The 144179-nt window shown below is 43.6% G+C and overlaps 1 protein-coding gene and 1 long non-coding RNA gene across 2 annotated transcripts; one reads left to right on the top strand and one right to left on the bottom strand.

Moving 5' to 3' along the window:
• Nucleotides 1-59090: 59090 nt before the first annotated feature.
• On the bottom strand, nucleotides 59091-61851 carry LOC117436643 (uncharacterized). Its single transcript, XR_004549954.1, has 2 exons — nucleotides 61221-61851; nucleotides 59091-60675 (listed from the first exon to the last, which is right to left on the bottom strand). It is a non-coding gene; the product is annotated as an uncharacterized lncRNA (long non-coding RNA).
• On the top strand, nucleotides 60683-142990 carry ADAMTS9 (ADAM metallopeptidase with thrombospondin type 1 motif 9). Its single transcript, XM_034065862.1, is given in 44 exon segments — nucleotides 60683-60762; nucleotides 60764-60857; nucleotides 60859-60906; nucleotides 60909-61007; nucleotides 61009-61282; nucleotides 61388-61776; nucleotides 62940-63102; nucleotides 75886-76172; nucleotides 77106-77189; nucleotides 77284-77405; nucleotides 77812-77852; nucleotides 77966-78071; nucleotides 79839-79985; nucleotides 80842-80983; nucleotides 81410-81517; nucleotides 85409-85554; nucleotides 91272-91453; nucleotides 91555-91691; nucleotides 92632-92749; nucleotides 93009-93104; nucleotides 95525-95691; nucleotides 95797-95926; nucleotides 96497-96623; nucleotides 98407-98617; nucleotides 99550-99714; nucleotides 100744-100908; nucleotides 101761-101880; nucleotides 103829-103933; nucleotides 104080-104247; nucleotides 104452-104736; nucleotides 105371-105532; nucleotides 106099-106275; nucleotides 119799-119966; nucleotides 124509-124682; nucleotides 130217-130387; nucleotides 131827-132021; nucleotides 133873-134005; nucleotides 134237-134331; nucleotides 134491-134585; nucleotides 134680-134813; nucleotides 136267-136358; nucleotides 137971-138075; nucleotides 140114-140208; nucleotides 140328-142990. Coding segments are annotated over 43 exon segments (6297 nt in total). The 3' UTR covers nucleotides 140204-140208; nucleotides 140328-142990.
• The last annotated feature ends 1189 nt before the right edge of the window (nucleotides 142991-144179 follow it).

Genomic DNA, 144179 nt, shown 5'->3' with positions numbered 1-144179 from the left:
TTTCAGCAAATCATGTGCTTACATCCCATTAAATTCAGAGGTTTAGGCTCATAATTTTTACTTTTGCCATCGTTCATTAGACATTGCAGCTGTTTCTAGTGGTTGTTTTAAATCACATCTTTTCTGATGCCACAAAAATATCCAGAAAATACCATCAAAGTCAGGGGGTTGAAGGCCGTTTTAGAAGCCAATGTCCACCCAGCTGTACCATATACGAGCTTGTATTTACATGCACAAACTTTACACTTGTGAGTGAAAGTCACAGTGTGAGCTGTTCATTGCCATCTTAGAGGAGGCAGCAAAGAGGCAATAGCAGGGATACACCTTGACCGCTGTTGACTCAAGTGTCACCTTTCTGCAAGGCTGAAAAAATTAAAGCAGGTCACTGAACACCTGCATCACTCATTATGTTATTCAATGGAGCTTTTTGTGTTGGCTGCTTTGTTTCTCTGTCTCCATTGATGCTATGGTAGATTAATTGGCACTACTGCAAATGTTCACAGCTGTCTACAAGATGTTGGTGAGTGCATCGTGTCAGTCAAGCATGCTATCACCAAGGAGATGAATTTATTTCATTCCTCAGGAAGACAGTTCTGTAATGTGACCTAATGAAATAAAATCTTTCAGTGAGCATTGGGATCATATCCATCAGTCTTCAGGTTAAACTAAAAAAGCTAAGCTTGGGCTGATATTTTATCATCTTAACAGCTGTGTACTGAAATTTTAATAAAGTGGTCACGAGACAAATCTTGTGGCATAATATAAGCAAGATGCTTATTAAACTTCAGATGTATAGAGCTTACTCACATGTCTCCAATCTAGCCAAAAGAGGGTGAGTTTGTATATTATATGTATGCATACATATAGAGGTATGTTTTGTAAGAATTATAAAATAGCATTGTACCTGTCAGGTAAGGTAATTGTCATTCTCTGAGTCACCTAAATGTTTCAGCCAAAGTGACTCCAATGTGTACTTCAGTTCACTGCTGTGCTTTTGTACCTTGTGAAACATGGACAGGCTGAATCAGTTGCTTACCGTCACTCTGGATTCAGGTCTTTTATGTATCTATTTATTTATATATATGTATAGGCTGACTCAATAAACTTAAGCTCAAACTGGCAGCCCCTGCTCATACAAAGTGCTGTCCTTTTAGGCCTTGCCTGCAGGTGTGCTGAGGCAAGCAGTGATGAGGAGGGTGCGGCATGGCTGTAAATAATGCTGCCCACTTATAGCCCCTTTACAAACCAATTCTAACAGAGCAAATGGATCTTTTCAGATTCAAAGGAAGATGAAGGTGCTTACATGCCGTGATTAATGTGAGTCTAGCTGTTTCCTCTGAGAGGAGGGGTTATAGAAACTATCTGAAGGTTGTGGTGGCTCCTTTGGGTTATAAAGTGACCTGTAGTACATGAGGCTGGGGTGAAAGAGGTACTGCTGTTCTTTGGAGAAAGGTAGACTACCTTATACTCTTTCTTGCACAAGGACAGTTGATCTGCATATGTGTGTTTATCACAGGCAATGAATTTCTGTATGTATTTTAACTTAAACTGTTGATGGAATTGGAAAACTCTGCTCTATTTTGTTCTTCTAAGGAGTCTTTGCAGAAAGTCTCGAGTTATACTTCCTAATGGTTTTTTTTTTTTTTGCTATTGGTCTTTTATAACAAAAGCAGTAGAATATATCCTGTTGAATGTTATATTGACTTACCCTAACAGACTGCCTGTTAAGTGTAGCTCGAATGGAGTCATTACACCCTCTATCAAGTTTCAGAAAGTAGTAACCTTCAATTATGTCTACAGAGACTTGTTTTTCAGATGACAGAATAATTTATCTAAGAACACTAACCAGATTCATTTTGATTTAGCTCTAACAATCAAAAAGAGCTAAGCTACCCAGAGCAAAAACATTTGACCAGCTATGAAACTTCTATTTTTTACAGTGCAGCCTAAATGCATTTATAGAGCTTGTTCTATGAGAACTCTGCTTAAAAGCATATTACAGGCTTATTGTTGTAGTTTTTTTCTCGAGTGACAAGTATTACTTGAAATGACAGTGCATCAATGTCAAATGCTTTCAGCATTTCTAATTTTTTTGGAAATAAAATAATAAAAAATCTAGGTAATGTGTGCATATCAGGGAAGTATGAAAGAGGGAAAAGGAAATTGGCTCACTGAAACTATTTTACTTTATTTTTTAATGGAAGTCTGAAGAATGACTCCTTCCAAATAGTGGTTTCCTGAATGCCATAAATCTTTCTGTTTTGGCAGCCTGTCTTAATTGTTACTAGCTTTGAACTATTCATTCAAAATATATGCTCTTAGTAGCTGTGATTCTCAGCCTTCACAAGGCAGAGGTGTGTGGTTGTGTTGGTAGCCTTGGCTCAGTAGAGATGTATATGTGTATAACTTTCACAGTAGCCATGATTCACAACCCAGGGCTGTTTCATAGCCCTCCTCAGCAAGCTGCGGTGATGTACTCTGCTACTGGAAGCGAGTGTGCGTTGGAGGTGGAGAAGGAGATTTGTGGGGCAATTTAAAGAGGCAGACTTCAGAATAAATGAGGTGATCTGGAAATATGCCCTTCTAATTAACACTGTGGCTGCTGAAAAAGCAGCTGAATCCCCATACCTTGTGTGGATTTCTTTCTGCCTTGCACGGGAAAAGCACCTCAGGGGGAGTTTTGATGTTCCAACTAAAGGAGCAGAACTTTCACTGCAAAAAAAACAGGGCACAAAAGGCTTTTAGATACGGGACTCATCTTTGAGGAGAACAGGGCTCTTCTCGTACTGCAGCAGTTGGTGTGGGTGAAGCTAGTTCAAGGCTTTTCAATAGCTTAGGCATTGTACAATTCCTTGGCCTAAGGAGGAAGTTATTAGCTTGAGTTCTTCTCTTCTGCAGTTGCTGGGGTGGCAAAGGTGTGTGAAGGTAACCTTAACCCTTTCCTCTTCTTTTGAGGTTATTTCTCCTTCCTATAGATGAGTAAGCAAATGAAAGCCTGGCTCACCATGGCTGTGGCATCAGCAAGGTGGGTAGATGCGTTCCATCCCTTGGATGATGCTCTTCCCCATGCTGCTGTTCTGCTCCCTCATCTGCTTGTTCTGCCTTGAAGGTGCTACCTTGTTCATGTAGATTGGATCTTGTTCATGCACATCCATCCTTTAAAGCTCTCTTGAGAGTGCACAAACGAGCTATCTACTGCCTATTTTTCAGTGTGTGCTGAAATGAAATATATATTCCATCATGCACAGTTCAGGTCAGGAGCTTCCTTTGTTGTAACAGTTGAGGCAAAGAGCTCAGTGAGAGTCAAAGAAAAGTGAAAAATGAACAAACCCAAATAAAGATATTTGAATATTCTAACTTTAGGCTGTAAACCAATGATCAATCATATGAGGTCAGAGAAAAATGTTTCCCAGCACAGCTCATGAATAGTTATTGATTAGGAGTGTTTCAATCTACATAGTAATGCCATGGATGGTATTTGACTCAAGTGGACATTAATCTGCTGGTAGATCAATGCTCTTGTTGTCTTCCACAATAGCAAAAAAATTGATCAAACGGCTTAATACACACTTGAACATCAGTATTCTGAGTTCAGTCATTTGTAATGTTATCACATGTAATTATTGCTTATGGTATTGATTTCTTTAAAGGTCTATCAGTCAGACTTAACATTCCTTTTGTGCTGACCTACTTAAAACTTTGGTTTAGACTCTCAGCAGCCATGAAGCAGCTGGTGCTCCATCTGAAAATCTAGCTTCCTTTCTCGCAGACCTTACAGATTAATGTCAGAAAGGTCCCTAATTCTCAATTATGTTAGCACTCCTTCTTGCAGTTGAAAGAGAAAGGGGTGAGGAAGGCAGGGTACTTGGTGTTCTCAGCCTGGCTGCTTTTATCGTTGAAAGCAGGGAAGTTTGAGTCCCCACCCCCATGGGACTTCATTAATACTTCTTGCAGGTGAACTTAGCCCCTCACAAAAGGGTTCTTTGTATTTTGTCTTTAACCAGCTCTTTGTTTGGGCAGATATCCAGGCCAGTGAGAAAAAAATGTCAATATTCTCTGTTGAATCAGTGGCATTTTCCTGCTCTGAGTTTCAAAAGGGAGTTTCATAGACAACATGGTTATAATTGGGTGTAGAAATAAATGCATGGGATATATACACACGAGGAAGGAGTACGGAATTTACACTGAAAATGCAGATTTCTCTTAACAAGGAAAAACTAGATGTTAGGGGGATTGTTTAATTAAAAATAAGCCACAATTGCTTTGGCCAAATGGATAAGGGCCTTACACAGCTGAGCAACTGCAATTCTTATTTACAGTATGCGGTAATATGAAAATAGCCAGAAGTTGCCCTTAAACCTCTGACCTGATGCTGACATTTTTGCTATGTGTACATGGCTACGGAAGAGAGAAGAAATGCAGAACTCTCTTAATCAGACATGCTTTCTGGAGAGTAGAAGTTAATGATGCATTTGGGAGCATCTGTACCTGTGAATCACTGCTGGCAGGATTCGCATAGCTTGCTCTGCGGGATGGACTGGGACCACCACCAGCAGCAGCTCTGCCTTTGTTCTGTGTGCAGCAGAAGTTTTCCTGATCCTCTAAACCACTGCATGTAGGTTGTGTGTTAAAGCCTTAAGTGGCTCAATTCTGCTCATTCTTCTTCTGGCCCCTCTACCAATAGTTGATAACCCAAAGAGCCTTGTACTGGTAATAGCATCTGGAGAGAGGTTGAAAATGGGCAGGTTTAATATAAGCTTCTGATTAGGCTTGCAAGAACAGAGGACAAATACTGTGCAGTATAAAGCTCTCTGGTGCCATCATGTCTCCTGTCACCACGATACCTGAGTAGATAGATATAGTGCATTTAGATATAGGCTTTGATGTAGTTATTCTTCTAATGCAGATGGTAGAGGAATTCTAGCAGTGAGGCATTAAAGCAGCAGAAGTCACATCCAGATCCATCAAAATATTTCAGTACCTAATTAAGGACAGGACAATGAAAACAGCAGTTTAAATGTGAGATTAGATGTCTCACTAAATGTGCCAGGCCAGATTACTTTCTCTAAAACAGTTTATAAATGACTGTCTCATCCTGTAAGTGCTGCAGTGAGTTTCCTCTTCCTTAATGCAGGTATTCATGTAAAAAAAAGTTGTTTTCCCCTGGTAAGCTTGTTCTCTGTAGTTATGAAAATAGAAGGAGGAATAAGAAAAGTGCTATGCTAGGGTAGTTTTGATTTCTGAGTTTGAATAGACTGTCTCTTCCTGGAAAGACACCCTGCACCTAAGCATGCGATGATATTTTCCTTCTTCCCATAAGGAGAATATGCAACAACCTTGGTAGACAACCATTGCCCTTCATTTTGCTAATCTGATGCTGAACCATCAGTAGCTTGTCTTTTTCTAAAGAGCAAAAAAGAGGAGGAAAAATAAATCTAAAAAAGACCCAAACAACTTGCATTTACTTCATCTCTCCAGAATGTAAACTAAAGTGAATCTTTGATGTTACATGCACAGATGTTGTAGTTGACATATCTCATGGCAGGCACCAAGCAAGAAGTGACGGAATGGCAGGAAGCTGAGTAGACCACAAACATTCAACGCTACAGGGATGCCCTGGAGCGGCAACCTACACAAACACAAGGATCTAACTCCACTCCTAATGCACTGCTTTCCAATATATGCTAGAAAACTGGGGCTGTACTTGGAGTCTGAGTTTTAGCTGGGGTTATTGATGCTAAAGTAAGTCTTGGGGACAGCAGTTAATGTGCCGGCACCCATCCAGAGAGAGGTGCATCTATTGCAGTCTGCCTGCATGAAATAAGATGTGATATCTGGGCTCTTTTTAAGGAGTTACAGATTTTAGGATAACCAAAATGCTAACATATGTTTGTTGTTTGCCCATGAATTTAACCATTATTTTATTAGCTAGTCAGATACTATTTTGCGATTTATTATGCTTTCTGCTCTTGGAGTATCTGTGAGCAGGGAGGATGTCTTCCTCTTGTCGTACAAATAAACTTTGCAAAAAACTATTTCAAAGGATATTTGGATTTAATGACAGACTCCTGACTCCACATATTTTATGCTCAGTCTTAACATGGAATTTAAATTAACCAGCTCTCATCATTTACATCCATATTTCAGGTCTGGGATTTGAATGTGCAGTGTTATAGCTGTCCTGTAAGGGAGTCAAAGTAAGGAACTATAGACAGAGATTTTGAGGGCAGTGTTGCATGAGAAAGAAAAGAAATTGTGAATGTCTATATTCAGCAAAATGCTGCAAAAAATCCCAAACAAAACCATTTCTTAATGGTCCAGCAGAGCTTGGCTTTTCTCTTCCTGCAAAATGACTGCACATGTTTGCACAGTCCTCCCATTAAAATGTGTGTTGAACCTTTGTGTTGTTCATTTAATTCCCCTTTTGAATCCTGAGTGGCTTTAGGGAGCACTGTCTCTTACTGTGTTAGCAGCAGTGCTCCGTCCTCTGAATGATTTCTGGGGCAATGGTAGAGTTTACAAGCTTAAAATTCTTACTGCAAGCACTGATGCAGCAAACTCCAGTGGAAAAGTCTGGCTAGAACAAACTCATTTCAAATGCAATCATAATGTTCACAGGTGATGTTTATTTTTCTCATGCTCTTCTCTCCATTGCCTGTGTGCTTCCCTATGTACTGCCGTGATGAGATGCTAGCATGCTGCTTAATGAAAATCCAGTATTAGACCTGTGCATTAATAAGTTGCTATATATGGTGGATGTAGTTGGACTCTGAGTGCATCTATAATGTTACTGTGCTTTGTCTTCAGTACACTCCTTTATTTTTTGATGGGTTTGATGTTGACAGTGGATTGCTCTAATTTCTTGAGACTCGATAGTTTGAATATAAAGTTCAAGATATTGCAAAAATGTGTATAAAAATATGTGAAAACTATCAAGAAATGTAACACAATAGCAGTTAAATGTTACTAAGTAATCACCAATATTAGTATTGGGAGGGAGAGGGAATATGTCTCATATCTGTACTGCTGGGAGTGTTCCCAGCAGTGAGTCAGCAGGGACATGCCTGGGACAATGCACTGTTTCTAATCAGTTATACAAATGCTGGTGAATGGCAGTGGATTTATCATCTGAAATTATTCCCTCCAAGTAGACCTTTTTTATTATTGTAATACCAGGAAACTAGTCTCCTTTTTTTTAAGTGCTTTATTGAAATCATCTGGATATACTCTACCTAATAAAATGGTAGTCTATGACTGCTGCACTTCCTGTGAGAAAGAAGAATTAATCAGATATGCACAGACACTATAAAGGGGAATGGAAGTTGTATCAGTTGCTGTAACATAATGGAAAATATGTTGGATCCAGGTGTCAGTGGGTGTAAGATGGTTTAGCACTGGGCTGGTCACTGGAGCCATATCCACTTTCACCAGCTGAAGATGGCGTATTTGTGTTGCAGTTGCTCACATGCTCGAGACAAACCAAGCAGGAGCACTGGTACAAATGTTTTGGGAATTATTTCCCTTGCAGTCAGCAAAAGCAATATTTGGAAGCTGTTCTGGATAGAAGCCATTCCAAGTGAGACGCTTGAACACGAGCAGCTTATTGTCTGCCTCTTGTAAAGAAAGACGTGGTGCATCACAGGGTGCTTTGGAGATGTGCTTGTCTGAGCCATCTCGGATGACTTACTGTCTGATCTGCGCACAGAGCAACTTTGGCTTTGCTGTACAAGAGAAGCAACTGTGGATTTGGTTCCCAAGTCTGAAAGTGAACAAACAAAGCTGCTATTCAGGGTGTCTGATTTTGCACTGTGCAAGCTAATAATGGCTTGCCCACATGTCACCGGCCATCTAAAACTCCAGAATGCTCCACAGAGGTGCAGAGAGCTCTGTAGAGCCGCTTGTATAATTTAAGCCTGTATTAGGAAAAAGCTTCCTTCTCGGTTGTTCTGTGTATGCTATTGCAGTTGTCTGGTTGTGGTGATACCTCACAGCTCACTAATCATGCACTAAGTGACATGGCTAATACAGACTCTGTGTGTTTCTCATCCAGGGGCAAATATCTGCTTACTGTTTTGATATTAATGACGGTTTCCCCCCACACCCTGAAACTTGTTTGCTTCTCTGCCTCTTGCAAGAGACATCTGATTAAAAATGCCTTACTTCTCCCTCAGAGAACAGTGGATGAGGAGGAAGTCAGCAAAGTTAAATTGGTCAATGCTTTTATGCAGATCATTTCTTTCTTTACCTCCTTGAGATAGCTGGGAAAAAAATTACTTTGCTTTTCCAATGGCCAAAAATTAATGTTAAAAAACGAGGACATGGTCTGCCCGAGTATTCTCCTCACCCTGGTACCTGGTGGATAATGTGAAAATACTCACAAGAAGAAAACAAATTCATAGAAGACCGAAATGATGAGAACTCTGAGAGCATGAGGAGACCAGGCTGCAAGGCAGACTGATACGGAAAAATGTGGTGTCTGGCAGTGAGATAACAGGACTTGTGTCTGTGGCCAGGTTGGTTTTGATGAATGACCAGCTTGGTGACTCACTTCTTAGCTATCTAAAGAGATCCCAGTTAAATAGCGCTTACACTCAACAGTCTTCCCTCTCCCACTGTGAATTCATGGCTGGAAAGCATTTGAATTAGCTCTGTCCAGGGTAAAATTTTGGTTTGGAAGACTTGCTTTATATCAAAACCATATTTTTCCTGTTTGAAAGAAAAGAATTTCCAAAACGACTTTTGTAACATCCATCTTAAATAAGCAATAGATAGTGTGGTGCACTCTGTCTCCAGCTAGTACTTGTCTTCAAAGGCAGGAGCACTTAAAATGTAGCAACGAATGGGCCATTTACTCGTTTGCACCTTTCTGGAGACGCATACATTAGCAGTCAGTCTGGAAATGTCATGTGGTTGTGGATTCTTGCTTTGAGCTTATTCTTCCTTATTTATTCCTTGCCCAGGCCAAGCTGGCAGCTGCTCCTGGGACCTGACTACTTAATGCAGTGGTTCCCAGACAGGGAGAGCAGCGTGCGTGGTGGAGGGTCATTGAGGAGGGACAAGTTCAGGGATTGTCTGTGACTTCCCAGCAAGGCAGAGAATAGTGAATAAATGGCTTGCCCCCTTTTGGATGCTGGCAATGAGATACGTTTCTTCTTTGTCTGTGATTATGTCAAAGTGTAAAAGAAAAAAACCCTTCCCCATGCTACAAAGCCCTGTGAGAGTAATGGTTACTGTGAAAATCCTCCTGTCTGGTGGATCTGTCCAGAAGCCTAATAGTTTGTCTGCATGAGGGCATTCAGGTGACATAATACAGGGTAATTAAAGTGAATTTAAAAGGGTATTATGCTACACTGCCTTGTAGTTATAGTAAGACAGCTTCAGTTCTGGATAAAGAGATCAGCCCAGAGGTCTGCTGCTGTCTTAACTCATCCACTGTGATTTTGCTGAGTGTCCCTGCATAGCTGAGGAGAGGCAAGATGGATCAGCAGACAAAGAAAAGTGCTGCAGATTCTTCTCTCATCAACTGTATTAACTTTAGCTGCTTTCTCAAGCCAATCCCCACGTACCTTTCAGCCTCAGTCCTGGTGGCCTCCTACATTTCCCTGCCCCAGAAGGTCCCCTGTAGACATCGCAGTTGTGGAATTGCATGAACATTTTTTTACAGTTAAGTTGAAGTCCTTTATGCACCCATGTGAACTTGGCACTTAATTTTTCATGTTCTTGAACTATGTCCGCAAGCCTCTGGGTGCCAGTATAAATCTCTGAGATTTTTCCTCTTTTTTTGATTTTTAATTGCAGAGAGGGTTTGTTTCTGATTTGCAAGCATTAGGAGAAACAAGCTGCAGTCCAGCTGTAAGCTCTGTGCATTTTTCTATGACTTTATTCAATAGCACCCCTGAGTAATAATACAGTGCCTTGCACTGAACCTCTAGAGCTTGACTCCTGCACAAACACAGGCAAGACAAAATATCTGTGGAGAGCAGTTAACTTTTGAGTCCAGCTTCAGGCTAGTTCCTCTGGCTACTAGGGACAGAAAGGCAGGCAGGATATCAGAGCTAGAGCAGTCACTTTGCTTTTCTTGGTCATTTTTGTCCTGTTGAAGACAAACTATTAGGGTTTTTTGGCATATGGGTGATATCTGACCTTTATGGACTGGAGATGGCACAGCTAACATAGGGGTCTCCTGCTCCGAGTACAGTGAGTAACCAGAGAGGAGGACTGTGATTCAGAGTGTAGGATGAATGTGCCTGCTGCAGCCTACAATGGTCCATCAAAGAAAGGTTTCGGGGTTGGGTGTTTTTTTGAGACTACTCCCAAGCAGCTATCTATAAATCTGCTCATAAGCAGGACACATTTGATGGTGTCTAGAGAATGATTTAACCTCGGGCAAGTTACGAATAGAAATTTCTATTAATGTACATCCCAGCTCTTCCCTAGCTGAACTCACTGGCAGCTTGAGTGACCAGAGTAAAGTAGTTCTTATTTAAAAAACAACAACAAACAACTTATTGTGTGGTCTTCAGGGAAAAAAAAGCTACTAATTCAGTTGTATTTGTTAACAGCTTTGCTGTTTTGAGCTTTTCCCAACATCTTCCTGTACTCTGCCTGAACTTTTGTTTTAATTGAAATCAAGGGATGCTGTATTTCCCTCTGACTCATGGCTAGCAAAAATGCTCAAGAGGCTGCACTGTTCAAGTGAAGCGTACTAAAAATGTAGCCTCTGCCTGTGGCATCGACTCAGCCTTCCCGCTGCCTATCAAGAGCAACCATGCTGTAGCAGCTGAAACAGTTGGGATGGGGAAACTTCTGCTGCAGAGAATGGGGGGAGAGGCTCTGTCCTTGGAGAAAATTGGAATATTCAATTAGGGCTTTCACTGTGGGCTCAGAATTGAAGATCTTGTTCTGGCATCTGTGAGAGGGGTTTCTTCTTTTCAGTTTATTGTGGAGATGCCTCTTCTTTTTCCATGTTTTAACCTGCATTTTGGCTCTCTGTCCTTCTAGAGGTGGTGCTGAGGCAAATTTTGAGTGATGAAGGTTGCATCCTTCTCTGCTGTAAAAATTCTTAGTCTCTGTTCAAGGAAAAATCCCTCTTTTTATCAAACATGCCCAGCCAGAAGTTTGGGTCACTACTATGGATTTGGTACATGAGGGCCCACAAAACATGCCACTCCATCCTCACTATCTGACATGGGCAGTAGCTCTGCTTTTGGTACTCTGCATATCACAGTCTTTATCTGTGCCTCAGTGTTAGCTCTGTCACTTGGTTTTCAAATGGAAACACATCTAACTCCCTGGCAAAGAAATGGGAGATATCGGTCCCACCAAATTGTTCCACTTAAATGATTCTGAAATTCTTGCAGAACAGAGAAGTATCTCCTGCTTTGTATCCCTTTAGACTAGAATTAGCTTTTGCCTACCCTATTTCTTATCAATGGCTCACTCAATCCATTCATTGCCATCTCTTTTCTTCTCATCTCTGTTTCATGGAAAGAGGAATTTCTCGACATACATTGCTTGGAATATGATTGCTACATTACACCTCAATCCTACACAAGAATCCTGTGAGTCCCTTTTTCTTGGACTGAGACTACATAAATTCTGGGGATGTTCATTTAGATCTTCTGGTGCAATTGACTCTTGTAGCATGTCAGAGGATATCAGATTTTGGCTCTTAAGTGGCTGATCTGGGAGGTGCTATGGCAGAAGAAAGAAGCTTGTCCCTCAGGCAGGGTAGATATCCTTTCTTATCTCTATTTAATGAAGGTGGGTCTGACTTTAAACATGAAGAAGTCTAGTGAGGATGTGAAGTGACTTGTAGCTGAGCCTCTTCTTTCCTCCCTTTTGCTCATTTAGTTTGAGCTCCCACATTGTTTCATTGCCTGAAAAAGAAGGTCTTGTAATACTGGAGCATGCAGTGTGGGTGGCTTGAGGAAGCAATGCCTGTTCGCTCCCAAGTCAGACAGGGATGTGGGGAAGTAATAGTATTAAATGTTTGTTTTAAAGCAGAGATCTTAGGTACTATTTCCTTCCTTGCTATTATCTTAACCAAATGACAATGTATCACACAAACAAGGAATGTCCTGCAACGTGCTCTCAACTGGAGTGCTGGGGAGTGCTGGAGCACAATAGCCAGGAGATGCTGGGCTGACCTCCATGTGCATGGCTCTGCTCCAGCCCTCTCCTCTCCTTCAAGGAAAAGGGGAATTTTAGGGGTGTGCCATGTGTGTGGCAGGATCAGCTCATAATGTACAGATCCTCTCCAACTGTTGCCCTGGGGAGTTGTGTTATGCAAAGCTGGTGTACAGTCATCTTTGCCTCCTTTGCCTGTATTTCACACAGTGTAGCTCATCCTTCACCTCTGCTCCATCTTCACTTCACTAGCTTGTTTTGCTCTCCTTGGTGATTTCCTGAGTATGTTTTAATTGATCCTGCCTCCTCCCTTTCTTCAGTCTCCTGGCTACTGTTCATCTATTCTTCATGTACAAACATAAATAAACAGTTGAAAAGTGGTACAACTCCAGGTCAGAGCTCAGCTAATGCTTTCATCTTCAAAGGGTTCAGCTATCTGGACCATGAGCTGCAAGTCATGGCCACCTTAAGATGCCTTTGGCACCAGGGCAGATATACTTGTCTACTGGATACGATCCTAGGTTTTTCCCCTCAGGTTCAAAGGCAGGGCTGTTACCTCTAGAGCCACTCACCACTTGGAAATCATTTAATGTGAATCATTTTCCCTCTGTGCAAGGTCTTTGTTACTAGAATGGAATAATCAACTTGGTTTGTTTTTTTCTGTCTTCTGAGAAGAGGGTAGGAGTGATGTCTGGGTGTTGTATGCATGTTTGGTGAGAGGCCATTCTCTGTGCTGTTTCAAAGAGGTAATTACAATTGTAGCTTATAAATCACTGGGGAGGTATTGGACTGTCCCTTACTAATGCAGCTTTTTGCAAATGAGTGCTGATTATGGGCTTCCTGATGGTGTAATTGTATCTGGTCTGAACTTAACATACGGATTGCATACCGCTCTGATTATGTATTTGCCTCTCTGAGGCTGCCAGATACGTACAGGGAAGCATGTGCGAGCTGACCTCTAGCAGAGGTTCCTATAAGTTGTGGTTTCTTCCCTCTCAATCCCCTTTCCAAGCAGTGGTATTGCTCAGACAAAGTTTACCACCTAAACTAACTCAGCAGGACAGAGGACACTTGTACTAGAGTACAATTTATTCTGGGGGAGGATATTTTATCCTGTTTGTTTAGGTAGTGTGAGTGGCATCAATGCTATGAGGGGATCCACTAGGTTGTAGCCAAAATGCAATGGCTTATGTTGTATTAATAGACCCATTAATGACTCTTGAAGTATTAGACACAAATAGACTGAAGTTTGAACTTAATAAAAATCTGGGAGCAAGTTGGCACAGTCAATTCTAGTTGTGAAATACCTGCAGTTGTTTGAGCATCATAAAAGTATCATGACTCCACAATGCTAAGTGATGGTTGCTTACACAAATTAATGTCAAGGAAAAAGCTGAGCTGTTTCGCTCACAGTGTTTCCTCCCCTTACAAACAGAGGAAGCAGTGGCTTTGGGATTAGCACGACTTAATGCAGCACAAGAACAATGCTATCTATATTTTGGGCTGCTCCAAATACTATAGGGAAAATAACCTATTGCTGGATTTCTTTGAAATTGGCGACCTGGAGCCAGGTTCCATTAAATCCACTGGCTCCAGGACTGGGGAGGTCCTTCCTCTGGTTGATAAGTCTGCATTGAGCAGTTCCCTTCTCTGCCCACACTCGTCTTCCTGTTGTATGTTCCCAAACCATTTGGCTAAAATTGGTCTGCTTTTTCACTGAATAATTCAAACCAGGATGAAAGGGAATCTCTCGTGTGTTGGTTAGGATGCGCTCCTTAAAGTGGAGTTACTGGAAATGAGGTGTTTGGCAATATTTTTACATGATATTTTTTAAATACAGGGTAAATATTTAGGTTAGGCTGCCATATCCTAGTAGTAGTAGTAGTACCCAAGTACTACAGTACGTTTAGCTGTCTAAATAGATGTTTATCCATCTAAATCTAGTATGGTTCTAGTGACACTTTTCTAAAGTATCCAGAACACCAGAACCAGCAACACCAGGGGTATGTTGACATTTATAGATCACAAAAGCTTTTTACGGTTTACGTTCTGAAGTTGTTTGTTAAAGCAGACTTTAGACTCCCGGGCACCTTACTTGTAAGTCACTTTAATATTACTCATCCTGGAACAGGGCAGTAATTCAAAGCAAAAGTTCCTAAATTACAAGCTTATGCTCTAATGGGAAGACTGCAGATATGTTTTACATGCCCAGTTGAGAAAAGGGTTGGGGAAGAAAGAAAAATCTTTTACGAAGGAGGAGGGAAGGGCAAGAAAGGAAACCCTTTGTCCAGTTTGCTAATAGTTTGCTGTTTGGGGGGGTTGTTTTGCTATTTAAATCTTTCAAATATAGACAATCCATAGAAGTCACTCGTAAAATTCACATAAAGATAATAATTTAGCCCATCTAAAGAAACGTTATATCACATCACTTGTAAATTGAGAAACTGTGGTATTGTTACAAAATTCTCATGAATATCCAGTAAATGGTCAAAGAGTGCTTTTTCTTCATGTCTGAAATAAGCTTGTTAACTTTGTTTTGAACTTTAACTATAAACTTTAAAATAGGTTGCCTGTATGTTTATGTGACTTAAGTGTCTTTCTGCTATGAATTTTCCTATCTTGACTTTCTCTGACAGCCAATATGTTTGGAGAAGGCATTATATTTAAATCCACGAGTTGAAGTCAGGAGAGATCTGGCATCAAATTTAGCCCCATTATTATCACAGCTGGTCTGTTCCCAAAATGCCATAGTCACATAAGCACAGCTTCCGGGATTTCAGCTCTAGCTTCCCATTGCACCTATGACCATGACAGATTTCTCTCATCATTACTATTTGATAGTGGATAGGGATAATATGACATTTTCTCTCACAGAATCACTGAATAGTTAGGGTTGAAAAGGACCTTAAGATCATCAAGTTCCAAACCCCCTACCATGGGCATGCTTGGTGACCCCAAGTATTTGCCTGTGTGCTCCATCCAGTGTGGTCACTTGTTGTCACTGGCTGATGCTGGGTATCCAAGTAGCCATTCCAGCATCCTGATTGCTCAAGACTCAATGTACTGTGCTCATATTTGAAGAGTAGAGTTACCTCAGTTCATCTCTGATGCTTCAAGTGGTTTCTTGTGTTGGTAGCTTCATGCAGGCAAAGAGCTGATAGAGACACAGACACAGCAAGGAGGATGTGAGCCTCTGCTATGCATGATTTTGCCAACATTGTGAAATCAAGCCTTTTAAACTGAGTGCTGCAATTGTGCCTCATTGTGAAACCAAGTATAATATGCCCACATTTGTGCTTTGTGTTGTGATGGAAAAAGCAATATATATGAAATTGCCTGTCTTTGTGTGCAGTTCCCAAAATCTTTTCTTACCCTTCACACACCTGTATTTTTCCTGCATCCAAACTATATGGTTTTATGTAATCCAGGAAGGAAACTTTTCCAAGGGGAAAGATAATACATTCAGTCTTACCTATAATTAAAAAATAAAACCAAAAATGCTACAGAGCAGAAAAGAAATCACTTGGTTTTAGATCTTAGGAAGAGGGTAAGGGACTATACACCTGAAAAAGCATTTGCATTTAAGTGTACGTTTCAGTATGGATGGGATTTTCAAACAATTCAGATAGATGATTTCATTGTGCATTCAATTATCCCACCTCATAAGAATTAAAGTGAGCTAGTAATTACCTTCCAAGTATCCATCAGTTCTCCGAGTAGCACTGAAGTAGGCTTTAATGGCTCATATGTACTGTGTGCCTCTCAGTATAACAGCATGAGTTTGGCTTTGCTGTTGGTATGGTCTCTCACAGTGTGTCAGTAAGCATTGGAAAATGGAGACAGATAAATCTTTCCTTAAAATATGTAGGCAGCATGAGAGAAACAGAGCCAGTCAAGCACTTTGTAAGCTGTTATCATAACTTCTTATGTTCACTGGCAGGGTAAATATATTGGGGTACATTAAGATCATGATTACACTGTAGTTCACCAGTTCTAATGTATTAAGTAATATTCTTCACAAAACCTCACTTTTCTACTCCCATGAGTCTTTAGTTTTGGCACTTTATCAAGGTTGGGGATCCTAGCTCTGATGTACCCTTCCCATGTTGGGAAAATGGTCCATGTTTTCTACCACTGCCTTCTGGTTTGGGGTAAAGGCTTATTGTAAATTCGCCTCCCACACAGACATCTACACCTCCTTTCCCACTCCCCTGATTTGCGATTATATTCTTTTGGCCAGATTTTAAAATCCACTGAAAAACCTGGTGTGCCTACTGATGCTTAAAGGGGAACTTTCAGGACACTGCATCATTCAGATTTGGTTTATTTGCATATGTCCCTAGGAAGGAACTAAGTTCCTTTTGAAAAGGCAGAGCCAGAAAAAACACATTTAGCCTCCTAGGAAAGATTTAAGTTTTTGCCTTTAAACAGCAAAAAATACAAAGCTTTAATATAAATACATCCTGGACTTCACCAAAACTTGTTTACCGTTAAAGCTTAGAGCTGAGCTTGCCATTACAAAAGCTGATGTTGTAAGCATAGTAGAACCCTATAGCCCATACTTGAAAGCAATTTACAGTACTGAGAATCTAATAAAGGTAGCTGACAAGATAATTGCCAGATTATATGAATGCATTACCACCACTCTCAGGCAAATGCTCTTTAATTATTTTTTGGCATCCAAGGAAAGGAAGAGAAATGCTGAGTTAATAGGCAACATGTAATCCATCTGTGTTTGTTTTGGTGCATCCTGGATTTGTGGAAGATACTGACAAGAGATGTTGCCTGGGGTACAATGACCTTTGTGCACAGGGAAAAAAATTGCCACTCGCTAGACTAATAGTGTAAAACAAGAGAGTTGCTTGTCTTTGGATTATGACCCGGTCACCTAAAGCATGTGGGAAAAATGTGTTCAGATAAAGGGTACAAAATTGTTAACACTTTTAATTATGTTTAGATTACAGAGCATTATACAACTAGCAGTGTCCATGTTATTGAAAACCTTATCAGCTGCCATTCAGTGAATGGCCCCACTAATAAAGTGCTTCATGGAATTTTTGCATGTATTTGTGCCTGGTGTTTGTCCAGCCACATCTTGGGGGATTCTTTCTAAGGCATCCCTCTGATCCTAATCCCAGCCAACAATAGCCATTTTATTCTATTATACTCTATCACACAGTAATTAAAGAAATTATTTCCTTACTGTCATTATCATTGCCTTTGTAAGCACTACACGAATGAAAATAAGAAAAATATTTCTTGTTTGGACACTCATCTGAGCTATTATTCAGCTGCTTGTCTGTTATGCTTTATTGATCCATTTAGAAAATTACTTCAGGTTATAATGCTATGGAACTCTTTAATAGTATTGTCTAATGCCAATTTTTTTTAAATGAAGTTAGTCTGTTTTGTGAGGGGTGAAGGTAAAATGTTCTTCATTTATAATAATACCCTGTTTAAAGATTGCTGCTTCAGATGGTAAAAGCAAAGGGCTTAATGAAAACTGACTTAAACTAGGATAGGAAATACTGGTCATGCATTTCTTACAGATAGGACAGACAGGTGAGTAATTCTTCTTGCAAAAGATGGTTTGCTGGCAGTGCAGAACACCAGGTCTATGTGACCATGTACCTCTCCTTGCTTTAAGCATTCAGCATCCCCGAAGTACTCTGTGAAACCAAATAAATTTGTCATCTTACAAACCAGGTTTGGAGGTTTGGTATTGGGGAAACCATCAAATGGGGCGGTGGAAATCAGTGTCAGCATTCATAATTGACACTTTAATGTGCAAGGGGAGGGAACACAGCAATAGAGGAGGAGAGCAAGGAGGTATGGAGAGGAGCTTGGAGGAGAGGGGATTAATCTTGTGACTGCACCATGGCCTCATGCAGATCACGCTCCTTTTCTGTAAAGAAATGGTGACATCATGCGCACATGGGGTTGGAGACACCTGGCACAAACTTTTCTGATATCTTCTGATACCTGGCACAACCAGGTTCTTCTGGAGAATAAAAGCAGTAATCCTCTCCGGTTGCTCTATGGAGCAGAGAAGTGATGACAGATAGTAGATATCTGCTCACTGAGAGTTGGTTGGAAATCCTTTCCTCCCAGAATCCAATAGCTTAGGCTGTTTCTTGGCCCATATCTATTAGTCTAGGTTTCTGAGTGAAAGCTTCCAAAAAAACCAAAGTCTTACTCTTAGGTGTTATTTGAAAGCCCTGATTTTGACCTGTGGGGACGGGAATATACTTGGAAAAAGTTTTGAGTAGTGATTGTTGTTCAAAAGCAGACAGGAGGGCTCTACCTTCCCCCCCTCACTTCTCTTTCTTCCCCTACTTCTTTCCTCCCCTGCCCCTTTCAAACTACTTTGTTGTTTTTCCAGCAGAATAAGGCAATCACATATTCAGTCACCAGTGTCATGCTCTTTGGAGAGATGTAGAACGTGGGATGGAGAAAAAGAATGGTAGAATTTCAGATAGTTGTTATATCTGGAAAAAACAGACAACCCATTCAAGAGGATTTGTGTTCATAACACCAGCAGCTACCAAGGTGCTTTTCCTGGATAGGAATTTTGAGACCAGCTTCCTACTCAGTTTTGCCATTTCTTACTCAAATCCAATTTATTTCCCCTGGCATCACTGGCATAAAAGGGGAATCTGGCTGCTTCTGTGTGTTTGCCAGCATGAGAGGAAAGCCTAGAGCTCTCAAACCAGCATACACCTTTTTGGGTACAGTAAAGGGGTGTGTTTGAAAGCATCATATTAGCACTGTCTCCAGCACAGAGTGTTTCATCCTTATATTAAGTTTTTATGCTCACAAATGCATGGCTGAGGAGTATAAGCTGATTTTTCAACACTATTGATCCTTTAGCATACTTAAACATATGCACTCCACAGGCACCATTGTATAATGAATAGTGTAATGCAGAACCTTTACTAGAACACATGCACTGAAGTGATCTTGATCTGCAAGCATTGGCTTCTGTGATCATTTTGGTGTGCAGGCTCTTCAAGCTGAGCTGTACTGCAGTTGATGGTAAACAGTAAGAACAGGTTATCACCCTTAAACAAAACTCATTCCTATTAATTTCCTTTATTCCCTTGTATTTCTATCCAATCAACAAATGAGGGTGAGACAAACATGTCCTTGGTGTGCAAAGATCTACAGAGGGGGAAATAATTACTCAACAGAAAATCTTCAGAGTTACTTTAAAGGTTTGTTAATTCTTCCCACACACAATTTCTACTTTCATAAATCCTATGTTTTCAACAATACTTTGAACAATCCGAACATTTGTCACCAGATTTTGGTTGATTTTTTCCTTCTCTTATGAGAAACACAATAAGATCAGCAGGCCATGTTTTTACTCAGCAATTTTGTCTATCACTAGTTTTCAACAACTTTCTGATGATGAATGAATCATTTCTCATGATATTTTTCTTATCTCATAGGTCTCTGAATCACATTTCACCCCTGTGCAGCTAAGAATTTTAGCATGTTTTACTAAGGCCTAAATAGGTGCTTAAAACTAAGGGTGTAAGCATGTTTTTTGTCAGATGTAAATGTATGCTGCTATTATTTTCTGAAGGGTCACACGTAAGTCACTTTATTCAAGTGCTGTAGAGGTCCTGAGGTCTTTGAAATCTCTAGCGCATATAAAGTTAACCTTGGATAAGTGGTTGTGGCATCTGGTCTTTGGCTTTGGGAATAGATTTTGCAAACATAAACACTGCCTTTCTTTAGTATGTTCCAGTACTTGCTTAAAATGCTGTTTGTGTGAAATTCCTAGCAGAGAGATTTGTTAACGAATTACACTTGCAGAGCAGCAAAACCAAAGCAAATTCATTTGCAGGGTAGAATAAATGCACACAGGGTACTACAAACAGCATCCATCCACTTTTCACTGACAGCATCTTCATTTTAACATAATAGTGGGTAAATTAAAATATCTCAAGGCACAATCTCTCCTTGTCTCTAGGGAGAGAGCAAGTATGAAGACTCCCATCACAGATTTTCTATTTAACATTCATGGTGCTTCGAGTAGTTATACTGCTAGCAGGTAGAGTATCAACAGATTAAAGCTCTTTCTGAACTATTTCTCTTTTGCTGTAACTAATAGGCATAAATATTTACTCTGTAGTTATCAGCAAAATGTGTTTTTCTGCAAGTACCAATAGCAAAACTATCCCCTAATTAAGATGTAAAACAGCCGATAGCATTAATAAAAACATTTCCCTTTGACAGATAAAGAGAACAGAACAGTGCTGGTTTCACTTGGACCCCTTCAGAGAAACAGGAAAATAGGAAGGGAGTTAAAAAACTTTATTCTACATGCACTTTGACGCCCACACTGTTTTCTGCTCAAGAGTATAAGCAATGTTTAGTTGAGAGGCTTTATATTTGTGATTTTAAATGCTGTAGGGAATGACTATTGACTTAACATTCAATATTAATCTTGTGGTGGTACATCAGAGGCACCTCCAGCTTATGCCCCCCCAGCTAAACCCCATTGCAGCCACTGAAGGTATGTAACCTTCCTGCTGCTCAAAGATCATTCAGTAAAAATTTCATCAAATACTCAGCTCTTTATGATGTCTGCCTGTGTGGTGCCTCTCAAGAGTTGGAAAGATAGATTGGTATCAAATAACTACTATTTGGATCCAAAATGCTTTTAATAGCTGTGTTACAATCCCTAGGAACTGCTCAGGGATTCTTTAACGATAGTTAATGAATGTGTCTTAGTGACTAGAATAAAATAAAGTCAAGGCAGGCTGAACTCCTGCAAATGGTTTGTAAATCCTAAACACCAGATCGATTCTATTCTTAACTTCATTCAGCAGTGTTTAAATTGATATGTGAATGAGAGTGATAGCAAGATGGCTTCAGTCAGCTGTTGTCTCATGCTCTAGAGAACAAGCAGACTCAAATTCAAGGCATCTGTTGCAAAACTAAATTAATTCTGATTGAAATTTATTTCTAGAAAAGCTGTCCATTGGGACATTCCTGTAGTAAGTCGAATATTTATTTCTACTGCGAGACATAATTGCATTTGCTGTGTGGTTTTGATTTCAGAACGTCTGAGGGCCAAATCTCAGTTGTTCTACATGGGTATAATGTTCTTCTTTCTTTTGTTACTGAAAACTTTGCTTAAGATATCAAGCCATGAGAGAGATTTCTTATGAGGATTAAGACTTTGGATAAGTTCATCTTTTTGATGGGTTTTGGAGTTTCTTTCCTTGTAGAGATAAGGTCAAACTGCAAGTAGAATACAGACAGAAATAATGTTCTGCTGTGGCTGTTAAAAATGCTAATTTAAATATTTTCCTTAGTTTTTTGGAAAAAAAAGATATTTTCCTTTGCTCAAGTTTCTATTTCCTTTGGGTACTTTAACATTTCATTTACAGCCTAAACATTTTCATTCAGCGTAGTGCCACTGCTCCTTGTTGGGAGCATGAGAGCTTGATGCTCTGGTCCTTCGCTGTGCACTAGGCTCCCGACTGAACTGACATCCATTGTGGAGAGGAACACAAGCTGTTCCTCTGCCTGATTTCCACTGACAGAGATTTGGGTTGGGGGGAGGGAGAGGGAGGAGTTGGGTTGTTTTGGAGTTTTGTGGGGATTTTTTTCAGGAAGAAAGTATTTTATTTTGATGTACATTTTATCAATGTCCACAGTAAGGCCTTTAGTTCAACGTTAATTTAGCCCTTAGGGGAAGGGTTATATATGGTGTTACTTCCATAGTCTTCCAAAGTATCTCCACAAAGCTTCTCCAGTGTAAATTATTGCATGTCAGAGAAGGTTTTTCAGGGAACATCAGGATGCAGACAGCATAGGCACACTTCCCTTTGCAAACTTCATTGCAGATGCCTCACGCTCTGTGGATCAAAATGTGACAGTGGTGAGATACCTTCATAATGTTATAATTTTAATGCAGAGGGTTTGGGCTTTTCAGGATTTTCAGCCTAACTTTGTTTCTTAGTTCTTTGTCTAGCTACTTGGTGCATGAAATAATCAGATACTTGAAGTAATCAAACCACACTTGGTTTGGGCATCTAGTCAGGAGAAGGCTTCAACTTTAAAACTGCTTAGTTTGTGTATGAGAAATTTTTTCCCACTAGTTTACTTTGGCCAATAGCCCAATAAGCCTTAGTTGTATCCTAGCCAAGATTTTTCATGAAGCATCAATAATTTACTGAGTACGTATATTCATTTTTTCCCATGGGACTACCTTTTGCCTGCAATCCAGCCTGGAAAAGTGACTTACCACTAACATGACCTTGACACTTTGCACATTTCCTATACTTACACTCTTGGGTTTTTCAGGAAACCAGCACCGCTGGGTCAGCATACAAAATCGTGAGTAAAATGCAGCTTTACAGTTGTACAACTCTTATACGAAAATCATTATTTAAATACATAAATAAATATGGATGTTGGATGTGTGCTAGAAGACAGAACTGGTTAGCAGAAACTAACTGCTTCATTTAGCCTTGATAATGTGTGCTAATTGAAGCTTCTGAGACTTAGAAACCAATTTGTAATCACAGGGAGTCAGAAGTGAGAAACTCAACGGAGGGAGCTCTATCAGCTGCCTAACTCACCCCAGACCCTCATTAGGGAGTAAATGTGACCAGGCTGAGGAATTGGATGTCTAATATCTGCCAGAATGTATCTGTCACCAGATTTTATTATGGGTTATAGTTGTCATTCTTCAGAATAGATAGGCCACACTTCAGTCTATGTTGCCTGCTGGAAAGCTTATGCCTTTCAGTATCAGAGTTCAGCAAACATTGGAAAGGGTGGGAGAGGCTGAGAAGGATGCATCTGGGGGAGCCATGTGTAAAATTTTCATTGTTAAATCCCCATACAGGGGTGCTTCCAGTGTGGAGATGAGTCCTAAAGACTGATGTGTACTGGGGAAGTTGGTTTCTACTGAATGAGGTTACACAGCAAACATCTTGTGGAACTGCTTACCTACTCCTCAGGCCCAGCTATGTCAAATATTTCCTTTTCAGTTTTTCATGAATACTTATTATTGACAGAGGACAATGGGTTGGTTGCTTATCTTTAGAGACACAGCAGCATTTGCTGTTGGGTCTGACTTGATGCAGTGCTTTGTCAGCATGTTTGTCCTACTTCTTGAGACTGGTGAAAGTGCCAGCCAGTGAAAATAAGATGAAAACTGCTACATTTTAAATGAGGTGTTTCTTAGCCACTGGTGATTGTATGTAGAGTGCTCAAATTTATTGCTCTGACTATTGAAGACCTGTTTCATGTTGATTTTTAACCAGACAAACTGAACATGCTTTGACTTTCAACAGAAGAAAGGCAACCCAGGAAGAACACTATAGTCCTCAGCCCACTGATTTTTTTTCCTGACTTCATCCTCAAAAATTTTGCCCTTTGCTATTAGAGTTTCCCAGGAAATCTATCCTTACCACACACTCAGTTAGTGTCTGTGAGTTACTTACACTGTATAAGATTGCCCAGCTTGAAGCAGACTTTCCAGGAAGGGTGGAGGGCTTCAGCCTCTTAGGTCCTTAAAGAAGTCTTAAATTTGACAACCGAAAGTCAGATAAACAACTTAAGTCATTACACCTGAATCTCTGTGCTGTTGATTAGTCATTTAAAATAATACCAGTTCCTTGTTTCTGGTCAGGCTGTGCATGGCTACAAGGGAGCTACTAAAATTCTGCTTGTGCTCTTGTGTAGCCATCCTCAACAGCTTCTGGGTCTGAGCACTGTGATGTGCTTGCACAGCTCTCGCATGGTCCAGGTTGTAACCTGTTTTCTCTCTTTCCAAAGAAAAAAACTGTACCAGTTTCTCTGCCTGTTTTCATAGCATACTGTGTTAATATTGACAAAAAAGGTGGTTGCTGAAGAATACTTGTGAATGTGAAACAAAAGCTTTCATGGGTCTGGGTTTTATCTTAGTTACTTAGACATTTTGGATTGAAAGTTTAGTAAAAATGAACTTTACCTTTAAAATGAACAGAACTGCTTTTTCCATAGCTGTCGACTGAATACTCTTTGCCCTGGATCTCCAAGGGCTCTTGTGAATGACTTGCTTCCCAGTCACCAAGTGTGATTGACCAAGAACCAAGATCTATGGGTCAGAGTCACTATATTACTTTTACCTTCTCATCTAACTTGATTGACTGCCAGGTAGGGTGCAAATGGTTTGAGGTAGCCCCACTTGCTCATGTCAGGACATAATTTTGTACTTTATTGCCTGTGGTGTAATTCTTCTTATATGCTCCAAGCCGCTGGTCTAATTCTTTATTAATCTCAGTCTAATATCAGTGGAGTGTGAAATCTGTAACCTTCTTTGTTTTGTCCTGGGAGGGAAATCTCTTTCTATACATTAAGAAAACCCTAAACGAACAAAAAATCCATTCAAAACTGCTTTGATTGCAAATGCTACACAAACATTCTGAATAACAATGTGATAGACGAAGCAGAATAAGTCATTGCAATTTCTGAGTTCATATTTGGTATTCAACATGCAGAAGGAATAAGAAACGTGATAGCTTTGTTCACTATTTTGTTGAGGACTGTCACTAGCAATGATAAAAATGACACGATGACAAGACCACATGTGCACTTAAGGGAAAAAAAAACAAAAAACCCAAACCATGCAGGATAGTTCAATCCATAGATTTAATTTTCATGCTCTTGCAGTCTCCAAGGACTTGTATGACTGACAACTTTAATAGCAAAAATCTGGATCCGAGGGTCTTCCTCCACTGACCCAGTAAACCTTTGCCAAGTCATGACGGTTGCCTGATGCACAGCCTGAGTGTCAGCTGAAGAAAGAGAAACACCTGGGATTCAAGAGCTGAAAAAGACATTTAAAAAGGAAATACAAGCTGAAGTGGAAGAAGGTCACAGGAAAAGAGCAGAGACTGGGGTAGGTAAAACTAATAGCATGGAGGAGCAGACATCATTAGAGATGAGGCTTCTCCTGCCTTGTGGATCATATGAATTTCCAGCCTATGTTTTGTCACTAGTGATACCATGCTATTGTGGTGTTACTAGTTCAAGCCTGGTTCTTCTCTAAATGTGCATTGTGTAGCAATGCTCTGGGCAATGAGCAGTCCTCTACCTCTGAAAACAGTATCATCCTCATCTGGGTGCAAGCACCAGGCAAGAGGATGAAGCTCCGAGTAATGTCTTGCAAGAAAGAAGTCTCTGCTGCCAACTGGGAATGCCATAGAACTGATCTGCAGATTTGAGATCCTATTTAATGTGATTTCCAGCAAATCTTTAATTGAGTTCATGATTATAGCTGACTAGCATTCTTACGTCGCTTTTATCTGGATCTCTCAAGTCTCACCCCATAAAAAGTGCTTTTTATGAAGATGTGGACCAGCCTACTGCACAAGTGACACATCACCTCCTGAAATCTAATAGAGCTGTCATCCTTGTGTTACTGTTGTATCTGTTAAAGCCATCAGCTTAACATCTGTCCCTCTGTATTTTATACATTACAAATCCACCCTGCCAACTCCCTCCACCAAGCCAGGTTCCCGGAAATGCTGCAGTTTAAATGCTTTTAGAGTGGAGGGAGAAAGGAGTGTTTCTTCATTTTTCAGTCAGCTGCATCTGATAAAACAACAATTTGTAACACTGGGTAACCCCAAACATGTAAAAGCTGGTTTGCAAGCCATGCTGCAGTGTTATAAAAAGGACTGGAGCTCTTCAAACCCCATTCGATTGGAATCACATTGGGCCCAAATCTGGCGAGAAAACCACCTAATTTCAGCGCTGAAATCTGTAACAAACTGGAAGTAATTCTCCATTAGCATGGAATTCATATAAATCAAGGCTTCTGCTTCCAAAATGGAATTACCCACAACAGCGCAAGCTATTGTTGCTTTTAAGAGCAGACATTCAATACTAAGCACGGCCAGTTCCAGGTGTTCAATGTTGTAATGGGGGCCAGGATTTTTTTAGACATTTAAATATGTTAAACAGCATGTTGAACTCTTCTGAAAAATCTGGTCCTGCCTTGGCTGCTATGGAAGGGATTTTTGCTCTTAAAAATGCCCCCAAACCCCCGAAAACCAAACAAAAAAAAATGACAATATTTTTTTCTCATTCCTGGTATTTTTGCAAAGCCCATTTTCTGACAGGATCCTTGTATTTAGTTTGATGCTACCCGCAGAAAAGAAATGCAAAGAGCTCATGTGTCTGGGCTAGCAGCAGAAAGCTGGAGAAAACAGTGATGAAATGGAGGGATCAGGAAGGGGAGCAGACTGCAGGGCATGACTGGAGGAGCTTCCTTAGAAAGTCCCCCTTCCCTGCCACACATGGCTAACACAACTTCATCACATCCACATCAAATAGAATTTCATCTTCTTCTACTGCATGAAGAGCTGTGCACATTGCTGTTAAAATAAATAAGATTTCATAGCATTAGCTGTAGGCTTGCAAATGCAAAGTAACCAGTTTGGGTTTTGCCCTTGTTTTGATGCTTTATGCAGGTGTTTTGGCTGCCCTTTCCATAGGAGGTCACAAACCAAACCAGCTACCAAATACTTATGCAAAGTAATTAATTTCTTCAGTACTTCTAAACAATCAATGTGCAGATAGTGCGTTTCTGTTTATGTTCTGTACCTGACTGTGGGGAGTTCTAGGTTAGAGTTTCTGTCTTTCTGCTTTCAACTTGGAGTGAGTGAAAAGAGAAAAATATCATTTCCTAATTCTAAATTTTACTAACGTGTTGTAGTTTCGGTTTTTTTCCTCACACCCCTTTGTTTAGACATATCTGGAGAGTCAAACCATGTGCCAAGATGCTGTATGTTTAATATACTGCTATTGGGATTGACATGGGATATGGAGTGTTTGAAAGTTCATCTTGAGGGAAAAGTCACAGTGCGGTAGTTTATTAGCTGTGATGGCTCTTGATACCTTGAGAAACTCACCCTGTTACACCTGCCAAGAAAGACTGTCTGCTGGAAAAGTGAAGGCAGTTTATCTCAATAAGTACTTGGATACAGCGTAAAGCACACTTGCTGGCTGGGTACCTGCAATCAGAATGGGTTAAGAAGTAACTGCGTGTGTCTGCAGCCCGATTATGTGCTACTGATAAACTTGGAATCAAAGAAGTAAAATCTTTTGAAGATCAAAAGAACTGTTATTCACGTGGATGAGTACAACATATCTGATGGTAGTCAATGGTCTAGCAGCATCTTGCAGCAGCAAATGTAACTGGGGAAACAAAGCGGGGTGGTTAGGATGGGATGAATGAGGCGTTAGCACTCTATTCTTGGGCACTCTGACCCAGTATTAGAAACAAAATACACACTGCTGCAGTCAGCCTATGTCCAGTTCCTCTTCTAAACTGAGTTTTCAGTCAGCTGGAGAGACCTAGGTGGATAGAGAAACTGTCAGAAATATTTTGTTGTGGAAAGACATCCTAAGTTCTTGAGAGAAAAGAAAGCTGTACTTTCTTTCACTGCTTCTCATTTTCCATTGCAGACATGGCGAAGAACCAAGAGGGGGAAAAAGTCTTACTCAGCTAAGACATCTCTCATCCTTATGTTTTTCAGTGTTATTCATATTTCATGTCTTAGGCTTCATCCTAGTACTAACATACTTTCTAGTGTAGTAATACTAATAATTCAGGGCTTTCAGTGCTCACCCCTTCTCAGAGGGTACATTCACAGCTTCCCTCATCAGGACCATAACCCTGTCTGTCTTCTGAGGTTTGGGGGATGAGGGGAATTTCTGTAGACTCTGGGCACAGAGTTCAGTAAGTCCCAGAGACAAAAGTAGCTGCATGCCAAGAGCAGTGTTGATGGGGTGTGGAGGAGTTTGATTAATGTGCTGAAACTTAAGCTGTGTCTGCCAGAGGCTGGTACCAAACTAACAAGAAAAGTTGCAACAGGATACATGTTTGAGAAACACTATAGATGGCCTCCTGTTGGCTGGGTCACAGTGAGGAGAAACTTGACTTCTTGTATGCCTGTCCAGGCTGGGTATTATGTTGTTGGTAGATATCTAAAAGCATGAAAGAAAGGATAAGTTGAGTATCTGGTGAGAGGGATTTCCCCCAGAGCAACCTGAATAGCAACCACAGAACAGGCTTTTCAATCTGAAGCAGGTCAGATGCACTAAAATGTGCCATAACTAATCCTTCCCTTATATCCTCTATTCTAGGCAAAATTGTCTGTACCTTTCAACACCTCCAGGAATTGTAATGTAAAAGTCTGTACAATAATCCCAGTCTCATCCAGTGCTCGTGCTCTCATCTTCTGATCCCACTCCTCTTTCATATATTCCAGCAATGTATTTTCCAGAGCATTCCTGTCCTATTAATTAGACATGCTGTCACTCTTTGCAGAGAAACTGTGTGACACCTGAAAACCTGAAGGGGAAGAAAAGATAAATGGTTTCTAAACTAAGAAATGTAAGCAAGTGAGTCAAAAGTACATCTTAGGGAAGAGGGAGGCTAATTCTAAGAGTATATTGCAAATTTTGGCTGCACTAAGATGTTTTTTTATCACTGAATCACAAAATGGTTTGGGATGGGAGGGATATTCAAGATATCCTTCCACTAGAGCAGGTTGCTACAAGATCCATCCAACCTGGTCTTGAACACTGCCATAGCTTCTCTGGGCACCTTGTGCCAGTGCCTCAGCACCCTCACAGGGAAGAACTTCTTTCTAATATCTCATCTCAGTCTCCCCTCTGGCAGGTTAAAGCCATTCCCCTTCTTGTGTCCCTACAGGCCCTTGTCAAAAGCCCCTTTCCAAGTTTGTTGTAGCCCCTTTAGGCACTGAAGCTGCTCTAAGATCTCCCTGGAGCCTTCTCTTCTCTAGGCTGAATAACCTCAACTCTCTCAGTCTGTCTCCTGATCATCTTCATGGCCCAATGCTTCATGAAGGAAAAAAAAACCTGTGGTTATAAGAATGTTCTGGTCTTGCTATTTCCTGGGCATGTTGTATTGTGTCTTGCTCTTGCTGAGGTTGAATGGTGTCATTCTGATAGAGTGGGAAATGGGCTGGTTGATCACTTCTCTCTTATTAGTTTTCACATACTCCATGTAAGCAAAGACTGAAGCATAATCTGTTGGCACAAGGTTGACTGAACGAGGGTATAGAGACAAAGAACTGTTTCAAATACTTGACGTTTCAGTCTTGACCATGGTTTATATCTGATGTAATTTGGAGGTTTATTTTTATTAGAATCTGAATAGTCATTTCTGATTATCAGACTGCATAGATCAGAAATGATACTTCAAAGCTGAAGCCATGCAGACTGCCAAAGGTAACACACTGTCTTTGCTTACTCAGGTTTTCAGTGCTGAACTTATTTGAAGTTGAGCTGAACCATGGAATACTTGTTTAGTTTGCAAATGTTGTCCACCCATCTGCTTTAGGTTTTGCTTGATTTCAAGAAGGGTTGGATGGTTTTGGCTTTTTGGTTTTTATTAAGGACATTGGGTACATTAATCCTCTGAAAAACCAAAATGCCCTCAAGATTAATTACAGATATGGGTCAGCTATTTGCTACATTCTACCCATACAAAGCAGGTGTTTGGGTTGGCAAGTCACTCAGAAGAAAGGGAAGGACTTTGTAGATGAGAAGCAGTACCCTTTTACTTTGTTTTTCTTTGAGTTTATGGTGAATCCAACCTCTATATTTTATCCAGGAGTCAACTGCTTTGAATGTTGTGTTCTGCAAAACAATTATCACAGGAATGGTTTCATAGAGTCATGGAACAATTGAGGTTGGAAAATAAAATTGCAATCCCTGTACAAAGCAGCACCATCTGCTTGTGTCTTCATCATAGCCACACGTGAGATAGCTGGAGAAAGCAATTAGATGCACCCATCCTCAGCTCTGTCTTTTCCAGGCTGAATAAATGCCATTCTCAGTCTGTCCTGTCCTCCAGCTGCCTTGGCTACAGAATATTAATGTCTTTCCTGACTACAGTACTTCAGAGGTCGCCTTTCTATAGGAATACAGGGTAATAATCACTTCCCTGACCTGCTGTCTAAGTTCTTGCAAGTTCAGTGCAGTATGTGGTTGAGTCTCTTTGATGGCTCAAACCCAATTCCTGTCCACATAGACCCCACCTCCTCCTCTGCAAAGCTGCTTCCCATTTAGATCATCTGCAGCATGCATGTGGATTATTGCTTCAGGTACAGGAGTTGGCATTGACTGTTAAATTTCATGAGGTTCTCATCAGTTGACTTCACCTGCCAGACAAGATGTAACCAAACAGAGCCTTTCCCACTGTCATATCAGCATTCCCACCAATTTTGTATCTTGTGAAAATGCTGAAGGTGCACTCCATCCTATTGGCAATGCTGATGTCACTAAACACAGTGATTCCTGTATCAAGCTCCACTGATGATCAGCCACCAGTTGAGTGTCAAGACCCTGACCACTACTCTCTGAGCCTGGCAGCCTACCCGTTGTTTCCATACGTCTCCATGTGTACCCTAAAAGGTTGGCTTGGGTTAGAGGACAGTATAGCCAAGGTCCATAGAGGGAGAAAATGGGAAGGTAGTGAATTCACGACTGGAGGACAAGCACCATTTGCTGATGGCTTTCAATGGGAGGTATTGAGCTCACAGTGTTTTCCCTTGGGGAAATCTCCTGCAGTAGCATATTTTGGTGCTCCTGAGACTTGGAGCCCAGGATTGTTTTCCTAAGATCTACTTAGCACATGAATAATGATTCCAGCAGCCAACAGTGCTGCAAATTTGATACAGCAGGGAGCCCTCTCATTAGGTAGAAGGGATTCAGACTAGAGAGGTTAAATGCAAGTGCTGGAGTCCCAGGCCAGCATAAAGCTGCTCTTAAGAAGAGTTTGTTTGCCAGATGCTGATAGACGACTGTCTTTTCCTCAACAGCTAAACTCTTGTTTAGCTTTATTTCAAATGTTTACTTTTCTGCTGGGATTTCAATAAAAGACCCTTGTCCTGCAGCAGCAGCAGCAGCAAGTCATCCAGCACAACAATGGGGTCTGTAAAACTGTCCTTATTTTGTGCTTGTGTAGTTCTCTGAGAGAGAGAGCGCGTGCTACCCATCTTGTGGTTTGCTTTTGGAAGGAAGTTAAGCATACATTATTTAAGTTATTTGTGTTATTGTTAGATCACCGGGACAAAGGGGCCGACTGGTAGCAAGCATAAAGTAGTTGAAATATATGCTCTTATGAGTCTATTTCCTAAAAAATACCAAACCCTAAAACAAACCCCCAAAACTGAAAAAAGGGGGAAATAAAGAGCGAAGATCAGTCGTTAGGTTTCTGAGTTGTCTTTTTTTCTTCTGAGCTCCTATTAGACTCTTGTGTCACTTGCATCCAGTCCCCAGAAATAAGGCCACTTCTTTCATTTCTCTAACAGAACTATTGCTCTTGAAAATTAAATTCTGCAGATAGATCATTGGTATATCAGGCCCACTGAGGAGGAACGCATCCAGTAGTTGGAATTGCTCTGCTTTCCTGACAGCTTTTCCTTCTGCTACTTCATGGTGATCATCTCCCCATCACTGAACTAACACTACAGCAGCATTGGACAGGAGCAGAAATCTGTATTTTGAATTTCTATTTGATTTCTCTGTTTCAAGGTTTAAATGGTGTTGAGTAGTGAAAAAAAGCAAGCTTTAAGTCTAGGGCAGGAGCAGGTCTCAAGCTCTGCAGATGCAGCCCCAGTACCTGCTGGGTGCACTCAGTATTCATAGTTTCTGTTATGTTTTGACAGCTCCCACAGCATCCAGCCCAAGTGCAACACCGAATTCAACTCTTCCCCTGCCTCCTGAAGAGGGGGGAGCATAGAGGCAAAACCTATGGGTCCTTCTCCCCCACTGATGTTGTCTAAATTGTGTGAGAGGGATTAAGGAGACAAGTGAAACATTTAACCCTCCTCTCACCACAAGATCAGTAGGGTCCTGGTGTGTTTACTTAACAACAGGGCATGTGCATCAAAGAGGCTGGTATATGAGAGTGGGAGCGAGGCTGAGTTTAACAAACAGCGCTTAATCCAGTTAGCTCTTGATACTGATGACGGGGGCTCAACTTGGAACTGAAGAGTTTGTGCTCCAGGATTTCCTTTACAGGACTGTAAAAGTGATGTGTTCCCTCTGGATAGCAAGTGTTAAGGATCCTTTGCTGCTTTTAGGAAGGCAGCAGTGCTGCAGCAGATTTGCATGGTGTTCCCACCGCAATTCCCACTCCTCCCTGGAGCTTTCTGAAACCCCTCTGCCTTTTGATAGTGGCCCAGCTCCCCAGTTCAGTGCCTCGTCTTTGTGTGGGCACCACAGAGTCCTCACTGGAAGGGAGATAATACTTCCTGAAGTGCTCATTTAGCACAGCAGGAGACAGGCAGCCAGCAGCATCCACATGGGTTATTAAGCTGCACTGGAAAGAAAGAGCAAACTGCAGAGTTGTATTAGTTTATGTATTATCAGCATTTGTAAGGTACCTGTTGCCTTAGTAACGAGGAACAATGTATATAGCTTTGACCAGGCAAAATCACCCTCTGGTCAGGGAAATAAAAAATTCATGGCCCCTCCTTCGGGGCCACTCCTCCTGGGCTTAGGGAGGGGAGCTTAAGAGACAGAAGAAACTGAGCTGGTTGTTATGATCATACAATCCCGGTTTCTGTTCATTCACAGCTCCTGGGAACCCTGCAGGGCTGCTAACAAGCTGTGTGTATATTGAGAGCACGTAGGAATATGTTGGAGGCAGGGGGGACAGAGGGGGCTCATGTAACCCAAAGCATGTGCAGTGCCTTTCAGTGCAATGTGCTTGGGGTTATTCATAGCTGTCCTTTAGGTGTCCCTCCTGCCCTCATCTCTAAAGGATCTGCCTGGCTGGGAGCATGTTAGTGGTACTTCACCTGGGAAATGGGCTGTTTCTGCATGAGAGGAGTTACTGTATCTACTATTTTTGTGGCAATTCCATGTGCTTCACTGTCTTTATTTCTCTGAGTTTAGTATTTTATCATTAAATGGGAGTAATGGTATTACCCTACCTCATAAGCTCCCATAGGTCTCACAGTAGCAATTAGCCTTCTTATGTGGGCTGAGGAGGTGAATGCCTTAGATGCCAGTAATGTGTGTAGGTCCGAGTACTGTGCACTTGGGAGCTCAGCACTGGCATAGCATTCCCACTGGGGTATAGCAGGGTTGCACCATCTCCAGAGCAGGGAGCATGGCCCCATTATATGACCTTCTGGACTTTCAGATGCTTGACATTTGATATTTCCTTATGGAAAACTAGGCTGCTCTGTATAAATACTATAACAAGATAAACATTGCACTCAGCATGACAACCAAGAATAATACTGCAAGGTCAACTTAAAGGCTGGGATGGGCTCAAAAGACAATGATGACTTTGTGTCAAAATCAGGGGAGACTCATTGCACAGGTCCTGGCAGTCTCAGGAGATAAAGCAGCACTTTCTGTCGCACGTGGGTCAGCTAGCATGGGCTTGTTCCTTTTATTTATTCTATATGCAGGCTAATGACAATACAGTTATTGTTCTTACGCCTGTTTGCAAAGGGAAGTTAACTGATGACAGGATTTTAGTGCCTTTTCATGAAGCAAATGGGTCAGATTTCTTTATTTTTGCCACTTTGTGCAGTACATGTGGTCTCACAAATCTGAGCTGCAGCTCAAGATATATACAGGCAATTCAGAGCCTTGTTTTATTATCTTCTAAAGAACAATAAAATAAGTCACAAAAATCTCCACTAGGGTGAAATAAGAGATGAGATTCTGATAGTTGTAAAAAGGCAGCCAGAGAAGACAAATCCAATTATTGTGGCATTGCAAGTTTCTATATGTGGTAGGCAACAGCACTGAGTTTACTTCAGTTTGGCTTGACACGTGTTGTCACAATTGTTAAACAAACATTAAAATCATATCATCTATTACTGTTCCACCTTCCTACCACTCTCTTTGTTACATCAGAAGAGATTTATCTTCACCCTGTATCAGCCACTACAGTGCTTACTGCCTCTGTTACCTTGACTATAATTTTAACTGCCTATAGATGCTGCACTGATCTTCTTTCTGACACTGAAAGATTTAACAGTGGAGTTAAGCTCCAGAATCGATGTTAACAAGTCTTTATTTGGGACTATTTTATTTAACAGACTCTCATAGCTACTAGGAGTAATTTACAAAACTGACCTTCACTACTGTCTGGAAAAACAGAGAATTGGCAAATACATTTCTTCAGCCATGGATCCTTCCTGACTGGGAATCACCCTGGCCTCTAAGTCATGGTCACAGCTTCACCTGCCCCAAAGCACTGCTGCTGTAACTTTTGACCAGATGATTTATTGCCCTCTGAAGGGCAAAATAAAAGCAAACTTCTTGTTCAATACACTTTAAAATGTGGCAGCAGAGGTGGAAGTAGCTGGTTACTTGCAGTGCAGAGCCTCTTCCCATGTCTACCCAAGCTAATAGGGTAGTTTTAAATGTCCCAAGTAATAGGAGTCTGAAGCAAACACTGTAAAAGATATGGTATGGAACAGCTAGGCTTTGATGGAGACATGGCTGGCTAACCTAACAGGCATTCCTTGGCTTCAACAGCTCTGCAACAATGTGCAGTGATTTAAGTTCAATATGAAGGCTTCTGCTTTAAAAAGTAAAGGGGGAAGGAAATTGCATTACCACTCTGTTCCAGCAGATGATGTACCACTGGGACCATACTCCCCACTGAAAATGCCTTAGACACAATCTGTCTTTCTTACCCATCATATTTCTTTCCATGCCAGTGGCTGGCAGGGCACTTCCATTCATACACAAAATCCAGGCTTTCTGGCTGCAGTGGCATTTGGAAAGGTGAAATCATGCAGCTGTTAGAGAAACTCACTTGCTCCTGATCAGAAAAGTAGATGAGCATTTTACAGATGATGGGTTTGGGCAGTAGTTCTGAAGTGACTCTGCTCTGCTTTCTTCTACCCTCTGATTTGACTGCTGTAGATGCTGTATGTACTTCACAGAAAATGGTATAATAGAGGGTTATTAAGCAATACAAGTGTGTTAAGAAGTGCTATCCACAAATCAGTATAAAATATTCCAGGCTATTATAAGACCCTATTACAAGGAAATTTAAGGATTTTTCATCAGTTGATTAACCAGTTCCGAAACTGTGCCTCTTAATTAGACTTTCATATGACGCATTAAATGTACAGTTGAAAATGAAAGGCAACTAGGCCATTTATTGCAAAACCAAATGATTGATACAATAAAAAAGGAGTTGTGCTTTTGTGTGGGGATACTGCCAAGAGGAATAGGAAGAGCAGTCCCAAAAATGGGAATGCCACAATGTGCTTTTACTCCAAAACAGAATCTGCTGTGTTAGAAAATCTATTGCAGGGACTTGAGTGAAGTATTATCTAACCATCTGAGACACAGCCCTATAATTCATGGGTCATTGACACAGTAGAGAAGATCAGTTCTGGCTATTGTAGCAGCAGAGGGACTCTTAATCCATGGATTATTAACGTGGAAAATTGAAGGGGCTGTTACAGGCTTGTGGTTTATTAGACTATTGTGGATTTAGGGAGCTTTAATTTGAAGATTATGGACACAATGGAGTGCAACAGATCCCTTGACAATGTCAGTGGCAAGGCTTTTGTACAGGGGAAAGCTTCTGCCTGAATTCTGGTCTTCCCCATCCCACAGGATACTGCTTAGGGAAATACTTATGGGGCTGTAATCACCTTTAAAACTCATTTGATCAAAGCAACTCAGAAACCCACTTCTCTGAAGAGAATGTTCCCTGAGCTATCCAGTCTGGAAATTATCTTGTTCTAGCAAGGCTTTTCTTGCTAGCACTTGATTTGCACTCAGCATTGCTGTATTGTCTTGCCAAAATCTGATGCTGTACATCATTAGGTCCATGGGATGTTTTGCAGTACTAGTGAGCTGACTGATTATCACATATTAGAGAAGACTAAGAAGTACAACCTTGGGCTTTCACTAGCAACAGCTTTAAGAAATACCATCCTCCCCCTGATCGCTGAGCAAGCTTATCTGTGCTACCCATTCACCTTGAAGGACTAAGAGTGATTTGAGGAATTTGTGGGTATAGAGAGACAACGAAGCTTGAGCACAATCACAGCTCAAAAGACAACCAGCCTACTCCAAAAGCCAATCTGGAAGAGTTTCTCCATTGCCCAAGCATCTTTTATGTTGCATATTCTCATTTTATCCTATTCTGTTCCAGAAACAGGGAAGGGAATCAGAAAGGGTTGGGCTTAAAGTGTGGTGAGGGAGACTTAGAGTTGGCATTGGGGTCAGCTTTGTGACTGCAATAGTATTTGAGAATGGAAAGGCTTTGCCTCTGGAGAGCATGACCATGTCACTGCAGTTGTCAAAGCAGGTAAACCATCCACTGGGAAGGTCTCAGCAGTGGCATGCTCCACTGCAGAGCAAAGGCATGAACTGGACAAACTTCCCACTCAATACTCTGATTTATATTTGCAATAAAAGAGAGAGTTGTGAACAGAGCTAACAAAGTGACTGCTTGGATCAAGGGTCTGATGTGTATTCTGTGCACACACTTGGCTCAGGGTGTCTGTGCTTGCACTGGGCAGATTTGCAGCTCTTGCATGAATGTCTGTGGCTGTGAGCGCATGGAGGGAACAGGGAAGAAAGCCAAAATGCCATGTGTCCATGGCATTGTTTTATAGCACTGTTGTCCAGAAAAAGTACGATTAGGTCACGGAGCTCTTTGACACTGGAAGCTGAGGAAGTCAAAGCATGAATGGGATCAAAAGAAACTACACAAATCCATGGGTAATGGCTAATAAATAGCTTTTGAATGAGGGTTCAGACACAATGTTGGGATGGAGATTTCTAGAAATAAGGAGGATGACAGGAGGAACAGCCATGCTTGTCCTCTGGTCTAGACTATCTCCCTAAATTGGGTACTGCGTACTCTTTCTACTTGATTTCAGTTTAGAGCCAGGCAGAATATTAAAGGCTTTCCCAGGGAAAGGACTAAAGGAAGAAGACATCTATAGGATATGTGAACTGGGGAAGGGGAAGTGAGAAGGAAGTGGGGAGGTCTCTCTAGCCAAGAGGAGCAGAGAGGTGAAATGAATGCTGCCATTTATTTGCCCACTCTCAATAGGATAGTGTTACAGGCACTATGTGATGACATTCACAGCATGAGGACAGGCTGAAGTCAGCAAAGCTGTTTTTCTTCTGTTTGTCTCTGCTTTGCAAGAAAGGGATGCTGGAGGAGAAAGCATGTGCAGGACTTCAGAAACTGACTCAAGAGTTTCTAGAAGTAGTCTTGGGTACTATATCCTCTGATGCTCCAGTGTGTACCAAAGGCTTGGTTTATATACAGAGTCCCAGAAGTTGTGCAGAACTTTGATTAAATAGTTGTAAAATTGAGGTATTTCACTAGCTTGAGCAATTATTTCAATTAAGAAAATATATATTTACTTGAAATAAACTCCCGTTTCCCAACTATGCTTATGTTACACAGATAACTTGGTTTAAATTTAAATAGAAAATGTTTAATATTCAGCCTGGTAATAGTTGTTTAGCACAAATAATTATTTCTTCAATATTAATTTCCACTTCAAGTATTTACATTTGCTCGCTTTTGCTCCCTTGCCCTCTTCCATTCCCTCCCCCCACCAAAACGTACTTAGATTTCCCAGGGAATATAAGTGGTTTAGAGTAATGCAAAACAAATGATAGATTGAGTGTATTTGCAATGGCCTTTGAAAACTGTCCCAGTGTCCAAAGACTGCTCAGCTTTATTTCTGTAAGTGTTCTGTGCTTACTGCTGCAACATGTCATCTACACAGCCAGGAAGTTGTACAAGATATACAAGATTCAAGCCAACAGGATAAAATCCAAGTGATATTTTAGCCAGCTTTTCAAATGCATATTACTTTGTGACCCAGAACTCCAGAAATGAATATTAGCTGAATGGTCAAACACAGATGCTCCATATGAAATTTTCTGTGTAACTCTGAATTTGACATGTTTTATATAATTTTAAAATATACCAGGGTTTTGAGCATTGTGCTATTTAAGGAAGCACATATTGTTGCAAAAACAAGGACCTTCTGAGAAGTGACTGTATTTGGCTAGATTTAAGCAGCTTTCAGAATTCATGTAGTACAGTTATTGAGTTAAGTATTCCAGGCTAACCTATGGTTGTACGAGCAAGAAGATATTCTGAAAATGCAGATTGTAGAATATGTTCAGTTTGAAATTTGTAGAGTCTTAGAATGGTTTGAGTTGGAAGGGACCTTGAAGATTATCTAGTCCCAACCTCCTGTCATGGGCAGGGACACTCCACAAGACCAAGTGTCTAGTAGATGTCCTACAAACTTGAAGTTATTGATGCTTGGGTTTGTGAAGACAGAACTTGACTACAAATGATTCTGCGAACTTGTGTCTGTAGTCAGATATCAAGGTGTTCAACTTGAAGCTAGGGATGTGGGCTGGGGATCTTGCTGGTAATGGTGCAGAATCAATACCAGAAAGTCAACTCATGTGTACAGACCTCTCCAAAGGGAGAGCCCTACTTCACTAAGCACACCTCTTGAACCACAGATGCCTGATTTTGTTAAGTGCTGTATGTTCCACTCCATGAAATGGGAACGCACCTTTTAATAGTGGTGCACTGGACATCTGCAAGGACTCTGAAGCCATAAACTCTAAAGTAGAGATAATCTTTCCTGTGATTTCAGCAGATGTCTCCCACAAGTATGCATGAAAACATTTGTCTTTTGATCAGCAGTAGCTTTTAGGTTAGGAAATAGCCAAAAGTCATAACTTCATTTTCTCTTGAGCATGGTTCTGAATGAAAAGTAACTGAATAACTTCTATCTGATACTTGCACTCCCTCAAGATATTCTATCAATTGCTTATTCTCCTAGTTCTGATTAACAAAGTGACTGATTTTTCATAAACAGCTGGAGCAAAAGGGGTGTGGGAGGTAAAAACACCGTAAAACTGAGGTAGGTGAGAGGTTCTCCTGGTCAGTATAGGAAGGAAGGAAACACTGAGTTCCTGGAGGGCTGGGCATCACTCCTCCTGTGAGAGGATTGTGAAATGTTTTGGTCATTTGGTTGCTAATGTTCAGAGTAGAAATATATCCCAGTTGTAAGTTTTTTTCTCAGCAGATGAAGCTTTCCTACTACTGAGACTGAAGTCCAGAAAGTGTAATGGTCCTTTCTGACACTCACTTTCAGAGGGGGTACGTGGGGCAGTTTGTTGGACAAAGTCTCCACTGTACCTGGTGAATAGGTGCTCTCCTTGTCATTGCTATATAGAAGACTGAAACTTCTCCGCAAGTGGAATAGCGCTGCCCAGACAACTCCTACTAATGCTACTGCTTTCTTCTGTCTCATGGCTTTCCTGTACAACAAGGTCAGATAGAGAGACATCAGGAGGCTGCTGACACTAATTCAGAGCAAGCCTAGCCATTTTTCCTCAGCTTTGCCAAGACAACCATCTCTGCTATGGAGAGCCAAGGTGGAATTTCTTTCTCCACTTGATCAAAGCAGCCCTATTACATCCTTTTGGAGCTTTACGTATTAGCATCACATAACATCTCTTTTCACTTAACTACTCCATCCATTTCTTATCCATCCAAATGGAATCTGGCAGTGCTTTCTGCATTCAAGGTTTTTTTGATCAGTAGTTGTATCTGTTGTTGGTCCAGAAAATGTCAGCTTTCATCTGTCCTCTCCCTCGCACAGAGCTTTTCCTTTTAAACCAAAATTGTTGTTTAAGTATTTAAATGTGTATTTGTTTAAGTAGCAAACTGGTGAGTCCTCTACTCATGTCAGATTTCACTAGACTGCATTTCTCTGGCTTTGCTTGTCTCATGGCTCAGCAGATAACATATTAATGGCCTGCAAGAAAACCCAGCAGGATGTATCCCTGAGAGAAAATGGACTATGTCTGGATTTCCTGATGGTCCTTCATTTGGATATTACTCAGGAAGATGTTAGAACTCTTGTGGAACAAATACAGCTGCATGTACCACATCCACAAGGAAAGATTATCCATGGTCACACCTCTTATATCAAAAGTTGCTTGCATCTCCTACAGGAACGTTAAGTTCTGTGGTTTTAGTCCAACAAATGGCTGTCATTTAATGCTCCAACCAATCCTCCTAGTAATTACAGCCAGCAGGATTCCCATGCTGTGCATCAGTGATGGTTCGTGAACTTGCTTCAGTAACTTCCCATGAGCCATCAGCAGAGTTGACACAGCTGAAGTAGACAAGTCAAAGTACAATTATGTAGTTTTGTTGGGGTTTTTTTTAAACCTAGTTTCCTGAAGTGAAAATTTCCACCATCACACTGTAAGTCAGACTCTGTGCCTGAGTACACTGCTAAGTTTCATCCAAATTTGACAGACAGATATGTCAGCAATAGCAAGATAAGCAGCTGAAAAAAAGAGATTAAATTCATACCCCCCAATCAGGAACAGAAGTTGCCTTGTAATCTCAAGTAAATCTCCAGGTCCCACAGACTACTCATAGGAAAAGTATTCCTGCTAAAGGAGATGTTCTGATTTGATTTTGTGTGTTACTACCCAGAGACTGGCCCAACCCTGAGCCAGGGAGCCAAAGGAAACAAGGCTTTGCAGGTTCTGTTGCTCACAGATTGGCTTCTTGTTAAACATGTTCCTAACTTCACCGTCAGAGATGCATGTGAGCCTTTGGTTTTTGGTTTTAAATACGCAAAGATGTTTTTTTCATTAAATATTGTGCAACTGACCTGGGAGGTACATTTCCAGTACTTTCTTTACTAACAACTCTTGAGCACAGAAGGGAAATGGAACCTGAGGGCAGGGGATACAGAAAGCTTTATTGCATTAGATAGGATGGCAACCTGAGAACATCGCTGGTGTGGGACAGAGGTTTGTATAAGGTTAGAATGCAAACATGTCAGACTCATATAACATGGTGTGATGTCTCCATGATCCCAGAATTCTGCCTAGGATGTTGATATTTGGACTATAATGGTCCTCAGAGTGTTGAAAAAACACTAGGCCTGTTGCATGGCAGGGAACACGCAGGGGCTGGTTTTCAGCTCTATGGTTTTAGTAAACCCTCACAGGTGACAGAGGAAAGGTTCTGGAGCTGGACCGCACTTTTCAGGCATGAAGCTCTCCTCCAAGTCCGCATGAGCATTTGCTGCAAAGTGTAAAAGAAGGAAAACAACGTTATAGGAAGCAACAATGCCATATAGGCTCCAGGTAGCACTGCCTAGCATGAGGACAGTGATTCTGATGATAAATATTTCATAGGTCATTCATGTCTTGTAAAGGTGAGCAGCAATGCATGAAACTTTCATATTCCTTCATCTGTCTCCTTTTTGCAGCAGTCTTCTTTGCTGGAGGGCCTCACTCTCCCGATCCTTCTTGCTGATGAGGGAAGAAATCACTGGTTTTGACATTTTCTAAATAGGAAGAGCTGAGGCAGAGAAAGCTACATCTGTTGAAGTAAATTTGGACAGAAAGAGGCACACAGAGCAACTCTCAATATTCCTCCCAGATGTCCAGCTCCCCTTGGCACCAGGCATTAAAGAAATTCCTCTAAGTTTTCTATCTGCATCTTTGCAAACCTAAATCCCTTTGACTGCCTGGCACTAAATCATCCACCCATGGTTACAGAAGGAATTTGAAGTATTACAGGGAACTGATCCTTCTTCAGTAACAAAAATGGTGTTTAATTGCTGCCCTTCCCATCTCCTGTGCTGTGTTCTAGAGAATTTGCCAGCTTCAACTGGGCACTTTTCAGCTGCCAAATTCTTTGTTGAGGGAAACTCCCAAGCTGCTTTGCAACAGGAAAAAGCATATATATAAGTATGTATCAGTGTATGTGTGTATATATATTAAAAAATATACATAGTGTGTGTATGCATGTGTTCGTATACAATATAGATTTACAATATCAAGCAAAGAAGAAATGAGAGAGCTTCCAAGACTCTCAGCTCTCTTTTAGAGGAGAATTGTGCCTGTTGCTAGTGGGTTATTTGAAATGTAAGTGCTAGGTTGCACATTGTCACCTTTATGTCCTAAAACATAAAGATGGCAAATGAATTCTACTAAATTCTGAGTAGCTTTTTCCCTTGTTAACTTGTTTAATCTTTCCAGTAAACTCCTTCCCACCAGAAGCTCAGCTGAGACTTCTTGCTTAAATTTATTTTGCGTAAAAAACAGGAACTGAACCTTAAACCCATTATTAATAAGCAGTTTATTTTTTACCATGAGGCACCCAATGTAACTCATACATTATTGTCCATTTAATTACACACTCACCTTCCCAGCTCTTTCTCCAATCAGCTTAATCTAAAGCTAATAAATTCAAAAGGTGCTTTGCCAGTAATGTCAGGGACCTTGGTGCAAGCACAAACACTTTCAGACTACTTCTGTTGTCACCCCGGGTGTTACCAGGTCCTGTTTTGTCCTGAGATATGCTTGAACTTCTGGGATCTCTGCTTCATCACCAGCAGGTTGTCCAAGGTGGATCCTGCCATGCCTGGCCCACCTCTTTATCTTTTTTCTTATTCCCCTTGAACTCAAAAGTGGACCTGTAAGATATCAAAGTAACTTAGGCACAGCTCTCCTAGGGAAGCAAATCTGAGCAAGTGTCTAGCTACGTCAATGGCAATGACCCTTCAAGCTAACCCGTATGCAAGATCATTTCCTACAAAGCGGAGGGGATGTTTCAAGCAGCTGGCTGGAGCAAGGAGTTTGTCTGTTACTATTACCCAGAGGAAAAAAAAATAGGTATCTTATTTTTAGTCCTTTCTACAGCTGGCTTTCTGAGTCTTCTGAGTTCAGGAGTAACCAAATGAGTTAATGGAAAACAATTCTACTGAGGGCTATGAAATACAAATACAAAGATTACCACCCTGACTCCAGAAATCACCCCTGAAGCTTGTTAGAGAGGTTTTTGGGGAAAAAATGGGATAAGAAACAGAAGGTAAAAGTAGTTGGAAATGTCTGGGTTGATAAAATACACCTGCTTTCAGTGACCTGCAAAAGAGAGGAAAGTGGGTTGACCTTTGTTTATAGAGATATGCCAAAGACGCATGTTTTTCTTCTCTGCATCTTACCTTTAATTCACTTCTATTCCTAGTCATCGTATGCTCCAGTGGCATCTGCAACATGATTCAAATGGGGATAAGAGAGAGCATGTGATGTCTGCAGGTAGGAGAAACCAAGACACGTCAATAATTACAGATAGTTAGGAATTATTCTGAAAAATTACAGAATGTGACCAGCCATCTCTCTGTGATCTGCTCTAACTTTTTCAGTACCCAGAAAGCTGCCGTGATGCTCACTGTTTTAGTGTGTAGGGCAAACACAAAACGGATGAAAATGCTCCTGCAATGTTTTTTCAAACACCTGAGCCACTTCTTCTGACCAAATAGCTGCACTTTCATGACTGTATCATCTGCATGGTGACATCAGCACTGGTTTGCCATTAGATAACACTTCTCGGAAAGGGAAATTTAATCTTTTGGATTACTTTTTCAAGTAATTGGGGAGGGAATACAAACAGGGAAGTTTTGCAAAGCAGAGTTTGTTTTTACTTACGACATCCTTTAAAACAAAGATTAACCATCTGCTCAGACAAGTCCTTGTAGAGCTAAACCTCGAAACTGAAAGTAACAACCAAGCAGAAGTGTGTCAATAGTAGATGTGACTCGAGAACTGTGTTGCAAGCTGCAGGCTATAAGAAATCTGGTTTGTTACAAGAATGCATGACAGCTGGAGTGCTGGATGTTTTGGATTAGTTTCCCCTTTTTTGACTTTTTAATGTTACTAGCTTTTGCAATTGAGTGGTTGGTTTGTTTGATTATTCCTATGAACCCTATGAGAAATCTTTTTTAGTTTGGAGAAAGCTGAAAGAGAAGGACAAAGGCAGCCCTTCTGTCCTCGAAGGTAGATTACCTCCGAACCATTTGACCTGGTTTGGGATTGTTCCCCTGCCCAGGGGCTGTTTCCATAAGGCAGGATCACTAACAAAAGCCTGAAGGACTGTGTTGGGACTAGGGACATACTTTGCAGAGCATCCCCTTCATGCACTGCAGGAGAACCAGAGGCAGTGCCACTTGACTGAACTGGGTCCTATGCTTGTAGATTTAGCCTCATTTTCTGCTACAGTCTCCTGATACATGAAGAAAGCAAATTCAAGTGTGCCACTGTGTTCATTGAGGCAGCAAACCTGGGGGCGAGGGGGGGGGTTGGTGTAGAAAATTCCCCTCCTGCAGTTCATGGTGTTCTTCTAAACTATTTATAAATAGGTCTACTTTAGGATGGCTTCACTCTTCTCATTTCCAAGGCTTCTCTCAGATCTGAAAGTAAAAATCAGGCTGATTCCCTCCATTTGAAATAAAGAGGGGAAGAAAATTAACACTGCAGGCAGGTGGCTTTAATGCAGTAATTCCCAGGAACATTCCTCCCTCATACATGGTGGGAGCAGAGCTCTCAGCCCACTTTCCCTTTTGCTCCCTCTTCATTTCCCTGCCCTCTTCATTAGCTGATGATAGTTGTAACTTCCTGTATCCTTTTAAAGAGATCCCCCTGCACATCATCTGGGATTCATGAAATGCAGAGATCTGGTAAGCAGCACAAATGGCCTGCACTTGCCAGAAGCCCTGGATAAGTTTTCAGCTGAGTTTACACTTCATCTTCCTCCACTCTAGAGAGGAATAACGTATGGCTCCATTTTCTCCAGAAAAACTTGCACCAAGAAACAACAATCTATTCTGTGAAGGATTATTTTGTGCTGATTGAGAGGTGTTTGGAGATGACAGGCATCTGATCTCATCTTAAGCCTTAAATTGCAGTAAATCCTGTATTTATTTACTTTTTACTTCATCCAAATAGGACATTACCCTGCCTTTGAGTTAATGCTTTCAATGCTTGCCTCAGCTGAGTGCTGAATGCCAAAGATGTTACTACCTACCAACACTGGACAAGGAGCAGCACAGAGCCACCAAGTCATGTATGAAACAGTGAAAACACTAATCCTGGCTCATGAGACACAGAGGACAAGAACCAGCCTGCTAAGCAGTCTTGAAGTTGTACTACATATATGTAACAATCATTTTGCTTCTGTGTGGGGCAACTGAAGGACAGGGCTGTGAAACAGCCCCAGATATGTGCTTTATGTGTACAGGCATAGTATGTAAGGCCTCATTGCCTTCCTCATACTGGCATCCAGAGGCTGGGAGTAAGAAAGAGCTCAATGGATATTTTCTTGAGGTCATAACTTATATCCAAAAGAAGAAAACATGGCTTTGAATATGGGCGTGCAAAAAATTAACTTCTGAAATGGGAGACTTTTGTTGTTAAATAATCAAGAGCACCTTACCCTCCCATATCCACAGGACCTAGCTAGCAGCTTTCTTCAGAGTAGATTATCCTTGACTCAAATGGTATATTTACTTTGGGATGGGTTTCTAATAAATAGAAGTTTCTAGGTGTTCTGAATGCAGGGAATGTAAGTGGTAGGTTGGTACACTATGAACTTAAACAAAGAAGACTTATAAGACTAAATATTGTTTTACTGCCTATTTAAGACTTTGAGATGAAATGTTTGTATAAAAAGAAGATGCAATATGCCAAGACAGTGGTTTTATTTCTGCTATTACTAACACAGTGTTACAAAGACCCGAAAGGTCTCTGTAAACTCTGCCCTGACTGAGCTATGAATTAAGGCCAAGATGAACTTCTTTCAGTAAGTCCCAATAACTGTGGCAAAGCACTCTTCTTCAAAGGGGTGTCCTGGGCAATAAGGCTAGAGGTGGTCTGATCAACAACAGAGCTAGTTCATATATGTTTTTACTGATGTATGGTCTTTTAATGCAACAATGAAGTGTGCAGGTGTAATTTCTTTTAGCACAGAAGCACTAAACAACTAATTGCTTCTGCTCTTGGATGTGTTCAGCTGCTTCTTGTTCTGAACATCCCACAGGCTCAGAGGGATGGTTTCTGTGCAAGCAGTAGCAGTTACCCTGGCAAATAAGTGTTCACCCTCTGTTTAGAAATCTAATTTTCTTCCCTTGTTTGTTGTGGAAAAAATCACACGGCATTCTTGTTACAGAATTCCTTTCCTGTGTTTTGCACTCTTGCAATCTCAGCAATTATCTTGGGCACAGCAATTACTATTGTATGAGCTGTAATTCTTGCAATAGGTGATCCTAACTAACCATTGCTATGTGTCTTGTGAAATTCCAGCACTGGTGAGTGTAAACCCCACCAGAGCTCTTATTATGGATTTCGTTAATTTGTTTGGGTATGTACATTGAAGGCTTTGATGTGATTGACCTTAATGCTATAGCAAAGTGAATTGCTAAAATTATTTACTTCTGAAATCTGATCTTTTATGTAGAAAAGTGCAGTTTCTGGCAGGTGGTAAGGGATAAGTTTCTGCAGTATATTTTTCAATTGCACCTCAGCTGAACAGCACAGGTTTTACTTTTATACATCACTGAAAATAACTTATAAAACAAGGTACATGAGGACTATCTCTGTGTTTCAACAGCTGTTTTAATTATTACAAAATCATTTATTTAAATAACTGCCATTTCAAAGTTATTTTTTGTAGCTCTATTTCAATTATAGACACTAGTTATATATATATTCATAGGAGACCTTAAAAGTTGAGTTTCGGTTTATATCTCTTTCATTTATATTGATGAAATGTCATACACTAAATAACTACCCATTAACATATGATTTGCTCATTAGTAATTACTTTGTCATCCTTACTTCCTCAGGCTATTTTCAACTTTAAGCCATTGTTAATCCATGACCCTTAGTGCTTTTGTCTCCAGGTCTGAATTATATAAGTATTATGGAACAGGGATTGAAATGAACTACTCTTGGCTTTATTGTACAATTACAGTCAGCTGATTGATTTTTCTATTTCCAGTAACTAAAATAATAGAGTAAATTTAATTCCTTTAGGAAAGAATCATAAGAATTTATTAATTTTACTTCCTTTTTTTGTTTTTTTTGCAGTGTGGAAAAGCCAAATATTTCTAGGAAGAAAGTAAAAATGAGGAAATCAGCAACTGTCTGCTTTTCTGGGTGTTCAGGATTGCTGCCAAATGGACACAAAGATAACCGAAGCAGGAATGTACCCCACACTCTGCAGTGGCCACTGCAGTGGTAATTGAATAAAATCCACTGAGAGGAAAAGAAAGGCACTTTGGTCATGGAGCCGAAATGGAAAGGTAGATGTGTTTAAAGGACCTTTTTGTATTGTGTCTCCTCAGACTCCTTCTCCTTCCATGAGACTACCCAAAAAGCAGAACACCTGCTGAATGTCAGGTTTCCTTTTGGATGCAGGAGCACAGCATCACACAGCACGGTCAGATCTCTAACAAACCCGGGGGCCAGTTTGCTATTGCTCGTGTTCCAGGCAAGCCATTTGATTCTTGTTTGAAATGCTATCTCTAAGCTGCTTTTGCTGAATTGCTTACTTTCATCAGAGGTTATAAACAAAAGGCCAGACTTCTGGAAGAGTTTGGCTTCCTTATATGATACTGGTTTCCAAGTGGCATGCAAATAAGGGGTCACATTTTCCAGGAGGAGGACTGCCCTAGCATCAGTGCTGTGAGAACTCTGCTTTGCAGTTTCATGGATGTATTTAGGGGGAAGCATTGCTGTCAGGCTGAGTCAGTGGCCTAAATTCTCCTTCCTTTATCCATATAACCACATGAAAGCTTGTGCCTCCTATCCACAGAGCGTGCATGAATAATTTGCTTGGCATGAGACTGGAGCTTGCTAGCACAGTAACTATGCCTTTGTAGGCTCCATATGTCCCTTGCCTGGGACCTTTTCAAATGATATAAAACTCTGGTACTGTGACCAAAAAGAAAAAAGCCTAGGCAATGCCTTCAGAAGCAACTGGGCGTGACTTGGAGCTCATGAAAGGACTCTTGACTTCAGTGGTGTTGACCCAAGTCTACGACACTGGAGAGTTACATCCAGACCTTACAGAGACCCTAGAATGACCCCTGTGGTCTGCAAAGATTGGGTTTTTAATCACTGCAAGGGAGTCCTGATTTCCAAACACTTCAGAAACACTGGACTCTTTAACTGTACTTCTTGAAATATGCTCAAGAAATAAGTGTGCACACACATTGCCTGTCCCTGGCCTCCTCTATGCACTGAATATTTTTGGTGTAGGAGAGTTCCATAACGGAAGCATAAACCTTCTGTTTACATTTATAAACAAGATAAGGTACAAATTGCTGCAATACAAACTTCCTTGCTCTGGCCCTCCACTGACCTCAGCTATAAATGACAAGGAGTCTCCTTTCTCACAGTTGCAGGGTCTTTAGGACAAAGTTTCAACCAGCAAACGTGCTTGCAAGGTCTTCTATGTGAATTTTTCCAACTATCATGCTACTCACACATCATGGGACTCATGGCTGTGACATGCGGATCAGGCACCCCCACTTGGAGGTTGCTGCAGACACCACCAACCACAGGATAAGGTGAGACGCATTTGTACATATCTCCTGAAATCAAGAAATGAGCCATGGGCACTTTTACTGAAGAACTTTGGTAGCGAAGGGCACTCTTATACCACATTTCAGACTGATGGCAGATATCTGTATGCGCTCCTGTCTTCTGGATGGGTCAATCCATCCTTCATCCAATCATTTCTTTGCTGGGTCAGATAAATTGGTTGAAAAATACCCAAGTAAACCAAGTATAATTAGATTAAAAAGCTACTCATGCATTGTCTCATTTTTACAGGTTTCAGTGGATGCAGAAAGAAAAAGATCCGCTGATAAAACAAGAGCTGGTTTCTAAGCAAAGGCACCTGACTCCCTGGTGACCTGGACGCATGGTCTGAAGGAAGGACACAAGGAGAGGGCTGTGGGCAAGTGAAAGGGATTTCTGCTCTTGACAGCTGTAATTATAGCTCCATGCACTGAGAGAGCTCACAGCCTTCTTTGCTTAAAACTCACAGACATTGGCAACCATAGTCTGGCTGCATACACATGCCACTGAGACTGGGAAGGGCTGTTTTTAATCAGAATTTACTAAGCTGGGATTCCTATAGCCATGTCTGTTCTGGGTGCTCAGTGGAAGCTAAGCTATCATAACTGGTATCGATGTCAGAGCACAGGACAGTGCATGGTCAAGCCTTTCAACACCAACACTGCTTTTGCAAAGGGGGAAGAGTTCCAGTGATGTTTGTATCTCCCCAGACAGGACTCAGGACCTCTCCTTGTGGAACAGCTCAGCAGAGGACATCACCTCTGGCATGGGTCACCCAATGGCACATCCTCAGAAGATGGACTGATGCTCAGGTATGGCATTGCTTACAAAGCTTACCTTGTACTTACCCTGTCACCATTGAATGGTCACTGTTGGCATGCCATGGAGGTGGTATGGAAACGGCTGTAACAGAGCAGTAGTTCTCATGTGTTTAAGCAGTGCAGAAGTTCCTCTTTTGTTCCTTGTACTGTGCAGTGTGTTGCAAGAAAGTGGCTTAGGGATGGCTATGAGACAGAAGGGCCATGGAGATGGCTCTTGGAAATGTTACAGAATCAAAGAATGGTTTCAGTTGGATGAAGCTGCCAAAGCAGCAGAGAGGTGGTGACACTGGAACCCTCCTGATGCTCGGTATAAACACGTCAGATCTTGAAAACTGCTGACTCCTGTCTCAGAGGCCTATTTTCTATTCACAGTGGTGTTCAAAAATATTTGGTGCAGTCAGATATGCTGCTCTAAACCAGATGGTTTTACATACACATAACCAGGACTACAAAGTTACATTCTCAGTATTTAGAGGCATTAATTCATTCACAGAATCAAACAGGATAAGAATGTCTTTGTTTTGTTGATCCCAGTATTACACATCTGTTCTTGGAGTGTCCTTTTGACTCTTGGGGTGTTTGACTTGTGGGTGATGGGAGATGCCAGCATGGCTCAACAGCTATGATGGTCCAGGGCTCTCAGCCAGCCAGCATCTCCCTGTCCTGGTGCCGTACGAACACAAAAGTCCACTTTTGTTGGTAGATGAAATGGTTCAGATTTGGACAATTCTCTGTTTTGAATATGGGCTTTGATTTACAAAGAGCCGTGGGCAGGAACCTGTTATGAAAACAGTATAGAGAAACAATGCTGCTGCTATGTATGTTTTCCCTCTCCTGAAAAAAATGCTACCCTTAGCTGTCCAGCCTGCATGAAGTAATGCATTAACTGAGTGTGATAAGGCAGGGGAACTCTGATACCAGCTCCATTTTCAGTCCTGTGTTTGTTCTGCAGTTAGCACAAAGGGGTCTTGGTCCCTTGGTAGGCCCTGTCATGTCAAAACAATGTCAGTTAAGTCAACAAATCCATTCATGTCACAGTGATTTCCAAGTCATGCTTCCTCCCTTTAAAAATTCTGGATGGAAATGTTAGGGATATTTAAGAATTAAGCTGATAAAACATGGGGAGAAAAATGTGGGAACAGCTGGCTCACAAACATGAGCCTGATTCCCATCACCAACATTCAGTAATGCTATTTATATTCTAGTGTATACAGAAAGTAGGGAGGTCTGAAAAACACGACACGTATATCCCAATATTCATGTATCATGAGACAGGGAATTACCCCTTTAGCAGTGCTGCCATGTCTCCAGGCATGCAAAGCATGCTGTCCATGTCACATCTCCTCAGGTCTGTCATGCACCTGCCAGTGATGAGGAGTCATGGTTATCAGGAAGGTCCAAATGGTCCAAATCCTCTAACTATCTCTAGATAACACTTCTAGCTGGGAAAGAAATGTCATGCCCTCACACTGGGTGTATGTGAGTTCTATTATTGGTGTCATCAAATTCAGCTCCTGATGTTGTAGGTAATAGTGCTATAATCCTTATTGCAAACTGATAATACTTTGTTTTAGGAGTAAGTGTATGGAAGCAACATCTAGAATACTGGCATGTTACTTTCTCTTTCAGTCATGCTGCATACTCTTACTGGCACCCTTGTGGATCCTGTCACAGTTCATCCCTCCTTGCAACCAAAAGACAAAGTTAGGCTTGGTTTTAAAGTCTTGGGAATTTTGAGGACTGATCCATGGTTCTGTGTGCTTACAAAATTAGCTGCTTACTTTATTAATTGAAAGCAGATAAGTCATATGAATAAGTGATGAGGAATACCTGCTTGTGCAAAGAATAATTCATCAGTGAAAGAGAGTGCTGCAGGATAGTACTTGGGATGGACACTGCATAATGTCAGGTGAAGTTCCCTATGACTGGAAAAAGGGAAATATAACCCCCATTTTCAAGAAGGGGAAAACGGATGACCCAGGGAATTACAGACCAGTCAGTCTCATCTCTGTGCCTGGCAAAATCTTGGAGCAGATTCTCTTGGAAGGCATGCTAAGGCACATGAAAAACAACAAGGTGCTTGGTGACAGCCAGCATGGCTTCACTAAGGGGAAATCCTGACTGATCAATTTCTATCATGAGGCTATGGAACTGATGGACAGGGGTAGAGCAGTTGATGTCATCTACCTGGACTTGTGCAAAGCGTTCGACACTGTCCCACATGACATCCTTGTCTCTAAATTGGAGAGACATCAGTTTGATAGACAGATCACTCGGTGGATAAAGAACTGGCTGGATGGCCACAAGCAAAGAGTTGTGGTCAATGGCTCAGTGTCCAGCTGGAGACCAGTAACGAGTGGTGTCCCTCAGGAATCAGTGTTGGAACTGGTCTTGTTTAACATCTTTGTCGCTGACATGGACAATGGAATTGAGTGTGCCCTCAGCAAGTTTGCTGATGACACCAAGCTGTGGTTCTGTTGATACACTGGAGGGAAGGAATGCCATCCAGAAGGACCTTGACACACTTGTGAGTTGGGCTGATGCCAACCTCATGAAGTTTAACCATGCCAAGTGCAAGGTCCTACACCTGGGTCAGAGAAATCCCAGGCTCAGCTATAGGTTGGGCAGAGAAGAGATTCAGAGCAGCCCTGCGGAGAAGGACTTGAGGGTGCTGGTCGGTGAGAAAATGAACATGAGCCAGCTTCAGTGTGCACTCACAGCCCAGAAAGCCAACCGTATCCTGGGCTGCATCAAGAGGAGCGTGACCAGCAGGTCAAATAAGGTGATTCTGCCCCTCTGCTCTGCTCTCGTGAGACCTCACTTGGAGTATTGTGTGCAGTTCTGGTGTCCTCAGCATAAAAAGTACACGGAACTGTTGGAACAAGTCCAGAGGAGGCCACGAGGATGATCAGGGACTGGAGCACCTCCCATATGAAGACAGGCTGAGAAAGTTGGGGCTGTTCAGCCTGGAGAACAGAAGGCTGCATGGAGACCTCGTAGCAGCCTTCCAGTATCTGAAGGGGGCTACAGGGATGCTGGGGAGGGACTTTTTGTTAGGACTGTAGTGATAGGACAAGGGGTAATGGGTTAAAACTTAAACAGGGGAAGTTTAGATTGGATATAAGGAAGAGATTCTTTACTGTGAGGGTGGTGAGGCGCTGGAATGGGTTGTCCAGGGAAGTTGTGAATGCTCCATCCCTGGCGGTGTTCAAGGCCAGGTTGGACAGAGCCTTGGGTGCCATAGTTTAGTGTGAGGTGTCCCTGCCCATGGCAGGGGGGTTGGAACTGGATGATCTTAAGGTCATTTCAAACCCTAACTATTCTATGATTCTAATGTCAGTCTTCACAAGTCAATCTGCTACCTATAAAGAAAGGGTTTTCTTCTGTCTGTCCTCTCTTCAGGCAGAAAACAGAGACAGTAAAAAAAACCCTCCTCATAACACTGTCTGCATTTAGAAACAACCTACATTTCAAGTAATTAAAACTGATGATCCTGACAAACATTCACTTCCAAAGAAATAGTCTATTGTAAATGTAAACTCTGGAGATCCTTCCAGGCATACCAGCACAACTGTCTCCTAAAAATTCTTCTCAAGCCATCTGGTGCCTTATCTTTGTAGCCAAGCCATACAATAACTTTAAAAGAGGATTGTTGCTTTAGTCTCAGGACTATAGATTCCCTCGGAAATATCACAGCTAGCCCTGAACCCGTCAGCAGGCAGCTCTGGCTGTGTGAAGACTCCACTTCTTTCTATCAGGACCCATAATGTCCAGCTGCAGCTCTTTGGGGTGATCCCTTCCTCATGTGGTTTGCAAAGGGGGTGAAGGAGAATGCTGTGTGCTTCCAAACAGGGATTTACACTCCACTAATTCTCTCTACAGCAGCCCAGCCTGAGTGGCATGACATGAATGTGGTTACAAAGGCTGTAGCAAATCCACATCATTCTTGTAGCTATCCCTGTACCTGTGAGGGGAACTTACAGGTTCCGGGTTTGCCCTTACACAGCGTTTGCCATCAAAAAAGGTATTTAATGAGTGAGAGGGCAGGAAAGCATGGAGCACAGATGGCTGATGGAAACAGCTAGGGAGGGAAAGGACATCTCTGCTTCAGCTTTGCAGATCATCCAGAGTTTGCTCTCCCCTGGTTGCACACCACTACTTCTGAGCCTGCTCCTTACCATCTCACCTAAATTCTGTCATTTAAGAAACACTGAGTTCCTACTGCTAAGTGCCCTATTTTGGTTGCAAAAGCAGAGCTTGACAGTGAAGTTAAGTAACAAAGCCAAAGCTGCAGGTATCTGACAGAAGAGCACTGATCCAGGTACAGACCAGTGTAAGGGATCTTGGATTAGCTGCTCAGGTAGGACAATGGCCATCGTGAGAAACAGGCAGGTTGTTGCAGCCATGCACTCTAAACAGTGCATGGCTGAAAATAGAGCTTGCTCACTGCTCACTCATCCAGGGCAAACACAGCATAGTTGGGAAAAGACCAAATGCCTTTTTAGGTCTTGGTGGCATGTTTATATGCTGACTCTACACTGCCCTAGTCTGTTCCTTATCAATGCTGCTTTCAGAGGAAATGAGGAAATTGGGTGCAAGAGTGTAGAAGCACATGTAGGAGAGCTCCTTCCTCAGCACATCCTGCACTCAATGAGCTAGAGACTTGCTGGAAGATGCACCTGCAGCATAATATTCAAGCAGTGTCTCTTACTCCTTTAGCATTAGTGGAGTGATTCCACATAACTACTCTGGTTTGGTGCACCTTCTGGCTGTGCAAATGATGTGATGCCAGAAGTTGTGCCAAGTGATGGAGCTACTATTAGATTACCTCCTTCTCTGTGCCAGTCTGTGTCCAGCTACATGGGCAGCATTTTGAAGCTCCCTGGTTTTCAGTGCTGCACCTTAGAGAGAAGAGGTATTTTTCAATTAGAGAGAAGTGTTGTTTCAAGCTGTTGCATCTTGATAATGGAATATTGGCTGTAATATATGCTTGTCAAGTATTAATAAGCACAATGTGATACTGTAAAATTGCTCCTGCAAACGACAGAGGTCCTCATTCTGCACTTCTCAAAGTCAGTGGAAGTTTTGTTGATGAATTCTAACAGCACCTAGATTAGGTCTAAAACATTCCCATTTATTAGCCATTGAATTTTTTTCTGTTTTTACAACTGGTACAGACTTCTTACCACTGTACAAATGCAACAATATCACAAAGACTTCTCACAGAAAGATGCCTTTGCTTTTAGCTGGCTCCCTTGTGATATCCACATGAAAATCAAACAGCGTAGGGGAAAAGAACTTCATATAGAATCCCAAACTGGTTTGAGTTGGAAGGGACCTTAAAGCTCATCCAATTCCAGCCCCCTGCCACTGGCAGGGACACCTTCCACTAGAGCAGGTTGCTCCAAGCCCCTGTGTCCAACCCAGCCTTGGGCACTGCCAGGGATGGGGCAGCCATAGCTTCTCTGGGCATCCTGTGCCAGCACCACAGCACCCTCACAGGGAAGAGCTTCTGCCTAAGAGCTCATCTCAATCTCCCCTCTGTCAGGTTAAAGCCATTCCCCTTGTCCTGTCCCTACAGGCCCTTGTCCAAAGCCCCTCTCCAGGTTTCCTGCAGCCCCTTTAGGCACTGGAGCTGCTCTCAGGTCCCCCCTTCAGGAGCCTTCTCTTCTCCAGGTTCCCCCAGCCCAGCTCTCTCAGCCTGGCTCCAGAGCAGAGCTGCTCCAGCCCTCGCAGCATCTCCATGGCCTCCTCTGGACTCACACAAACAGGTCTGTGTCCTTCTTGTGTTGAGGGCCCCAGAGCTGAACACAATACTCTGGGTGGGCTCTCAGGAGAGCAGAACAGAGGAGAATCCCCTCGACCTGCTGCTGATGCTCTAGGGATGCAGTCCAGCACACAAGGGGGTTCTGGGCTCAAGCGCATATTACCAGGTCATGGGGAGCTACTTGTCAACTAACACCCCCAAGGCCTTCTCCTCAGGGCTGCTCTCAACTTAGTCTCTGCCCAGCCAGTATTTGTACTTGGAATTGCCTGAAACCATGTGCAGGATCTTGCACTTAGCCTTGCTGAGGTTCACATGGGCCCACCTCCCGAGCCTGTATCTGTAAAGCTGCTGAGCTTTTACCCTACTCTAATGGATATTTGTATTTTATTAGCTCTAAAGACAATCTATTTGGGGAAAAGAATGAAAACAGCCCTCCTAAAATAGTTTTACAGCTTAATGATACCTGCAATGAAATATTACATTGTACACTGAGACTGCATGCAGGCTTCACTGAGAGGGTGGAACTGATCACAGGGTCAGAACACCATGACTGTGTCCTTTGCCAAACTGCCCATCTCAGTCTCCTTTTCATAAGGTGATGGTGATACCTCACAAGGCTGTTATGATAATTAGCTGATGTGAATAAAAGTACATGGCTCGAGGGGTAAAGTTTTTTGTACCTGCAGAACTTCCAGTGTTCCCAGATTGCCTTTTGGTGTGGGATTACAGAACATCTGTTCTGTTTAGTCCTCCTAGTATTGCTGTTAACGTTTTGGCAAAGGCACCTGGAACACAGCATAGATGCATATGTATATAATATCAGAAGTCAAAACGAGTGTATTCAGGTCCTGTTTGATTTATAGCCTGTCAAACACAAAGAATAAACCAATCTTGTGTTTAGCTTGATGGCTTAATTTGCACAAAAATGGGAAGGTCCAGAATTTAGTGTTTCTTGGCTCAGGACCTGCCCCAGATTGCTACCTGTAGTAAAAACTGTAGGGAATGGGATCTATAAATGCTTGTCAGGCCAATAGAACTGCCAGGCTGCAGTGAGACCCAGAACCTGGGCTACTCTGAGAGTGCATTTTCCACAAGGCAGATAAGAGGTGTAAGCAAAAGTCTGCACAATGCTAGGAGGAGGGGAGGGGTGAGCTGGAGCCAGCAGTTTAAAGTGGAAACTCTCAAGGGATGATTATGTCCATCCATGCTGACCTGAAGCCGAAAATCCCACACATTCCCAGTGCCTACATGGGCTTTGCTGTTCCTCCCACCCAGTCCCTCATTCCTACTCATTTGTCTGTTTTTCAGGGTCAAAGCTGTTCCTAGCCAAATGGAGAGCTAGTTTCCTTTCATGTGAGTGGAGCAATATGACTTGTTTGCTTTTCCTCCTTCACCTCCTGTTCCCAAATGATAGTTCCCCACCCAGGCGAGGAGCAGGGGTGATGACTGCAAGGACAGGGGTAGACTTGCATCTCTACAGCACCCAGCTTATTCCCACAGGACATAGCTCCTGCTGCAATTCACTGGCTGGGAGGACGTTTGAGTTGCACAGCTTGACCCAGAGGAGGCCACGAGGATGATCAGGGACTGGAGCACCTCCCATATGAAGACAGGCTGAGAAAGTTGGGGCTGTTCAGCCTGGAGAAGAGAAGGCTGCATGGAGACCTCATAGCAGCCTTCCAGTATCTGAAGGGGGCCTACAGGGATGCTGGTGAGGGACTATTCATTAGGGACTGTAGTGATAGGACAAGGGGTAATACATTTAAACAGGGAAAGCTCAGGTTAGGTATAAGGAAGAAGTTCTTTACTGTTAGGGTGGTGAGGCACTGGCACAGGTTGCCCAATGAAGTGGTGAATGCTCCATCACTGGCAGTGTTCAAGGCCAGGTTTGACAGTCTCTTGGGTCTGTGTCTAGTGAGAAGCATACCTGTCTGTGGCCGGGGGTTGGAATTTGAGGATATTAAGGTCCTTTCCATTCTATGATTCTGTGTGAGCAGAACACCTTCCTAAACTGAAAGACAGCACAAGGTATCCTTGTTAGGACAGATGAGCAAGAGAGGCTGAAATCCAGTCTGCAAAGCTGCTAAAAGGAAATTAAATCTTTCACTTTTTGACCACACAGATTAAATGGGAGGAGAAAATGTTGGCTATCTTCAGTTAGCTTGTGGCATTGAAGAGCAACCATCAAGGGAAACAGTCTGCCTTCTGAATAGTCATTGAGCAAGAGAGTGGATGCAGCAGATAAAGGAAGATGACGCTTACCTGGAGAGGTTCAGCAGCAAAGAGCAAACATTAGTGACTGGGGATTACACACAGGGGGGAAAGGAAACACTAACTGGAGTGAAAAGCAATGCAAAAACCTCAGGAAATCTGGGTTCCTCGAGTGTATTCTTGCAGAAGTGTGGACTGCTTTAAATCTCCTACTGCAATTCTGCTGTTGTGGTCAAGTTCTCATTTTGTAGTTTAGAGAAGAGGCATTTGAAACTCAGCTTCTGCAGTATTTACATAGGTAAGACTTCCTGTGTTTTAAGATTTTTCCATGGACAGGTACGGGCTCTTAGAGGTTACTTTTGACTGGGTAAGGACTTGGAATTTGCACAATTACCATACCTTAAGTATTAACAGATCCTTCCTAATAGGAAAATTATTTGAATTTAAGATCATAGCTTAGTTTCTCTAAACTCCACATAATCAATTTACTTATGCTTCAGCTTTCTTTCTGCACTTTCTAATTGTCAGCTGTAAAGATTCAAAAGCTGCACAATATACAACTCTTATGCTTGTCACTGGAAATGGCACTGTAAGTAATGCCATGGTGCTAGAGCAGTTTAGGACTATTGCAAAGTCAGGATTTGGTCCTGGGAGTAAACTTCAGTCTGCTCCCAACTCTGCCTCATAATTGAGAACTAATGAGTCCCTCCATGGTTCAGCTCCACTCTTCTGAAAGATGGAGGGGGTTTGTCTCTTGCCTATCCTCATGTCTGTATGTACCAAGGTGCCAAGGTTTCAGATCAGTGAGCAAGACTGTGAGGATGCTCCTCCTCAAGACAGCTTTACTCCATTCAGCTCAGTGCCAGCAAGAACAGGGTCCTACCCACCCAAGTCACAGGTAGGTGCTGCCACTTCTCACCCTGTGATGGCACTTGAGCTCCTTTGAAGCTCCTTTGACTCCACCTCAAGAGTCAAAATAACTGGTTACCTTGTAGAAAACTAAGTTGAAAAGTCTTTGATAGGTTTTCCTGTGTCAGTAGCTGAATAGAAGCAGGCAGCTCCCACCAGTACCAAATCTGGCATGAAGGGATGCCAAGGCTGGGAGCAGTGGGATGCAGGATGTGAAATGGAGACAGTGGCTGTCCTGGGACACTCTGCAACCCAGATAAAAGAGCAGCAGACCAGTTTCACAACACCATCCTGATCTGAGGACTGAGGAGATGCGGGAAGGCTGCACCCCTCTCCCCCAGGATACCTGCAGGACTAGCTCCACGTAAGCCTCCTCCCCTCCCCTCTGACTCAGCTCTAATGCTATGCTCAGCTTTTCACTCTCCTTCCTCAGGCAACTGTTCACTTTTCCTCACTCCCCCTTTGCTGTCCGGCAGCTTGATATGGCTCAACACACCCAGCAGGCAGAGCTGGCTCCCCCCCGGCACTTCCAGGATACCTGTCTGCACTCACCTGAGCATGGGATATAGCCTCCCTCTCCCTTGCCATGATTTGTGGGGCCTTATCTCAAGCTCCAAGCACTCTTGTATCCCTCTCCCTGTGAAGTCTGAAAGTTTGGGGGACACACGGAAGTTGTGGGAAGGTGTTGGAATGCACAGGATGCTCCCACTAGCCCAGTGGAGCAACACTGCAGCTCAGGGAACAGATACTACTTCTGCTGTGAATTAATTCATTTATTTGATGGTGAGACAGAGAAAGCATGAAGAATCAGAGCAAGAAAACATGCCTGGAGTGGATTCCTGGGCTGCTATGCAATGATGTTGAGATTCCCCTTTTTGTTCATCCAGCAGCCCAAGGATCTCAGTGGCTTTTCTGACTCAATCAGGACACAGCTCAGTGTGGGACGGGTCAGAATGCCCATGCTCTTTCATGCCAAGATAGGAAAGGCCATGCAAGCCAGGGGTTTGGCTGGCAGCCTCAGCAGGCTTTGCAGATTGAAGTTATTTTAGAATAGTCTAGTCTTGCTTTTCCTCTGAGGGTTTCTTGCTTAACACAGGGGCCTGAGCAAGCAATTAGCTGCAAGGATAGGAAGATGTTACTTGTGCAGCCCTTTGTGTCATTAAAAGCAAATCTGGTCCAGGTCTGCTCGTGAGCAGGCAAGTGCATGGAGATACAACTATGTTCGCTTATAGGGAAGAGCTGCTCCTGGCATAGGACAACATGTACCAGAATGGGCACTCACTGCTCCTGCACACCCAGAGTAGAAGCAGGGAGATGCCTCTGCTCCTCCAGTGTGCGGGACCATCAAATAGCCACAGCCATGCTCACACCAGCCTAAGACTGAACTAGTGAGAAGACCCAATGCTGCTCTTGGAGCTGGCTGCATGCGAGGCAACTTCAGTCTGGAAGCATCCCAGCTTTGTCAAGCCCCCAAAAGCCAACATGGGTGAGTTATCTTATTGTAAGCATCCAAGACCTGAATTAAACATGGTTTGTAAGAGTGGGCACAACGCCACGCTGGAAGGTTACATGCCATTATGCCTTGCCCTAAAGGTGTGATGACTTGACTTGGGTCTCCACCAGCACGGAGATTCCTGCACCATGCCCTGCTGTGCAGAGCTGTGGCTGAGGGCCTGCCCAGGAGCAGTTAATGACACATGGCTTTGCAAGTGATGCTTTGCTTACTTTGAGTTTTATATTCATTGTACCAAATTAATAATTTACTGCTAATGGTTGAGGTTTGTTAGGGCTTTACCAGTTAGTTTAAAAGAGCCAGGAGGTGCTGTTTGTCCAGAAGTGAATTCTGAATTGATGTATTTTAATGCTTTACCTTCCTGCAGCAAACACTCATTTGTTCTTTGTCCCAAAGTCGAGTGAAGAAAGTGAACAACTTAAAACCAAGATTTGGGATTTGGTTTAAGGAAGGGTAGAAGACAATGTTTAATTACATTGAACTCTAAGGGATGTCTTAGATTTCAATAGAAAAACTTCCAAATTGTGAAACAGAATCAACTCAGATAAGGAAATAATCTTTCTTTTCCCTCAGAATGCTTGAAAGATGGAAAATCATCAATTATGCAAGAAAGCTCGACTCTCCTCCCGGCGAGTGACAGGGTCGCTCTTCCCCCCAGGACACTGCAGCTCAGCAGCAGCCGGTGACGTTCTGCCCGGGCCACTTTGCCTTCTTAAATCCATCGGTGAGGAGCAGCGGGGGCAGCGGCAGAGCCCCCCGCAACCCGCCCCATCCCGTCCCACCGCAGCGAGGGCTTTTCTTGGCGAAAACCTGCGATTCCGGCGTTCCTCGGGAATGAAAGAAAGTGACATGTTGGAAGTAGGGGGAGAAAGAGAGAGGAAGGGCTGTCCCTTCTCCTGCAGGGCGGGATCTTTCCTCTTGCTTGATCTATGGAGCCCAGCCCCTTAAATTGGCTCCCGGGAGCGCCCCGGCCACCAGCCCGACGGGGGGAGAGGCGGAAAGCGAGGGAGAAGCAGGCAGGCGGGCGGGCGGCCGGATCCCCCGTCCCGGCCCGTCGGTGTCGGTCCCGGCCCGTCCGCCCTCCGCGCACCATGCGCGGCCCCCGGCGCCCCGCGCCCCTCCGGCCCGCCCGCCCCTAACACCGCCCGGCTCCGGCGCCTTCCCCCGGCCGCTCTCCGGGGGGCGGGGAGGGGGGAGAAGGGGGCGAGAGGGAAGAAAAAAGTAAGGCTAAAAAAAATAAGGGGGGTGGGGGAAGGGGGACGAGAGGAGGAAGAAGGAGGAAAAGAAGAGCCAAGGGAAGCGGGGAAGGCTGCTCTCCTCTGAGGACAGCGCGCAGCACCATGCAGCTGGCGCCGCTGGCGCTGGCACTCACCACGCTCTTCATCGACGGCTTGAGGATAGGAGCGAGGAGGCAGAAGCTGCACCCCAGGCAAGGTAAGGGGATGCTGGGGTTGGGGTACTGGGAGAATGCTGGTGTGCTGCCCCCCGAGGGGTGGGGGGCTCGGCCTCCCCACTCAGGGGCGTGTGGTTCTCTTGCAGCCAAGCTGCTGGAGAAGCTCAGCGAGTACGAGATCGTGACTCCTACCCGGGTGAATGAGTTCGGCGAGCCCTTCCCCACCGATGTCCACTTCAGGCGGCGGCGGCGGAGCACCAGCGCTGTCCCCGACGCCTGGATTGCCGCCTCCGCCGCCTCCCACAAGGCACACTACAGGCTCTCCGCCTTCGGGCAGCAGTTCCTCTTCAACCTGACGGCCAGCTCGGCTTTCATCGCCCCGCTCTTTACCGTCAGCCTCCTGGGAGAGCCCGCCGCTGACCAGCGGCGCCTCTACGCCGAGGCGGCCAACGCCGACGTGAAGCACTGCTTCTACCGGGGACACGTCAACGCCCGCCCGCGGCACACCGCCGTTATCAGCCTCTGCTCCGGGATGGTGAGACCCGCTGCCCGGTCCCGGTCCCGGCCCCGCCGGGCGCCCAGCGGCGGCGCGCCGGGGCGGAAGCACGGAGGAGGAGCTGGACGAGGGAGGGGTGGGCATTGGGATGAGGACGGCCCCTTCCCTCCTCCCGCGGAATGGGGCTGGCGGCGCCGGGTCGCCCCTGTCGGGAGCTTCTTCCACCCCGCTTTTATCATTCCGTCGGGTTCCGGCAGCGGGTGCTCCGCGGGTCTGGGAGGAAAAACTGCCACCCAGCGGCACCCCGGCGGGAAGGTCAGCGGGTCAGACCCGGGACATGGACACCCTCCTGGCCCCGGAGTGCTGGCAAGGGCTGCAAAGGGGAGATGGAGGCTCCCGCAGGGCTGACCCCAGAACCGTCCTGCATCCCAGGGTATGGCCCGGCGGGTGATGAAGGCACGCTGCCTGGCAGCCCCTCTTGGTGCCCTGCTTTGCAGGCGGATGTTAGCAAAGGAATGAGCAGAAGGTCCCAGCAGGGCTTATAGCACCCTGGGTGCCTGTCCCATGTGTGCTCACGGGGGTCTCTGCTGGTCTCCAGCTGGTCGGTTGCTCCCCTGGGTGTGTCCACCCCGGCTAGTGCACATGTGTGTGCATGGGCACGCCTCCCTACCAGTTACTGGTCATGCATCCCAGTGTAGGATGGCATTTAGTCTTAGATATCTTGTTTGCCCGCCAAATCCCAATGTTCATAGTCACATGCAACTAGGAGTGTTGGTATTTTATCAGGAGCTGGGATTTCAGTGGCTGAACACCTCCCTCTGGTCCTCACATGTGTGTTGAAAGCCCGTCTCAGGGAGAGCTGCTGTATGAAAACCAGCATAACCAGATGGAGTTTCCCTGAGACCTCCAACGTATTGCAGCACCATCTCCCCTTGGGTAGGGGTGGTGTGGTAAATGGCACAGACACAGGGTCTGGTAGACATGCCTCTCTTGTGCTTCTGACATATGGATTAGTAATTTGCTTTCCGTAAGTTGCAGTGGGATGGCTGCAGGGTGCATTGCAGCCTGGTGTTGGTGTGATGGGACCTGAAGCTCACATGGGTCACTGCAGAATCGTTAACCACTCATTGCATTGGGTAGTCCTGCTCCATGGTTTGTCATTGCTCAAAGCTAACCCCCTGCTCCTCTCTGGTCCCTCTCAGTTAGGCACCTTCAAGTCTGACGATGGGGACTATTTTGTAGAGCCGCTGCTATCACTTGAAGAACAGGAGTATGAAGAAGAGCACAATAAACCACATCTAGTCTACCGACACCGGACACCTCCAATGAACTCTTCAGGGGACAGGCAGACTTGTGATACTCCAGGTACGCATTCTGTTACTGCTCTTGGTGACTTGGCACCTATGAAAGGGAACTCATGCAGTAAAAACAATAGGTTTGGGTGGGGCACAAGGGATGTGGAGTTGAGGGACCCCTCTGGAAATGGTACTGCGTGAGCTAGGATCAGGCTTGTGCTGTCCTGGAGAGTTGTGGTGCGCCTGTGCTTCCTAGTAATGGGTTAGAAAGAAGTTGTGGTCAGGAAAAATGTTAGGTTTCCGTTTCATCCCTGCTGAGGCTGGCAAGAGATCCATTGGGCTGTCTTGCCTTAAATATCCCATGAACATTTCAACTTGCTTTGTGTCCTCTCCCATGTGTAATTCCTAAACATCCTAATCTAATTTGTTCTCTGTCTGAAATTCTCTTTCTGTCCTTTAAATGACTTCTTGGTCTTGCTGTGCTCCTGGTCTTCCCTTCGCAAATGTGTTTGTGATTTGCAATGAGTTATTTCTTTCTAGTGGAAATGAGAAGGTCCTAACACCAAGCCTGACAGTTCTTCCCTTATTAATCACTTTTCCATGGTTCATTTTCAAAGGCCTTTTTCCCTCATGGCTCTTTCTCCACCAGCACCATCTCCCTGACCTCCTTGCTCCCTCTTTCTAGTCATCACACATATGAAAGAGCACAAGGCTTTATTTCCCCTTCATTTGCCTTGGTGAGCAATAGCCTTGCTCCTACTGTCCCTATTATCTACAGTGGCCTCCTGCTGCTCTCTGCTTCTTTGACTTCCTGATTTTCACGACTAATCCTCTCCTTTGGCAGCAAATAACTAAGTTCTCTCCTGTTTCACCTACTGTTTTGCCCTTCTCCTTTGGCCTGCAGCTAGGTCTGCAGGAGCTTTAAAGTTTAAACAGAGTAGACCTCGACTGGCTTCCCTTGTGCAGGCTGCAAGCCGCTCATGTGCTGCAAAGTAGGTGGAGTTACTCAGGGAGTAACGGTACCACTGGAGGAGAAGCGTGGTGCCAAACTCAGGCTTCATTTAACACGCGTGACTTGTTTGGCACCCATGACTGTGGATCGTGGCTGTGCTGTTGAGTTGTCAGTCTGTTCAGCTTGAACTGATCGTGCTATCTCAGAGGATGCTCTGTGACCAGCCAGGGCTGATGCACTAGGAACATGTTTTTCTTCTAGAAGACATGTGGACACATGTCCACATACAGGCATATATGCTGGGGGACAATGGTACCTCTCACAAGGCCATCATTGTTTGTTCTTCCAAGGGTTGCTGCTGGACTATGCCATTCTGGTTTCTCTCTTCCAGCTGTTTCTGCTCCCTTCTTTGAGATCAGATGCAGGAGACTCAGAACAGTTGGAAAGAAACACGGAATCTGGCACATTGCATCAGTAGCCCTTGGAGGAACGGAGCAGCAGATCACAGGACTCATTGAATCGAAGGTAGCTGGGAGGGCTCTGGCTTTGGCTTGTGGACTTCACTCTGTGCCATTATAACAGCCTGCTGTATTTCACCCTGCTGTGTCATAGCTTCCATTGTGAGGGTATTATTCTTCTGGATCATGATTCATAAAAATAATGCTCCATCTATGGTATTATATATATGATGTATGTATCTCTCCTCTTTTCCAACATGCTTTGCCTCTTGCTTGCCTTTATGTCCTTGCTCTTCTCAGTTGTTTTGTGTAGTGGAGGGAGAAGATCTTGCCTCTCATATGCAAGCTTTAAGGTTCCAGATGGGTGTGACAGTCTTACTTGTCCTCCTGTCCTCTTTCTCTCCATTTCCTGCTTCCTCTTTCACCATTGCCCAAGGTTTTGAAACAGAATGATGTATGGTGAAGAAGTCTCAATCACTTAAGTAGCAAGGGCAGGGCAGCTTGGGCAATGCTGAACCTTGGTGTTCCCCCTGGATCTGGTGGAAAGAAGGTATCTCCCATGTCTTTGGAGCAGAGGAGAAAAACCAAAATCTGATAGCACTCACTATTTTGAACAGGGTGCATCTGTCACTCCTAGCAGAGAAGAATGGTTTCATGAGAGTCTGGGGGAGCTTGTTAGAGCTGTAGGTAGTTGTGTGAATCCAATGAGAAGAATGTATGAAAAGGTGCATTTGCTTTGCAGGCTTCCGGCAGGGATTGAAATTTGTTCAAAGAGGAAATTAATGCAAAGTAAATCTTTGGTACCCACCCTGCAGTGAGCAAGGGAGCCTGCATTGCCGGGCAGTGGGGCTATTAAGAACAGCTTTCTGATAGTCTTTTTCCTGGAAACAATTAATAAGCAACACACTGGTGTGCCCTTGCCATGATGATGTAATTATAGACTTATTGCAGTATCCAGGAAAAGTTTCCCTCATGAATTGACTGACAGGTTGAGTAAAAGCTTTCATTTCCAGTGCTCTCCTGGTGTTACTTTTGGTTTTCAGCATCCTCAGGTCAGCTTAGAAAAACATATATTTGATTTTCTGTAGAAGTTTTAATTAGCCATTTCTGATAATGGTTTTAGGTCCTCTGACATATGAGATACTCTGCAGATGTTGTGAAAAAAGGCCTTTCTTCTCTGAACGCTGATGGATATCGAATGCAAACTGTGCTCTGCATATGAACTTTCATAGCACAACACCAGGGTCTCCTGGCAATGCACTTCAGCGTCTGGCATATAGCTCAGCCACCGCAATAAAAACTTTTGACAAAGTTTTCCTTGGGGTAACAGGTTAATGTAGTTTCAGTCATAGGAAATGGTGCAATTTCTCCTCCTTCCCTTCTTTTAGTTAGTACCGTGAATCAATTTGTCATCTGGTCAAGGATCTGGCAGAATAATTAGTTGTGCTTTACTGAATAGCCCTGACGGGATGAAGACTTGGCCAGGTAGAGAGCGTGATGTCAGTAGGTGCAGCGCCGCTACCACCCATCGCTTCACGATAGCAAGCTTTTCCGATCCAAATTATTAATATCCGCTTTTTTGAGGTGGAGGAGGAAGGGAAAAGAAATTCTGATCCTAAAAAAAGAAGAAAAGGAAGTGGCTCATTGCGAAGCTGGAGAGTGGAGCTTTCCTGCGCCCCGTGGAGGAACAATCTGACTCTAATGATAAAAGGCGCGTAGCTGCATCCTGCAGCTGTGTCCCTCTGTGCCGGCCGGTACTGGGGGGCCAGCAGCAGCAACAATCTGACCGCCCCATCCAGTCTGACCTCCTGCAAGGAGCAGACCAGCCAGCCCTACCCACTAGTTTCCATGTGAAACCCCAAAGGTTTGGTGTGGCAGAGAGATATCCAACTCCAGATGCCAATGGGATACTGCCTCTAGTCATCACCTGAATAAACCACTTTGGGCCACCTCTTGCTCTGCATCTTGTGTCCCTTTCTGCTGCCTCTTCGTTCTCTCACATTTTCCACGTTTTCTGTCATTGCTATGTTTTTTAGGTATATTTTGGTTGTTGGATTCTCTGGGGCTCTTCCATTGTTTTTTTGGGGTTTTGTGGTAGAGTTAGCATTTTACTAAGTCTTATTCAACTATTCTGCTTGTTGGCCACTCCTTGTTCTGAGAGAGATTGGTCTCCACCTGCCTGGTGGCACCAAGCCACAGTTGCCTTGTGTCCATGACTATAAATGCAAGAGTTGGGCTTTCTTGTCTCCCCAGTTCTGCTGCATGCTCAGCTATTTCATTGCTCCAGACTTTGCCAGTTCTTTGTTGCTTTTCCTGTGACCCTCTTGCGGTGCTTCTGAATGAACTCTTTTGGGGCAGCTCCTTGTTTGTTCCCACTGCATTCATTTTGCTGCTCTCCTGATCTGTGCTTTCCATTTCCTTCCCAGCTTTGTTAGTTAAATACCTCCCTGTTTCATATTTCTTTTACATTCAAGACCCACCAGTGGCTAAGATGAATGAATCAAGGACTAAATCTTTAGTGAGCATTAGCTGTTCCCATGACTTGTTGCTGGTCAGCCGTGCCTGTCCTGAGGCTGGCATGTTAGACGTGGGCTTCGAGGCTGTGTGTGAGGATCTTGCACTAAGTCCTGGCTCCTTAATGAGAGTGCTTAAAGTGGGAATATTCACTGCGGGCAAAACTCCTCATGCAGAAGCAGCAATAACACTCTGACGGTGCCAAACTAGCAGGAAGATGATTAGAGCTTTTCCTGTTTCTGGAGGAGAGCCAAGGGGCTGCAGCCAGCAAAGAGGCCTTCCAGCAATTTGCGCTGAGGTGGTGAGGTTTTGGAAGCAGGCTCAGAGGAGCACAGGACAGAGCGGATCTTATCTGGGCAGAGGTGGGAAAGCCCAGTGACTCAGCTGCTGAGGTTGCTTTCCAAAACCCATATGCATTACCAGCACAGAGAGCTGCTGGGCACAGCCTGGAGGCTTAGCACTTCCCAGAAATGGATGTAAAAGGGACTCAAATTTTCAGCTGGGTATTTAGCTGCAAGGTGTTAAAGCAGTTGGGCTACTCAGGAGGCAGCACATGTGTACTGCAGCTCCAAAAAGGCAAGGCTGTGTGTACTCATATGGGTGAGGAGGAGAAAAGAGAAAAGAAGCTGTGTGCATGTAAGTTGTGTTGAAAAGTTTGCTGTGAAAAGCACAAGACAAATCAGCATGAACCAAGTCTTGCCGCTGAGCTAGCGTGACATGGGCTTAATCAGTAACATGTCACTGATTTTTCAGTTGCATTAATGAGTAATTTGTAATATATTACCCTTTCATAGTAAATGTAACAACCCTTCATACTGAACGTGACACTAGGGAGCCCCCAGAGCAAAGGAGTGCTGCCCTGGGTCTTGAGCAAGCAAATGGTGCTGCCAGCCCCATGACTGCGATCTTCTTTCTGCATGATAATTAGCATCAGCCTGCTCAGGCTTTAGAGATAGCTGTCATCTCTTTCCCAGTGCCACCCAGATGAAAAGAGTCATTGATGAACCCATGGCACAAGGAGGAGATGGTCCTGCCACTATGTTCCCATGTGCTTGAGGAGTGGCCAGGTTGAAGTTGATAGGGAGTGGGTCTGCTAATGTGTTAGCAGTGCTGTGACCAAGGAGATAACATGAGTGAGGATGTGTTGGGCGTCTGGCACCATGGCTGAAGCCTGACTTTGTTCCTTTCCATGTATCATGGTCCCTTGTTTGTTCAGGTAAGCTCCTTCTCCAGCCTGAACTGCTGTTTGAGATGTATACCCCATGTTAGGACTGGCAATGGTGGGAACTGTGGCCGAACAGGCCAAAGGTGGAAAATTTCATACTCATTCTTCAGACCACTGATACATGTTACATTCTTATTTTATAGCAGGTTTGAGGCAGAAACTTTAAATGTCCTTTTCCACAGGACTCAATGTTTATGTTCTGGTGACTGGTCCATGATGAAGTCCCAGCTCCTTTTCAGTCAAGCTATTGGTCTAAAGCCCTCTTGTATTTTTGCTGTTCCTTTTGAACCATTTGTCTTCCTTCTATCTGTGACCTTACTTTGGTTTTCAACTCCTCCATCCAGCAGAACTTCACATTCTAGGTGTCTGGTTTCCAGGCAGGTCTTCAGGCAAATTCTGTGCTGCTGGGTCTCACGTAGCCTTGAGGTTGCAGATCTGCAGGGAGGTTTTCCTAAGCCTTTGCTTCCAGGTTGAGCAATCCCTGTGCTCTTTCAAATGTCTGTTTAAGCTGTCAGCTTTACTTTTGGCTTCAGGATAAAACATTGACTTCGTTCTTTCCCTCAGAAAAGTTTCTCATCTTGAGGAAGTGAATTGTAATTTATAGTAAGATAGTAATCATTTCAGGTTTCCTTCCCTCCCCAAACCGGCAAACGAGAGAGTTACGTCACAAGTCCCATATGCTAATGTAATTAATTCTATTTCTGGCTTCCTATTGAGGTAATAGCACAGTAACAGCCAACTAGTACTTGGTCAGATGGGCCTGGGATGTCAAGCATAAGCTTTTCCCATACTGACTTAGGAAGGGATCAGGCTGGGATGTTTGTGCTATTTGCTGTGTGCTGGCAAGTGAAATAAGGTATTAGACTGACTTTGGTTAAAAAATGTGATTACAGCCAATAATGCAGATCCCATACTGTGGTTTTGTTTTAGAATTTTTCAATGTGAGTTACAAGTGAGGTGCATGAATTATCTTGTTAGTATTAAAAATGTATCAAGCCTGGTACCCTAATGGTGGAAAACCAAGATTGTGACTGAACAAGTCATTATTGCTTGGTTATTGTTTTGCAACTGGAACATGGTAAGTGAAGAGAGTTAAATTACTCTCCTGGAATCAAAATTGATGTAATTGTGATATTTCAACTACTTTTACATCACCTGTGTGGACATCCACTGAAGAAGGGCAGGTGGGAGAAGCAGGGAGATATCAGTTTGGTCCTTTACATCTGTACCCCATAGCATATACTAGTGAATGTAAACAGGCTGACTATTCTGTGACTTCTGTGATGCCCCATCCCTGGCAGTGTTTAAGGCCAGATTGGATGGGGCCTGTTTTGTCATTACCAGTTGAAGTTTCTTTCTTTCTAACAGGATTTTTTTCTGATCTTTTGATCTTTCACTGAGTTTAGTACAAACCTATAGTGATCCCAGTGTTGTTCCTGTTGGCATGGTACCTCCTAGGTATCACTAGACATGAACATGGATAACGTGTTGATGCACTTGAGGCTGTCATGCACTGGGAGTTTAGTTAAGAGCAAGCAAATAAGCTTAGTAGTTCAGGTGCTCCAGTGGCTTGCAAAGCAGAAATCAGGTTCAGCAAGTGCAACCTCTAGAGCTCTTCTGGCAAATAGGTTTAATTAGCCCTGGCAGTGCCAAAGGCAGCATCTCTGGCTGTTTTCCTGATGTACTGAAACACCACCAGTGTATGTCAGTGTGCCCATTCATACCGGTGTGAACCAGAACCTGGCTCAAATACATGTGTACTCATAGATGAAACACTGGGATGTACTTTAGCAAATCGCCCAACCCCTTAAATGTATCAGGGTGGGTTTCAAGCTATTTTGCCATATTTTTTTAGTCATTCTCCAGGGCTAGTTTATTTTTCTTCTTGAACCAGTGGATTATGGAACTGGTATCAGTGACTTTCAGCACTGTAGCTTGCTGTCAACCATACCTTAAACCAATTTTGAACTACTTCAATGGTCCTTTTGTGCCTTGCGGTTGTGAGGTGCAGTTATTTAGTTATTTCTTCTCTGTAAGATGATCTTGAATCATTTTCTGCCACATGGTCAGCTCACATGTTACTATCTGCTTTCTTAAAGAGGCAATTTATTGTTTTGTTCATTAATCTGGTTTCTGTCTACTGTGTGAAATTGATAGCTGCTTTCACATACAACTTTTACCTTAGGCAGAAAAGAATTCTTTAAAGCTGGAATGCATTCTGACATACATCATCAGGAAAGGAAATGTCTGGAGTATGTGTGGTCTTTGGTGCTTGCATGGTATAAAAACAGAGTATTTTCTTACTGAGAGAAGTTGATTGGTGCTAATTGCAAGTCCATGGTTCTCAAGCATTCTGGTTCAAGCAGCAGGAAGAAAGGCAGGATCACCCTGAACAACATAGGTGGGCTCAGCATCACCTTGAGCCTTCGCAGCTCCGAGGTTGAGTCTTTATAGCCAAAGCCACTGCAGGTGGCAGTGGCTGGTTTTTGTATCAGTCATGCTTCATGCCAGTCTAAACTGCTCATGGCTCTGTAGTGTTGCTTTCTAGCCTTGAAGAGTATTTTCATAGGCTACAAACACAGATTCTAGCAGACTCTGGGCTTGACATGGGGGACATCTTTAGCACCATGCTCCTGGGCATGGACCTTTCTGAGCATCTGAACATTGTTCCAGTTGGAGATACAGGGAGCCACTTAGTAAAGTGTACATATGTAACTCAAAGGGGAGGAAGGTGGGAAATTATCAAGGTGTACCTGGGTAATGAGGGCTTGTGATCTGTTCCTGGAAACATTTCTCTTAATAGCAAAGAAAACTTCTCTGTAAAAGCCTTCTCTGTAAAATTTTGATGCTCCTGGAACAGTCTGGGAGGGACCATTTTTGAGCCCATACCATAGTATGAACAATATGGGCAAAACTGAACTACTTCTCCTTCATATTTCTCTAATAGTGGCACTTGTTAGAGGTCTGATATTTTACTGTATTTTCAATAATTCCAACCATGAAAGTTTGATCTATGCAGTTTCGTCCAGCTCTTGCTGATGAAGGCTGATACTTCAGTTGACCTCTCTGTTAAATAGGTTCAGATTAATTTGCATTTGAACGCTTTCTGGTTTGCAGATTAGAATGATTGGGCAAACTTTCATTTCCACTCTTGGTGCAGGATATCTTTCTCTTTGGATACTGGCTGGCCCTGAACCTTCATTTCCTTTCTGATGTAGGTCACTGATCTCACCTCTAAAGCCTGTTTCCCCTTTCTGTCTATAGCAGTAGCTCCAATTGTGCAGCCATGGAGCTATCCAGAGGCAGGATTAGTCCTGCTCATAGTTGTCTCAGTGTGGTGCAGGTCATGGCAGTTGCTGCTCCCATGTTACCATTCCTGATGAGAAGCTGCTGGCAGCAAAGGGATATTTGTATCTGTTGATATATTGAAAGAAAGATAGAGATATAAAACATATTGATAGAGAATTAAAGCAGACCTAAAGCTAAGAAAAATCATTTGGTCCAGCTTAGGACCTGTGTGGGTCTTCAAGAGGAGCCAGTTTCTATCCCATTTCCTGACAAAGAGAGCCTAAAAACATGGTTTGATTTCAGCCAGACTGACCTCTGTATGAAGAAGACCCATTTTGCCTCTTGCCTCTCTTTTCCAAGTGATGACAGACACTTCAGTGGCTGCTGTTGTACCAGCTACAGGCAGCAAATTCAGACCAGCCAAATGTAGCTGTAGCTTGTACTGGAGTGCTTGAACAAGGTTTGCTGCTGTGGCTCCTGCAGGTCACACAGTGACTGGAAGTGTGCAATAAATAACTTCCAAATGATGGTTTTATCATCTGTGCAGCTGGATCAGAGCAAGTCAAGGAGTGCTGTGGGCCAACCACTGGGCATCAAACTTTGTGTTAAATATCCTAGGTCATACATCCAGGAAAGGCCTGATAGTAGGTTAGTTTGAAAGGACCATGCTCCATTTCTACCTTGGAATAGTTGTTAATGTTATTAGCTCAAGAAAAAGATCATTTTCCCCTCTCATGATCTCTTTTATATCTCTTTTTTGGTGGCTGTTTTCCCCCTGCTGTGTGCAGCTCTCATGAACTTGGAGCTGAACTGGAATTGCTTGCATTGTCACGTCTTATTTAATTGTACAAATTACTTTCTATTCCAAGGACAAGTTAATGTAGAAATGGAAAGAATTAGAACTGTTGGGATAACCTATCACTCTTTCTTTTAATTTTTGGGTTTAACATAACAATAGCTACTATTTCAAAAGCAGTCCCTGGCTCTGCCCTGTCACACCTTCATGCAGGCAAAGTACTCATGTAGGGCCTGAGTCTCCCCTGCCCTCTCCCTTGAGATAGATTCAAAGTCCATTAATTAGTGGAAATCATCCATAAGTCAGCTCAGTGGCCTCTGGGCTGAGGCTTCTACTGCAAGTGGGAAGATGCCATCAAGGAGGATGTCACAGGATTTGGTCTCCTTTTTAAGTCCCACATAACAAAGAAGAAACCAGGCAGAAAGAAAAATGGACATAGACCTCCAGCTCTGTCTAAAGACAGTGCAAACACCATAGACTAGCTTAGTAAAGCAAGCTGTTAAATGGACATTATTCCAGCAGCCTTTTAGCCACCTCTTGAATCAGTGCATAGACTCACCCAGTACTTGAATTATTGATGTGTAGTTTGCATGGGTTTAAATTGTTGGTCTACCCATTGAGCTTTGGTTTTTTTTTGCAGATTAAAGCTCAACCCAACTGATTCCTGCCATGTGCAGATAGATGTTTTTCAGGTCATTTGCAGAGACTGAGAGCTTGCCAAGCAAACCATTCTTCTTCCTGATTTCTGTTAATATGTTAACACAATAGGAAACTTCAAAAAAGGCAAACCCAGGTGGAAAAACATTGCACCCTTTTTTGGTGCTGTGTGTGGCAATAGGAAGCCGTCGCTGTAAAACTGAACTTTTCTTCTGTAACAGGAGAAAATCTCACTTCTGCTTGATTCAATGGCAGCATGCTGCACCATTCAATAAGGGTATGGCTGTCGTGGCCGTTGTAACAGAGCAAGAGATCAGCAGCACCAGGCACAGTGAGTACTGGCAGTGCCTGTATGCAACTCCCGTTAATGCTGGTGGGGGCTTTATGGATGGGTTGAGAGCAGTGCCCTGCCATTAGTGTTTAATTTTTTACAGGTGAATGTGCACCATCTCTGAGTGTAGTTATATGCAAGAAAGATGGGTGAAGATAACAGTTCACTCCTGTCAAAGTCCAGGAGTGGCTTTACATATAATGAACACCCGCTCACTTGTGCTTGGTTTTACAGTAACTAGGCTGGCAAACATACTGTATGTGACTTGTCCAAATAGTGTGCTGTAAGTGTTGGAGTGATTCATACTTGGAAAGTAATGTCAGCTTTTGAAGGGATGATGGGGCTGACTTGATCTATGTGCTGGACAGGGGAAGTGCACTGATACTGTACTGACACTTGGCAGTGCTAGGTTAGCAGTTGGACTCGATGATCTTAAGGATCTTTTCCAATCTGAATGATTCTGTGACACTGTGCATGATCTCTGCAAAAACAAAAAGGTAGCTTTTGCTCTGTGCTGGCCATAGCTGCCTATGTTGGGCTGTGGTCCTACACAGTGCATCAGGTTGGGGCTCTTAGAATCAGACCTGGCATTTCATGTGTTTGGGTTTTTGGTGGAGTTTGAGTTTCTTTTTTTGAGCATGTGACAACACTAGCTGCAAGATTTCAGTGCAAGCCTAATGAATATCAACAACTCAAATACCTCCTATATAACGACTGTCTCTTCAAAGAATCCTTTGCCTTTCCCTCTTCTGTTGCCATCTGCCAGGGAAGCTGGAGGAGAAGATGCCTTAGCCCCATGGTTCCATTTAGGGCCCTGTGGAGCCATGGTGGTGAATAGTACAGAGTTCTGCCTTCACACTTCAGCCTTGCCTTCAGCATCACTTGAGCTCTGTTGGTCATCTCCTCATCCTTAATGCATTTTTTCCTTTAGCACTTCTATTTTTAAGTTGGTTATTTAAAAGGAAAATTCAAGGGACTGGCTGAGGGTGCAGAGAGGAGGGAACTGGTTGACGGGCTGTTAGCCCTTGTTCCTAAGTCTGGTCTTCTTCTCACCTTTAAGTTATTTGTATGCATAGTTGGCTTCCTGCACTGGTTGGCACTGAATGAGTCAGGATAATGTCATGGTTGCCCATGAAGCGGTGCCAGCATAAGAGCACAACCTTGCCAACACAAGGCCATTGATTAGTGCAGAGGAACTAGGGCAATCCAATTATAGCCACAAATGCTATTGGCTTTCTCAAATTCTTAGTCAAATAACTGCAGGCTCTCTGCTGTATTAAGGTGGTCTGGACTATATCAAGAAGGGAATTCATAGGGCTTAGGTAGTGCAGAGTAAACAGGATTTAATTTTTGAATACTGTATTACCTATTTACACATAGGACAGAAGGATAGTATTTTTCAGATAGGTAGAAGCTGGCTGAGCCCCTTTGCCTGCCCTTGATATTGGGGAATGTATTTTATATGTCCTTTTTTGGAAATTATTACAAAATATCCTAAGAGGAAACTACACAGGAAAAATAGCTAAGAAGTTTCCTATCATTTTGATCTTGTTTGAGCATTGAGTATTCCTTTGTTCCCTAATATTATGCTTCCTCTAACCTACTCAGTGGGTCAGATAAGGAAATGTGATATTTTTCACCACCATGACGAAATTAAGCTAAAGCTACAAAGACTGTGAGGACTGTAGCCTAGAGTCTTAGATGAGTAGTCCAGATCTGGCTTTATATTAAATGCAGAAGCAAACAGTCTCTCATGGATGAATCACACTCAATTAGCTACTTCCTATGATGAACTGATTAAAAATTAAGTGGCATCAAATAAGATTGATTTTGCTCTTACATTTAAATAATGCTATAATTACATACTAATCAGATGGTAAATCTTAATTGCACATGTTCCATATGTTTTATTTGCCTGTTCTCCCTCTTCACTTTGTCGTCTTTGTATCAGCATGGAGTATATTTTCAGGCTGCTTTTATGTTTGGCCTAATTGAATATCAAAAGCAGTATATGTGAAACTTCCTGAATTCTATTCTTTAGCCAGTGGCAGCTGTGCTATTAGATGACCTTTACCATTCCTGTAGCACAGAATAATAAAGGGAGGGGGGGAATTGAAGCCCAGCCGTGTTATTGTTAGAGACAGAAATAAATCATATATAATTGCTTCGCTATGAAGGCCAAATCCTGCCGTCCTTCATGCCTGAGTTAGAAATACAGGATTTGGACCTTTGTTTCCTGTGGTTTCCTGGCCACCTTGGACGTGCCCAGAATCCTCACACTGTCACTGCGGTGGCTAATTACCATCATGGGGCTCACGTCATGTTAAACTGAATGGCAGCCCAGGCTCCATCCCTCCTGCATGGGCAAGGAGACAGCTCTGCTGCAGGGAAGCCTTCATGGGAATGTCCACCTTGAAGTGCCATTGACTTCTGTAAGGTTAGTTTAAAGATTAAGAAAAGCCTTAGATGTTGGATTACATGGTGGCCTTCCACAGAGTTCTTCTGGTTTGGGTAGTTGTTTGAAACAAGCCTGCTAACTCTTCATTGAAATGAAATAGCTATTTTGACATGAATTATTAACTTTATTCACTCCAGATTCTACTTGATGTTTTTGTCTGCTTTTCAATCATAGATCATGAACACAGTCACAAAAAGAACAAGCGGAAACACTGGAGAAGAGAGTGGGCAGAAAGCAGTGTATTATCTGATGTGGAGATGTTGAAACACAGTCTGGAAGTGAATTCATTTTCTGCAGATAGCAACAAGACTGGGAACATAATTGAAAAGAAGAGCCACAAACGAACAAAGCGGTTTCTCTCCTATCCTCGGTTTGTGGAAGTGATGGTGGTGGCTGACAGCAGGATGGTTGCCTACCATGGAGCTAATCTACAGCACTATGTCTTAACATTAATGTCAATAGTGAGTAATTCAGCTAGGAGGAGTACATTTACCCACGGACCATTTTCTAGGCATCACAGAGCACACTTTCTGCTGTGTCCATGTGCAGTACCATCAGTTTGCCTAGGCCAGGCATGGAGATAGTGCTTGGGATTAGAGTAAAGCTTGGAATCAGTAGTTGGAGATGTCTTTCTTCCCAGACCCATCACGTTTCCTACACCTCTCCCTTCCACCTTTCCGAACACCAGGCATTATGAGAAATATCACTGGCCCTTTTGTCCCTGTCTTCTTTTTATTTAAGCGCATGTGAAATAGCAACTGAATTAAAAAGGTACTTTGGGAGCTAGCAGGTTATGCAGCTGCCTATCTTCCCTTGCTGTTAGAAGGAGAAGCAGCCTGGGGTCACCTGAATCCTTAGCATAGTGCTGGGATTGGCTTTCCTGACAGAGAACAAGCATTTCAGTAGCTGCTGGTACTAGGATGCAGTAGTACGATCCCCAGACAGGCAGCTCTATAGATGCAGAGTGACTGGAAGTGAGTATCAGGCATAGTTGTGTCACTGGAGGGGTTTTCATCCTGTTTGAAGGTAGAAGTGCAGTGAATATGTGGTCTAAAACTTTCTACATCAAAATGAGGCACTTGGGAGAATAAGTTGCTTTTGACAGTCTTGATTGGTGGTCATTGTATCTCAGAGCAGAATGATCCTGTAATTTGGTGAAATGTGTGCTAAAGCAAAAGGGAATGTTTGGTTTTTGCAATACCAGCAGGTTTGCTTCATTCTGAAATTGTGCTTCTGGCAGGAGGTCTCTCCAAGTAGCATCAGAGCAGTGAGTGGGGCAGAAGAGCAGCTCTGGAATAAAATGGTTGCAGAATGGAAAACATGCAATGTGTTGTCTTAGTTTTTTTCTTTCCTTGAATGTTAACAGTAATTCTGAGCAATTCTATTTGAATCAGGTGGCTTCTATCTACAAAGATCCGAGCATTGGAAATTTAATTAATATCGTTATTGTGAAATTGGTGGTGATACATAATGAACAGGTAATGGAAGCGATTTTCTTCACCTGTTTGACAGTGGCGTTTGTAGTGGGCATTGTGATGAATAAGTAAATTCCTGCTGTGTGTTTCTTATTAGGATGGTCCTGCAATATCTTACAATGCCCAGACAACATTAAAAAACTTTTGCCAATGGCAGCAATCCCAGAACCACCCTGAAGGAAGTCACCTTCAACATGATACAGCTGTGCTTGTTACCAGGTATGGTGAATATTCTCATGAAAACTATAGCCTGTCCCATATCAGAGGCTGTGAGCATGGTACATATCCAGCTATGGGAAATTATTAGGTTTGGATGTGGGTGCAGTGACATTTGCAATTGTGAGAGCAGTGTAACTGTGAGCTGAATTGGGACAGTGTGTCCAGCATATAGCGATAGATGACTGAGAACTTTAGGACTGTCCAAGTTCTGCCCGTGGGTTCAGCACAGGGTGAAAAACATTGACTATGGTAGGGAGTTGTTTTGGACTCTGGATGATGCGGCAAACCAGTATGAGAAGGTCTGTTGGAGGACCAAGAATTGCTTTTGGATGTTGTTGCTATTGTGCTTGTACCTTAACTTGCTGCTGCATTGAAAATTAATGTGTCAGGTCTGCTCTGCTTTCAGGCAGGATATTTGTAGAGCACACGACAAATGTGATACACTGGGTAAGGAAAACCTTTTCTTTCTCTTCTAATAACCTTTTTGTACTGACAGTGTTAGTTGCCTGTGCTGAACTATGTGAGACATTTCCCTATCATAAATCTCTGTTCTCTCCTAGGTCTGGCAGAGCTGGGCACAGTCTGTGACCCATACAGGAGCTGTTCAATTAGTGAAGATAACGGACTGAGCACTGCTTTCACAATAGCACATGAACTGGGACATGTGTATGTTTTATGTAAATACATTTACATTTAAATAGCCCAAGATTTATACTAGCTAGGGCTTGCCAGCCAGGCTAGGACTTGATAGCTGCTGGGCCTAATTATTTGAGAGGAGATAAATACGCTTGGGTAGAAGATGCACCACCGAGAAAGATTAAGCTGTGTTGTGATTCTGAGTGGTGGTGGAGTGCTCCAGAGCCCATCTGAGAGCTGCAGAACCGCATTTTGAGGAGCATGAGTGATAGGGTACTCCAAGCAGCACCCAGGCAAGGGAGGAGTGCTAACAGATATCCCTTATTACTGCATCTTCTCACATCTGCATGCAGATGGCAGGTCCTCAGCTTGGCACAGCTCATCCCACCACCATATGTGGTGCTTCTGAAGGCAGCCAAGCTGTGTGTGAAGGCAGAAATTTACCCAGGGCATCTAGCAGGTAATGGGGATGTATAAGTGAGCCTGATCCCCCTCTTTAGCTATTTCATGATGGAAAATCTCATGCTGCAGGACATCCCCAGAAGAGAAGCTGTCATTCAAGATTGCACCTTCTCCAGTGGAAACTTCTTTTAATTGATCTTGACTCCTTTTGAGAGTGGTTGGGAGGAAAATCATCTCAGATCATGTAGTCTTTTACCTTTACCTCCCAGCTGAAACTCTTAGCTGATTTAGCCCCAAACCACCTCATGCCTGGTTTGCAGTGGAGGTCTGTAGGTTTGAGATGGATGAGTACTTGAGAACAGATCTCTCATTGTTTTAAACTCTTTTTTACTTCACAGGGAGCTGGCTAAGATGGTCTATTTTTAACTACAGTAGTATTTGTTTAAATGAGATTTCCTGATGGAAAGTCCCTGAAGGTTTGGTGTTCCCCACACCTAACCTGTGGCTAATTCTTTACCTAATGCCCCAGATCTGCCAGAGGGGTTAGCAGTGCTCCCAGGCAGGAAATGCCTCTTTGCTCTTTTAAAGGGAGCAGAGTGGGAAAGGTGGTTCATTGGAGGTAATCTTAATGGGATATAAACTCCCCAGCCTTCGGACACAGGATCACACCGGGTCATTTCCCCTTCTCCACTTCAAACAGCCAAGCGATTTAAGCCGTTCTGTCTCCCCTAGCATATTTGCTGCATTTTCCAATATGTCATGTGCTGCAAGCTTCGCATGGGTTTCTGCTGATATTGATGCTTGGTGGCATTTTGTAAACCTGCTACCTAAAGTATAGGAGCCAAGTCTATCCCTGGTGTGGCCCTGTTTAGCCAACAGCATGAAGGATCAGCGTGGCCCAAGGTATTCAACTGCATTAAAAAACATTTGGCAGGCAATGTAGGGTACACACAAGGGAATTCAGGTGGGCAGTGAGGTCAAGACATTTGTCTCCTTCAGAAACATATTCCCCTGGATCAACTCTTGGGTCTTTGTCTCAGTTCCAGAGTTCTTGCTATTTTCATGGTGGTGGGACCAAACTCCAGCTTGCCTGTGGGATGCCAACTGCTAGGGGAAAGCTGAAATAGCATCTTACTTCAGGCTCCCTCTGGCTAAATATTTGTGGAGAGCTTACCAGGATGTTCTGTAGCTTTTTGCAGACAAGTGCTAGGGCCTGCATTTGAGGAATACTTGTTGACACTTAGGAATATGTGCATATATTCTGCAGTGCCCGTCAGCAGTATATCTATGAAAAGCTCTTGGGTTTGCTTACTTTTAGTTCACACTGTTGCTATGCTAAATACTTGACATTTGTCACTTTATTGACTCTGCTTTCCACTGCTGTTTTTCTGTTAGATTTAACATGCCACATGATGACAATCATAAGTGCAAAGAAGATGGAGGTAAAAATCAACAGCATGTCATGGCACCAACACTGAACTTCTACACCAACCCCTGGATGTGGTCAAAATGCAGTAGGAAATACATCACTGAGTTTCTGGAGTAAGGCCTTGCATATGCATGAGTTAGGCTGTTTTTACATGTGCATGCATCCCATAGGGTTCCTTGGTTAATCTGACGTCCTAGTGTGCAGCATTTGAAGGAAATCACAGGGATTTGTGTGTGCACACATCCTTTATATAGAGCAGGAATGCACCCCCGCTATCCAGTCCCTGCCAGTTCAGCCTCATGATAAGCTGGCAAGGACCAGCGTCTCTATGGGGAAGAATGTCTAACCCCATGGATATTGCTTTTAAGGAATGCACGTTCTCCTCGAACCTGAAGAGTGAGTTTCTGAAGCCCTGTGACCCAGATACAGAGCTGTGTTTTAGGAGGCAGATTGCATCTGCCTTTCTGCTCCACAGGTCAAGAAAAAGCCCTGGCACTAACCCATGGTGGGAACACCGTTCCAGGAGCCCACGGGTCAGTTTGATATGCACAGTGATTACCCATTTTGCTGTGAAGCCTTCCCATGTGTTGTGATGGGGAACAGAACGAGAACCGTGGTGGCAATTCCAGGAGCTGAGTCCCTTGAGCAGTTCTGCTAATCAATGATGCTCTTTCTAAACATGTACCAGTGCTTGCTTAGCGATTAAATGCAGGTCATGCACACTCAGATATGTTTTGCCAGGATAGCTAACTGCAAGGTGGTGGATGGTTGTTGGCACAGCACAGTGGTGGCGGTGGTGATGAATGGGTGATACACCCTCCTGTCCTTGAGTCTGCACTAGTTGTTGTAGTGCTTGTTAAATATGGCAAACATGGTGTGCATCTGCCCTAAGGTTAATTCAGGTAAGCAGCAATGGGTCCTAGTCTCATGGCCTTCTGTTTAACACCGTTTATCTGATCTATGTTGTAGCACTGGCTATGGGGAGTGTTTGCTTGATGAGCCTCCATCGAGAACTTACACATTGCCTCAGCAGCTTCCAGGGCTGATTTATGATGTCAACAAACAATGTGAGTTAATTTTTGGACCTGGATCTCAAGTGTGCCCGTACATGGTAAGTGGAATTCCACCCTGATGTTGCCAGAGCAAACTAAGGCTTCCTGGGGTTGGTTGAATCATAGATTCATAGACTCATATGGGTTGGAAAAGACCTTTACGGTCATCAAGTCCAACCTTTAGCCCAGGACTGCCAAGTTCATCACTAAACCATGACACTAAGTGCCACATCTACATGTTTTTTAAACACTTCCAGGGATGGTGGCTTGGCCACTTCTCTGGGCAGCCTGTTCAATACCTTCACCCTTTTGTTGAAGAACTTTTTCCTAATATCCAGTCTAAAAATGGGAGGTTCACAAGCCATTAAATTACTGTCAAGCTTGTGAGTTAATGATAAATACTAGGGGATAACTTCATAAAAGGTCAGATATCTGGTAAGGTACATGGCACATATTTAATACTTCCATCCTTTCAATACCTGAAGCAGATGCAGTGTCGGCGACTTTGGTGTATCAACATCGATGGCGCACACAAGGGATGTCGTACCCAACACACACCTTGGGCTGACGGGACGGAATGTGAGCCTGGAAAGGTCTGTAGTAACTGGTGGTTACAGCCCTGTAGCTGTTTCCTAGGGCTTAGGCTAAGCATAACTATCCAAACCATCCTATCCCAGTGATCAGTTGTACGGGGAACAGCTTCTAATTGCAGGGATGAGAGCCCAAAGCATCTTGTTGAGTTTTACGCCTGGTGTGCATGGGTCAGCTCTACCCCAGGTAATGTGATTAACATCGACTGCTTGGCACAATGTTGTTTAAAGCAGGTATTCCTTCTGGAGTGCTTATCTTTTTCAGTTAATGCCCTTGAGTGAACTCTTGAGCAAAACCTTCGCAAAGCTTCCCTAGGCTTTTATTAGAAATTCCCTATATGGTGTGAGCGATTAGTAATTTTGTGTAACATAAACTGGCCAACTGGTATCATAGCTTGACAATATCAGGTAAAATATGGAACTGATTGACATTCTCTGCATGGAACATTTTTGGCAGTAATTCATAGAAGCTTTCCATTTCCATGTGCTATGTTAGTTTCCAGCTAGCATTGTGGTTCTAGGATAAGTACTCAGTTTTTAGTTTTCCAGATCTGGAGAAAAAATAGTTGAGAGGATTTTTCTTCTTTTATTGAGATGCTGAAGCTTTTGATGAAGAATGATAACTAGTTTTCATCATTTGTGTCTGAACAAAAGTATTCTCTGTGTGGGTCTAATAAAAAAAACGAGGTGTTATCCTACAAGGTATAACTTAAAAATTTGCTTTTCTGTCTGTTGATGATCAGTTACAGTTTTCTTTTAGAGTCAACATTTTAATTCAGTCTTTCGAATGTATGTTTGAATTTTTGTTGAGGGATGTGGTTGGAAATCTTATTCCTGTGCTATTCCTTGGAGCCAGCGGTGCACCAATGTTTAATGTTTTATGTAAAACCCACACTGTTTTGAGACTCAGGGTAAAAGGAAGGCAACTGTGGCATCCCTATGACATGAGACCTTGTGCCTTCAGCTCCTCCATTGGTGACCTTGTGGTTGCTGGAAGCTCAGAAATAACTTATTTTCCTGAAATTCCAAAACTGGGGTTGCAGTTTTGTTCGACAAACCTGCAGTTACCCTGAGACGCGACCAGTGATGTGCAAACAACTGCAATTGGGCAGATTAGCACCTCCTCAGAGTTACCCTGCATCATGCAAGGGGCAGTGTCCAGCTGCAGGGCTTTTAATAAAGACTTTGTAAGCAAAAACATTTCAGCCCATAAATTTAGACAATTTAACAAGTCTAGACAAATTAGACAAGTGTGACCTGAACTTCTCAGCTGAGAGCAGATGGGCTCTTAAGAAAAGCTAATGCAGGCCACTCGTGTTCAGACATTTGAATGCATTCTCTTAAAAAGGCTTTATGGAGTAATTCTTTTATCTGTGTTTTGGTCTAATTCAAGCTGAAGTTTTAGAGCATCATATGGCGTCTCCTTAGTGTTTACTTGGGCTTGTAAAGTATTGTGGTGCAACTCTCTCCTGGTTATCGGGGTTGGTTAAATAAAAGTATACAAATAGTAATCATTTCTATCTCCTGCTGTATGGCAGCAGGTAGCATATATGTTATGCATGCATGGAGCTTCACAGCACTTGTCTGCCCCCTGCTAATCTATTCAGCCAAAGTCAGCCCAAGGATGGGAGCTGGATGTGGTGAATTATCTGGTACTCCAGTGGCAAGACAAAGGGAAGGAAAGTCTGTTGTAGTATCTCCCATCCCTGCCATTGCTCTCCTGCTCGACTGTGTGTCTAAGTTGTTTTGAATTTGCTCCAGACAAAAATTCTTTCATTCTCTGCTCTGGAAGCTCATAGGAAGGAGAAGCCTGGCAGGCTTCATAGCTTTTCTGTCGTAACTCAACAGAAAGTATTTTTAAAACACAAAAGGCATGAAGATTGTGCAGCCAGACTATTCACAGTGTGCTTCCAAGAAACACCATTGCATTTCCATAAGATAATCTTGCTGTTTATTTAAAACAGCTGCTCCTTTGGGTTTTTTCTCCTCCCTGATTTACCATCAACTCCAAACCCCCAATTTTTAATCAAATCAAGGGATGAAGGTGGTTTCCTGGTTAATTCTCAACCAGGATGGGAGACATATAGGTCATGTCACGGTCTGTTAGCTGTGCTCATTCACTAGTTAGCTATTCAGTCGTCTTCTCTGGGTCAGTGGTGCCAAGCATGACTGTGGTTATATATTTAGCTGTGAGCATCAATATTGCTGCAAGCTCTCCTCCACTGGGACAGCACTGTTGAATTGGTGTCATACATTTTTGTACATTGATGATAGCTGTTGGATCTCTTTGTCCCTATACAGGACTGCCATCGGGGTCCCAGCCTGCATTTTTTCAGCCCTCTAAATGCCAGAAGTTATGCATCACAAAGATTTGTCCTGCAGCAATGAAACAGGCATTTCAGCTTGTTTTACTCCTTTACTGTGGCAGAGATTTTTTAGCCAGTTTCTATTTGGGGACTCATAATTTCAGATGAAAGCAAATCTAGAGCACATTGAAGCCATAGAGACTATGCTCATGTCTCAGCAAACACCACGTTTAGGGCGCAAGCTATGAGTTGCTCAGCTGTCCTGCACATGCATAGGCATTTACACTTGAGATCAGCTTTCTTCATCATGAAAGCAATGTGACAAGCTGGCCATCATGAGCAAAAGGTATTAAATGTGCTGCAGAACCAGTGTCCTATGGGCTGGATGCACAACTTCTAGCATATCTTGATTTTGCTCTGTTTTCCTAGATAGATTTCTCCAAAGTGGTTCATGAAGATGTCTAAAAAAGGGAGATGAGCTCATGGTGTATCCTGACACAACCTTGTTCCACTGTTAGTGAAGGAACTGGAGAAATGCAGTACATGAGTAAATTCAGCCCATTCCCATAAAGATCATCGGGTATTTTCCTGCCTGAACAACCTCTGGTGCAGAGAAATGTTGCAAGTGAATATTTTAATGATGCACTACTTGTTTTCTTCTTTAAGTCTGTAAATTCTTCTAATCTGTGAGCAATCAGCAATGTTTGGGCTTTCTATAATTGCAAAGATTTAGGCATCCACAGGCAGATGATCATGCCTCTGGGTTTAAAACTGCTGTAGCAAGCAGTGTTCAGTAGGAGAGAAGCCCCACTTGTCTTGGGGACACCTTTCCATCTACTCTTGTGGGGCCAGAAGGTGACTCTCTCCTAGATCTCACCTCTCCAGAAGTCTGTGTAGTTGAAATAGCAAACAGACCCCAAATGGACACAATTTACACCATAAAAATGAGGAACAGGAGCTTGCCAGAATAATTTAAGCCAGTTTTCCAAACAAAACAAAACAAAAATTATAACTGGAAAACAAAAGTCTAGGCCAGGCCTTGGGAAATACCATGTTATAGCTGAGTGAAGAAAAGAAAAACCCAGCTTTGGATTGAGGAATTCATTTTTCTGTTTTCCTTGCCCTTTGGATTTGGAAGTTTCCTTTCCAACTTTGTGGAGAGGTTTGAGTTTTCCCTGGTGTTTTGTTCCCATTGCCTGTCTCCTCCCCTGACACAGTGCAATTCCTACTGCTCTCCAGTAAATCAGATAAGCAGTGCTGCAAGCACTGCCATGCTGTTCAGCACCGGTCAACAGGGAATATTCAGTGGTTACTGTTGTCCTTAGTCTTCTTCCCATAAATCACTCCCATGGACTCAGCACCTTGCCTTCACTTCTACATTTAAGGGTGCAGAGAAACTAAAATATGGAGGGGATAGACAAAAAAGTAAAGTTTGGTTATATATGATTGCAAAATCTTTGCTGCATGATGCATGTGGTTGAGAAAGAAGTAAACCTGAGTCTTGTCACCCAGGCTGCTCACTGTTGGTCAGCTCATGATGCCAAAGTAATGCAATCCCACCTTTCCCATCTCTTTCCTTCGCACGCAGCACTGCCGGTTTGGGATGTGCGTGCCCAAAGAGCGTGAGACACCGGTGATAGATGGAGCATGGGGGACGTGGAGCCCTTTTGGGACCTGCTCAAGAACCTGTGGTGGTGGCATAAAGACAGCGATACGGGAGTGCAACAGGCCTGAGTAAGTGTATGGAGCTACGGGAAGCACTGGGAGGTAAAGTTGGGAAAAGCAGCTGGGTTACCCAAATGGGCTGAAAACCCCTTTGGTTGTGTACTTTGCCTGGCATGGCCAAGGCATCATAAGAACCAAGGGGCTGCATCAAAAGGAGTGTGATCAGCAGGTCGAAGGAGGTGATCCTGCCCCCAGGGAGGTGGTGAATGCTCCATCCCTGGCAGTGTTCAAGACCAGGTTGGATGAAGCCTTGGGTGATATGGTTTAGTGTGAGGTGTCCCTGCCCATGGCAGGGGGGTTGGAACTAGATGATCTTGAGGTCCTTTCCAACCCTAACTATTCTATGATTCTATGATTCTATGATTATGCTCTCGTGAGACCTCAGTTCTGGTGCTCTTAACATAAAAAGGACATGGAACTGTTGGAACAAGTCCAGAGGAGGCCACGAGGAAGATCAGGGACTGGAGCACCTCCTGTATGAAGACAGGCTGAGAAAGTTGGGGCTGTTCAGCCTGGAGAAGAGAAGGATGCATGAAGACCTCATAGCAGCCTTCCAGTATCTGAAGGGGGCCTACAGGGATGCTGGGGAGGGACTATTCATTAGGGACTGTAGTGATAGGACAAGGGGTAATGGGTTGAAACTTAAACAGGGGAAGTTTAGATTGGATATAAGGAAGAAATTCTTTACTGTGAGGGTGGTGAGGCACTGGAATGGGTTGCCCAGGGAGGTTGTGAATGCTCCATCCCTGGCAGTGTTGAAAGCCAGGTTGGACAAAGCCTTGGGTGATATGGTTTAGTGTGAGGTGTCCCTGCCCATGGCAGGGGGGTTGGAACTGGATGATCTTAAGGTCCTTTCTCACCCTAACTATTCTATGATTCTATGATTGTAAGGAGGAGCCAGTCATGATTTGGTTTATGGGTAAAGTGCACTAAAAAGGGATCCATTCTAAGAAGGAAGAAAAAAGCTAGTATCTGTGTGGGTTTCATGCCTCCTGTTTTCCTGGGGAGGCACAACCAGAGTACCACTTCCAAAGGTGTTTTTCTTTCTTCAAGTTTATGGATCAGAAAAGATGGAGAAGGGAGGGAGCCATGATTTTATCAATTTTTCACCATTTTGCAGCTGTTTCTACAAGCCACTTTATACAGTTTTCTACCATTTCACTCCTGCTTTGGCTGGATTTGCAGCTTTTGGCTGCTTTTGCAGCTGATCCTTTATACAGTTATATGTCATCTGGTGCAGAGTAGCCAAAACTGAGCAGAAACCTGTGCCCCATTAAAGAGTGATACTCGAAAATGATTGCTATCACACTGGAATGCAAAATCCTACTCCCTTTGAAATGGCAGGGATTTTTGCCATAGGCTTCAGGGAAACAAATGCGTGGCCAGCAAATCACTAGTAATAGGTTGAGCAACTGTTATGAAAACACCATGTTTACATAAATTGTGAACTGTGCTGGTGTTTGTCTAATTGCCTCTGTTCAGCCCACAAGAGCAAGAAGGGTTGGGCTGATTGCTTTCTAGGGTTTCAGACATGGAGAGGTGAGTGGTCAGTAGAGCTGGTTGGACTGAGGGGTTTAAAAAAGAATGAGCAGGCTCGTTCCACCTTCTCATCATTGGTGTTGTACAGCTTACTGCGAAGGAAACTGTCATCAGTGATGTGCCAGTGACAGTTTCATCACTGCTAATGGGAGAAGGGAGTGCTTGTAGTTGCAGCACCAGTGGTGAAGTGACAGAAGAGACTGGCTCAGTGCAGCTGGGCAAGTGTTGGAGGAGAAGGGCTGAGGTTAAGGGAGTAGGACAGCAGCACATTAATTAACATGATGCTGAGAAGCACATGAGTGCAAAGGAGTTGTCATCTCACTGTGCTGAGTCAGCACACACCATATGGTCTTCAGTAGCCATGAAGAGATAAAACTTAACACGTTTTTCCACACAAAACCAGCTATGCTATGTAGACGAACCTTTGGATGCTGTCAGTGAGATGAATCCCTCTCTTCTGGAGAGACATCTGTTTGGATTGATAGCTTTTTGTGGTAGAAAATCCCCTTCATCCTAAAGGGATTTTGAATTCCATCTTCTCTTACAGCTAGTGTTTTGTATCTTGGTGTTTCATGAGGCAGATTGCTTTGGCTGGGATTTGCAAAAGCACCTAAATGTACTCAGCACCAAGCTGCCTGTGAAATCACATGTGATCATCATTAATAGCAGTCATTTTCCAGGCCACCTTTTGAGAGCTGTGTAGCTGGCAATGGCCTCTTCTCCAGCCCCTCACAAAGCCTGTCCTAGCGCTGTCTGCAGAGCTTTACACTGAGTCTGTTGTCTTATCCCTGTAATTTGACATCATAGCGTGGGCTTCCACCATCTGCGTCCCTGTTATCAAAGGGCTGCTGAGACAATGTGAGTGATGAGACACTGCTGGATACTCGCCTGCCTTTCCTGCTTATCAAAGTACTTCAACATTACATGGCGTTTCTCCTCTATATAGAAGGCAGCAAACCCAGCCCAGATACCTTGAGTAAAGTCTGAAATAGTATTCAATAAGTCTTTTGTATTCAAAGATGATTTAGCTTTTTAAAATGTTTTCTGTGCACAAGGATCTGGGGAGGGATCTTGCATGCCAATAAAATCCTGTGTTAAACCTGGCATTGAAAATGGCACAAAATAAAGCTGCAGCTCTGTAATGTGCTCTGACACCTACATGGACAAGTATCTTGCAGGGCTGTAGGAAGAGCTGTAAGCCTCCTAAATGGCAGCAGACTGTTCTGACATGCACTGAAGGAATGCATTTGCTAACCAGACCAGACTTTTCCCACTAAGACTGCCCGCTTGGGAATTTGAGGCTGGCTGGTACAGAAAAAGCCTACGGCTGTGGGGCATCACATTAGAGGGTCTGTGGCGCAAGCCCTGGTTTTCGAAGCAAGGCTTAGCTGCAGAAGTATGGGGAAAAGGCATATTTCATAAGATATCAATACTGGGAGCCTTGTTTTCAGGAATGGCTTTCTGGATGGGGGACAGTTGTCTCTGGATATGAGTCAGATCACATCTGCCTTTTAGTCCATCATGGAAGTATCCACCTGTGCTGAAAGCTGTCTAAGCTCAATATATAAACACATCTATAGATAACTATGCTGGCCACTGGCAGCACATATACCAATTCCCTGTCCCAGTGCTTCCCAGGATGCTGCAAAAGAGATCTCAGACTGATGTGTGCATTCTAGAGCTTTACAGGTTTTTCTGCAGAGGCACATAGGCAGATGTGCAGATGAGGACAAATGCTCCACAAAATGCTCCAGGGGCATTTTGTGACAGCGTGGGTGTCCTGTACAGAGCTGATGCCTGTGGGGCTGAGCATGTCCAAAGGATCCCCAAAAGAGTGCTTCTTGGTGAGGTGCCTGTACCTGGTGCTCCTGGATAGCTAAGAACTGGGTGATGTCTTAAAATCTGCAGATTAAAATACTCAATATTAGTAATTGCAGATGATGCATTAAGCATCAGGTTGCCCAGAGAAGCTGTGGCTGCCCCATCCCTGGCAGTGTTCAAGGGGCTTGGAGCAGTGTTCAAGGTTGGATGGGGCTTGGAGCAACCTCCTCTAGTGGAAGGTGTCCTTGCCTGTGGCAGGGGGTTGGAGCTGGGTGGTCTTTAAGGTCCCTTCTGACCAAAACCATTCTATGATAAAAATATGACATAGTGGGATGTATCTGTATTTCTTCATGACACTGAAAATCAGTATTATATGAGGCTGACTTCCTCTGGGGGTCAGCTCTTACTCAGACTCTGGGAAAAGCAATTCTGCTTTAAAAACACCCTAAAGCTCTCAGGGTGCTTTAGGGCTGTTTTGCAGTGTGAGCAGTGTGAGTGTGCTTCAGCCCCAAACACTGGCTGTGGGGAGATTTACTGCCACAGTTAGGAAGCAGACAGTTTGCAATATGATGGCAATATTTAGCATCCTTTAGTTTGTGGTGTGTCCATGTGTTCAATGTTATCTCAATCTCATGGGCCATGTAGAGAAAAGGAAACTATAAGGTAGCTTGGAATATTTGGATTTTGCTAGACTTACCCTTTAAAAAGTTCTTGTATGTTCTTCTTAACTAACTTACTATTTAAAAGTTTCATTTTTATTAACTTGATCTATATTGGAAGCAATGTGGGTACCATAAAAATGTTGTGATTGCAGCTTTTTTAATGGAATCCCCTGGCAGAAGTTTGTGTAATTTAAAGCATGCAGTAGTCCTAGGCTGTGCCTAAAGACAAATCCTACCGCTCTGCATTTAGGGTAGGACTTGAAGGGTCTGCACCCTGGCAGTGTGTTAGTGATGAGAGGATGCTGGCAGGAAGAATCTTATGTGTGTAGCAGGTGATGCTCTGCATCTCACCCACAGCTGCTGGGATAAAAGAGTGGTTTGGCTTTGAAGGGACATTAACGATCTAGTTCTAACTAGAAGTTGCAGGTTTAGTGGCTATTTTGCAGCAGAGGCTGGAGCTGAGCCTGATGTTGTCCTGAGCTTTGAGGACCACTCTCTGCCTCTGTATATGTGCCCCACAGTTAGGGCACAGTGGCTTGGGATGCTTGGGATGCTTATGCTCTCCATTGACTCCTCTGAAACTGTCTACTAAAGGGTGAGGGTCTCACATCAGCAGGTGGAGACTTTTCCATGCCAGTGGCTGAGGTGCATCTTAACTTCATCTCCCTTGAGTGCATGTCATATTTGGTATAATTTTTCCTTTCTGGACAATTACAGCTTTGCCCAGGCTGACCCTGGCAATATGTCATCTGGATGGCAGTATCTTTCCTTCTGTATCATAATGGGAAAAGCAAAGCTGCCTGGGTGGTACTGCATATTGATGGAGGTAGCTTGTAGAAGCCTTCAGCATGCTCTCCCAGTGTCATTTAAAGTTTCAGGATAGAGCAGTAGAGATGGTGGGGGGGTTTGGAACATTTAAAGCATGGTGCCTCCTTTTTTATCTTATTATTGCAATTCATTTTATACATAGAAGGCTGCACTTAGTCCGAACATATGAAATGTCCTTTGAACAGACAGTAAATAGCTTTTATCCCAAGGATACTTCCCTTAAAGTGAAGTGAAAGGTACTAGAGGTGAAAATGGGTCCTCACCAGAAAAGTGCCTTCTGCTAAGCAGCTCTGATGCCATCCACATGCAGCTCACTCCTGCGCTGCTGACAGGGGCTGGAGTGGGAGAGGCTTTTTCAGTCCTTGAAGTGAGCTGTTATCTGGTAAAGGCTCCATCTACATATGAGGACAAAAATAGCTTTATGACTATAGCCCTGAATCTGGGAGTTGCGAAATTCAAAGCCTCTTCTCCTTTCTGCTGTGGTGTGTAGTTATTTGCAACCCACTAGATCAGGCAAACCCTCAGACATCAAATTCATAGGATCAGTGAGTTTGTGGGGGGATGATCCCTTATGGGATCCCGCAGTGTGAAACTACATCCTCAGATGGGGAGGAAGATGTTGCTCTTCCTCTTTGGCTTCTCTCACTATCGCCTTTTTTGGCAGAGAGCAATTATTCCCATTTTCATCCCCTGTTAGCATCTCATATATGGTCTTTTTTATTAGGCACCTGCCTAATCTTTCCTGCTTGTCAGTCTGGGATATTTAAGACATGCACAGGGACAAAGCCTGCAATGGTGTCACAAATCCTGGCTGTGCTGAATAGGTTGCAGAATTGGAGAATGCATATCATTTCCAGCCTGATTTTGTTTCTGTAGGCCTAAAAATGGTGGGAAATACTGCGTGGGGCGCCGCATGAAGTTTAAATCCTGCAACACCGAACCATGCTCGAAGCTGAAGAAGGATTTCCGGGATGAGCAGTGTGCTGACTTTGATGGGAAGCACTTTAACATCAACGGGCTGCCCACAAACGTGCGCTGGGTTCCCAAATACAGCGGCAGTAAGTGGCAGGGGTGATGCAGATCCTGCCTCCTGGACTGCAGCATTGGGGTGATGCTGTTTGGATAACGTGCTTCTGGTTTTCCTCTCTCCTGTCCCCAGTCCTAATGAAGGATCGGTGCAAGCTGTTCTGCCGAGTGGCAGGAAATACAGCGTATTACCAGCTGCGGGATCGAGTTATTGATGGGACGCCCTGTGGCCCTGACACCAATGATATCTGTGTGCAGGGCCTTTGCCGGGTAAGTATTTTCCCTCATCTTCAGGTGATTTCAGCTTTGCACATAAGGCTGGTTCTTATGCACCTTGTTCTACCCATTTGTTGGCATGCCCTCTTCATTTAGGTTGTAAAGACCTTTAAGACTGAGTCCAACTGTAACCTAATACTGCCAGGTTCACCATTAAACCATGTCCCCAAGTGCCACATCTATACATCTTTTAAATACCTCCAGGGATGGTGCCCCCACCACTGCCCTGGCAGTCTGCTCCAATTCTTGACAGCCTAATATCCAATCTAAACCCTTCCTGGCACAATTTGAGGCCATTTCCTCTTGTTCTATCACTTGTTATTTGGAGAAAAGACCAAGTGCCACCTTACTCCATGCTCCTTTCAGGTAGTAGTAGAGAGCAATAAGGTCCCCCTGAGCCTCCTTTTCTCCAGACTAAATAACCCCAGTTCCCTGAGCTCCTCCTCACACACTTGGTCTCCAGACCCTTCACCAGCTTCATTGCTCTTCTTTGGACACACTCAAGTGGAGGAAGTTTATACATCTGCCCTAAGTTACTGAGGGCTGTGGAGGTCTAAGCCTGAATCCAAACGATGCTTCCTTATATGCCCTGCCCTGGTTCTTCCCAGTCAGACCCCAGAGCACTTTACATTTCCATTCACAATTATTTTTCACACTTTTTTCTATGGAAACAATTGATGGAGGAAGTTTTCTTTAGCAAAGCATCGCCTGGTGCAAATGGCAGCTCTGATTCTCGCTTTGTAAGGAAGCCTTTTGTTTGGAAATGGTGTGGGATGGCCACACTTATTCAGGAGAAAAATGTGGGGAAGCAAAACAATTTGTCTCACAGCAGCCTTTTGCATACACAGCTTTTGTGTGCCTTAATTGGGAGGTTTGTAAATGCTGTTCTAGTCTGTATTTGCTCAATCTAGTTTTTTCAATGTCTCTCTTAAAGCAAGCTGGATGCGATCATGTGCTGAATTCAAAAGCAAGAAGAGATAAATGTGGTGTTTGTGGTGGGGATAATTCTTCATGCAAAACTGTTGCAGGCACATTTAACACGGTGCATTATGGTAAGAATCTGTTGCTAAAAACTTTATAGTGAAAAATGTGGGTCTATAAAAGCCATTACCACACTTAATCTACAAAAAACACTGATGTAAAATGCAAGCCCCTTCTAGCTATAGTATATTATATTTTATAACTATTTACGCTATCCCTAAATGAAACGTATCAGCTTGTGTAATGTGAGGTAATGTTGCTCATTTCCCTTCCCACAGACAAATGAAATGTCTGTGTAACAGCCTTGGCTTTTTGTTACATCTTTTCTAGGCTATAATGTCGTGGTCCGCATCCCAGCTGGTGCAACCAATATTGATGTGCATCAGCACAGTTACTCAGGGAAGCCAGAGGATGACAACTACCTGGGTGAGTTGCAGCCCTTGTTTCAGTCCAGGAATCTGCTTTATTATCTGATTGTGGCAATATATCTACTGGTGATCTCTGCAGGAGAGAGTGAAGAATTCATTTAAAGATGTTTTCTTATTGAGAATTTCTCATATGTCTATCAAACACTCAGCCTTGTCTTGTTGCTTCTTTTTGTGCATGCCATCCTTGATGGAAAGTTTGGGAGGTTCACATTATAAGCAATATCCCATTATAGCATCTCTGGAACTGGAGGGACTATTGAGCCTGGGTGTGGGTGGCAGCTTGGACCAAACAGACTTCCAAGTTCTGCTGGAGCCTCCTCATTACAACTTAACACCTCTCTGCTTTCACTGTGCCTTGGCTTGAGACTAAATATGGCATACCCTGAAAGACATGTGTTCAAACAAATACGAAGGGAAATTGTTTGCTATTCATCTAAGAATAATAATCCTGATTTCACTTAAATTAACCCCTTCTTTTCCCTGCCTGACAGCAATACATAAATGTAAAGAAACACCCTGCACCAAAGATATTGGCTTGATTTAAACCCAACAAATAACTTGGCTTTTGGCTGTTGGACATTGGTAGTCACTGTCACCTCTGGGTATGTCTGTAGAGGCAGGTGAGAATGCTTGGAGTGCTGTGTTAGAGCAATCCGCAGCACACACATATGGCTTAGGCCAAGTGCTCGCTGTAACTGGGGGTGTCAAAAATAGGACTAGGTTGGTGGTTTCTAGCCCATTGAAGGTAAAGGAACTCACTTGAGAAATGACTAGAGGACACTATTGTGCACCAGAGAGAAACAGTGCTTACAGCTTTGGCTGTCTGAAACACCATCCCTGTGGCTGGACCCTTCATTCAGTCCAAAAGCTGAGTGGGTCCTCCATGTCCTCGTTCCCAGACTGGGGTCTTACAATCACAGACTAGTTTGGAAGGGACCTTAAAGCTCATCCAGTTCTAACCCCCTGCCACAGGCAGGGACACCTTCCACTAGGGAAGGTCACTTTGCACGCTTATAGCCGCACTGCCTCATTTTTAACATTCACAGCAATGAGAGATAGTGCAAGATGAATGCACATCAGTACCAAGAAAACCTTGCTGAGGTGTGATAGTTTTCCATCCTGGAGGAGGGAGGTATGTTTTGTTATTCCTCTTATCTAGAAAAAGCATTCCTCCCTGTGTTGTGCCGATTCCAAATTGTTCACCCCAGAAGGAGCCCCAAAGAACTTTTCAGTTCTTCTTGGAGGGCCTTTAATCTTCTTGGGAAGCAAAGAAGTCAAATCTTCTTTAATGTTGCTTTAATATTGCTGGGAAAGCATCTCTTCATATTAGGGCTGACTAGAAGCAAATGAGAAGTGTGCATGTGTTCACTTATTTTGCAGCTCACTGAGTGTGAAATCTTGGGCCCTCAGTACTGAGAACCTTGTAGTTGCTTAACAATTTAGGAGGAATTTGATGTTGTCATCAAGTCCAAGACGTGTACCTACTGTTGTAGGAGATACAGTAAACGGGAGGGAATCCTTTAATGAGTTTTACTACTGCCTAATGACATTAGAGCCTCCAAAGCATGGGATTTAGTTGAGTGTAGTGTCTGCTTTGTGAGCTTTCCTCCATCTATGCCTGTTTGCTACAGAGCACTGTTTTGCTTCATTATCTCCCCTCATTCAGTGTAAAACCCTTCCCTTTGGTGTTTTGGTGTTAAGTTTGGATTTTTCAGTAGAGAGTCTTTGTAGTAATGTAGCTGTGATGGGTGAAATGGTGGGGAAACTAACTTAGGAAATTAGCTACATAATCGCATTAGTGTGAAGCTGTGCAGCAGACTGCTGTTTTCAGGAAACTGTTCCTTTTATAAAGCATTTAGGCTTTAAGCCTTCGTTGCTTTCACATACCTTAAGATTTGGAATAATAAAAAGTACAGAGGGAGGAGGGAGAGGGGGAGATACTGACCAAACTCTGTATAATTACCTACGAGAAAATGACATTTGGGCCATTAGGGTTAGATACATTTACCCTAAGAACACACCTGGAAACAATAGGGAAGCCACCCTATCCGCACAACTAACAAGACATTTTGGGCCGGATTATTTCTGCGGAATATGAGGGGATACAGACAGTGTGTGCTGTGTACAGCAGCCAGCCCCACATGCCTTTTGGGTATCTCTCTGCCCTGGGTTATGGGTGAACTAGTTAGAAACAACTTCAAGATTTCAGCCTTGGTTTTAATGAGTCTTTTCAGTGGAAGAAGGACACAATGTCTGTAAGAGCTCTGCTGCTCTGTTTACATCCTTTCTGTCCGAGAGTGCCAGTGGGCTTTTCCTCTCACTCAAATGAAAAGGAGCACTGAGAGCACATGATCCGTGTTATTATGTACGTATGAGTTAATTCTGCCTCTTTAGTTCTTGTTTTTTGCACCTATGCAGCCTTATCTAACAGTCAAGGAGACTTTATATTAAATGGAGACTTTGTCGTCAGTATGTTTAAAAGGGAAATCAAAGTTGGGAATGCTGTGATCGAATACAGCGGATCAGATAATACTATTGAAAGGATTAATTCTACAGATCGGATTGAGCAAGAAATAACGCTTCAGGTGAAGTATATGTTGTGTGTGGAAAAGTCTGCTGAGCATTATTGGAGTGAAAACAGTGGGCAGCAAAGGCTCTTCATTTATCTGCTTCATCTTTTCTCCTCTCAGGTTTTATCGGTGGGTAATTTGTACAATCCTGACGTTCGTTACACATTTAATATCCCCATTGAGGACAAACCTCAGCAGTTTTACTGGAATGCGTATGGCCCGTGGCAGCCCTGCAGTAAACTCTGCCAAGGTGGGTGCTTGGGAAGGTTGTTTTGTCCTGGATTTGTCTGAGACCTGAGCAGTGTTGTCAAATCCCTCTGTTTGATTTCTTTGAGATTCTCATGTTATGGGTGTGATTGTTTCCCTGTAGTAGTAGATAACGTTGTACAAGGCCTTGTGGGCACTGCTTTGCTGCTTCTTGGTTTCAGAGCAGGGCATCTTTCCAGCCCCTCTGAGCTAGGTGAGCCTGGCAACCTCGTTTGCACTTGAGTAAGATCAAGCACAGGAGAAGTTATGTGGCTTTTCCTAAGGCAGAAAAGGGCATCAAGGTCTGGTTTGGGGTCTGACATCCATCCAGTTGTTGCCTCCTGCCAGTGCTGGCTTTGCTAAACACACAGCGCCCATCCTTGCCCTTGCATCGTCTTATTTGTGTCAACCCCCTTCTGCTCTTCTTATAATCTTAACCTCCTCCCTGTTTCCAAAAGAGATTTAAACGCACAATTAAACTTCTCTTAAGTGCTGCTATAGAAGGACTAAGAGAAATAACTGATTTGATTGCTTTCCTGTATGACTCAAACAATGTGCCCTTTTTAATGTGTAGGAGAACGAAAGAGGAAACCCGTGTGTACAAGAGAGTCAGATCAGCTCACAGTGTCGGACCAGCGATGCGATCGAATTCCCCAGCCTGACCCCATCACGGAGCCTTGTAACACAGAATGTGAATTAAGGTGCACTCTACTCATCCGTGTCTATATATATACGTCATACATTTATTGTTGTTTACTCCACTTCCCTTTTTCCTCTCACCAGAATTCCTTTTCTTACCAGCCTGTATTAGATCTAGAAGAAAAAGAAAAGGATTAGCAGTTGCCTCTTTGTCAACCAAGAGGGATTGACATCCACCAGCTGTGTTTTGAGAGGCGCTTTTCTACATTTTCACATTTCTCTTGTTGGATTAATCAGTGCTAACTATAAAAAAGAAGAAAGAATAATCACCTAATATTGAAAAATCTCCCTGTGCCCTGAAATTTTCATCTGCCTGAATCAGAAATGCTCAGTAGCATCGTCCAAACAGCCTGCAAAGAGGGAAAAATACATGCTCAAAGCAAAAATGTAACTAAGACGTGGATTTATCACCATTTGCTGAAAGCAAAGATTAAGTGTGGAACAGGTTTGGGGCTGTCCCCAGACAACTCCTGGCAAGCTGGAGTTGATAGACATTGTCTAAATCATCACAACCCGTTTTCCTTTAAAAAGCAATCTGTTTTCCTTTCTGGAACTTAAATAGGGTGGCATTAAACGGCTGCTGGTGAAGGAATTCAGATGACCGTGTTTCCCAAGGGGTTTCTCTGTCTGTGTTCAAGCCTGGGCTCTCTACAGGGGTTCTATAGGGGCTGTAGGTCGGGTTGTCGAGGTAACAGCTGTTGCCATTGCAACAGGTTGGAAACTTGAGAAGGGCAAATGCAGGAGTTTGAAAGCGGGCAGGGATGTGAGGGCTCCCGCTATTCAGGAGCTATTGACTCCAAATCCCCTTGATCTTATTCTTCTCCTGGCTGTGCTGAAGTTTGCTCTCTCGGCTTAAGAGCAAGGCTTTTTGCTCCCAACACAGGCTATCGCACCAGCCCAGGGGTGACCAGCACCTCTCTTCTGAGGGGGCATCAACTCCTGTTGACTCCATGGTCTCTGACATCTCCCTGGATCAGGCCATATGTCCAGCATCTCTTGCTGGAGATGATGTGGAGCAGGGGTGAGGCCACCAGCACTATTCCCTGCTGTCCATCATGAGAAGGAGGCAGCAGGGTAGGAATCTGTGTGTCCACAGGGAAAATCTCTAATCCTCACTGACACCTCTGGGGCTGTTGTGTCTTGGAGCAAGTCATTCACTCACACTTCAAGTAGCTGAAACTGTTCTACAGACATCCTGCCATGGGAAGTGCCTTTCAAGCCTGTGCAGATTGTTTTATGATGCTGTATTATTCAGCTCTTGGTTTTTAGAGGCCAAGGTGACACACCTTAGAGGCACATGGGGTGGAAAGACTTCAAAGCACTGCTTCTTGATGGCCACGGACTCCTCAAGGCCACCTTGCAAGGTCCCACAGGTTTGGTTTGCTGCCTGTGAGAGGGACCTGGTGACAGCTCCTTCTGCAAGGAGCATTGTCAGCATTGATTGCCTTAGAGTTTTGGAAGCCAGAAAACATTGGGAAGTATTACAAAGAGCTAAAACTTCCAGTTCAAGGCTGTATATTCCTTATTCATAGAATTGCAGAATGGTTTGGGTTGGAAAGGACCTTAAGATTATCTAGTTCCAACCTCCCTGCCATGGGCAGGGATACCTCACCCGATACCATGTTACCCAAGGCGCTGTCCAACCTGGCCTTGAACACTGCCAGGGATGGAGCATTCATGACTTTAGGCAACCTGAGCCTAACCTTATTTGTATCAAACACCCTTTAGCACATTACCTGCAGGGTCCCAGAGCCCCACCACTGATGTTTGCTCTCTTTGGCTCAGTTGGCACATCGCGAGGAAGAGCGAGTGCACGGCCCAGTGTGGGCTGGGGTACCGCACCCTGGAGATCTACTGCTCCAAGTACATCAGGCTGGAGGGCAAGATAGAGAAGGTTGACGACCGGTTCTGCAGCAGCCAGCCCAAGCCCAGCACAAGGGAGAAGTGTACTGGAGACTGTAACGTGGGAGGATGGCGGTATTCAGCCTGGACTGAGGTGAGAGATGCTCAGTGGTATGGTGAACACGGTCTCTTTCTTGTACAAGGATGTGTCACACTGTTTAGTTTGCAAACAGCATTTGTATAAGAGTTGGCCACAGTAATTCTGCTTTCATTGCTTTTCCTGGAGGATGCTGTAGTTGAAATCAGTCTGGTACTCCTTATTTTCCTCAACTTATTTCCCTTATTACTCCTTATTTTCCTCAACTAATTTATGCCTTTAAGCATCCCAAGGACTGCTTTCATTATGTTAAAGCTCTCCTGGTTGTCTTAGAATCCCAGACTGGTTTGGATTGGAAGGGACCTTAAAGCTCATCCAGTTCCAACCCCCTGCTATGGGCAGGGGCACCTTTCACTAGACCAGGTTGCTCCAAGCCCTGTCCAGCCTGGCCTTGGACACTTCTCCCATGAAAGCCAGCACCACTGCCAGGAATGGGCAGGACATATTATCATCAGTAGAGGACTTCTGAAATTTCTATCCTTTATGGCTTTTAGCTTTTCCATAAACAAGGAAATTCCTAAGTGCAGGCCTGGAACCAAGAGAATGATGAGCCTGGGGCTTTTCAGGAAGGGCACAGTGATGAGTGGGGGTTCTGGCTGGTTAGAGGGAATTAATCTCTCCTAAAATGAGGATGAGCAGCAACCATTTGGGAGAACTGAAAGGCGATGCTTGTAAAAGTAATAATGGGGTTATAACCCAGAATGAGTTTGTGAAACTCATTGCCATGAGGTTTTATTAAGCTTAGCAGGATTGGCTTTTTAAAGGAATATATAGAGTAACAGCCTGTTACTTAAAGTACAAATTGGTCTTCCAGAGCTTTTCTGCAGTCTCTTCACAGTCTTGACTGCAAAGGGGGTGAAGGCCATAAACATGCTCTCAGCCCATAATAGAGTGGCAGAAAGTATTTACTCAGTGTTTCTCCTTCCCAGTGCTCCAAGAGCTGTGGTGGAGGCACACGGCGGCGGCGAGCCATGTGTGTGAACACCTACAATGATGTCCTGGATGACAGCAAGTGCAGTCAGCAGGAGAAGCTGACAGTGCAGCGATGCAGCGACTTCTCGTGCCCCCAGTGGAAGACTGGTGACTGGTCCGAGGTAGGTGCTGGTCACCAGGGTGGGCTCACACTGAGGGGATGGTGCATGCAAAGAGACATCTCTGTCCCTGCTCATCCATGGTGTTTTGTTGTGCCCCAGGGCATGGTGGCACTGTGACTCCTGCTGAAGGTCTCCCCAAGCCTGAACAAAGGGAGGCTTGAGACAGGCAGCAAGGTCACTGATCAAGTGGCTGTTTCCCTCCCTGCAAAACCACAGGGGTTAATTCCTCTCCAGTCCTGTAGTAATTTCTATCCAGTTTTTCCATGGTTCTTCCACATATTTGGGAAGAAAAATGCTCATTTTCCCTTGAGATGTCCTCATGAGCCCTCGCAGCTCTGACTGGTGCTGGAGGGCAGGATTTTTCTCTGCTAATGTTTTGCTCAGCCTTCTGCCTGCTGTTTATTAGCGTTACTTCTTCCACTGCTGCTGGTGTCCTTTGCAATGCAACAAAGCCACATCTTGATAGGCTTTTCTCTGCAGCAGGAGCTGGGATACTGGTGAGCAGTCTTCAAAAGCTGCTTGTCACCTTTGAGACCAAATGGTTCTTGGTTCTATGAATCACATTCTTAAAGAAAATAATGACAACAATTGAGTGGGGATAAGGATTATTCTCTGCAAAATATCTCTTCTGAGTCGAGCTGCCATCATCACAAGCACACATGAGCTGAGACCCTTAACATCCACACTCGGAACCCAAACAAGTCTTCTCGCAAGCCTTTGCCTCATGTTGTGCCCCACAGGGCAGTGCTGGGTCTTTGCTCCATATCTCAATGCAGCTGGAAGCCAAGAGCCTTTGTGGTCTTGCTTTGCCTGTGCTGAAGGGTCCCAACCTGGCTGTGCTGTCCATGCTCCAACCTCTGTGCTGGACCAGCTCCTGAGAGCAATCCCATCTCGATAAAGGATACTCACAAGTTTTTCAGTGCACAGGGTCTGTAAGCGGTGATTGCAGTGGGTCTCCAGGGCTAGGGCTGATGCTGAGCTGTTAGCATATCCCCAGCACCACCTGAACTTGCACTTTCCTCCTCACAGTGCTTGGTGACCTGTGGAAAAGGGCACAAACACCGACAGACCTGGTGCCAGTTCGGAGAAGATCGATTAAATGACAGATTTTGTGATCCTGAAACAAAGCCGGAGTCAGTGCATACATGCCAGCAGCAAGAGTGTGCTTCGTGGCAAGTGGGGCCATGGGGCCAGGTACCGTGGGGTTCCCCAGTCCATGGGACCAGGGTGCTGATGGCTGAGGCTGGGTACTATCCCTTCATCCAAAATCAAAGGCATTAACTGCATTAATTGACTTGCACAGCGAAGTAGCCCTCTGTTCACTCAGATGGGCAGCAGTAACAGTACCTGCCCTTTGTGCTAAATTTAATCTTTGTCATACTAAATTGACTGTGATTGTAAAAAAAGGGGGTTTCCAAGGTTACATTCTTAAATCCATATTTAGGCATGTAAATGCATGGCCTAATTTTCACAGCAAAGCTGCTCCCTTTGAATAGCTTTTGTTGCTTTTAATGTTTTCCAGTTTCTGGGTTGGTGAGTGTTTTTTTCCCTGTTAGAACACAAGCCGCTCATTTCTCCTGGAGTGTTCTGGCATATCCTTTTCCACAAAGCTGTTAGCTCTTGACTTAAAAACACAGCAACAAACCCAGACCAGTTGTCCCAGTAGGACTGATTTCCCATCAGCAAAATTATCCATTAGCTGCTTGTGCTACCATGGGGCTGAACAACCGGTTTTAAAGAAGGATATGATGCAGGTTCTACCAGACTGTGATTTACTGTGTGCAGCGAAGTTAATCATTTAAATGCTCGCACCTTCATTCCCAAGGAAGCAAGTGAAGCATGCAAGGCTCTGGTGGGCACAGCGAGTTAAAACTTTGACCTAATTTAAAACTGAAATGCATGAAGTGGAGAGAAACCAGAAGGGAAGCTGTGTTTTATTTTTGCTGCTAGTGCTGTTGCCTAAACACAGGCTGGGCTGATTAATACTGTCTACTGGAAGCAGCTACTCAGACCCAGAACTTCTTTTTCCCATCTGTCCTCTACCAGTGCACGACAACTTGTGGCCAAGGCTATCAGATGAGAGCGGTGAAGTGTGTTGTGGGTACCTACGTGTCAGTGGTGGATGATAATGAGTGTAATGCTGCAACCAGGCCAACAGATACCCAGGTAAATCCTGCCATCCTGTCTCAATCTTCTGACAATGTGTGTATGGAGGTACTCCAGCTGCAGTTTCAGGGCTCTGAATGCCAGTCCATGCAGAGCAGGATCTTAGTTTTCTACGCAGCCATTGTAAAGGTATAGCACAGCACCCTGTTATGGTAGAAATGGGACAGAGGGGGTTCCATCCAGACCCTCTCCTAACATGGTTAACCTTACACTCTGAAACACCAGATTTCCAACAAGATGACTTGTGAAGGCATCAGGACTTTGTGGGCTTTCTTATGGCTTGTATCCATGGAGCTCTAGTCATAGGATGGGATGCGTGAGGGGCTGTGCAGATTCAGAGGTGAAGCTGGTTACTAAGAGCTCATGAGCTAAAGAAACAGCAGAAAATGTACATGGGAAGAAAACCAGAGACCAGAAGAATAAATTGAGATAGGGATTACCAGCCTCAGAGGTTGCAGTCTTAACACAGCAGGCATCTCCTTTGCCTTGCATGGGGTATGGGATGCCTGGCTGCAGCCTGGGCTCAGTTGGCTGCAGGACTTTTGCTGTGTGATGGCCAGGGGCCATCATTTCTTGTCTGCTGCATGTGACAATATAATGTGCCAGCTACAGTTCCAGATACATCCCCTGGTCCAGATGTTGCACCCATTGAGAGATGTTGCACCCATTGTAAATTTGGTGAAGAGACTTTTCCATGCTATGTTCACTGGTAATTGGAAGCAAACATGTAAATTCCCATTTCAAGCAAAGGATGTGTACAGGGTGTCTGAAGGAGTTGAATAAAACAGAAAATTACTATCTGTCTGTAATCTAGGAGAGTTGTAGTGCTGATGCCCTGCCCAGCTTTAGTCCTGTGTGATGTATAGAATCATAGAGTCATAGAATGGTTTCAGTTGGAAAGGACCTTAAGATCATCCAGTTCTAACACCCTGCCATGGGCAGGGACACCTTCTGCTAAATCAGGTTGCTCCAAGCCCTGTCCAACCTAGACCTTAACACTGCCAGGGATAGGGCAGCCACAGCTTCTGTGGGCAACCTGTGCCAGCGCCTCAGCACCCTCATAGTAAAGTTTGAGTAGAGCCACAACATTTAGTAAAGGGCTGGTTTTGCTATGTCTGGAGATACTATAGTCAAGGGGTAACAAACCCACTTGTCATCAGCCATCATTTGGCATGCACATTTCCAGTGTAAGTAAATTCACAGCAATGCAGAAATCATTGATGCCATTTGTCCAGAGCTGCTCTCTCTCTCTTGCGGTGACAATCAGTATTAATTTCCTTTTTGGCAATGACTTACTCGTAGACTCATGGAGTGAAGTCATGGCTATTCATCATTTCTGTCACCAGACCTCCCAGGAGGCGCAGAGTCCTCCTGTCAGGCACTGTACCAAGGCTGAGCAGAAGGACATGACCATCCCCAAAACCTTGCATGCTTAGTGTGTGGTGAATGTGTCTATGGATATAGGTGGTCTGGTGGGCTGCAGGGAATCAAAGGGTCACAGTCAGCCCAGTAGCTTAACCTTTAGTAAGTGCGCTGCAGGTCTTGTGCTGAAGGAAGGGAGCTTTGAAGGGAGATAAAGTTGCTGATTTGCAGATGTGTGTTCATACCAGAAACAGAAAGTCTCTTAATGAACTTTCATCTTTTGCTTCAAAAACATCTGGTTTTAATGCATGGAGATGGCACACACTTATGGGGATCCCTTTTGTAGAGTTCCTAATAAGTCAAAAGTCCACTGAGGTTCCCACATATGAAGCCCTGGGGGTATTGATACCAAGTTTTGCTGATTCACCAACAGGACATGAGGGAAAGCCTGCCAACCCACAAGCAAACAGGTCACATTTTCAAGACATTGTGTGTTGGTCGTAACTACATTGAAGAGGAGGTGGATTAACTGCAGCATCTGCAAGTTCTTAATTTTTCTCTTTTCGCTCATATATTTCACATACAGGACTGTGAAATAGCAGCATGTCCTCCCCATCCAAATAGTCCTGAAGCCAAGAGATCCTTATCAGGCATTCACAGGACACAGTGGAGATTTGGATCCTGGACACCGGTAAGCATGTGTGTTTAATACTTTCAGCATTATTTTCTGTTAGACAGTGTGATATTCTTCAGAGCATTTGACCAACTTTTCATTCCAAAGCCCTTGTAACATATATCAGGAAAGTTTCTAGTGGAGTTCTTGTCACTCTTCCCTAGTGCTCTGCAACATGTGGGAAGGGTACCCGGATGAGATACGTCAGCTGTCGGGATGACCAGGGCTCTGTGGCTGACGAGTCAGCCTGTTTCCACCTCCCGAAGCCATCAGCCACAGAAATGTGTACCGTGACACCATGCGGGCAGTGGAAAGCCTTGGAGTGGAGCTCTGTAAGCACTGCGCTGTCTCTTGCATTAGAGCCTTGGAGAACTCGTTGCTGGAAATGAATTAATTTCATTAGTGTTTCATTAATGTCACACTTGCCCTTTTATAAGTGGGGAGATTAAAGCTTTCTGCTGTTGGTTATTAGCAATAGCTGTCTGATTTTCAAAGCTGGAAATGTGACTGTGTCTCCTTTTCCCACTGTAATGCAGTGCTCAGTGACTTGTGGTCAAGGTAAGGCAACGCGACAAGTGATCTGCATCGATTACAGTGACCAGCTGGTGGATAGGAGTGAGTGCGATCCAGATGACCTCCCTGCCACAGAGCAAGACTGCTCCATGTCTCCCTGTCATCCAAACAGCCATGACTATGGCAGGCCCATTCACCCTTTCCTCTATCCGGATCATCGCCTGAAAGTGCACCCTGGAGGCAGCCCGAACAGAAACCGTGCACATATACCAGGAGGCAATCAGTGGAGGATTGGTCCCTGGGGTGCTGTAAGTGACCTCGTTTTCTTATTGCTGAGGTTTTGCTTTTTTCCCTGGGCTATTCCATGTTTTTCTTAAAGTCAGCACATGGGGAAGAGAGAGACCTTTCTCCCTGGTGTCTGCTCTCTGCTCACACAAGCGTTGTAGTAGGGCAAAAGCATTGCTTCTAACACTTTGTATCTTCAAGACTCACTAGTCAGAAAGCTAATGGCATCATTTGCAATGAGGCAAAGGCCAGCCTCTGCTTCTTGGCCATATCCTGGGACATATACAGCTGTGCAGAGCTGTTGCTGAAGCACAGCAGAGCCTTAATGCCAGTTCTTCTCACCCCAACCAGTTGCAGCACTTTATCATGGAAGTCCCTGAAGGGAATTAAACACAAATGGGATGTCAAACACTGCATTAAAGGCAGTAGAAATTACTCACCTGCTTAAAACTAGGCTTGTGTTTATTTTCTTTGCTTAGTCAGCACCTAAAGTCATTGCACTGCTATTAGTAATAGCGGGGTGTTGCAGTTAATAATGCCTGTTAGCTATATTAGACTTCTAGCGGTGCATTCCCACGGAGCAGGGCACTGGGAAGAAGCTGGGAATGCAAAATTATTCCTGGACTCAACGAAACCATGGACAATTGTGTCTTCCAGTGCTCTAGCACGTGTGCGGGGGGGTTCCAGCGGCGGGTTGTGGTGTGCCAGGATGAGAACGGATACACCGCAAATAACTGCGACGAGAAAAGCAAACCCATGGAGCAGAGATCATGCGAGTCTGGCCCCTGTCCTCAGTGGGCTTATGGCAACTGGGGAGAGGTGAGTGCAGCATTCATCCTGCGCAGGGGAAGGCTTTCATTAGGGGTTGGCTGAAAAATGGGAGAAGAGGGGGGATACTGTGGTGATGTTTATTAGAAAGGTTGGAGCTTGAAAGGCAGGCTTTGATGAATGAGTGAGCCCCAGCAACTGCTTGGTGGTGTTTTGCTTTCCATTTGTCATGGGGAAACCTTTTTCCCAGGCAAAAGCGAATTCTGTGAAAAATGAGATTTTCTTTTTAAGAGAAGTTTAACTGGAGGTCTTTTTTTGTAATAAAAATACTGCTCCCTTCTGCAAATTAATTTGAGATGAACTATTAGGATGTTAACCTCCAATATCATGTTGGGTCTGGCAGTATCATTGTGGAGCAGCATGAATAGCTTTGGGAAGAGAGAAGCTGATGCCTGTCTGACGATATGCAGCTTGTGGTGGGGGGGATTTGGCCAGAGTGGGTTGGTTGGGAAGAGAAACAACTGCTGGGTCTCAGGAAGTGGTAGTGCTTAGTATAACTGGTCAGCAGTGTTTCTGCTACCCAGGCAGTGATTGCTCTGTCGTTTGCTGACTTCCAGTGCACAAAGCCATGTGGGGCAGGGACAAGAACACGGCTGGTGGTGTGTCAGCGCCCTAATGGAGAAAGGTTTACAGATCTGAGCTGTGAAATCCTTGACAAGCCACCAGACAGAGAGCAGTGCAATGTACAGGACTGTCCTAGAGATGCTGCCTGGAGCGCTGGCCCTTGGAGCTCGGTACGACCATAAACTCTTTCTCTTTGTGAACCGTTTTGTGGATATCCTGTAACAACAGATTTAATTTGCTTCAAACCAAGGTGCTAATGCTTCATGTCTTAAAACTGCACTTAAAGAGGATTATTGACAATATATTCAGAGTAACAACTGTTCAGGAAGGGCTTACATTAGGGGAGCTCGAGTCCTTTAATTTGAAAGGCACTTTCTGCTAGGTAGCCACTTTTGTCCGCGTTATTACATTGTTCAAGCGCTGTGCATTGTGAGTCTTGGTTCTGATGGAGTTCTTTGCATATGGATTTAAATCTGGCATTTAAGCAGTACATTGCCATCAAAGTTAAATTGTTCTGGTATTTAATGGTAATACTGCGCTGTGCACCTCTTGCTTTACCCAGTTGTGTTTTCTCTACCAAAAGCAAGATCACAAGGGAAAATCTGGACTAAATCGCATTGACTCCCAAGCATGTACAAGTGTGTACAGATGTGTGTGTATGTCCCTACCTGCCTGCACACACAGCTATATAGAAGGACATTTGTAGTCACACCTTTACTTTTATTTCTGTTCCTGTGTATACATGAGTGTGATGTACCCTGTAAATGCACCTGTAAGCTATTCTTGTGCATCTCTGGTTCTGGAGAGCTGTTGTCTGGCCTGATCTCCAGCTTCTGCTCTAGAAGTCATTAGATCAGCAAGGTGGTGAAAGGCTTAAAAACCCTGGGAGTTTTCTAATAACAAAATAGTGTTTGGAGCAGAGGTGTCTTCTGGTGCTCCTTTGCTGCTAGAGGAGTCTGCTACAGAGACACTTTTGTGAGGGCAGGAGCAGCCCTGAACCACAGGGCTGGGATGCTGTTGTGGGCCCTGCAGCTTTGAAATGCTCCCTGCCCATAGCAGCACTTTCTGCTCAGCACAGAGCCCCAGTGTGCATCAGGGCTGAACCCTGTACAAGGGTGAGTGCTGCGGGATGCTCCTGGTGCACTGGAAACCACAGACCTGCCAGTTTTGGAGTGGCCTTCAAACAAATGTCAACCTTTATTGCATGTTTTGTTATAAAACCATTTGAAGACGATTTAAAAAAAAAACTTAATCTGACTTAAAAGCACTTTATATGCAAAAAAAAGAGGCCTGTTTGTAATGTATTGGACTTCTTTAATTGTCATGGTTTGAAAAGTCATCTTACTAAATGTAACCCCACTGGTTTCTGTGGGTGCCTTCAGTACCACTCCTCAATATCCTTACCATACCTCAGTGAGCTATGCAATAGCCATCAAACTGCTGAACTGGCATTTAAATGGTGCTTCAACCAGTACAAGGGACAGTGATCTGAAATACTTCATTTGAGGTGCTAATGTATCACTTGTATGCTGATATAGTTGGTGCTAAAAATGAGCTAGGTGAGCTAAACAGAGCTAGCCACCCTTGCGGTGTCTTCCCAGTGGAATTACCAGCTGGGAGTTGCTGCCAACCTTTTGTTCCCTGTGCTGGACCATTTACAAGAACCAAAAGTGTGCACAGAGTTGTGTTGTTTTGGTGTCGCTCAGTGTTCAGCCTCTTCACAGCTGTTCAGGAGCAGGCTCCATGGCTGTGCCCAATCCTCTCTGTCGGAAATGCAGGGTGCAGTCCTCATGGTTTGGTTTCTGGTTGTTCTTTTTCTACCTAGGAAAAATCCCTTTGACTTTACTCGTATTAGCCTTGGCAAATTATCCTTGCTTTGTCTCCTAGGAGAGGGTGGGATGTCAGGCAATCAGAGGGCAGAGATATCCTTCCCTGCCTGCAGCATCTCCCCCCATCTACCCATGGGGCTTCCGCAGGGAAGGGGCTGCAGAGTTGAGCCCCATCACTGCCACAAAGTGACTTGATTCAGTCTTACTACCGAGGTGTCCTTTGGCTCTGATGTAGGAGACCCAAGAGCTGTTTGAAAACTGAATTATACCTATGGGGCCAACAGGGCTCTGTGTCCCTCCTGCAGACCACTCCACATGTATGTCTACCTCGTGCTACTACTGTAGGTAGTAACATCCAAATTTTACTTTCTTTAGTGTGGTATCACCCGGATTTGCTTTAGCTCTGTCATCGGTTGCAAACATCGTTCTGTCAGCTGTACATACTTCATCTGTTGGGATGGAGTGTCACTACCATATTTTTTGGTCACTTTTGAAACAAGAGTATAGTATTAGCTGAAACTTTTCAGCGGTATGGATTTATGTATTTATGTAAAAGTGTATTTATTTTTCCAATATTGTTATTTAATTTTATATAAATATTGCATACATTTACGATGTTTAATGTTAATGTTGAACAGTGAAAATTAAAGACAAATAGAATGTAATCATAAATGAATTTGTTAATGATTTCTTGAGTCTTTTGCTAAATTAAGATCATATACCTAGTTTTGGTAACTTTAACTAAATTTTCTGAAATGCTACTGTGATGTTCCATCTTTCGACTTGCTTTTCTTTTACTTGCTGTGTTCTCCAACAGAAACTGTCATTCTCAATAATTAAACACAGTTAAAAGTATATAAATTACAAAGTTTGGATAATTAATTTCTTGCAAGCATCACATTGGCTCAGCTTTACTCAAGTTTCAGTGAAACTAGTACTATAAAATACATACAAATTAAAGCAGAGAGAGTCTGAAGAGTCCAACACCCGCACTCCTCAGGTGAAATTCCACTGGGAATTTATACAGTAAAGAAGTAATTTTTATCTGGCTGGTTAAGTCCAGGTTTTAAAGAGATAATTAAGTGAATAAATGGATTTTTGTATGTAAATGATAATTTTATAACAGGAGACTAGTGAGATACCTTGTCATTGTAATGTGTGTTCAAAGAGGACTAAGAGGAGGTGATACTTTCATTTCCTTGCTTATATAAGAACATGTATTAAAACACTCTAGATTTGTAAAACATGTGAGAGACCTGATCTTTTTATTAAAATAATGCTTTAGAAAACATGCAGAAACTGTCACCAGGATACAGAAAGTGTTTTTAGCTCCTCTGAATGCCCTATGGTATGAAAGAAGATCTCCATGCATGCTCTTGAATACTGAGGGACATCTTGCCGTGTTCTCCAGAATGAGGGAGATGTTCACAGAGGGCATTACCCACCTCTTCACTTAGAATCCTAGGCTGAACCTATTTCTCTGGGAGCAGATTTGCTTCTTGCAATAATCCATGTGAGATTTTGAGGTCAGCGTAATGTCTAACTGTATTCTGACACCATTTATGAATAACGCAGAATTAACATGTTGTGGGCTACTCATTCCTCCCAAGTTAGAAAATGGGCACAGATAAGGTGAAACAGTTATATCACACAGCACCTTGTCTTGGCTCAGTTGGGTGTGTTTGAGCTTCAATGCACTGGGATGGTAATCATTTGGCTTTGACTTGTGGAAAATAGGTTTGTGGGGTTTTAAATTGTTTATTTGATTGTCTGTTTGGGGTTTGGGCTTCTTCTCTCAGAAGAGTCGTACAATTTCAAAAGTAATCTGCTTTGGCGAGTACTTACCATACTTGGGTATCAAAAGTTCTAGCTGCTAATGCAATGGTTGTGAAGCTCTTTGTGCCTGCAAAATAGCAGTGTGTGCTTCCCAGCTCTTTATTGATAAGACAGAGATGCTGCTGTCTTAGTTTTTGAGGGCCTTTAGATCTAACAATGAAGAATCGAAAGCTTGGCATAAAATAATTAGAATATTATCTGGCTAAGCTCCAAACTCTGTTATTGTCAATGTGAGTTCAGGTTTGGATCAGGACAACATTACTGCATTTACCTGGAAGCTGGTGGTATTGACAGCTTCGCAGGGCTCTTTGGCTGCCTACAGGGATGTAGGCAGCAGTGATGGAGCTTTGACCTCGGGGGAAACTGCCTGAACCACATCTGTGTCAAGGAGCTGATGCTCAGGAATGTTAATCTTAGCATTGGTGTCAGTGGAAAGTTCAGGTTATTTGTATTTAGTTCTGTCAAAGCCCCAACACATTGTTTATGAAATGCCTTCCCCATTCCCTGGCTGAAAATAGGCTGTTCAACAGCAATATTCTCCATGTTGTTGTTCTGATAATACTCGTAGCAGGCAGGATGATGTCTCTTGCTAAGGCAGAAGTGATAACCAGCGGCAGATTTGGTTGCAAGTATATATAACTCTGCTGTTCTCTTCCTCTCTTCTGCAGAAAACAAATTTGCTGTGACAGCAGCATTACTGAGCTGCTGTATGATTCTTTACACATGTTTTGCAATAACAAAGCCAGCCTTGAAAATGAAGTGATAGGCATGCTGAACCCTTCAGTCACTCAGTGATTCACACTGTTTTTCCTGTCCTTCATTCACATGATGATGGCTCTCAGACTTCAAGAGCAAGTCTGTATTTCTCTGTAGTGCCAGATATTATCAGGAAGCTAACAAAACCTGTCCTACCCTGAGAGCCTGTGGGGGAAGGATAGATGCGAAGGCTGCATGAGTGTTCCCAGCACCCATAATGCAAGCAGAGGGAGGCAGTGGGTGGCTTGCATGCTTTTAAAAAAAACACTTAGAAATAGATGCCTTAGTGAAGGTTTAATAAAGGTCATCCAGACCAATACGAGAACTTGGTAGCCTATGGCTATCCCCAGCCATCTGTCTGAAGCTGTCTCCATCTCAGAGCTGTTTACTGTATGCTCAGGCTGGCTCACCAAGGCTGTTGTCCCTCTTGAGTTCCCGGCTGCCTCCTCTCTAGGATCACTTGGACATACTGACTCCAGGGACAGCCCGTTCGGTGTGCTGATGAAAGGCAACAAGTTGTCTGCTTTGGTTCACAGTCAGAAAAAAGCAAACCAGACCCATTTCAGCCCTTTCCTATGCTCCCTGCTGTGTGACACCCATCCAGAGCATCCCAAGTGCCCAGTTCCACACCCATTCCAAACATGCACATCCTTGGGTCATAGATGGGAATCTACCTGTTCACTGCCTTGGCCCTTCTCAGAGCTTGTCCCAGAGGGTAAAAGCAGTTGGGGTTTTTGTTCGAAGAGTTTCACCCTGTTGCTCCTCTGGGGCAGCAGTGATGGATGCTCCTGCAGCTCTTTCCTCAGCTCAGTGTCCATCATCCCTGCCAAGGCTCAGAGCCAGTTACAGGTGGGTGAAGCCAGTGGTACCCAGCTGCCTATTAGAGGAGCATCGCTTTATTCCTCTCTTGCTACTTTAAGATCTCAATTTTTTATTTTCCTTTCTATTTTGTTTGCTTATCATTACCATCTTTCATTGCTAGTCCTCTTTCTCCTTAAATAAGGAGAATGATATAGGTATACTGTTGCTATCAGTTCTGCTGTCTCCTGTTTGATAGTGTTGATCCTCCATGAGCAGGAAAACAAGCATTGAAGCCCATCAGGCCCTGTGGTACTGTGTGCTTAACACTGAGCCTGCACTGAAGTGCTTTGCTGCATCCGTTTCTCACAAGACTTGATTTCCTGCAATTTAATGCTCAGCTGTTGCAATCCACACTCCTCCCATGAAGGCATCCATTATCTTTGCACCCATTGTGATCTGACATGGTGGTTATATGTAGTGTCTTTTAATCTGATGGAGAAGTAAAAGACTGGGCAGCAGTGTCCCCTCTAACCTCCCTAACTCAGTGGCCAAAGGCTGGGAAGGTACCAGTGTGATGAACCACAGAGAATGCCCTGTCTCATCTGCTCTCCCACAGTAGCCTCTCCTATTGCTACTGCCAGGAACTGGACCATCTTACCCATGCTTCTGTCCCAACTTACTATAAAATACTTGCCTTTCTTCTCCCAAAGAAATACATAGGCCATTTGGCTGCATTTGGTATGGCTCCATGGTTGCCTTTTTACAGGTACCCCCCCCTTATACCTTTTCTCAGTGAGATGATAATTTTTAGGCTGTGCACAGCCTACCTGAACTTGAACAAGTGATGGGACTGCTGTTCAATAATGGCTGGCTTGTCTCCCATCCATGGCTGCTGGCTTCATAAAGTCTGCAGACCTCTTATACATGTACATGTGCACATGCTCACACACGCAGGATTGAAATAAAGCCATAAATAAAAGGGCAGTAGTTGGGAACATTTGTCTCCCAAAGCACTGTCTGTGAGTGCAGCAACTGAAATATGCATCAGACTATAGGAGCCAGGTTAGAGCAGGAACACAAGAATGAGCTGTGAGGTTCAGCATCTCCAAACAGATCCCTAAGCTGTGAGGTCTGTGTGTGTTTTTGTCCATATTCCGTATTCACACTGTATACCCCAAACTGCAATAATTACTGTTGCTCAGGTCCTAGGGGTTGTAGCATTTAGAAACAAGGATGTGTGATGATGAGGGACACTAAGCACAAAGATATTTACTGTGCTTCTAACTTTCCTGGTGACTGAATTGTGCAGTTATTAAGGAAAAATTATGTACTCGGTCTTGTTCCAAAGGCACTTAATGCTCTATTCATGTTTTAATTTTTACTAGCTCGCAGGGGAGCTGTGTGAGCCAGCAGCATAGATAAAAATGTGTCTGATGCTCAAGACTGTCTGCAGGCTGACAATATTTGGTCCCTACTGCACTGAGTCAGGATTTGTCCTTATAAAACCATCAGCCCAGTGCTCCTACAAACCCCTGGTGTGATACACACCTGTGAAATAGGGCTGGCATTCCTCAGGGAGCTCTGTGGTTCACTCCATCCAATACTGGAAAATCCCATTCTTTAAATGGGAGTTATAAAATGGCATTATAATACAACTGTTCACTAAAATATGAAGTGTCAGTTAGCCTGGGCTGCTTGCTGCTTTAATTGCTACTCTCTTTAAAGTGCCACAGCATGGAAAATAGGCTACATCAGTGCCTTCCACATGCCTTTATACCAGTGTCCTTAAGTAGCTCACACACATCCTGATTTGAGGAAATGCCATCTAACCCCCCACTCCCTGGAGAGACTTGAAGTGGCCATTTGGGGGCTTTTGCTTGTTTGGTGTTCAGGTTCAATAGCTTGGAAAAGGGCAGGGATGCAGCTTTTCAGGCAGTTCTGTGTGTTCACAGCCCTACTGCTTTCTGTACCTGGCAAAGTCTTTGTGTGGGATCTAACAATAGGGCGGGTGAAAGAGGGGGAGACTGTGCTATTTACTAAGTGGATGCCATAGAAGGGGAGATGCAAGACTTCTCCTGCTGCGGTTACCTGCTTTTCTCCCATATATCTTGTGAGGTTTCCTAGATCAGGGAAATTGTGTATTGACAGGGCTTTAAATCTTGCAGAAGTTAAAGAACCCAAGATCATCCTTTTCTCCAGGCAGTCTGGCTGCTGGAGGAATGGGCTCCAAACACACCAACCCTCTGCTGCAGCAACACTTCCAGTTGAACCTTTTCCTTTGAGAAACTTTGGAAACTCTGTCTCTGCTGCAGAGCTGAGAGCAGAGCAGCTGGAGGATGGAGACCCTATGTGCAATAGAGAGTCAGGGCAAGCCAGCATGGATGCTCCTTGTCACTCATGCCCAGGGAGAGGAACTCTCCGTGGGGATGCTGGTGCAAAGCCTGCTCTTGTGCCCACCAAGTGCTGCCCTCTGGGTGGGCTCCTTGGGACATTTCCATAGGAATTCTGGACAGTGTTCACAAACCTACTTGAACTGCACACTCCAAAATCCTTAATGTTCATGTATTTTTTCTAATCCTCCCATTTTTCTGAGGAGTCTACTTTGATTAAACATTTCTAAAGCTTCTTTCAAACTGCAGTGCAATGCTTTGGTGTGTTTTGGTCAGGTGTCTGGTCCAGCTGACCTGCCTTGAACATAGAAACCACTCTTCCCTTTTAAATATACAAAAATCAGATGTATTTTCTGGCCTCATACCAGCTAAAATCACCCAGCTGTGTGTGTTAAGGTAGGAGATGAAGGCCCAGCTGGATGAATCCTTCCCTGCCATGTTCCCAGCCCACAGGCATGGACTTCTCACCATGCCAACGCAGCTGGGCTTGAGACCATGCTGAAACAGATCTGTGGAAAGAAAAAGGTTTCAAAGAAACCATTTCCTAAACATCTCCTGAGATGCTGCAGCCACTGGAGAAATCATAGCATGGAGCTGAGCCCTTGTTTTAAGCTTATTGACTGTCTCACTGAAGCCGAGGGAGTTACCTGCTAAATACCTTGCTGTTGTGAAGATAATTAAGTTAGTTTGGATGCCACAGAGTCTCTATTGCTGGGTAACACACACAGCTCAGCCATTTTAAGACTTGCAGTAAAGGTTCAGCTGGTGAGGAATGATCCAGGCTTTCCTTGGTGGTGTGTCTGCTCATGTCCTGTGTCCTTAGGAGTTCTCAAAGGTGTGGAAGTCACAGGGCTGTGATTTCAGCATCTGATAGCAGCAGTGTGAGTTATAGTAATAGTTGATATAGACTAAAGGATGCTGAAATGTAACTGTGAGGGTGCAAGGCTGGGCTTTTCTCATGGTTGGAGGAGTTTGCTGACATGCAGGAGCACAGCCCCTCACAGAAAAGGGGGTGTAAAGCATAGCAGGGCTCTGTTGCTTTTCTGTTTTATTTCACCCAGCATATGTTTCAGCTCAGATAGTTGGAAAGGATGAACAAGGGCTTACTTACTTTCCATATAATCCTTAATGTGTGGAAATCTAAACCTACAAGGATTTATTTTAATTTCCTCCAAAAAGTTGCTCCTGGCAGAATCTGATAAAGCTGGTTTGAGTCTAATTCTTCCCAGCCCCCGGCCCTGCCCTTGGTGAGCTATCAGAGCATACCTATCTTTGGGAATTCGTTTGGTGATCACCACAGCTTGCATTCATTATCTCAAATACCTCCCAGATCGTTGGCTGATGCACGGGAAAAGTGATCTGACAGCATTTTCTGAAGCTTTTCACGTTGGGGGGGGAAGGTCCCCAGGTTCTTGCTGTTTTGCTTTCCTGTCCCATGTCAAGCAGCTCCTTCAGTGCACAAAGTTAACAAGAAATGGAGCTGCTGTTTCTTCTTGAGTGTTCTTTGCTGCCTCTTTGTTTTCGTCAGGATGTGTTCATTTATACCCAGGGCTTTGAGTCCTTTTGGTGCCAAACCGGCCTTGCTCCCAGCATAAGCTCCCTGTGCAGAAGAGAAGGTCATGGTTTCCCACAGGAGGCTCAGAACCTGGGCACAACCAGACAGACATTTTGTACAAGTTTTTAAGAGCTTTTGGGTTACACATTCTGTTTTTAACCCTGCTACCAGCCCAGTGAATCAAGTAGCAGCCTTTCTATTTAGAGAAGTCTTAATGAATGAGACATACCCTCATCGTCCAAAATATCAGAAGGACGACCTTATTGCAGTCTTCTAATACCTAAATCAGCCAACAAGAAATGGAGAGGGGCTTCTTCTGAGGACATGTAGTGATTGGACAAGAAGGAATGGATTTAAACTGAAAGAGGGTGGATTTAGATTAGACATTAGGCTGAAGCTCTTCCCTGTGAGGGTGCTGAGGAGCTGGCACAGGGTGCCCAGAGAAGCTGTGGCTGCCCCATCCCTGGCAGTGCTCAAGGCCAGGTTGGACACAGGGGCTTAAAGCAACCTCCTCTAGTGGAAGATGTCCCTGCCTGTGGCAGGGGGTTGGAAATGGATGAGCTTTAAGGTCCCTTCCAACCCAAACCACTCTGAGATTCTATGATCAGAATAGGAAATGCAGCAAAGGTTAATTTAAAGCAATTTGCATGTACTTGGTAGAACAGAATGATCTTCGTCATTGCTGAACTCTGAAACAGAAAACAAATTTCTTGTGGAAACACAAACATAAGCTTGCTGCTGTGCTGGAGCAGAGTGATGCATTGCAGGAGATATTTAGCATCATGTTCTGACCTTTCTGGAAAGAGTTGATATAGAAATATTTTTGTCGTATTTGTTTAAGCTTTTTTCTTGCCTTTATTTATATTAGGCAGTATATTTGTTTCAATGATTCAGCAGTATGCCAGTCCCCAGTCCTTGGCATGTTAGCAAAACTAATCATGTAATAAACATAACCCCCTTAAATCTGTGCTCCAGCGCTCTTAAGAAAGTCCTTTTGTTCTTGTTCTCCATGTAAAGCGCCAGATGTGACTGTGGTGAGTTTAGGAGATAATGAAGATGGTAACAAGAGGAAGGTTTAGTAGAGCCTTTAGTGTAATGGCTATAGCTGATTTTTTGAAATAGTATTTCTCTATTATTTTATGTGCCACAGTCAATTGTTTCTTGTGTTTTTTTCTTAAGGAACAACACAATGTGTTGTTTTCGCACCATTCTCCATGCCTGGCCACCTTCCCAGGTTCACCAATGGGTGCTATTTGCTGTGCCTCAGTCACAGGCAGGAAACAGCATTTCAGAACATTTTCCACCCCTTGAGTGGAAGTGGAGACAGAGGCAGGTTGACCATGGGCAACAACAGACTGTGATCCTGGACTCTAGAAAGCTGAGTTAGTGGAAGAAGTCAATACAGTACCTTGGCTACACCTCCAGGGCTGCATCCACAGGTGATGAAAATCGGTGAAGTATTTCTGTTGACTGTGAAGAACCTTAAATGAGACTCCTGTTCCACAGAGTGCAGCCTGTCCGTCCCCAGTACTTGGAAATATTTTCTGTGGGAGATGGAAAATAGCCAAGAAATAAAGAAAAGGAGAAGTATGAAAGGAGCAGGTTTGTCTGTGCTACTCAAGTCTTGTAAAGAAGGCAAGGTCAAAGCTTACCTCGCTATGGCAATCTTATCGATAGATATCGTAAGTGATGAGGAGTCCTGATAATGAAATGCAAAGTTTCTCCAGGGTCCAAAATAAATGGGGCTGATGGCAGTGGCTTCCCTAGGTCATGTGGCATTGAAATGAAGCCCATTATTAAATTGTTTTCTGCACGTAGTCACATATGCTTAAAATCTATGTGCCAAATAAAAGTTGGAAATACCTGAGGTGAATTAGAAGGCAGTTATGAAGTAGTCTCTTTGCGAAGGAATTTTTGGTGTCTGATACTTGGCTACATTAGATTATTCAGTCTCTCTTTTCTGTCAGTACAAATAAGATCATAACTCACATGTGCATGAAAGCAAATGGGTGATCTAGATCTAAAAATTCACACTGCCTAACTTTGATTTATATTGAAGACAGACACAGAAATTATTAATTCCAGCATCCTGGGAATTACATTTAAGTATTAACAAAATTAGGCAAATTAGGCCTCAACCTCTGAGTGCACCAAGGTGTCCATGCAGTCTTCATGTTTGATCCTGAGATAAATGTTAGAATCAGGCACCATACTAAAGTTAAGCAATTTGTAGATGGGGGATAATGACTTTGGAAATGACTAGCACTGTATTATTTGTGAGATCAAATATTTATCAACCAACTTCAGGTCTCCAGAAATATGCTTGCATAGGTGCAGTGTGGTTATTCTTCGTCTAGAATAAGTATTATTATAAGGATTGAGAGTAAGCATATTATTCCTTTAGAATAAGTAGTGGATCCAATACGTTTTTTAAATTAGAGAAAAGATGCATTAGGCTGTACCTGCCTGGGATATGTGGGACAAGAGAGAGTTCTGATCAAGTCTGTGAATTTACTGTTTAGCTTTGGCTGTCACAGTAAAATGCCATCAACCTGCCTGGAAAGCACTTACTGAGGAGCACTTGAATTGTTGCTAAAGTATCAGTGCTGCTGCTTAGTCCAAAGATAGTAAATGGATAAAAGCATTAGAAGTTTACAACTGGATTTGGCAGGACTTGACATTTCCTTCTTACTGCTGATGTTCATTGCCTGGGGAGAGATGTAGAAGGAGTGAAAAAATGAACTTCTGATGAAATTTGAAGGCTTATAAAAATAGAATAACATTAACTCAATATTTTTTCTGTTGATGCTAAAGAAAAAAAGTGAAGTTTGTGAATCTGGGTAACTTGTGAAAGTCTTACTTTAGAAGAAGGGACAGCATTTCCTCTTTTTCTCAGTGCAAGGTTGATTGTTGCTCTTTGGGGTTTTTTTGCCTATCTTGAAATCAGATCTGGGCTCAGAAAAACTCAGAGGTGGCCATCCATGCCTCAGGCTGGGCTGGCTTCTTCACATCTCTAATGGTGGAGGAGCATCATTACTGGCCCTTAAATCCTTATTGATCACAAGGGAGGTGGGCTACCTTTTGTCAGTCTGTAACAACTTGTAGCAGAAAAATGGCCCTTTCAGGAGGTTGCTTATACAAGATTTTAAGCAGCAATGTCTGGACTGATGAGTTACATCCACTTCTCTCCACATTGCTCTGAACTTTTCCATTTTGGAGCAAGTTACTGCTCTCTCACTGATTCTTTGTGGGCTGAATGAGTTGGGAGTATGGCTGTAATTTAAAGTAATCACAGCTGTCAATGCATATGCCAGTTTCTGTTCTAACAGATCTTCCAGATCTGTTACATATATAAATTGTTGGATTTTAAGTTTAAATGTATTCATAGGCTGGGAAGAATTTGGGCTGTAATTTATTTCTTAGGAAATATACTGATGGAGTGCCTCCAAAATGAAGGTAGAAGCCTCATCTCTGAATGTTTGCTCTGTTCTGTAAAGAAATCAGAGCATTTTGTTTTGAGAGGTGGTTGAAATAGCATGTTTGTGCTCAAGGATTAAACCAGGGTGCTTATGACATAGCATGTAATGAAGAAATTGAAGCTGAGTCTCTAGGTACATCATGCTGAGTAAGAGGCTTGTTCTACATGGAACTGTCATAGTAAATTCTTGTCGTGATTGCAGACCCCTTTGATTCCTAAATCTTTTGGAGGAGACTAATCTGAAATCAAAGTGAAGTTGCTTGGGGTTTGCATGCCAGAAGTGGTCACATTTGAAAAAGTTCAGTGAACCTGCAGAGGGAGGTTGGAATTAGTTGCTTCACTACAAAGCTTGCAGCTAACATACCTGCTGATTTGCTTTTTGCTTTGATTCTTCAGGCTCTGCTTTCTTGCTGCCTTCTGAGTTGGTTTCAAAATGCATAAATCTAAAGGACCAGCATGTCCTGATTTCAGTCAGTTTAGGTTAAAAAACCCAAGTAAATCATTGTACACTGGTAAAACAGATACGAGCATTAACACAGGGACATGGCAAAGCTGCATTTTTCTCTTCTGCCTCGTCCTTTGTGCAGTTATTCCCCTCTGTAAAGGTGTATATCACACTTTACTCTCCTGATTTACCAATATTTGACCTCCCTTTGTACCAAGGTAAATGGAGATAATTCCTTTCAAGTTCTTCTAAGTAGATACTGAGGGCTCTTGCCTTGATCCCTGTAAGATGACTCTGCTCCTTTGAAACCACTGGAGCAATGCCAGGAATCCAACCTGTTATCCCTGCTGAATGTCAGCTGCTTTCTCTATTTTGATACTGGCATTTGGGGATGATTTGACCAAGAACATCATGCAATATTAAGTGCAAATGGGAATATTTCTGCCCTTCTGTATCCCCCTTAAGCCTTGTGTAGGCTGTGGGAACCTGGGGATGTACTTTTTGGTCCAGTTACAAGAAAATGCCCTGGGTAGCCATGGCCCATATATAACCATACAGATGGCCCTGCATTAAAGCTGATCTGTTGTTACTTTATGTTTACAGTGTTCTGTCTCCTGTGGAAGGGGCCAAAAGCACCGCAGTGTGTACTGTTTGTCAAAGGAAGGGAGGCATATAGAAGAAGACTATTGCAAGCACCTTGCTAAGCCCAGCATGCAAAAGAAATGCAGAGGGGGCAGATGTCCGAAGTGGAAAGCAGGAGATTGGGGACAGGTGAGACACGTTGTATACCCTTGTGCACCCTTGGATATTCTTCCTCCGTCAAATTGGTTGGAAGCTGCTTTTGTCATCATTTCTGTCCTCTGGAGTTTTTTCAAGGGTGAAAAGTTCTGGGTGAGCTCCTTAGGTGGTATAAAACAGTGTAGCTTTGTGGACAGCAGTGATTTGTACCAGCTGAAAATATGGCAAGTCACTTTCAGTGTCTATCTGAAAGTCAATTCCTTGTTGTTTGTTTCTGCTAGTAGAGGCATTAGTAGATAATATTAAAGAGAATCTACTACTTATTCATGGTTTTAATATTGTTATTATTTAAAATGTCACATCCCAAGCAAAACCTTCCTCAGTTCTGAGAAATCTGAAACTAATTTTATTACCAGCTTCCTGGGAAACCTTAACGTAGAATCAGAGCTCTTCATTTAAAATGCTTTTCTCTGCCTTTTGTTTCTTAACAAGCTCATTGCTTGATTTTGCTTCGTTAAAAAGTCCGACACTGATGCACAGCTCAGAGGCTGCTGGAAATGGGAAAGTGCTTGGATTTATTAAGCATTTTGTTTGCCTAAAGCAAAATCCTTGTTTTCCTGAAAAATAATGTCTTTGTCATCACCTTGAATCTGCTGCATCACATTTTTCTCTCTGAACCTCCCTTTTCCCCTCTACCTCATTAGTGTGCTAATCAGCAGAGTTATTGAAAATCCTAGACTAAATGAACTGTTAACTTGTGAAACATCATGTTCTCTTGAGGTCTGTCTTCCAAATTAAGGTACAAAACACCCGTTCTCACTGCATGCAAGTTCCCTGAAAGATAAACCATTAACATTGCTACAGGCACACATGCAAATGTTAGAACAATGTCGACTATTAAAAAAGACAATAAAGCCACTGATGTTCTGTAATTGTTTTCAGACTTGCACTTTTTCTTAATGCTTACCTTTGAATTCATAGGATAGGAGTATTTGCCATTATGTTTGTCAAGGACTAAGTGCAGAGGTTCAGTTACTGAGGTCTGGGTCCTTTACCTCAGGTATGGCTGGGAGCACTCAGGTAGCTGTGCTTAGCCCTGTGAAATGCTCCCATATTGGAAATCAAGTCAATATTATTACCTTTATTACCTGCAGGACTGAAACCTCAATTTTATACAGGAAGCTAGATTGAAAAAGAGCCTGAGGCCAATAGATAGTCTCATCATATCCCATTTGCTCCTTATTTAAAGTATTTTTTTTACACGTAATAACTGTAAACATAATAATGTCATGATCTGTTGATTGCGTTAAAACACACTAATACTAGTTGATAAAATTATGTGTTTTAAAATTCCCAACATTCTGCTGCATGATCAGAGTTAATTTTATGCAAGTGGAGAAAGAAACCCAAGCTAATAGGAGGATGAGGTGATTTATGGCCTGAGGTAATCTCTTGTGACTAGGCAATTAAGGAATATTTGTAATACTAGCGATAAGAATAGGCAGTGCATTTCCAGGAGTGGCTCCTCAGCCCAGGTCCCTGATGCTGGGTGTGCTCAGCCAGCCAGCATCTTGCTTGGGGAAACATAAAGGGTTAGAAAGACTCATTCTGCACTGTCAAGCTGAGCTTTTGGAAGCTCTGACATGGCTTCCTTGCATCCTGATCCTCACTCGTGCTGGCAGAGCTTCTCTGCCTGTGACAGATGAAGAGCTGAGGCTGTCACACATTCAGGGCACTAGCCATGGCCATGTGAGAGCACAGGGCTTGCATGGCTTTGCAGAAGATATAATGCCTTAGATCCAAGGTGGATTTAGATGCAGAACTTCTCATTAAGGCTATAGAACAGGCAGGGGTTCGGCACTCTGAATACCCAATAGATTGATCAGGGTCAAAATGGGCACCATAACTCCGTGTCAACTTCCCCATCACCAGCGCCACTGTTGAAAAGAGGAGCCACGATCAGTTTGCTCTTCAATCCTATCAAGAAAAAGCTTTCTGAAGGTCTAATTACCTCAGAAAAATAATCCCAAAGCTGAGCTGCTGTGAGCTGGCTGCCTTCCATCCTGGGTAGACCAGAGAAAGTCTGTGTGAGAAATAAGGCAGGGCTTTCCCATAAGAGTGCATCTTTTTTGTCACCACATATGCACAGGACCATATGTACCTTTAAGGGTTTTTTGGGGGGAGTTATTCTTTCTCATTTTGGAAAACGAATGATTCAAAAATCAGGATTAAAAAATACAGAAATGGTTAAATTGAATCCGCTGGCAGCCGTGCTCACTTCAAGTCTTTTTTTTCTCTCTGGATGTTTTGTATTCAGAGGCTGGGTAATTCTTTTCTAGGTTGTTATGAATCCACTTTCCTGCAGCAAAGCATTTTTAATATATCTGTAATATCAGAAGGCAAGCAAAAAAGGCTTTTTTCCCAAGTTTTAAATGTGCTTGTATCTGCACTGAAATGTCAGATTTAATAAGTTTGCATCTCCTAAGTGGTATCAATTATGGCCGTTTACCTTTCACTTAGCAAAAATACCAACATTTATTCTGCTGTGCGGTATTTACATATTGCTGCTACAGGCTGAAATCCAGGCTTGTCTGAAACACAGGTAGAGCATCAGGTAGAACTTCCCTATAGCTGTGTTGGCACTTGGCAGTTTGGTGATTGACTTTCTCAGTGGGGAAAGAAGCACTCCTGGGAAAGCATATGGACATCGTTCAAAGGATTAACAGGCTGCCTGATTCATGGCATCCCGTAGGAGAATATATATAGGTACAGCAAAAGCTGTCTGCCCCAGACTGAGTATCTTCTGGCATTGTCAACCAGCTGTATTTCCCCAAGGTAGACACAAGTTGGCTGTTCTGGATTAAAACAGACAGGATGAAAATGATGTTAGAAACCTTCTTTTCTTGCCTCTGTAGCAGAGTGGAATGGTGTGATTTTGAAGCCAGCCATAAATGCAGCAGAAGAGTTTACTCTCCCACTGCAAATCCTCGCACACATTCGATCAGGATGCAGCATTTATTCTCATGGGTTTACACAGGGGCCAAGTTTCACCTAGGCACACAGTGAAATGAGTCTATAGCTTTACCTGGTGCCATGCTTTGCCCAGCACAGGTAGGGACCAAACTCTGTCTCCCCAGACCCACTCTGCCTGGGTGTCACACACAGCACAGCCCCTGTGAAAGACCCACTGCATTGCTAGTGCTCCTTTATCATAACATACCCGGGCATGTGCCTTTTAGGAGACTGATAAACGCAAACCAAAACGCATTTTGGAGCATGGTATGCATCCTGGTGTACATGTTTCTCCAAGTTTGTGGACATTGTTCAGTTTAATTGTTCCCTGTGGAATTCATAGGACAAACACAGTGCTGTTAATCACAGGGCAGCAGCGCAGCATATGGAAAGCATTTGCATCACCAGTGACAGAAATCTCACTGCTACTTTCAAAAGTTACACCAAAAAAAAGTCCCTTCCACCATCTAACAAATATCTGGAGCCAGGCAGATATTCCCCATCAGCTTTTCTTTGGTCTTCTTGGCTTTATGGGGCATTTGGATAGTAAAGCAAATGGATAGTAAGGCACCGCTTAATTCCCTACCTTAAGAATTCTCACTTCTACAGGTATTGCAATAACGGGCTGTAGACTTGTTTTCTTAGATTCTGATGTATTAATAAGGTTATTTATATTAATGGTTAATTCAGCAGATGGCTAACGGTAATAGCTGTGTTGTAAATACATACCTTTGATTTTTGCATGCTTTCTTCTATAAATGCAAATTCTCTTTATTCTAAATCTATACAGTATACTTTAAGATCTAGCCTGGAAGAATCCATACCAGAGGGACATTAAGTACTGCTAAACATATTACAGTGTGCAGTCACACCACTAAGAAACGTTGCATGAAACTAGAAACAAGCTGTTAAAAGCATTTGAGTGAAGATGATGATTTGAAGATGTCTGAGAAACAGAGGAATTCGGGCTCTTTTTGCTGTGCCTGGAAGTGGGGAGGAATGTGCCCACAGTGTAATGAAGGAAATGTGAAATGCAGTTCATTAAAAAAGACATTTATTTTCACAAACTAACAGGCTTGTGTGTGTGGGCATGTTTAGATGCATGCTGAAAGAAACCCCAGCTTGTATCATACCTTTACCTTTCAACTGCTACACACTTTCTTCTATATAATCCAAGTTTGTTTTTCATTAAAGTCCACTCCAGTTGTGGCATTTGATATATTTTGAGCTATTACCTTCTTGAGCTGAGTGCCTGTGAAGTAATAAGCAGAGCCTGTCTGCAGCATGTTGCGGTTCAAGTTTAGCAGTGAGGCGATCTATCTCCAGAGGTTTTTGCAACAGAAATCCTGGCCGGGAAGTCCTGACCCCACTGAAGCCCACTGCAAAAATTCCTGCTGGCTCGAGTGGAGCAGGGATTTCTGTCTGCAGAAAAGCCTCCCCTGGAAGTTTAAATGCTGGCTTTAGTGCGTTGCTATCACAGCCGCTGAGTTCAAAGCCGAGGGCAAACCCACAGAACTTACCGTGATGCTGCGACCACCACTCACCTTTTGTCCCTTCCTCCAGTGCTCGGTGTCCTGCGGCCGGGGAGTCCAGCGCCGCGCCGTGCACTGTCACAGCGGCACCCCGAAGGCAGCCGAGGAGGCAGAGTGTGACCCGTCCAGCCGTCCCCCTCCGCAGCAGGACTGCCACCTCCCCGAGTGCCCCACGCACCGCTGGGCAGCCGGCGAATGGCAAGCGGTAAGCGGGGTCCCCCCCTTGCCTTCCCTGGGGTCACGTCACCTGTGCTCTCATGTGAGCGGTGCAGGATGGTGCTGGAGATGGGGAGTTGCTGAGGCTGGAGATCGGTGCTGGAGGGATGAGGGTTTGGGGTTGCAACCTGCGCTTGCCAAAAGATAAAGCAGAGGAAATGCATGTGCTGGCTGGAAGGGGGAGCTGAAAAATACCTCGATAGGGTTAATATATGGCTTTGTGCTGCCCTGTCTTTGGCTGGGACCTATGCAAATGGTGAGCAGGTTTTGGGTAGGGCAGATTTGAGTCTGTTCCTGGAGGCTGAGTCCTGCTGTGCTGCTCCAGCAGTCAGCCCTGTGCTTCTGGGCTTGAAGGACTGGTAATTCCCATTTTCCTGCCCCCTTCCCCCAGTTCCTGCCGTTTCTTTCCTTTCACTGAGCTCCTGGTCCATGTTTTTTGTCAAGCTATAAGCAGAGCTGAGATGCAGTGTCCCACAGGAGATGGTGCCCACTGTGGCAGGCTTTGAGTATACAACAGGTTTTGGCAGAGAGAGCCCAGACCAGGCACCAAAATGGTGACTTTTGTTTTGGCTTAATTCAGTTTTTAGTCATCCCTGCCCCAGTCCTTGTCCATCCCTGTCCTGTTGTCCCAGGCTCTTCCCAGGGACTGTCAGCCTTGGAAATGGGAAAGGTGATGGAGCTGCCAGCTCTGGGGAGCTGACTCCTGTGTCACACACCTGCAAAGGGGCCACCACTCCTATGGAGAGGATGTACTTGTCACATAGGGAAGAGAGGATTGCACATCATGGGCCCTCCTTGGGAATGCAGGGGATGGAGGGATCCAGCATTCACTGGCCATCAGGCTGCTTTTATATTGCTCCTGCATGGCCCAGGGAGGTCTTGAAGTGGAATGAAGTTGGCTGAGGTTCCTTTTCCTGCTGAGACACTGTAAAGAGGTCATGGTGTAAATGCAAAATGGGGCCTCATTCTCCAGTAACAGAAGATAGAGAAGTGTTGCTGGCTTCCTGCTCAAAGCCTTGGTGTTCACAGGCACTCGAGAGCCTGCCCTTGTTGAGTCACTAAGGAAAAAAGAAAGAAAAAAAAAAGGGGAAGGTAGAAAAAGCAAATTTACTGATAAAGGAAAAAGCATCTCACATGTACAGAGGCTGTGCAGCTTCTGTACTGCAGCAAGGAAGGATTCAGGGTGAGGTCAGAACCTGCTTTTCTCTCATCCTTCCTCCTTCATGAGCTATTTCTTGGCTTCTCACTGTGCCAGGCACAGACTGCAAGCACTTGGGTGTATGACATTGTCTTATATCCCCTAATATACCAGGCACCTTGCCCTAGTAGGAATAGTATAAATAAGTTTAGTTTGCGACATGGTCTGGTGTGAGGTGTCCTTGTCCATGGCAGGGGGTTGGAACTAAATGATCTTAAGGTCCTTTCCAACCCTAACTATTCTGTGATTCTATGATTCAGAGCTAAGCTGATGGCTCCATGGTACCCAACGGAAACATCCCAGCCTGGAAAAGAAATGTAGGAACAGCCCAGGGGGCTCCAGCAAATTCCTTACAATGAACTTTTGCTTTTACAGAGCCTGTTAAATTTCCTCAGCTAATAAATTTACAGGCAGCAAAGTAGGTCAGCAAACAGCATGCAGTTGCAATCCTTATCCAGTGGTGTAATTAGCTTTGAAAAGCCGCGGCTCCAACCCATCATTTTGCTTCTTCCCTTTACTTTTACAACTTCTCAAACCAGTGGCAAGAGGCCTCTGCCTGCCACTACCCTACCAAGCCCTTGGTGGGACGTGGATGCTGATGTTTTCCTCAGTTTCCCAGCACTAGGAAAAAATTTACTGTGTTACAGAGGTTTGGGTTTTTTTCCCCTGGGGAGCTTTGCTAGAGGAAAGCTGGGCTGGAAGTTTCCTCACCATTAATAACCATTAATAGAGACATGCAGGAGATCCCAAATGGGAGCTCTGCCCTTTGGCTGACTCCAAACAGTTCTGAGCACTTCTTATTTTGTTCTGATGTACCTGGTGAAAGAAGGTAATAGCAGCTTCTCCCCAGCCATAAGTAGGAGCTACGCATTATTTATAGCGAGGAGGCAGAGACTGTTAGTATCTCTGAACAGGGAACAGCAATGAACCCTAGTTGATATGAAAGGGAAGATGTAAAATAACATCCCAGCACTGTCTTATTCTTGATTTCTTATCTTTAAAAGGAATCTGTAAAGATGGGTTTTTGTATTGTTCCTTTTTGTTGCTATTTTAAGGGGAAAAGTTGGTCTTGCCAATGAAAGGAATAGGGAACTTACTGGAAACCATTTATTGCTCTGTTGGTGTGTCACCATTAATTAGCTGTCCTCAATGCCCACACCAGGGACAAGAAACTCAATAGAAAGGGCCTTGTTAATGTCAAAGTAAAACTCAGACCATGGTCGTGAAGAAAAAGGGAATACTGGGGAGAGAAAGGCTTTTCTTGATATGAACCTCTCTGGAAGCTGCAATGTGGTGCTTGAATCTTTGGCATTTGCCATTTGGGAGAAAATCCTTGTCTGACTGGGATTGCAGAGTTACCCAAGGCATGTTTGGAGGGTTCATGGCTTGGGGTTTCATTTCATCTCTGTGTCAGATTTTGATTTAAAATAAGATCCAAAGAATGCTTTTGCAAAGCTATGCCTTTGGGGTTTTTAATTGCTGTTATTACTCTTCCAAAACAGTCGCAGAAGTGTTTGAAATTGTTCTTAATTTGAACTGCCAGGAAAACAATTCAGAATATGGGAAATGAGGCAAAAGAGACGAATATTGTCAAATGCCTGAGCTGTTTTTCAGCCCTTGCTATCAATAGCTTTTATACCCTGGCTCCTCTGTTTTGTGGAAGATTTAGATCAGTCATGAACATGAGATTTCATACAAAATCTATCACCGTATTAAAAGGAAAAATAGCCTTTTCGTGCTAGCTGAACTGTCCACTTCCTACATGAATGATGTTTTATAACCTTGGGGTGGCTGATTGGAAACCCTGCAGTGCTTCTCTTTGATTTATTTTATGATGGCCTCTCTGTCTTTGAGCCATATTTAATATCTCAATGGGATTAATTTAATTGCCAGTTATACCTAAACATACAAATAATCAAACTTTAATGTACTGATGATGTTAAAATGCACAAAGGCTGCCTCAAATTTATTTGGCCATGCAACCATTATTTACAGAGAAACCCAAAGCAGGCTGTTGTGTGTGCTTGAAGTTGTCAATCTCTCATCAGCAACTAATGATTTTGAACAAGGAAAGGCTTTTGATATGATAACTCTTCAAAGCCAGTGTCAAAAGATGCGTTGATGGCATAGAGGTTGTTCATCCTTTTAAAATTAAGCCTGATCCAATGTACTTTGCAAATTTAGGCTTAATTATACATTAAGGGAGGGTGACAAAATCAGCCTTGTGTCCTCCTAATCGTTGCAAGGTGCCTCCTTTGAATGTGAGCAATAGGGGGCTGGAACGATTCACCCTGTGCTAACGACCATGTGCTGGGCTGGTGTATCCCAAACCAGCGGCAAGGCAGGCTCTGAGCATCCCATGGTGCCGCTCTCACTGTGCTGGAGAGTCCCTTGTTGTGAAGGAGCAGAAAGGTTTGGGATTCATGCTGCCCCTGAAAGGGAAGCTACATGATGATGGAGCGTAATGATTCCTTATTCACATGCATAAAACCCTTCCAGATTTTACTTATATAACAGGGAGATATTAGAGAAGGGCAAATATAGCACAGCTTGTTTGCTGTCTGGGGAAATCAAACTCCTCCAGTACCCATAGGATCACTGCGTTTCAGCACAGACCTGGGAGGAGCTTCCACTCCAAGGACTTTTATAGCAAGAGAGTAAATAAGGTTGAAAGCACATGAAGCCCTTGGGGTCTTCTGACAGACTACGGATTTTGCAGTGTTGACTGTTGCCTGAGAGCTCCTCAGCTATTCCTTCAGAATACATGCTGCTTTGTGGGGCTGCCTCTCCTTCACCATCGCCCTCCGCTTTGCTCAGTTACTAAATATTTACAACCAAGGTTGCTGTGACATTCCTGGTTTGCTGCTCCTGCTATGGATTGATCTGATTTTTCAAAGTCTTGGTTCTGACAGCTAATTATAGAAAGTGAAGGCCTGACAGTGCCTGTGCTTTGCAATTAGCTGAACTCACTAAGATCTTGCTAATTGTGGGCCAGTCATGAAAGCATGAATCACTTTGGGGAGGCTGGAAATGGTGTTTGGAGGGTGAGACTCTAACTAAATTAATCTGGGACAGTCCTAGGTGACTTCAAGTGGTGTTTCTGTACAATAGGGATGGTCTGATTGAATGTTTTATCTTTTTCCTTAGGGGAACACATTTCCTGCATGTTACATAAAATGATTATTTTCATGCATGTTTCTCCTTGTTAATCCAGTTAGTTGAAAGTGTTAGAAGTCCATTTCAGGTTATAACCTTAAGAAAACAGGGCTTTTTCCAGACAGCTGTTTGTATGCTGATTTAGTTTGTTTTATGTGCGTTTTCTGTAAGATGCTCTCCAAGCACAGACCCCCTCCCAGGAGCATAGCTTTTTCCAGCATGAGCAGAGAAAGAACCAAGACCATAAAGTCTCCAGAAGCCCTCAGGGAGCAGTTATGCTCAGCTAGCATGGGTTGCTCTTGATATTGCTCAGGGCAGTGTTGAAAAGAGAATAAACCCATAGGGCTACCTCTGCTGCAGCAGCTGCAGAGATGTGCCCCATGCCATGGCAGGGCAGAGTGCTGCTGCTCACCCGCTGGCAGGGACAGAGGAAAGGAACCCCCCACACCAGCCACACCAGCCACAGCCAAGGGCACACGCTGGAAGGGGGATGGCTGGGTTGTCATTCTCCAAGCAGCTGTATTTACTAAGGCTGAAATAGAATCACAGAATGGTTTCTGTTGGAAGGAACCTTAGAGCTCATCCAGTTGCAACCTCCTGTCACAGGCAGGGACACCTTCCACTAGAGCAGACTGCTCAAAGTCCTGTCCAACCTTGCCTTGAACACTGCCAGGGATGGGGGAACCACCGTTTCTCTGGGCACTCTGTGCCAACGCCTCAGCACCCTCACAGGGAAGAACTTCCTAATACCTAATATCTTCCTAATATTTATATATCCTGTCTTTCAGTTTAAAGCTGTTTCCCCTTGTCCTATCAAATGCTGAGGACTGGCCCCTTTCCCCCTTGCCGCATCTGGCCTGGCATGCCCATCCCTACATCTCTTGGTCCCATCACTGGACTCCATGTCTGCGCCATCCCAATACTTGCTACCTCAATTTCTCTTCTCTCCCTACATTTGGAATTTGCTCCAGAGGATGGGAGCAGTTTGTCACTGGATGCTCCCTCAACATCCAGCATCAAATTTGGCCTTGGGGGATACCAATGGAAGATGCCAGCACAGGGTACAAAGCCATCTACTCACTCAGGCTGCCAGGAGGGCTTGCTCTGGATATGGATTGATTTGCTAAAGTCCCTGATGCGTTGCATGAGTTGTTGTTTGTTGCAAACAGTGCATGAAGACATGCGGGGAAGCATCCCGGTACCGCAAGGTGTTCTGTGTGGATGAGAACAAGCAACCGCAGAACAGTGGCTACTGCGATGCCAGCAAACGCCCTCCCGAGATCGAGAGCTGCGGGCTGCCACCCTGCGAGTTCGTCTGGATCACTGGAGAGTGGTCGGAGGTGAGTCCCCATCCGTGTCCCTCCATAGGGGATGTACTGCTCCGCACCAGGCCACACTCTCCTCCTCTTGCCACCGGCCTCGCTGAGATATTGCAGCCCAAATCAACAGTGGCAGGGCAGCGCTGAGTGGTGTAATTGTTATTTTGGGGGGTGTTTCAGTGTGCAGTTTCCCTGCTGGAGAGATAGGAGCAGGGCTGTGGGAGAAGACCAGAATATTAAAGACTGTAAACACCAGCATGCTCAGCATCCTAACTAATACCTAGAGGCAATTTTCTTCTAAAGCACATTGCCTCCAACAGGCACCCTCTGTGGGTTTGTGCTATTTCATTTCATTTATTTGGTTTTATTCCCACCCCCTCCCAGTGAGCTCCTTGAGCAAGGGTCTGGGTGAGCATCCAGGGGTAAAGGTGAGCCTGGATGTGACTGAAGGGACATCCTTCCTTGGTGTTGTCTCTGGCATGAGCAAAGGCAGCAGGTTCGCTCTCACTGCTGGGAGAGGGCTCCGCAAGGAAAGCAGATGAGTTTTCTTTGTGGCAGGCACTGCATGGGGGAGGACCTGGGCTAATCTCAGCCTGTTTCCTTCTGCTGTGAGTGAAGGATTACTTTCCACTTGGAGGAGCAGCAGAGGGAAATGACAAGGCAGCTGCTGACACAGCACTGATTAGAAAGAAAGAACAAGGAAAGGCAGAAGAAGAAAACAGGCTGGGGCTGAGGAGGAGAGACAAACCACCCAAGACAGTGCAGGAGGGAGAAACGCAGAGACGAGAATTTGTTGGAGAAACCTGGTCTCCTGGGTGGTTTTCTAAGAGAAATATTAAGGTGCTAATATCCAGCCCTGGCTGCCCCTTGCCCAGACACCCACCACTCCCTCCTGCCTCCTGTGACCCCCCCTGTGAAGACACAGAAGTGGGCAAAGCCTCAAAGAGCCAGAGCTCAGCTCTCCCCAGCTCCCACTCAGCCTGTTGATGAAGAGGATAGGAGCGCTGTCTGCCCTCTAATTACAAGGAAAATCTTATCTTTTTTTCTAGTTACTACCTGCTATTCAGGGTCAGTCTTGACTGTTTTCTTCCTTTGTGCATCCCATGGAAAACCCAAACCAAAGCAAAAAAGGGGAAAGAAAAAAAGAAAGTAATCCCAAATAACAGAAGCACTTCTGAGTTCCCAAGGATCTTGTGCATCTTTCTTTACCCTTAGGGAGAGATTCCATGTGCCCAGGAGCCAACCTGGAGTAGGGAGTCCTGGAGAAGCTGTAGGGGTGTCACAGGAAGGAACAGTGTGCTCAGTGTCAGGCACTAGTCCACTTGTAGCCACTCACAGTATTCATGGCTGGCTTAAATAGTTACTAATGATCCCTCAAGCTGTCAAGCCTGCTTTTCCTTGCCATTTTGGGCAGCCTTCCTAAAGCATGCGGTGCTAACAGGCAGTTCCTCTGCTCGTAGTGCTCTGTTACATGTGGGAAAGGATACAAGCAACGCCTCGTGTCCTGCAGCGAGATTTACACCGGAAAGGACCACTATGAGTACGGTTACCAGAACACAGTCAACTGTCCTGGCACGCAGCCACCCAACATCCAGCCCTGCTACCTCGGGGAGTGCCCTGTCTCAGCATCCTGGCGTGTTGGCAACTGGGGAAGCGTGAGTTTGGCAAACTTCTTTTTATAACCGAAATCATTGGAACAAACTTTTTTTCCTTACACCAGGAGACATGGTCTGAAAGTTTGGTGGGGAAATGCTTAAAACCTGCATAAATGAATGTAATGAATACTCTCGTGCAGCAACAGCCCGGTGTGTGTAGTGCTCTGTGCTCCAGACTGAACCCCATCATATGGGGGAGTCCCAGCAGCTACAAGTAGAATCAGTGTTTTGAAAGTATGGTGCTGGAAGGATTGATGGATAGCTGGTAACTAGGGTTGATCTTGTCCATGTGTATGAGCAAGACTTGGGAACCACCTATAGACCAAAATGCTGGTAATTTGAGCCTTAAAAGGATTTTACTTTCTTCCCCCTCCACATGACCTCCTCCTTATAAATGCTGGAACAGGGCAGGGGAAAGAACTTAGCCTTTCTGCTAAAGTTATTTGTGTTGAGCCTCTTTTGGGGGCCTGAACTACAAGATCAGGTTTTAGTTAAGGTGATAACTTTTCACTTCTTGGGCTCCTGACATCCTTTGAAATGTGGTGTTCCTCCCATAAATTTGATTTATTAACCCAGCTCCGGCATTTGTAGGAATTTGTCAAACCTTTACAAAGCAACAAGGGTCAAATCAACCAAAACGTAGTGGAAATTGTCACAGTAAATGGCAGAGCCATTTGAAACCTAAGTTGCTCCTGTTCCACAGGAAGCTTCAGATCATCCCTGAAAGTCAATGCAGAGGAGTTACAGCAAAGAGCTCAGCCTCAATTAATTGGTATTTTCCCCCAGAATTTCAGTGTAAAATGTCCAACTCATTAATACAAGTTCATTGCAAAGAGAAAGCCAGACCTTTCTCCTCACTTTGGGCTGCTGAACATCCCAGTGACTACCAGATGCCACGACCCTTCTCATCTCTGATTTTCAAAGGGATTTAATGTAAAATACCATCACCTTTGATGGGCAAAGAGAGTCCTGCTCAACTCCTTAGTTAAGTTTTATGGATCTGGCCCTAATGAAGAACAAATGACAAGCTGTGAATACCATGAGCCATTAAAGACCTTCTCCTTTATGGTGTTCTCCTTTAGCCTAATCATTTCTCAATAGACAAGCAGCATCATTTGGTATCTTGGCGGCCTAACCTGGTACCTGTAGAAACAGCTGATTTTCAGTTCTCCAGTACTTGAAAGAATAAGCTGTGGAGGTGGAGCAAGATGCTCCAAACTCCCATAGCCCATGCGTAGCAGCAGCCAACTCAGACAAGCTGCTGCTCTGTAACTCCAGTAACTCGTGCAGTTTCAGCATAAAAATTGCCCTTGATTTGGGCTGTTTGAGGATGTCAGATTTTTACTGTTTGCACAGATTTTTCCAGAGGATGAGGGGAGAGAGGGTTTGGAGGCTGTGGGTTTTTTGGTGCAACATGGATAGAAAGTACCAACCCACATTGTGTTTATTCTGAGGGCCCTGTCAGTGACCCAAGCAATGCCTCCCAGCCACCAGGAGAGGATTTCTACCATTCAGGCCTTCTGGTGAACATTTCTCCCTTGTATGACCTTCCTAATGTGAAATATAAACAATTTCATGAGCACATGGTTCACATTAACCAAATGCCTCATCCAGTAAAGTGTGCAAGTGCTAAACAAAGTACAGTCATTTTCTTGAAACAATTAATGATGATAATAATGAGGTGATTAATAATCAAGAGGATGGCTCGTTTGATTAAAATTAAGTCTGGGTTTGAATACTTTGCAGGATCAGGGGCTTTGCTGCTGTCTCTTGGTACAAGGGAAACAGTCTGTGCCTGTACTTCTGAAGCCCAGAAACCCTGGAGATAAAGCATGAATCTCTGTCTTGCAGTGCTCTGTCACCTGTGGAGTTGGAGTCATGCACCGCTCAGTGCAGTGCTTGACAAATGATGATCAGCTCAGCAGCCTGTGCCATGCGGATCTGAAACCTGAAGAGAGGAGGACATGCCACAACGTCCATGACTGTAAGTCTGCAGATTTGCCTTTCTCGTGGCTTCAACATCTTTTCCGCTCAAACTAGAGATACGCAGCATTTCCAAGCACTGGGAGCCATCCAGCTAAGCACTAGGGCACTTCAGGGAAGCCTCTTATAAGATAAACAAGGTGTTTTGGTGCTTCTGTTGCCACAGAGTGTTACAAAACAAATGTTGATGTACAGTTGCTCAGTGACTACAAGTGTTTCTGTTTTGTTTCAGGTGAATTACCAAGGAGTTGCAAGGACATTAAAGATCTCAAAGGTGTCATTGAAGATGGTGAATATTTCCTTCAAGTCAAAGGGAAGACATTAAAGGTGCATTTCAGCAACAGATTGATAGTTAATGCATTTCCCTAAGATGCAAGAGGACCCTGTGTGTGCTTTTCACTTCTGCTCTTGGATTTTCTACCTTTGATTTTCTTGCCCATCCCTTTGCACAGGATGCTTGACAAAACTCTGGCTTCTCTTTCTCAGGTGTATTGCTCTGGGATGCAGACTGACAGCCCCAAGGAGTATGTGACCCTTGTAAATGGGGATGCAGAGAATTTTTCAGAAGTGTATGGATACAGGTAGGAAATCCCTTAATCCTGAGCTTCACAGTGGTTTTATTTTCCATGGCAATATTTTCCGGTCATGAGTAGAAAGGGTTTTCTTTTGATTTAGATTGCATAACCCGACTGAATGTCCGTATAACGGGAGCAGACGAGAAGACTGCCAGTGTAGGAAAGATTACACAGCAGCTGGGTTTTCCACCTTCAGCAAAGTAAGGCTGGACCTGAACACTATGCAAATAATAAGTGAGTAAAAACAGGGCCTTGCCATTAAAAACAATATGTTTATTTTACACAAATGTAGCTGTACCTAGAAGCAAGTAGTAGTACTGTAGTGAGCAACATTCCTGAGTTCTCCTGTTAAACACTGCTTTGAAACTTGGTCACTTGTTTGCTGCTTTAAGCTTAGAGATTGCAATTGAGTACCTTAGAGATGCTCATACTAATTCTCCATAATATGGAAAGACATTAAAACAGTTGCTGGTACATCTGCTGTGCAGAATGAATATTTGCATGCTTCTGGCAGGCCAGTGTATGGGGCTTTTTAAGTACTTTATTTCACTTGGTCTTCTATTTTCAGATGGGACTCAGAAGGCTTAACCTCATTTAACACATGTGTGTGACAGGAAATCCCAGTGCAGGGGACTCCTCTGGGGTCAGGATGCTGGTCCCTTTGGGTCAGGGTAGATGAAGCTCTTGATAGAGCCAGATGATGGGGAAATAACTTGTGTGGAGAGTGATGGAGCTGAGGCCCTGGATTTGCAGGGGCAGAGGGGAATGTAGCTGTGCAGTATAAGTGATACCCTGTCTATCTTATCATTCATGGGAGCTGGGAGCCTGCAGCATCCCACAGGGTCATGGTTTCAGTCCCACTGACTCCAGGGATACTCTCAGTTTCCATCAAATGATTTAAAAGTACAACATATTGTTGGGGGTTCATTCAGCATCTAGCAGAGATGTTTTTCAGTGAATCAAAAATCCTTCCTTGTAAAATGACTCTTTATCTGATAAGGGGTTTTTTTTATCACTTAATTTTCAAGCCGTGAGACCTCCCAGTCTATGAGTCTGTAAAAAGCTACTAATAGTCTGTAAAAGCTCCTAGGTAAAGAGCTCAAAAGAACCACCCTTGGGAAATTTGATACCAGCTTCCTTTGAATTTCAAAAGGAGCTGGGCACCTACCTCTGTCAGGCAGGAGCTATCTCACATCCCCATCTAAATGAGTCTTGATTACTCCACATCCCTCCAGAGCAAAATACCCCAATTCCCTTTGAAACTCCGACCCCTGTGCTGAGGCAGCCAGGAGAGCACTGAAGTAGTTGTTTGCCTTTGTTTAAAAAGGGAGATTTAGGAGGTTCCATGGTTTTCTTGGAAGTGGGGAATTTTCTGATGGAGAAATAAAACCCAAGTCATGGGTTTGAGTTTTGTTCTTATTTATAGCTAGGCCCTAAATCACCAATGTTCTTAAACTGAACTGTAAAGTTTGAATGTTTAAGTGTCTTGTTAAAGTCAATGCTCACATCCTGGGAGTCACATGTGGGATGAATAGAGGGATTTAATATAAAAAATCCAGCAGTCTTAAGATTAATGTGTGAAACCGGCTTTAGTGAATATAAACTTTAGCAAAGAGCATATTTACACTTGTATTGTCTCTCCCCTTGCATCTTTCTTTCCATGTTATTCACCAACTATTCTCCACAGCGACTGATTTACAGTTTGCACGGACACATGATGGACGACCTGTTCCTTATGCCACTGCTGGGGACTGCTACAGTGCAGCCAAGTGCCCGCAGGTATTTCACAATAGCATTTCATAGCAGTTGGTGACATTTGTTATGTTCAGGCCCTCTATTAATTACTGCTGATCACATTAGCCCAATCTTGGTGAGCGTCACATTCTCAGCTTCATTTTGTCCATGAAGGAAGCACCTTCCATTTTCCATGAGGGAAAATGTCAGGTCATTATCAGGCCACTGCTGGGACTGGCTAAGTGACATTCCCCTGGGCCTCAGTCAACAGTAAAGGAGAAAAGGGTTTGGGTTGGAAGGGACCGTAAAGATCACCTAGCTCCAATGGCAGGGAGACCTTCCACTAGACCAGGTTGCTCAATGCCCAGTCCAACCTGGCTTTGAACATTTCCTGTGCATCAGGGCAAATCCAGCCTGTCCCAGCACCATGAGGTGCTGGCCATAAAGGTATGGAGCTGGGCACAGGCTAAGTTACCTCCTTGGAAGCTCTAGGAGGTGATGTAGGATATCCAAGCCCATTTGCCTGGAAAAAAATACGCTTTCTTCAAAGTCTTCAGGAGACTGACTAACACTTTGCTATAGGTGGATTGCTCCCTGTCCCCAGCAAAATTAGCTTTTGTGGAGCTGGACGATGATAAGGTTGGATGATAAGGGGTTGGAACTAGATGATGTTAAGGTCCTTTCCAGCCCTAATTATTGTAGGATTCTGTGTTTGGATAGTTCAGGCAGTTGGGTGGACCATATTTGCAAAGAGCATTAATCAAGGAGTCACTGGAACACAGGGTAGAGGGCAAACCTCTCCATCTCCTTCCCTCCCTATTTTCAGAGCTGACGCTTTTCTGCATAGCTCAGCAGCTTAGGGATTGACTTCCTACCTCAGGAAGGCTCATGAATGTTAATATCCATCTACCTGACCCAGACAGTTTGATCCTCATAGAAAATCAGCATTCCCAAGGCAGCAACTGCAAGGAGCAGAGCTAACGACTATCTGGTACCATGCAGCCATGCTGGGTTGTGGGTCAGCCTGAGGATGTGTCCAAATGATCCCTCCTTGGGTCCCAAAACAAGCAGGGCTGGGGTGTGCCATGCGGCTAAGGGCGAGGCTGGGGGGCTGGGTGTTGGATGAAGGCGTAGCCCTTAGATTTCCATCATTCTGGGGATTTGGAGATGGGATGGAATAAAGTGAAGGACACTTTTAAGAAATAAGCAATTGAAAGAGTTTTGATTTTACCGAAGTCCAGAGGGGAAGCCCAGTGTAAAATAAGGAAAACACGGACAAGTGTGCCCTCTCCAGTTGAGGAGGGAGCAGTGAGAGCGGCTGCAGCGCATCCCTGGGGTACCTTTCCCAGCAGCTGTCGGAGCACGTCATGCTCCTCAGTTTGCCATGGAAAAGCCAAGAATGCCCTCAGCCGGCAAACCGCGAAAAAGCAGTGAAAACCCAAGATAAAACCCCTCCTTTCCTGCAGCCACCAAGGAGGATATTTCTAACCCGAGACATGCTGTGATTCAAACGATGTGTGCTAATCACTGTCAGAGCAATGGAAGACATTTAAAACATCGCTGGCAAGATCCTGTTGGAAAAGTGACACTATGGCAAGCCACGGGAGGCCAAAGCATGGTGTTTTGGGCTAACCAGGCTCGTCTGCTTGCTTTTTAGGGTCGCTTCAGCATAGACCTGTACGGGACAGGCCTGTCCTTAACGGGAAGAGCAAAGTGGCTCTCACAAGGGAATTATGCGGTGTCGGAAATCCAGAAATCCCCAGTGAGTTGTAATTTTACCTATGGTTATACCTGCTCATAAGGCTTTTAATTGCCATGTTGTGTTTCATGGTAACATCTTCCAAGTAGATACTAACAAAAGAATAGCATCTGACATTAAATTGTTGCTTGTAATTGCTTGGGGAGAGGGGGAGCTAGTGGGTTTAACTTGATGTGAGTTGTTGCAATTAATTAGTGAGCCTGCTTAACCATGAGTGTTGTGGGGTAGCCATATCCTTAATTAGTTGTCTGAGATGTCCAGCACAGGCTGTATATCACACAGCAGGCAGGACATGTGTCGTCAGGCTGTAGAGCAGAGATTGGCTTGCTGCGGATGGTCTGTGTGCCAGGTGAGTGACCTCTTTAGGAATTGTTCCCAAAAGGTTGCTAATAAAGTGAGGAGGACATGGATTGTTCCGCTGGGATGGGTTTATCTGCTTGGGAGAGACTTGAATCCTCACAGCTGCATTGCAGGGCACTGTCCCCTGCATCTACCTGTAGCTTTGCTAACCTTTGGTCTCTGGATACAACAGGCAGATCTTCAGAATCACCCTACACCCAAATCTGAACTTGTATGTCTTAATTTGCCTGCCTGTTAACACCCCCATCACTGTGTGCCATCACATACTGTTGCTTCTGTGTCATGTTCTGAAACTCGAGAAACTCAGGATTGCTTTTTTGGCTGTTACTTCATATGAGTCATCCCAACTGCCCCTGTTAAAGCTCTCCAAACTTACAGATGTCACCGTAACCATTTCATAGAAAGCAATTTGCAAAATATCCTCTTCTGTAGTACTATTGGTATCCCTGGCTCTGGGGAGCTCCATGAGCCTCATCAGTGCTGGTGCTCTTAAAGGAGAGTTAAATGCTACTGGTCCAACCACATTGCAGAATATCATCCCCCAGTGCAGGTAGGACCAGCATGTACCTGGTAGCTTAGTTCTGGCAAGTGCTTTGCTATTCTCCCTCTCAGAAAGAAGATGCAGCCGACTTGGGGGTTGTGGAGAGCAGACACCACCACAGCTAACAGAATGAAAACAAACTTTAAAGAATAAGGGTCAAGGAGACAACTCTTACCTCCATCACCCACTGGCATCTGTCAAGTGCTGTTCCAAGGGTGTAATTGCCTGCAGGATCAGAAGACAGTCGGGCATCATGAGCAGAGATGATAGCAGCCTGCTGTAATCACAGATCAATAGTGTCAAGGGCAGGATGGAGCTCGTTTAAAAATAAATGCTTTGTACAAGCTTGTCCTGCACTTAGGTCCAATTTTCTGGTAATTGAGGGCTGAGTTCCCCTCAAGGACTGTCTGTCCATCGTAATGACCAAGAGGAGAAAGACTCTGCAGAGGTGGGATGAGGAAGGTCAGATGGAGATGTTAATCTCCTGACTCAAGACCAGAGTTGCATCATTCTTGCTGAGTTCTCCTGGACACTAGGCTAACCCCAGGACCACTCCGCATTTTCCTTTGTCTTTTCTGGCTTTGGAAATGCAGAACTGAGGAAGGACAGCACCTTAGCAAGTGGCAGAACCTCAGCTCATTGCTCTCCTTCTGGTCACTGCAGCCACAGCTCCAGACCTTTTCCTTCCAAATGGATGTTTCTCAGTATCACCTGCAAATACCTTTCCTGTACCCTTCACATGCTCGGGACAGCTGAGAAGCTGTTATTGTCTAGATGTGGTTTTGCATGAACTGAGTTTTCCACTCATTACAATTATTCACTGTGGGGCAGTTTGGAGAGAGCAGATACCCCTGAGATACCCCTCCAAATGGTCTTCTCCTTGGGCATCTTTCAATGTAATAGATCAAAACTACCCTTTCTTATTTGTTTTCACCATCTGACCTGGTAGAACTAAAGAGAATTACATTTGCATATATTTAAATATAACATTGATTTCATAGACTGATTTAGAAATAATTTGTTTTCCTTTCAAGGCATTTTCTATTAAAAACCCTGACTAGAATAACCCAGACGCAGCCCTTCCACAGCATGATGTTCCTGAGCCCTTACCTGAGATGTTATTTCTGATTTTGCCTGCAGGATGGCACCAAAGTAGTAGGAAAATGTGGCGGTTACTGTGGGAAGTGTACTCCATCGTCTGGAACAGGCCTTGATGTTCAGGTGTTATAGCCATGGTGAGTTCCCTGCTGCTTCTGCGTGAAGGGAAATCATTCCCAAAATATCCTAAAGGAGCAGATACGGCTTCAGAAGATGATGGTCTGACTTTAATGTGCACCTTGTCTGTATTTTCCAGCTTGTCTGCAAGTGGAGATGAGATGAATGAAGGATAGTGATGCAATACCTCTGCCTTCCACTTTTTTATGTTTATGTATGTATATAGATCGCATATTCTTAATGTACAGGTTAATATTTATGTTTGGAATTATTTATTTTGATTTAATATTTTTGTACGTAAAATCATTATATTAAGGCTGCTTTTCCTATTTTTATTTTTTATTGTTAAATCCTGCAGTCAAACCACTGCATTTTGCGTACTCTACATTATATGTAGCATTATGACAAGTGATACTTTATTGTCACTGTATTCAGTTGTTTACTTTCAATCAGTAATTTTCCTTCAGTTATGGGCTGCTTTTGCCCTCTACGGTGCTACACAATCTGCATAGGGTTATTTTTGGCATTTCAATCTGTCTTTATGTTAAGGAAAATAGACAAGATGTGCTTAAATTTTATTTTTAGGGATTAGGCTGACAGCACTCGAGGAAAACATGACAATGAATACAGTGCTAGTTGCATTAGCAATCTTTATCTTTTAGGTATGTTTTGAATTTCACATGACCTCTGTGGCCAGTGCTAAAAGCACTGGTTTGGTGCTAACATGGTATTTATTAATGCTCTGTAGTTTTAGTTAATCCAGTGCCTTTATCAGTGAAAAAGGGAAGAAAGCAGAAAAATTGTCAGGTTCAAATAAATTGATCTTCAGGTCCTTTCCAACCCTAACTATTCTATGATTCTATGATTCTAAATGAAGATGTATCCCAGGTTTAGGAAAATTCCTGCAGATGGATCTTCAGCTCAAGCCTCCTCTTCATAGGGCTCTGAAGAGAACTTGCTTTTTAAAAACCATATCTTTGTCTCCTAATTGCATGTGCCACTGTGCTTCCTGCTCCATCTGGAAGTGGGGTATTAACTCATCCCAGAGAGGCTGATCAGCCCATATGTTTCCCTGGGTTGTGTGCTGAGAAGTGATGCGGGTTCTTATGGATGTTGTCACAAAATCCTAACAGGAAGCTGAAAGCATCCCTGCAGTGTTATCTCCCCTGGGGCCAGTGTGGACTGCAGGGGATGTGGGACAGCAAGCCCAGCCAAGCCACCCCTTCCTCTTGGCCAGGGGACTCCATTGCAGGCACCTGCAGCATTTCCCCAGCTTCCTACTCACTCACAGACCATCTGCAAAGGGAAGCTTCAGCCGTATTTCAACAAGATCACTCTGTACTTACAGATAACTCTGCCCCCCCTTCAAAAACAAGCTGCTTTACGCCTACTTCTGTATTGCTTTGGATCTTTCTGGCAAGGCATCTGTGCTCTTTGTCTGTTTGCCACCCTAAGTACAACCAGACCTTTAGTATTGGCTTTGTTATATATATGTATATATATATAAAAATTGAGGAGCCATCTCCCATAGGCACCGAATGCGGCTGTGCAATAGTTGCTGCCTGTACATAGCCCACCGCTGATGGCACGCCGCCTTTGTGCAGAGCTTCATAGCACATTGAACGGGGGTGATGTGACCAGATTATTTTTGTAGTCTATGACTATGTCCCTTATATCTTTCTCCACAATTTTACTTAGTGATAGGAAGATGCTGCCTCTTCGCCTTCTCTGTTGGGGCAGCCAGGAACACAAAGTACAAGGAAAGGAAGCTTTTCAGCACAAAATTGCCAGCAGTTTGGAAAAATTAAGATGCTTATCTGCTACTTCAGATAATTCTTTCAATTTTGGATGCAAACAGTTAACAAATGCAACCTCAGGATTTTGTGTGAGTCTTTCACAGAGCTCCCCAAAGGATGTGTAATCAGTCTGTTACAAAACTGTTGGATAAATAGGGATAAATGATCTGATCCCTGAATTCATACCTCATGTGCACTGGGCTGTGTTCAGCCTTCAGAGTGAAACCTGTCAGCCAGCCTGACAGTTGAGCATCGACACACCCATGTCAGCTGGGAGACATCTCGCAGGCAAGTAGGGCTGTGTTACAGTCCAGCAGCTACAGACCTGATGAAAGAAAAGGGGAAAAGGGAATGAGAAAGGCGAAAAGGGAAAGAGAAAGAGGCAAAAAGGGAAAGGGGGAAGGAGTAGTAATGGAAAAGTGATTTGTTTTAAAATGATAATTGCTTATGTATAACTTCTGTAGGGGAAAAAGGAAAATTGCACTATGAACTTTAGAAAGAAACAGTGGTGCTTAGAAAGTACAGGCTTATATTTTCTCTAATGAAGTGAATGGCTATTTATAAAAAGAGATACTATTTTAACCTGTACGCATTCATTTCTACCATATAGTTTCATAGCAGCTATTAACGGAGCAAGTGAAACCTAAAAGAATATTAAATAAACTACAAGGGAAAAAAAAATTATAGAGCACTGATCCTATGGTTCATTAAACGGCTTTGTTAAATAGGAACAGACTTTGAGGACATTAGGTATTTCTTGTTCAAGAAACAACTCTGGGGGTTTTATATCAATGTCATTATTTTTCTACGAACTGGGGTATTTTTTGCAAGCACTTTCCTGTACAGTGTTTCTTTTCTTTCTGCTTATACTCAAAAGGAAATGAAAAGACCCATAAGACATGTCTGTATGGTCTTTCTGCATTTGCCATCATATTTCAATACATGTGTGCTATTATAGACGCAAAATACTTTGTACACAAGGGAATAATACATTGAATGGTAAACATTTCTTTCTGTGCTGGTGTTTATTTCTAAGCTTTGGGTTCCTTGTTTCATTGTCCCACACAAAAGGGATAAGGGAGGAAAATAATGTTGTTTACATGGAGACATACCCCAAACCCACATTGGGGTCTGTGTAGCATCTTGGAGAATGATCCCAGTCATCCACTTGTGTCCTGCCAGTTGGATAGACTGATGCTTAACAATTTCTTCTACAAGAGGGATGATCTGAGGTACAAAACATACACAAGCATATCTCAGAGGTGCCCCATGCAGCTGGTGACTGACTGGTGCTGCCATCCATTCACCAGGGACATCCCTTTCCATGCGACAATAAGGGAGCCAAATGTTTTTGAAGGATGAGCTGGGATGCTGCACCTGGTCCACACTGCTGGCAGTGCTATTTAAAGAAATCTGCAAAAATAATCAACTTTTCTAAGTTTGAAAAAAGAAAAAAAAAAAAAAAGAAAAAAGTATCAAATCTCCAAGAAAAATTGGGTAGAAGAAATTTGGGTTGAGAGAAAGCAAATGTGGGGACCAAATGTGGACAGCAACCAAGTGGCAATCTACAGCAGTCTTACATTGCTTCTGCCCCAGAGGCTGCAGGTAAGAGTGAAGAAGCTGCATTTTTATGTCCTCCCTTGTATGTTCCTTATGCTTTGCTTCAGAAAAGGCAGCAGATCTCTTACTGCTAGCAGCTCCAGCCTTTTTCAGCTTCCATTATTTTCAGTCCAAAAGGAGAGAGGACACCTTTCTCATGCTGTCTGAAACAGTCAGATGTAGAAAACAGAACAGGTGGTATTTGAAAAGCTTGATTTCTTAGTTTAAACATCTAAAAGGTGTCTTTCTTTTCTATCATTTATCCTGAACAAATGATTACAAGGATTTAAAATGTGGGCTGCTGTGGAATTAAGCCAACAGGGAGTCTGAATCATACTTAACCTTCCAGCGCTGTATAATGAAAGGGTCATTTTAATACTTTTGATGCTTTGATCCAGTTATTCTATGAAAATTACAATGCTCTTCTTCAGCCTCATTGCACAGCCTAGCAGGACTAATTGGTCCAGAGACTGTGATTGCTTCGTCTCTTCAATGTTCCCTTCTGCCTCAACAATGGGCATTATTTCCTCTATGGAAAAATAAAATGCATTTGATGAAGACTGCTGGAAACACAAGGAATTAGTCTTATATCAGGA

Source organism: Melopsittacus undulatus, chromosome 9, assembly GCF_012275295.1.
Source record: "Melopsittacus undulatus isolate bMelUnd1 chromosome 9, bMelUnd1.mat.Z, whole genome shotgun sequence".
In the NCBI taxonomy this organism is placed as follows: domain Eukaryota; kingdom Metazoa; phylum Chordata; class Aves; order Psittaciformes; family Psittaculidae; genus Melopsittacus; species Melopsittacus undulatus.
The sequence above is the reverse complement of the archived record's forward strand: the minus strand, read 5'-3'. Positions and strand labels throughout refer to the sequence as shown.